The sequence below is a fragment of the Saccostrea echinata genome, unplaced genomic scaffold (genome assembly GCF_033153115.1).
Source record: "Saccostrea echinata isolate AGI-Se365-2 ecotype Australia unplaced genomic scaffold, CSIRO_AGI_Sech_v1 ptg000028l, whole genome shotgun sequence".
In the NCBI taxonomy this organism is placed as follows: domain Eukaryota; kingdom Metazoa; phylum Mollusca; class Bivalvia; order Ostreida; family Ostreidae; genus Saccostrea; species Saccostrea echinata.
The window spans coordinates 11,425,387-11,562,995 of NW_026889777.1; the positions used below are offsets into that span (position 1 = coordinate 11,425,387).

The 137,609-nt window shown below is 33.6% G+C and overlaps 3 protein-coding genes and 2 long non-coding RNA genes across 7 annotated transcripts; 3 read left to right on the forward strand and 2 right to left on the reverse strand.

The window, feature by feature from the left end:
* Positions 1–6,971: 6,971 nt before the first annotated feature.
* LOC133193749 (UPF0415 protein C7orf25 homolog) lies at positions 6,972–78,592 on the reverse strand. Its single transcript, XM_061329683.1, has 8 exons — positions 78,532–78,592; positions 75,709–75,899; positions 21,488–21,722; positions 13,479–13,597; positions 12,687–13,239; positions 9,297–9,481; positions 7,319–7,399; positions 6,972–7,178 (listed from the first exon to the last, which is right to left on the reverse strand). Exons 2-8 carry the CDS (start codon positions 75,877–75,879, stop codon positions 7,089–7,091), a joined length of 1,434 nt encoding a protein of 477 aa, XP_061185667.1. The 5' UTR covers positions 75,880–75,899; positions 78,532–78,592; the 3' UTR covers positions 6,972–7,088.
* On the forward strand, positions 35,213–55,570 carry LOC133194118 (uncharacterized). 3 transcript variants are annotated; one of them, XM_061330094.1, is made up of 4 exons: positions 35,213–35,394; positions 42,131–42,980; positions 43,219–43,406; positions 53,429–55,570. In XM_061330094.1, exon 4 carries the CDS (start codon positions 53,468–53,470, stop codon positions 54,764–54,766), a length of 1,299 nt encoding a protein of 432 aa, XP_061186078.1. In that variant the 5' UTR covers positions 35,213–35,394; positions 42,131–42,980; positions 43,219–43,406; positions 53,429–53,467; the 3' UTR covers positions 54,767–55,570. The 3 variants fall into 3 exon arrangements, with proteins under 3 accessions (XP_061186078.1, XP_061186077.1, XP_061186076.1); XM_061330093.1 differs by having other exon boundaries at positions 42,131–42,317; positions 42,454–43,406; XM_061330092.1 differs by having other exon boundaries at positions 42,131–43,406.
* A 4,528-nt stretch (positions 78,593–83,120) lies between the features above and the next one.
* LOC133193751 (uncharacterized) lies at positions 83,121–104,636 on the forward strand. The gene is made up of 3 exons (XR_009722001.1): positions 83,121–83,281; positions 96,603–96,675; positions 104,564–104,636. It is a non-coding gene; the product is annotated as an uncharacterized LOC133193751 (long non-coding RNA).
* Positions 91,260–92,685, reverse strand: LOC133193750 (uncharacterized). The gene is made up of 2 exons (XM_061329684.1): positions 92,084–92,685; positions 91,260–91,825 (listed from the first exon to the last, which is right to left on the reverse strand). The coding sequence occupies exons 1-2, from the start codon at positions 92,421–92,423 to the stop codon at positions 91,752–91,754; spliced, it is 414 nt and encodes a 137-aa protein (XP_061185668.1). The 5' UTR covers positions 92,424–92,685; the 3' UTR covers positions 91,260–91,751.
* A 7,690-nt stretch (positions 104,637–112,326) lies between the features above and the next one.
* Positions 112,327–113,524, forward strand: LOC133193752 (uncharacterized). The gene is made up of 4 exons (XR_009722002.1): positions 112,327–112,396; positions 112,523–112,622; positions 113,245–113,340; positions 113,449–113,524. It is a non-coding gene; the product is annotated as an uncharacterized LOC133193752 (long non-coding RNA).
* Positions 113,525–137,609: the final 24,085 nt, after the last annotated feature.

Below are 137,609 nucleotides of genomic sequence, written 5' to 3' on the forward strand. Positions count from 1 at the left end.
GTGTTGAAAAATGAGCTATACATTATTATATGTCATTTGTTATTCTTTGATATCAAAAACAGTTTTTTTAATGTTATGATAGATAATTCAGAACAGTTAAACTGTTGCCTCTGATGTTTTTGTTGTCTTCAAGTTGATTTTTGTAATTTGTTATGACTGTGGCTGTGCAATAAATGCTCCTTGCAAAAGGACACAAAAAAAGAATCTGAAAATGGGTTTTTAAAGGATAACATTTATAGAATTCTAAACAATTTCAAAGTTACAAAGTTTAGAGAGATAACAACATTTTGTGTACAATATAATATATTAAAAATTTATTTATTAATAGGTATACATATGTGTAAAAAAAAATTGGGTTTGTTCTGTGATAAACTGTGTTATGTATTTATTAACCTAATATACCGTACTTGGACTATAACATGTTTATCATTTAGCTACCTGTGCCAAAGGCTAAAGGGAGCTTTTCTGATCAGAAAGTGTCCAGCGTCCATCTTTCTATCTGTCATGTGAACTATTCACATTTTCGGGTCTTCTCCAGAACCACTGGTCCAATTTTAATCACACATACTTACTACAAAGCAGCCTTGGGTGATTTGTATTCATTAATTTGTTCAAAGAATTAACTTAAGGGGTAACATACTTTTTCAAAGGGAGCTTATTAACTAGAATCCATGATAATTTAATTGCAACTTTCAAAATTCTTTTTCTTAAGAACACTAGGTCAAGTTATGTGAAAGGTTCATTACATACTGTAAATTCATTGAAATCATGAACCCCTCAGGGTAGGATTGGGCCACAATAGATGAACAAAATTTTTACACTGGAATACAGGAAATAAAAAAAAAATCTTTAAAATTCTTCTCAGGAACAGCAAACTCATGATTAGTCATAAGAGTATATGAATATGAAACATCCTCAGAATAGTACAGATTCAAGTTTGTTAAATCATCACCACTGGGGGTACAGTGGGGCCACAATAGGGGATGAAAGTTTTACATAATATATAGGAATCAAAGAACAAGGTACGGTTTCAGTACAAATCTTGCCCTGTGTTTTTCTTGAAAATGAAAGTGATGTAAAAAATTAAAACTCATGCTTTCTGAATCATTAAAATTCCACGCAGAAAGATCTTGCTAAATAAATCATTTTTCTCACATGACCTTCTAAATGCTAATTGTGACGTCATAAACGTGTATTTTCCCGTATTTTCTTAAAAAGTTGCAGAAGACACCAATTTTCCATGGAAATTTCTTTCAGATAATATTGTCCACAGGCATTGCCCACAAAGATTTTGAGATATGTGATTTTTCAAAGAATTTTACACAACATATCCGAAATTTTTTGTGGGCGATGGCTGTGGACATTATTTTCTTAAGGAAAATAACCCTTGAAATGGGTCATTTTGAGGCTTTTTCTGTTTAGAATAGAGAAATGCATCAAATTAATGACGTCATATTTCCAGAATGGTACTCCTTCATGCCATATTCTTTCCTGATTTATCACATTCATATACTCTTTTAATATTTAAGCCAGTTTCAAAACTTTTTGAAGACATAAAATTTTTAGGGCAAAATAAAGTTAAAAGTGTACCTTCTTCTAAATTTTTCTTTTCAAGAACAGCAAAGTCCTGATCATGCAGTCATAATAATATGAAAGCATCCTCAGGTAGTGCAGATTGAATTTTAGTGTATAATCATGACCTCCAGGGGTAGGGTGTGGCCACAATTGGCCATCAAAGTCTTGCATGACATATATTCATTTGGAAAAAAATCTCAAGAACAGGAAAGCCATGGTTAGTCAATTCCTATGGAAGAATCTGCAGATGGTGCTAATTCAAGTCTCTTTTTCAAATCATGACAACCCCTAGGAACAGGGTGGGGCCACCTCCAGGGGTAGGGTGTGGCCACAATTGGCCATCAAAGTCTTGCATGACATATATTCATTTGGAAAAAAATCTCAAGAACAGGAAAGCCATGGTTAGTCAATTCCTATGGAAGAATCTGCAGATGGTGCTAATTAATTCAAGTCTCTTTTTCAAATCATGACAACCCCTAGGAATAGGGTGGGGCCACAACTGAAAATCAAAGTTTTATATAGGAAAAATCTTGTCAAGAACAGTATAGCCATGATTAGTCATATTTATATGGAAACATCCTTAGATACTCTAGTGTAGATTATAGGTTGTTTAAATAGTGGCCCTAGATGTAGGATGGATTGACAGAGAAAATCAAATTTTTACATGGGAATGTTTATTGAAAAAAAAATCTGCTAATGAAGAACAGCAGGACCATAGTGACTCTGGTGAGTGTTGTTCTCATGGGCAATGATATGTACGCTGTGTATATTGATATTTAGCTATTCTGATTTTGTAAACCATGGATTTATCTAACCCTGTGTGATGGCTAGCACAATCATATTTGGGAGAATTAAGTTGTACAAATATACCGTCCATTTTGAATCAGAATTCGGTAGATTATTTATATTGAGTGCATGCTGCACTATAAATGCCTCTGCACTTTCATGGATTTACGTTTATATAAGGTTCATTTACATGTATATATATATGTAAAAAAAAAAAAAAAAAAAAACTGCTACCTGCAGATTTGTCCATTTCATTTTATAGGCATACAAGTATAAACTTATAATTTAGTCTATAATAATGATCTCATATGATAAGGCAATCAAGAATAAAATAATGTTACGTGAGTCAGTGATAAAATGCTTTGACTGAAGGACAAAAACAATCATTTACTATGTAGATCTCACTAGATTTTTATCATTCAAGTTGAAACTCTTTTATTTCACTCTTCTTTCTAAATGAGCACTTAGGGTTTTATCTATTGTTAAGAAATTGGGTTTTTTCAATGCATATGTAGTTACAGTTACTGCAGTCTGAAATATCTGACACTTTTCAGCGTTTTTCATGATTTTGATTTTTGACATGCAAGGAAAACGTCAGAACCAATGCCATTATGAAAAGTGGAAATTTGCCGCCTCCAATCAGAAGCGGCATTCTCGGGTGGATTTTCGATACATGGAAACCGAAGTAGATGTCAAACTCACATCTTGTCAATAGTACAATGCTTCTAGTATTTACTAATATCACTCTTATTATTCCTTTGTAGTATAAAGTGTCTGATGAAAACATTTTAACTGTCGAGGTTTGTTCTGATTTTATGCACTTTGAATTCTCATGAGACCTGTATCTAAAATTTTTTTAATTTGAAGTGGTATTTTTTTTTTTAAGCAGTATTGGTGAGAACTAGAAGCATTGTGCTTTTGGTAAGTTGTGAGTTTGACATTTAATTTGACTTGCAAGTATCGAAAAATTGATTCAGTTGGGGGTGGCGAAACTTCCACTTTTCATAATGGCACATGCAGTTTCTGACGTTTTCCTGGCACGTCAAATATCAAATTCATGAAAAACGCCTGGAAAATATCACATATTTCGGACAACAGTTACCATAGATTAAATGACATGTTTTAGCCCATGACCTTTTTTTTCAACTAAGTGCAATATGTACACAACTACCCTAACACATTTATATTAATTATCTCTCCTGAAATGAGTGGTTTATTTGCTTTGTCATTCAAGCTGTGAAACTCTTATAATACTTGTATTAAGTATTAATTTATTAATTCTGATTAATTACTATATTAAGTTTTACCGTTGATAATTTAATTTGAGGAATATCTGGCTTATTGGAAATTTTTTTTTTATGTATGTTAAATTTATAAAGGCAATATTTATGTAAGCTTTAAACCAATTTTTATTTATGAATCATTTTCTTGTACTATTTAAAGTGAATCTTTATTTTGCTTTAAAATTTGAGGGATATATGTGTTAATTAACTCATTAATCCACATACAAACTGTCCTGTAAACTCTTCTTCAAGTCTTTCAGAATTGTTGAATTTGATTGTTAGATTGATGTTGGTACAGTTGAACTTCAGTACATGTATCTTGACCACAAATAAAATTATCTCGAATACCATGGTCCCAACTTCTCTTTTTAGCTCACCTGAGCAGACGGCTTAAGTGAGCTTTTCTGATCACATTTTGTTCGGCGTCTGTCTGTCTGTAAACTTTTCACATTTTCGACATCTTCTTAAGAACCAGTGGACCAATTTCAACCAAACTTGCTCAAAAGTATCCTTGGGTGAAGGGGATTCAAGTTTGTTCAAATGAAGGGCCACTCCCTCTTTTAAGAGGAGATAATTAAGAAATAGTGAAAATTTGATGGCAACTTTTAAAAATCTTCTTCTCAAGAACCACTGGGCTAAAAAAGTTGAAACTTATGTGAAACCTTTTTTAGATAGTGTACATGTAGAATCAAGTTTGTTCAAATCATGACCCCAGGGGGTAGGGTGGGACCACAATGAATGTTAAAACTGATAAGAAAAGCCACATTTAGTCAAAGAAATATGTAAACATCCTTAGTGTAGATTCAAGTTTGTTAAAATCATACCCCCTCCTCCTTTTTGGGGTAGGTTGGGACCATTTAATAAGATTTTCAATGCTGAACTTTTTTTTTTGCTTTTTTCCTAGCCACAGTGCTCAGGTGAGTGATGTGGCCCATGGGCCTCTTGTTCTATATATTTTAACCTGGTTTATATCTCAAATCCTTAAATATTTCTTGGTCCCATCAAATTCAAGATAATGAGGTTTGACTGTATCTGGTATTTAACAATCACATGTATTGTCTTCTTGTATGTTATACATTACTTCTGTGAAGAATAAAGATCATTTGTTTTAATGTCCTTATATTTGTTATATTTATAGTGTAAAATTATTACATATACCTGTAACCAAAACTATTTCAAGATAACCTGATGTTGTCTGGCATATGTCTTGTAAACTTTGCACTAATTAAACATCTCTAACAAAAACACTATCAAGAATTTACACAATGTACTAGGAATTCCTGTGCTTTTGATAAGTTGCGGTGTCTGAAAAAAATTAATTCTCATTAGGGGGGAGGAATACGTATATTTCAGTAAAATTTAAGGTCTGTCAGGAAAGTGGAAACCAGCATATTTTTATTTTTTATCATAATTGATGTGTATTTATGTCCACTGAATAGCGCATCACTTTTGTTTCTTATGAAAACCACCATCAATCATCAATCCTTTAACACCGCTAAGAAAGCCACCTGTATAGATTTTTTTTAGCAGTGGCTCTTCCATAAATCATGAATGAAAGATACAATGATGTACGTGTTAATAACACAATATTTAACATACTTAATCCTACTTTATATGATCATTTAAACAAATATAAATGTCTGTCTTTCTTTCTTGGTTCTGGAATAAATGTTGCAGAAAAAATATGCAACCATCAAAAACAAGAGGCCCAGGGGCCACATCGCTCACCTGAGCACTCTGGCTAGGAAAAAGCAGAAATCAGTTGAGTCTTGAAAAGTTTTGATATAAAAGTGGTTCGAGGGGGGGGGGGGGGGGGGGTAATTTGAACTTGAATCTATCCTTCAAAGGGATGCTTTTGAATTAATATGACAAATAATGGCTATGCTGTTTATAGGAAGACAATTTTTGTTGATATATCATTTGTATTCCTTTGTAAAACTATGATCCCCTGTTATGGCCCCTCTATTCTCCTGGGGGGGGGGGGGGGGGGGTGTCATGATTTGAACAAAATTTGAATCTACATTACCTGAGGATGCTTGCATTTAAATATGACTAATTATTGCTTAGCTGTTCTTCTTCAGAAGATTTTAAAAGGCTTGCTTTTTCCTATGTATTCCTATGTAAAACTTTGATCGCCCATTGTGGCCCCACCCTACCCCTGGGGGGTCATGATTTAAACAAACTTGAATCTACACTTCCTGAGGATGCACCCATAAAAAAAAAACCAATCATGGCTTTGCTATTCTTGAGAAATAGATTTTCACAAATTTTTCCTATGTATTTTATGTAAAACTTTGATCACCCATTGTGGCTCCACCTTACCCCTGGGGGTCATGATTGGAACAAACTTGAACCTGCACTACTTGAGGATGCTTCCATGTAAATATGACCAATCATGGCTTTGTTGTTCTTGTAAAAGAGATCTTTACAGATTTTTCCTATGTATTCTTATTTAAAACTTGGATCGCCCATTGTGGCTCCACCCTACCCCCGGGGGTCATGATTGGAACAAACTTGAATCTACACTACCTGAGGATGCTTCCATATAAATATGATTAATCATGGCTTTGCTGTTCTTGAGAAGAAGATTTTTATAGAGTTTTCCTGTATATTCCTATGTTAAACATTGATCGCCCATTGTGGCCCCACCCTACCCCCGGGGGTCATGATTTGAACAAACTTGAATCTACACTATCTGAGGATGCTTCCATATAAATATGACCAATCATGGCTTTGCTGTTCTTAAGAAGAAGATTTTTAAAGAATTTTCCTACATATTCCTATGTAAAACTTTGATCGCCCATTGTGGCCCCACCCTACCCCCGGGGGTCATGATTTGAACAAACTTGAATCTACACTACCTGAGGATGCTTCCATATAAGTTTCATATTTTCAAGCACAGTGGTTCTTGAGAAGAAGATTTTTAAATGATGCCATTAATTTTTCATAAATTCATGATTAACTCCCCTTGGAAGAAGGCATGGCCCTTCATTTGAACAAACTTGAACCCCCTTCACCCAAAGATACTCTGTGCCAAGTTTGGTTGAAATTGGCCCAGTAGTTCTGGAGAAGAAGATGAAATTGTGAAAAGTTTACAACGACAACAACGCCGACGACAACGACGACAGACAACGGACAAATTTTGATCAGAAAAGCTCACTTGAGCCTTCGGCTCAGGTGAGCTAAAACGTTCTATGATGTTAGGATCCACTTCATGAAATTGCTGAGTTATATCAAGTTTTGAGAGAATGTTCCATACTCTGCACTGTTTTAAGCAGATACATGTATATTACCATGTATACTTTGATCTAAACATCAAAACCAGAATATTTCATACTCTTATATGTATTTTCTAAACTCTGCAATTACACATCTGTTCATGACAAGATTTTAGGACAATTATTGTCTACATCACAGATCAATAGAGATATCAGAGTCCACCGTTCATTCACTAGAGGGTAAAGGGACAGCACTCTTCTCTTTTTCTTCAGTTAAGGCCCTTGATGGATGTAAATGCACTGCATATGACACACCCTTCAAAAACAATAGATAATCTCACCCAAAGTGATTTTGCCAGCAAAGACACCTTGCCACAAAAAAAGGTATATATTAATTGATAGAAAGATCATATATGGAATCCTATACTTTTAGAGTTATCTCTCTTAGACCATTACCTGATGCTGTGCAGCTCTCACAAAGCTAGAGTTCGCCGTTACTGTCACTGCTTGGAGTTTATCACCTGTCCCGAATATCACCTACAACACAAGTGGCATTTGTATATCTTCCAAAGAAAAAAAGTAACTTAGACTGTAAACAAATTTTTATTCAATGATCGGTACATGAACCACAGAGAATATGAATCTACTCAGTAATCTGTCCTCATTTTTCACCACTGTAAATCATAAACACCAAATCCTAAACATTAGCAGTCATGAAGAAAGTTTTTGTGGCCCAGAATTTCATGGTGAGATTCACCTTAATTTGAATTTTGTGGATTTCTTTACATTAGCTTGACAGAGAGACAGTTTCTACATCTGGCTTTCTCTTACAACTGATGGAATCACTGTCATCCAGGCAGGAACACTAATACTATTAGGTGTTCACTTAAATCTTACCAGCTGTAGAAAATTTAATTATCTTGGATTAAACATCACAACCTAATTATACAAGTGTGATTGAAATTCAGTAACTCAGACATGTCAAATACCAATGGTAGGGGTGCATATGGTCTGAATGACATTATAAATTCGAAATTGAGAATCAAATTTAATTTTCCATCAAATTTTACAGATATTAAACTTCAAATGTACTGGTATGTACATGTATAATATAATCATGCATTATGGTAAAAGATAAGGCTGGCCTATACATGTAGGTATCAGGTGGGAATTTTGCATTGCAATAAACTGTGATATTTTTAACTGTATTGTGATTTGCATTGCAATATTTTCAATAACAGTTAAGATGACCTGCATTTATAAGCAGAATGTACAAAACTATGATAAAAACATTGTAACAAGAAATTTCTTATTGATTTAACTACAATTTTGCACTGAAATGCAACCGAACTGTTTGGCATGATTGAAAACATTTCTGACATATTTTAAATTTCATATTTTACTTTAGAAATCCCTAGTCCACGCATTTTTGCCAGTATATCTGTACTTAAAAAACATATTGCAATACAATATTTTTAGTCAATGAACCAGGATACACTGGAATATTATATTATTGTGCATCCCTAGTGAAAGACTTAAGGAATCACATGGGAATTAAGACTGAATATGTCTTTCCTTATATGACAATACTAACAAAAATTGGCATTCAATTTTGGTTCTCATGAACATGGTCACATATGATCAGACTTTCTTGCATAAGGAAAGCAAACCACAGAGACAACTGGAAGGTCTAGACTGTCATGTCAAATGACATCATACATACATGTACGTTATGTTGCATCTATAGCAAAGTCTAAATAATTTTTTTTCTTTTTAACGCAAATAAAAATTAAATAAAAATATGTATAAGAAATAAAATATTTTTTAGAGTTTCACTGCGATATGAAATTGTTATAGGATTTGTTTCTGTGACCGGGACTTCATGTCATATCCCAGTAAAACTCTAAAAATGATATCTTGCTGAAATGAATCACTTCCATTTATAGTGCTACTACTACGTCTTTGAAACAGTTCACCAAATCATCATGATTCTGTAACATATACTGGTAAAAGTGAAGCATATATACATGTATGCTAATGAGATCAGATATATTGGTTCATTATTTATCATAGGCGTCGGAACCGGGGGGGGGCTAGGGGGGCTTAGCCCCCCAACTTTTTTGCAAAGATAGACATAATATAGGCATTGAAAATTGGAGCTTACCTTTTTTCGTTGGTTTAGCCCCCCCCCCCCCCCCCCCCCCACTTTCAATTAGCCCCCCCACTTTCAATTTGCTTCCGACGCCTATGTTTATAATCACTGAATGTTAAATAAATTTACAAACTGTAGATTATGATTCACAATATTTGGAGCATTAATTCAAGTCATTGTCTTAGTGACATAATAAAATGACCTAAACTCCATTAATGTTATAGTATTTTTAGTTTTGAAAACCAATAACCATTTTAGACCTTACACCCCCTGTGCACTAACCTTTGACCTTTCTTTGATTTTAAGTGAATATGGCATCTGTGTTGTTCTGTCTGACGGATCGTCGTCCACAATGGTGACGCGAGAGAGTAGTTCTTTGGCACGTTCCTTTTCCTTTTGACCACCTAAAGTGTCCAGAATTGACTGAAAATCTTCCAGTGCTGTCCTACACACGTACATTGTCTTTCCTGGAAATACATAATTACAATTTGACACTGGTACCTAATATATCAGAGCTATAAACTTGACGTGGCTAACTGATAATTTTAAATCAGAAAATTTCTCTGTTTTTGTTCCGATTTCAAATCTGTTTTTATGCACAATACTCATACATATTCATGAACAGAACATATATCATTTAAAGGGGGCAAAAAAATGATACTATATTCCTTTTTGTCAAAAACCCTTGTTGTTTAATATCTGCAGTGTTTTTTCCTCTGTTAGAATGTACAAGTCTAAGAAACTTACATGATGTCAACCTGTAGTGAATCCTATCAAAATGTTCGAAAATTGAAAAATATACATGTACTAGGAGTATACAGGTTGCAAAACAATAATACTTGGCTGATCGTTTTCAATCTTAATTTAATATAAGATGCTTTAAAACAAAGCATCTTATGCAAAGTTTTAGCAATTGCAGAAAAGCAAAACAACAGGTTCAGTCATTAAAACATGCAGATTTCCTAGCCTTTTACTTTTATCATAATTTACCATAAAAGAAACAATAAAGACTCTAAAGCAGAGAGTATAATGATGTGCTGCCCTTTCAAACTGACATCATTAATGTACATGTAGTTTGAAACCTCAAAGACACGGCAAATATTGGGCCAAGTTTCTGCATGTACGACCATTCAGTTAGGCATAAAATGGTACTTAACTGAACATAACTCACATCAGACAGTTCTTGGAGTATAAGATGTTATTTCACTTCCTGGTTTACTCTGAAATGGATGCAAGCTATTGGACTTAACTATATGTTATCTGAAGGTCACTTAACAATGTAGGAGAATCAATGAAACTCTGAGAAAGTGAGAATGATGTTTCTCAGAATTGAAGGCTTTTCTGAAGACATGTTCAAATACTGTCTATGGACCAAAAAAACTCTATACATATGCATACATGTTTTCTTTGTTCTGTTATGTAGAACAGCATTCTTTTCTGTCTCTCTGTCAATAGGAAGCATAAGCAAGATGGTTGATAACCACACTAAAGCTTGAAAAATGCCAGCTTCTTTTCCTCTCAAATTTTGAAAGGATTTTTTTCTCTCTCAAGGACACAATATTGATCTCTACTGAAAAGTGAAGAAATTTTACAGATGATCACCATCACAGAGCTAAAGCAATTATAGAGAGCCTTCCAAGGTAATCTTATTTCATCCCTCGATAAAAGTTGGGGTTTTTTTTTTGTTTTTTTGGTTTTTTTTTTAAACATGCATTGCATATATCTCATTTTCCATGTACAGTTACTACACACTTTACAATTTCATGATTTTTTTTAACTTCATCACAAGCACTAGTGTTAAATTCTATTTCTGATTAATGAAGATTTTTTTTTTATTTATATACATTTAACCACTTTTTACAGATTTTAGATATCAATGTATTCAAGAAAAATGAAAGTGTCAAAAAAAAAAAAAGCAGTAGAACTTAGCCAACAATTACTGTAAATAAACATTCCAAACTTTAAAGCAGGCATTAAAGTCCTCAGAACAATTCATTTTCAAAACAATGTTGTGTTGTGTTTTGATACTGTTTTACATCATGATTTATTTACAAATTGAATCACTAACACAAAACTGCCTATTTATTCCTCAAACAAGATATCATCACCATCATTAAGAAAAGGCCTGTGTTATAAAATGGAATTACATTGATTATAAACTCAAATGATACTATACCTTTGATTTTTTTATTTGGCTTAAGTATCACTCTAAGGTCCTTACGATGTGATAATATTTACGTAAGGTAAATATTAAACACCTCTACATGATAAAGTAAAGACACTTGGTAACAATTTCTGGTACAATTATAATGATTATCAGAAATCAACACAGCACAACTAACTTATGTTGACAGCAAGAACCCCTTAATTGAACATTAATAAATACCTAGTACGACCAGGATTATAAGTAATTATGATAGACTAAGTGAAGAAAATGGCTGTAAATCTATATCTGGAGTCAGCATTCAAGTAATTCTGGGTAAGAAGTGTAAATATTAGCTCCATCATATTTGTACAGTAAAACTTGTCTAATCAGGTGTTGTGTATTCTGAAATCTTGTCTATTTATTACAAAGTAAACTTTAAGTCTGTTTTCTATAAATAAATTCGAATGTTGTCTAATCGGATCAATATTTATGGAAGAAATGGTTTCCAAAAGAGCCTCATCTTATCACCAAAACCTCTGACCAAAGGGGCCAAGAATTTCACAATTACGGTAGAGGCACCAATGCTCATCATAACCATGCACTTTGTTTGCCTATGACCCAGGTACAAACGTAAAATGCTTTGAATCCTTATAATTGTGGCCTCATCCTGGCCTAGGAGACCTTGACTTGAACACTTTTAAATGGACACTATATGGTGGCACATTTTGTTTTCTTTGACCTGACTGAAGCCCTGTTGCAATTGTTATTACCCATATGAAGAAACTTTGTTATTACAATCTAAATCTGCTACTTCCTATTTCTGTCCCATCTTAATTATAAAGCTGCTGTGATCATCCAGAAGAACAAGTTTGTGTCTACACTACTTGGGAATTCATAATAGTACAACTGTCATCATTCAGTTAATTAGAGGGAAAATATTCCAAGATATTCACCTACATCATGATGAGTAAAACTCTGATCCCCTACTGTAACCTCCCCTTTACCCCTGGGGCTATTATTTGGAAAAACAATCCCCTATTGTGCATCATATAATTCTAGCCTTACGATAAAATCACTGTGTGTGTACTTGAAAAAGCAGGCTTTATATTTTATCAGCTATTTGGCACAGAACAAGGATAGGCTGATTCTTGAATATTGTTTATAAATCAGTGGTGAATAAAATACATGGTGTCACCATCCATACTCAAGTAAATTTTGAATACACCAATTTATGTACATTTGTACAGGTACACTTTAAAACAGATTTGTATGTACACTAAATGCGGATGCTTGCATATGTTTGACAATTTGTAGCCTTCAAGAAATAGGTTCGAGCCCTGCCCTGTCATACCTCTCTATATGTATTTACCTTCACATCCTTATTGATAAGCATATGAGAGATTGACCATGGGTTTCTGACGATGCCTGGTGTGGATCGAGGCTAAATTTTAATAAATGTTCAAAAACCAACTTGGACTGAGAAAATTCTCTGCAGAAAATAAGAGAGGTTGAACAATATTATTTACCTTGCAGAAATGTCCTTAGTTTTGGTAAGACTGGCTCCTGTCTTTCTTCTGTAGCTTGTTGAGCCAGAATTTTCTCTGGAAACTCAAACTGGCAGCCTCCATGAGTTACAGAGGACACCAGCGTAATCAAAGTTGTGATATCCAGGTTGACTTTTTCAGAATCATTACCCTTTGCGCAGTGTGTTAAACAATCAAACCTTGGCAAACACGATATTAAAGAGTCTATTAAATTCATTTCAGAAAATAAAGTGTCATTCTTGGAAAGTCTAGAGGTACTTGTGGTAATATCACAGTTCAAATCAGCTGAAGGTCCTATTGAAAATCTGTCTCCTTCAAATCTTCCTTCAGTGTGTGAGGAAAAGTCATCTTGATTTACATCTGAATCATCATCGCCACTGATATCGTTATCAGGACAGGGTTCATCTTCACTGTCTTCATCTGAAGAAAGACACGCCATGTTGATCTGGTTGGCTGTTCCTTCATCAACAGGTACCCTGTCACCTGACACAGAAACCCCCAACTTCTCCAGGCAAGCTGCCATTTGTATCGTCACCTGAAAGTAGACAAAATATGATTGCAAAACTCATCATCCCATTCTAAAACCTTTTTTTTTTTTTAAAAAAATAAAAGATTGGTGAAGATGTTCAAGGAATGAAGAAATTAGAACTCCAAGCAGAACCAAATGCATCAGGCTGATACCCATTTCCATTGATCTTATGAGGTTGTGATAAAAAAATTTAACATTTGAATTGAAAGAAAGAGTTCTGTTAAAACATAAGGGACAAGACATACCTGATTATAAAAAGCAAAGTGGACTTTGGGTTTCTGGAAGTTGACTGGATGGTGAGCAGCACAGCGTAGATAATCCTTGGCTTGTCTGACCAGATCTCTCTCTCCAAACTGTCCTCTTCCTGTCATACAAAAATAACCAATCATACTTTTTTTTATGACAGGTTTTCCTCATCAAATTATTCTCTTCTTATAACCCCCCCCCCCCCCACACACACACAAGTTTCATTGAAAATAATATATTAAAGAACAATTTTGGCAAGCCTAGGTTTTGTGGGGATGGTAGTGGACCCAAAGCCCTCGGATTCCAAGATGATAAAAGAAAAAAATGTTACATAATGATTAATTTTTTTATTTTATTTATTAATACTCAGATGATTTTTAAAAACTCTATAATTGAATGGTTGAATTTGATCAAACTAAATGGGAAACTGAGTAAGTTATACATTCTCCAAAATAACTTAATTAATTTCAACCATTTAACTTTGAAACTTCCCGTAATAATTATATATTAAGAACTCAGTCTCAAAATTATAAATCAATTCATATGAATTAGGTTAAATAATATGGTAAATACATTAAACAGGTGGAAAATAATTTAGCAGTACATTGTTTCTGGAAATATAGCCATCCTGACTCTGAGCTTGATCTGATGTAAAAGCTAAAGATAATGAGCACTGATCTGATGCAACCTCATAATTTGATAATTCCAGTATCATAATACATAGAGGATATTTTATGTTTTGTTTTTGGATATGGAATTTACTGCTCAAGTGGGACAGGATTTTTTTATATTTTCACAAGTGCGAAGCACGAGTGAAAATATCAAAAAATCCTGTCCCACTCGAGATGTAAATTCCATATCCAAAAACAAAACATTGAACATTTTCTTTGATTTTCCTTTCGCCTCTGTCTTAACACAATGTTTTAGGCTGTGATGTCATAGTTGAGCGGTTGAGACATCATAGCTTATCAACTGCTGGGTTGAAAACATTGTAACATGGATTTTAGTAATATATTTGGGAGGAAATTTACAGTTTTAGTCTCTATCAAAATGGTTTAGTTACTATCTCCATTTTATGACAGGCCAGAAATCATTTTTACTTCACCAGTATATGGTGACATCTCTATATCAGTGAAAAATTCATGAATGGGAAGAGAAACAACAATCAATCAATCAATCAGAATTCCTTTTTTACCTGACCTCTGACCTAGAAACTTGATTCAGGGTCACTGCACATTCTTTGCCCACATACACTCTCTAGGTGAAGCTCTAGTCCAAGGAACAACAGGACAGAGAATATGCTCCACACAAAGATTTCACACAAAGACACATTTTGACCATGGCTTTTGATATTTTTTACTTTGGTTCAATGTCATTGCACTCCCTTTATGACCCATAAGCACTCTATGGGCGAAGTTTGAACTTAATTTGGGCAAGTGGAAATAAATATTCTCTAGACAAAGTACTGATATTTAACTGATTAGTTCTCACTCAAGTCTTTGATTTGGGGATAAAATACAGTCCTTCTCTAATCAATTACAACTACATCAGTCCTAGAGTTACTGTGTTCTTACTGTGTTTTTATTATTATGGAATAAAGTCCACAGTTTTATGTTCTGTACTTTACGAAGATCAGTGACAAAAGGAAAATCCCAATCAAGTTCCATTTCCTGTGTTAATTATCATCTTGTTAATGTTCCAACTGTACTAATTCTGTACTGAGTGTTCTATTGCCCAACATACATATAAACGAGAGATCGATAACCCCCCAGAAAAATCCTACGATTTACACTTTTCCTCCTGATTGATTGGATTTGGTGTCCTTTACATCATTTTACAGAAATAATGTTCACTCCTTTAAAGGTTGAACATTGACTTTACATGTTGTGTTAAAAAAAATTCAATCTATACAATCATTATTTGACACTTTCCTTTTTTATGCCCCTGGTCCACCATGAAATGAGGCATATCAAGTGTTGTCCCTTTTTTGTCCATCGATCATTCCATCATTTCTCTGGAGTTTCTTTGGCCATGCTTATTATAAGATAACAAGTTTATGTTTGGTATATATCTCTTTAATTCATCATTGCTGCAGTTCAAAAACCTCGTAAGTTGAAAAATGTGTAAAATGTGGGGTTTTTTCCATTTTAGAATAATTAAATTTTGGTTGTAATGCATCACTTGATTGGATAAAAAAATTAGTTAAAATATATTGTATAACCTATGCTGCCTACATATCACAATGACTTAATTATGTCAAAAACGTATCAATCCGCTGAGCCTTCACATTACATTTAAATTATGTACAATTTGAAGACAATTTTGAAGAATAAATTGTCTTATTTTCAACACTTAATGATGGAAAATTAAATTATAAGGAATAAATTTACTAGTTACCCAAGTTATACTGGTATAACCTGTGTCAGAACAGTCCACGCTTTTTTATAAAGCGTAAACTGCCCCAACCCAGGTTTTACAGTATGACTTGGGTAGCTATTAAAATCATTCCTTATATAAATAACTGAGGATATAAGAACTCTAAAAAAAATCATACCTCTACCCCAGCCATAAGTCTAGAAATTAAGCTTGTGACAAAACCAGTCATATAATAATTGGTTACATGTTCTTTTCCCAAAATGTAAAAAATACTATACACAAACAATCGAAACATGTGGACGAAGATCATTTAAAATATAGGTAAAGCATATTTTATGAAATAAAATATATAATGATGTATTTAAAATGCTTCTTTTGATGATTTAATGATAAAAACAAAGTATCAAAATGCATGATTGTGGAAATTAAGTTTTATTCCATGCCCTGTACATTCATGTATTTTGACTTCCAGTCTTCTTAAATGATTGAAAAAAAATCATATCTTTGAAAAGTTCAAAAATAATAAATTTTATTGCTGTTATTATGTCTCATAAAGCCCCGAAGGATCAAAAATCAAAGTATATTTCACTAGCATTCGTTATTCCAGAACATAAGAATTACACTTTGTACTGGAATGCCAGGATGAGAATATGACAAACTTATGAATATTGATTTTGACAGAGGAAATTCAGATAATGGTGCTGCTTCTTGAATGACGGGAAATGCCAAATGATGTGACATCCCATAAAATATCGACTGTAGGCCAGGATTCATTTTTACTAAATCAGACATTTATGAATTTAGAATCACTACTTAATTTGTCATCAAAATGCCAAAGGCAAATCACTTGATCATTATTCCCCAACTCATGGTTGAACTTCTAAGATGAAAATTGTCAGAAAATCAGAAATCAATTCTGATCAAATTTAGGCTAAATAGCCTTAATTATCTGTAGGATCGGTGTCACTCTGATGGGGATGATTAGTTTGAAATCAGAAAGACCATGTGTCAAGCCTGATGCATGAGTTTGTAAACATGCAGCACTTCATAATTAATTAAAGAAACACTTTTTTTTTCAGATATGGTGTTACAGAATGACTTATATTGTACAAGTTGTTAAAATATCGGGCTTCGGTCAAATTAATCTTTGATTTTTTAAAACCAATATCAGATGATCGTAACAAATGATTTATATAAATACTACACTATAATCATGATGAGCAGACAATATCACTGTCACAGCAAATTACTATTCTTTATTTGTGTGTATGTGTTAAATTAAAAAAACGCATCCACAAGGGAAAAAACCCTCAAGTTTGATGCCCATTTTCTTAGATTACTCTATGTTATAATCCCTGTTTAACGTGATATACCACCATCATTTTCCGTCTTTAACTGAGTTTGATTTCCAAATTTTGCAACTGTCAGGGGTGCTTTCCATAAGATTAAGTTTTAGTCCGTTCCTCCCAGGATTTGCAGAAAGATGACTTCAAAAACAAATTCACTAATAGAATATTTGACATTGTGTGATGTGGTCTCAAATAGAAACTTAATATTAAAATAAGAAATGTATTAAAAGTAATCAGATATGAACTTTGAAATGGCTCTGACATTAGAAATGTATAAAAATTGTGTACTTTTTTTATCCTTTAAAAAGTCCTGGAGATTTCTTTGTAAATATCAGATTCATTTGTTTGCTTTTTTTTTTCTTTTCCAGCATAATTTTGTCATGAGTAGTTTTAATCCACACAATGTAATTAAAGTGTTCAAATAAAAACAATTTCAAGAGTGAAAATTATTAAAAGCTATGATAAGGAACTGAGTTAACAGGGAAGAAGTCTGTGTTCTTTTCTTTTTATCATTCATTCATGCACTTAAAACATTAGCAGAATATGATTCCCTTTTTTAAGCAACTACCTGTCATATATGACCATTTCAGAATTTCTCTAAGTCGCTTAATACTGGTTTGACTTTATTATTAACAAGAGGCCCAAGGGCCTTATAGGTCACCTGAGTATCATGTAACAACTTGCCACAATTAAATTGGGTTCATTTTTTAAACCAGAGGCCATGAAATTCACAATTTTGAAAGAGGCACACTTGCTCATCATAACTTTACATTTAGTTTGCTTACTTAATACCCAGAAGCAGAGCAGAGGATTATCAAAGAATTAATGCATTTTCACTATGTAATCATTAGAGCCTTGCCCTAACACCAGAGCCCCTGACCCAGGGACCATAAAATTCACAATTTTGGAAGAGGCACTCTTACTCATGATAACTATACTCTTAGTTCATCAGCTTAATACCCAGGAGAAAAGGAGATTTTCAAAGAATTATTGCATTTTTTACTATGTAATAATTAGAGCCCCGTCCTAACACCAGAACCCCTTACCCAGGGGCCATGAAATTCGCAATATAGGAAGAGGCACCCTTACTTATCATCACTATGCATTCAGTTTGTTTGCTAAAAACCCTGGATCAAAGAAGATTTTTAAAGAAATAATGCATTTTCACTATATATTTAACAGAGCCCCCCCCCCCCCCCCCCCAACACCAAAACCCCTGACCCAAGATTGTCAAAGAATTATTGTATTTTATTATGTAATCATTCAAGCTCTGCCCTAACACCAGATCCCCTGACCCAGGGGCCATGAAATTCACAATATAGGAAGAGGCACCCTTACTCATCATAACTATGCATTCAGTTTGTTTGCCCTGGATCAGAGAAGATTTTTAATTTTCACTATATATTCAATAGAGCCAAGCTGTAACACCAGAACCCCTTACCCTGGGGCCAAGAAATTCAAAATTTTGGAAGAGGCACCTTTCATCATCATAATATGCATTTAGTTTGTTTGCTTAATATCCAGGAACAAAGAAGAAGCTTTTCAAAGAAATAATGCATTATCACTATTTCAACAGAAATTTCACAATTTAATTAGAGGGCTCAATGCTTATTACAATCATGCCAACAATTTGCCTGCTTGATGTCCAGGAGTAAAGAAGATGATTTTTAAAGATTGCATTAATTTTGATGGTTTTAGCCCCATCTCTCGGGCCCCAGCGGGGAAGGGGTCATGAATTTCATAATTTTTACTCCCATTCACCCATAGATGCTATATGCCAAATTTGATTAAAATTGGTTCAGTGGTTCCAGAGAAGAAGCTGAAAATGTTCAAATGTTAACGGACGACATGCGCCAACGGACAAAAACAGATAGCAGTAGGTCACCTGAGTAAACTCAGTTGACCTAATAAAATGAAAATGTGTTTTCAACTTTGATAAACCTGTTCCAGAATAGCTTTGCATCTTATTGAATTCAAGATATCAATTAATTTTATATATATCCTTATTCACACAAAATGTTCCTCACAGATACTCTCTAAATACTTTTGCATTCAAGTTTTCAAGTGACTGTATCATCTATACTGTATATGCTTTTCCTATAAACTTTGCGTTTTCTTCAGTAATGATAAATGCCCTTTAGGCCTACACTGGTTTGCTTCATTAAATTGCTTCAGAAATGAAATTGACAATGACATTTACTGAAACATCAGACATATATTTGCAGGAATAATATTTTCTTTCCATCACCGATTGTCCTCTATTGAACCATCTATAAGCTCCAAGATGAACTGGTCCATTTGCAGCTAATGGTATTGATGGCATCATTAGTAAATCAAAAATATCCTAGTGTGTGAGATAATTTACTGGGTTCTCTCAGACCAGTGACACTTTATCTAAGTCTCACACATTTTTCTAGAGTCGATGGACTGTAATGGTGCAAACACATAAGCTGAATTGTTGTTTTGATCACATTAAAGCTGACTGTTGTTAATGCATACGCCATGACTGACATAAAAACACCCCATTAAGAATACCCAGTAGAACTATCATTCTATATATTTACATCTTTATATATGCAAAAAGACCATGAGATTTAATTTGCATACATTTTTAGAAAGACATAGCTGGATTGCGTTTAAAACTGTATGAATTGCCCACAGTACTGTATTCATCAAAAATTCTCTCTCCATTGAGAATTTGTTTAATGTGGGGGGGGGGGGGGGGGAGAAGGGGAGTGGACAAATTTGCCTGAGCATCTGTTGAAAAAGGACATACAGAACTACAGTAAAACTCATTAAGTACAAACACAGATACAGTGAATTTACGGATAAAGTGAATTTTTTGGAATCCCCAGCAAAATTTTTAATAATTCCTTGTAAAATTTCACAGCTATAAAGAACATGGATATAGCAAATTTATAGATATAGCTTACTGATTGTGTGTCCCCTAAAGATTAAAAATAATGAAATTTATGGGGGGGGGGGGGGTTTATAACGAATTTTCAAAGATCTCAATTTTTAGAATATTGAACTGATGATATTTCTGTAAGAATTTATATTTGAAATTCATTTCAAATATAAACTTGTGTATACTTTAGCGAATTCTTTGTCTGGATATTACGAATTACGGATACAGCAAAGTAAATTTACAGGTCCCAGGGACTTCGCTACAACCGAGTTTTACTGTTCATATGTAAGATCCAGAATTAACAATGAACCCTATGAGAATGCCTCTAGAAAAAATACACACTTTATCCAAATTTTGTTTTAGTGAATTTGTGTCCATCAAATGAATGAATGAGTCATGATAGCTGTACATGTAACCAAGTAATATGCAACATTTTTGAAACACAATCAATTTACAGAAGCTTGAAGATAATCTCTATTTTTTTTCTTTTTCTTTTCTTTTTGCTTAAAATTCTGTAAACTTAGTTCTTCTATCATATATAATAACATGTTCTGATTTTTTTTTTTTTTCATTTTTATTTATTTTTTTTAAAGGGGGTGGGGGGGTTATGAATTTGTTCCTTACAATCATTATTTCTTCAAAAATAAAAGGCAGAAAAATTGCAAATGTATACGTCATATTATTTTTGCAAACTAAGGTTTTACCATCAAGTTTTGTTTCTCTGATTGAATGGTAATAATTGTCTCCTTCACAGAAGGAAAATTCAAGAGTCTGAGAAAGTATCTCACAGGGACTATAGTCTGTCCCATGATACCATAATCACTTTTTTGCATAACATCTCAAGATACATAAAAATCCCTCAGCCAGACACTTCTTCATATATAACAGGTTTGATAAGTGAAGTATTTTTTTCCAAAGCTATATAAAATTCTGCTTTAAAATGATCTCAAATTCAGTTAATGTATTGACACAGCAGCCAATTCAAAGTCTAATGGGATTTAACATTAGGAAAATGGCCGCCACTTTGAAAAGGAATCCATCATAACTCATGATTTTACGTGACAGAAATTGGCAAAATTAATACAGTAACCATAAATTTCCATAGACATTGAAAAGTCATTCCATCAGACTTTTGATTAAGTAACTTGATATAACTTTTAATTGTGCATGGATCCAATCTGACTAAAATTGGTTTAAAAAAGATAAGTAAGGCATTTGTTTATAGTGATATTCTCTTTTTTTAAAAAAAATGAGATGGAAGTGCTCATGTCATTCACTCAGCAATTATTACACTATGTACATGATGTAATAAGCAAAAGTATCAGCCTCTAACAAAAACCCAATGTTTACAGGCAAAATGTGTCATTCTACATACCTGCCCAAATCAAGTGCAATGCCTGTGCTTTCCTTGCTATGACCTTGACCCATGTATGACCTTGATTTGCTACAACATCCACCACGAGGTTTTCTGTCCGTCCAGTCATAGAAAAGGGGCAGAGGATCTGGACCACACCAGGGGCATTGTATGCTGCATGTAAACATCCAGCAAAGTGGCTCAAGTTGCTGCTCTTTAAATGATTTCCACAAACCAGTGTAGGAATCTTTCTTAGCTGTGAAAAACAAATGTATAAAATCTTTTAATCTGTTGGAAAGAAAACAATATATGGAAGGCATAAAAGACAATATGTTCAATATACATGTATAAGTTATTGTAATGTGATTTAAGATTTTTCATTTCTGTTAACATATCTATCCAATTAACGTCAACTCCCAAAAATTCATTATTTAATGCTGCGCATGAACATGACTTGTAAATAGGCATACACCATATTATTTTTCATATTTCCTACATCAGCACTGGGGTATATAAACCCTTCCTGTTTGTTACACCTGATTGTTTTTACCTTGTCACTGCTGCGTCAGTAGTGCATGTACATCTTACATTGTCATTTTTGTTTATATTTTATTTCACTGAACATTTCACTTTGTAACATTAACCTTTGCAATTAAAATCAAATGTAATTGGTAACTTTTTTCCTTACATGGCAGAGGCACACAGAAGTCATTTTTGTCATGCTCAAGTCTATCACAATGACAATGAAGGAGACATCATTTCAGATTGAGTCTGTGAAGCAAATCAATGAACTCTGAACAAAGCTGAGGCTTATATAGGGGGCTAGAGAATGATAGTCTTGAGAAGACAAATATGGCAGACAAAAATAACTCTCTTCCTTTTATGAATCGTGTTCAGCTTTAAGGCATCTTTTGAGATCAAACCTACACAACATTAAAATCTTATTCAACAGAGTGTATAAGATTATATTTGTTATATACTATTGAATAAAACTTAACTCATCCTATACTTTAATGCTGCATATAATGAACATTGACATTTTAATTGTTCACTTTGTCAATTGTTTTGTAATCACATCATCCTTTCCAAATGTTGGAATGTTAGGAGTGATATCATTGAATTGATCAACAGATGATTTAATTATTCCCAAAAAATTCATGAATTTTATTATATAATTTATTAAAACTTTTGAACTTTTGGATTGGCCTCTAAGCATACATGTAAGCAGCCAATGAAATTAAATTAAATGACAAGTAAACAGGAAACGCGATAATTAAAACACTGTAACTAAGATTCATGATTTCCAAATGATTGTGAAATATAAATTTCTATCTATAGTGTGTATTGAAGATTTAATCTAAATGCAACTAAGGTAAACTTAGCAATGCTTCCCAAATCCCTGAACACTATATAAAAGCCAATCCTAGGTGTTGATATTTTTTTATGAAAACGATCAATAATTCTGACTGGTACCATTAGAGATCAGTATCTCAAAACATAAAAAATACAAGATAAACTGGTAAAACAGGAAGTCTTAATTAGGAATACATGTATAATTAACATTTAGAACTTATCCCTCAAATCATACTCTTGTCAATTAACAGCCACTTTTGCAGTCTATAGGAACATCAGCTTTATCTCAGACATTTCTTGTATTCATATCAGACAGTTATGGAAGCATATATATCCTAGAATCTTCAATATCATCAATAACATAAATTTTATAACATCAATTCTATTAGCTATACAGCAGTTAGATGTATTTTATCAAGGGCACTTATCTAATCATTGATATATCAAATGAAAAAAAATATTTAGCATATTTTTACAAGAAAAATCTCATCACACTGGGATGAAGTAAACATCAGGCCAGTGGGCCACATTGCTCACCTGAGCACTTTGGCTAGAGAAAAGCAGAAATTGATTCAGGCTGAAAAGTTGAAATACATGAGGTCGGAAGGGGGGGGGGGGGGTAACAAACTTGAATTTATACAACTGAAGATGTCTCCATATTTCTTTGACTAATCATGACTTCAGATTTTTTCCCTATATATTTGTATTAAAAGTATAATCTATTGTGGCCCCATCCTACATGTATCTCCAAGGGTTATGATTTGAACAAACTTGAATCTATACTACCTTAGGATACTTCTATTTTAATTAATGAACAATTATGGCTTTGCTGTTCTTAAGAAAAAAAAAATTAAAGGTATTTCTTACATGTTCTTTTGTATAACTTTGATCCCCTGTTGTGGCCTTCGTAACCCTACCCAAGAGACCCCGAGTCATTATCTGAACAAATTTAGATCTAAGCTATCTCAGGGAGCTAATTTATGTGTGTATATATATATATATATATATATATATATATATATATATATATATATATATATATATATATATATATATATATATATATATGACTTATCATGGTTTTGCTGTACTTGAGAAAAAGATTTTTTCAGATTTTTCCTAATATATATTCCTTATGTACATTAAGTTTGTCATTTTATGAATGGCCCCACCCTACCCCAGGGATCATGATTTGAACAAAGCTTACACCTAATTAGTTTCATCTTTTCTGGCCCAATGGTTCTTGAGAAGAAGATCTTTAATAGATGCCATTAAATTTTCACTAATTTTTAATTATCTCCCCATGAAAGAGGGCATGGCCCTTCATGTAAACAAACTTGAATCCCTATCACCTAAGGATGCTTTGTGGCAAGTCTGGTTAGTTCTGGAGAAATATGTAAAGTTTATAGACACATGACAGACAGACGGACACTAGACACTTCTTGATCAGAAAAGCTAACTTTAGCCATTTGTTCAGGTAAGCTAAAAATAGCTATTAGGAGCTCTTCCAAATTGATAAAAAATATTGATCTTGTTGATGCAACATCATGTACAGTCATATATCAAACTATTAAATATCTGAAGTTGTATAACATTTCTATTCTGACAAATTAAAAACTACGGGAAAAAAAGCAATGGCAACATGACACATACATGTACTTAGATCTAAAGGGATCCATTCTTGTCTGTGTCCCTCTGCTTTGGTTCTCCGATTTCAGAGAAAATCAAATAATTGATTGATATTATAACATTGTATCTAGAAATTTTTTTAATGTTACTTGTCTTACAGATATATGTTGTACAGTGGTAACGGGAAGGCAGATTTAATTCTCCTATCAAGATTTGACCGATATATATGAGAATCAAAGTACTGATATGGTACTAAAAGACAGGTGAAATTTATAAAGTTCATGATTTTATAAAGTTCATGATTGTTGTGGATATTTCATATGGTTATGATAATGTAACTTTGAAAATATCACATTTTAAAATTAAAATAAAATTAAAAAATAAACATTGAAAGCAAAACATTATATTCAGCTCTGTATCAGGTTTATAACTTAGAGATCTTTATTCATAAGTTAGAGACCTTATAGCATTGTCGAAATTTTACAATTCTAATAGGTTGAATTTAATACTATGACTGTCACAGTTTCTGCATGTAATTTGTATAGTCACATTTAATAAATTTCAAAAGATTAAAATTTTTAAAATGCTTCACCAAAATCTTTTATTTGACCGTGTAGTAAATTTAATCTTCAAATTGCTTTCTTTTGTTTGATAAAGTTATAATTATGTCCTTTAACCAAATCAGTTTCTGCACTCTTTTCTTTAGCATAGATCTGAGGTGCAGTACCTCGGCATCTGTTGGAGGCCTCGAATGACAGTAAAAAAGTATGTGGGGTCAACGTGTGACCCCGTATAAAAATAATTTATGGATTTTATATCTTTTACATCTATACAAGGGCCTCAATTACAGTCATATTTTTTCATACAGAACTGTATTTGGCATATATCCATATTACATAACAATATATTACGTCAGTATAGAGCATCATAATTCATTCAAACAGAATACAGGTTTGTGATTTTTATTAAGCAAAAATATTTATAAAACTACAGAGATATTTTACATTTTCACTCAGAAGTGTACATGGAAAAATAAATATCACCAATCAAGAGAGTAAAATGATAATATTTATAATAATGTTTTTATGCCCCCGTATCAAAGATTCGGGGGTATGTAGTTTCTACCCTGTCCGTCCATATGTCTGTTTGTCTGTTTATCTGTTTGTCTGCAAAAACTTTAACATTGCCCATAACTTTTGATTGGTTGAAGTCTATAATGGCTTTCATATTTCATAAGTGTATTTCTTGTGACAATTAAGACCTTTCTTTGGGTACCATCATATTTGACCTTTTGACCTTGACCTTGGAGTTTGACCCAGTTTTACAAAATTTTACCCAACTTTAACCTTGGCCATAACTTTTGAACAGTTGGTGCTAGGACTTTCATACTTCACATGTGTAATCTTTGTGACAAGTCCTTCTTTTTAATACCAACATCTTTGACCCTTTGACCTTGACCTATGAGTTTGACCTACATTTGAAAAACTCTAACATTGGCCATAACTTTTGAACAGCTGGTACTACGGCTTTCACACTTCACATATGTAATCCTTGTGACAAAACCTTACTTGGAATACCAACAACTTTGACCTTTTGACCTTGGAGTTCGACCTGCTTTTGACAAACTTTAAACTTGGCCATATCTTTTGAACAGTTGGTGCTAGCTAGGGCTTTTATATTCCACATGTGTATTTCTTGTGAGAAGGTCTTCCCTTGGGCACCATTAATTTTGACCATTTGACCTTGAACTTGATATTTGACCTACCTTTGAAAATTTTTGACCTTTTCCATATCTTTTAAATGGTTGCTGCTAAGGCTTTCATATTTCACAGGTATATTCCTCGGGACAAGAACTTACTTTGGGTACCAACATATTTGATTTGCATTTGAGAAAGTTTAACCTTCGCTATAAGTTGCCATACGGGGGCATCAGTGTTTCACAAACACATCTTGTTTTCTAAATTAAACTCCCAAGAGTCATTTCAGAAAATATTTTTAGCACAAATAAATAAGTATTTATACAGTCAAAGTACTTTAATATTTCTATTGGAAACACCTCATTCAACTAATTACATCTTTACGTGATTCGTAATCCGAGTTTTATTTGTTAAAGTGCAATATACCAGCTGATATAAACATGTTCTCTCACTCATAAATCTTTAGATTAGCTCTGATTGCATCACATTAACTTGCATCTATCATCATAATCACTCACTTTTAACGCAATCTTTGTCAACTTCCTTGTGTCCTAAACATCTTATTGTATTACATTATTCATCACCAGAATTATGACATTTCGACTTGACCATTATGTATTAGAGAGCGCATTTGTTCCTGTTGCTAAAGAATATATTTTACATCCTGACTTTTGAGTCAGCATGATGTGTTTATCAAATTAACCAGCATAACTGCTTCCTCAAGACAGATAACAATGGTACATAAAGATGTGATTTATTACGCAAACGAAAATCTCTAGTACATTTTTAAAAAAAAACATATTTCTTGTACATTTAATTTGCAACACTTCAACAATTTAATTACAGATCTAATCACACAGGAAATGTTGAAAAAACATTGTTGATTTTTTTTCCTTATACAAATCATCAAACATTTTTCATGACAAATGCATGCATAAGTTGCGGTTTCCAGCTGTGTTTAAAATAGACAATGTACCTGAAGGAATTCAAGTTTATTAATTATTATCTGGTGCATCAACAGAATGTTGCAATGATATTTTTTTTTCAAATTCAAATCAATGTTTTATTCATATCTGGTATATTCATTACAGAAATACACACAATATTAATACCATATTGTCATTAATTAGCATGAAAGACTCTTCCCAAAGGACATTAAACCGCAATTGTGTCATACAGGATTCTAAACTGCTTCTTCATTCGTAATTTCATCCAAATTTTAGTTAATTTTTTTTACATCAAAGTCAATTCCATTGAAATGTAAGTTGTACTGAATGTAATAGAATCTAATATATATATATATATATATACAGGTAACTCTTGATGGCTCGAACTTCGATCTCTCGAAGTTCTTGATCGCTCGAAGTGAGTCTCCGGTCCCGAATTTTTCCCCTATATAACTAAGCAAATTTACTCTTGATTTCTCGAACTCTTGATCTCTCGAAACCCTTGATCCCTCGAAGTCAAAATTCAGTCCCGCTATGCATATTCTATTAGATTTTACCCTCGATAGCTCGAAGTGGCTATGTGTATACAAGGTTATATAATTGGCACCTTTACCTGGACATTTAAATGGCCCCAGGCAGAAGACGCGGGTCTCGAGGAACGGGATGTTTATTCAGGTGACACTTATGCTGCAAGGTGATAATTGATTTATAATTAATCATTTTTGCCTATATGCTATTAAAATAATTATCATCGACTGTCTTACGATGATTCAGAGACGGAATGTCTGTGAAAAGTAGTAATTGATTACAAGACGAAACACTAATTTAATTTTTATTTCGAGTCAGTGTCAAAGTTAAACGAAATATGAAAAAGCATTAACAGTCTCAATGTCAATATGATGACTATTGTTGGACAAATACTTACAGAACTCCGTTCAATGATCATGTTAATATGGATTTATAGTCAATGCTACATGTATGTATGCGACGCGGTAAAATGTCGTTTTCATGTAACGAATGCGTAGTATGATGTCCATATTACAAAGAATAAATAAATATACATGAAATGATTTACATATTTTGCTTTACTCAGTTTAATGAAATATTCATCTAAATTACGAAAAAATATCGTTGTTTTATATAAACCACGTGTAAAAGGCACTGCATGAAAATCATTACATCCGGTAAGACTAATTTTAAAACCTGTCAACAAACCCGGAAAATTCCGGACTCTTGAAAACTCGAACTCTTGATCTCTCGAAGTTTTTCCTCGGTCCCGCGGACTTCGAGGTATCGAGAGTTACCTGTATATATATATATATATATATATATATATATATATATATATATATATATATATATATATATATATATATATATATAAATATAAGCACTAAAAATGACCAACGACACGAACAATACTAATTGTCAAATTTTCGAGACGTACATGGCAGAGGCCCATAGACAACTCTCAGACGAACGTTTCTATAAGAAACTGGACTCTGACCCTACTAAAGAATTCTCCACTGCCATCACCAAAACTCTTGACGAAATGTTTGAGAAAAACGAGATTGGTATCAAAGTCTATGAGACACTCAATTCTATTGACTGTAGACCAGGACAATCTTATCTGCTTCCTAAGATACACAAAGAAGGTATGCCAGGTCGCCCTATAGTTAGCGCAATTGGACACCCCACGGAGAAAATTTCTGAATACATTGTTTTACATCTCCGTGCACACATAGAGACTTTGCCATCCTATCTCAAGGACACCACGGACTACATTAACAAGAGGCCCTCTACTGGCCTTCCAGATCATACCCTTCTCGTGACTATGGACGTCACATCTTTGTACACCAATATTCCGCACAATGAGGGTATCGAAGCCTGGCCTGTAGAGAAGTCTGGGATAGTAGATCCATACCAATTCCTTCTACCGAGTCCCTCGCCAAGCTCCTTGAACATGTTCTCAAGTATAACAACTTCATGTTTAATGGAGAACATTACCTGCAGGTTAATGGCACTGCTATGGGTACGAAAATGGTACCATCTTATGCCAATATTTTCATGGGCAGACTTGAACGCAGCTTGCTACTTCAAGCACCATTTAGGCCCCTTAGCTGGTTGTGTTTCATTGACGATATAGAGATGAAGTGGGTGGAATGTCGCGAGAGCCTCGAGGCATTCATTTCGTTCGCCAACACCTTTCATCAGTCTATCAAATTTACAGTAGACGTATCTAATTCGAAAAACATATTCCAAGATACATCTACCCTGACTGATGGTGAAATCGAGTTCAGTCTCCACACGAAACCCACAGATTCCCATCTGTATCTTATGCCAACTAGCTGTCATCCCCCACACACATTTAAGGGTGTGCCTAAGGGTCTAGCCACCAGAATTCGGCGCATCTGTTCATCCCCTGCCTTATATCAGGAACAAAGCGGTCTCCTCAAGTCCCACTTATGCAAGAGAGGCTACAATGCCCGCACCGTACAAACTGCTATTGATGAGAAGGCAGGACATGACAGGCAAAACCTATTACGCTACAAGGAAAAAGACAATAGCGGCAGGGTCCCTCTGGTAACTACATACCATCCCGTCCCTAAGAACCTCAGCGGTATCCTTCAAAAGAACCTGCCAATTCTCCACTCAAATAAACGAATGGCAAAGGTCTTTAAGGAGCCCCCATTGGCTGCATACAGACGCCCGAGGAACCTAAAGGACATGGTAGTAAGAACCAGATTGGACAATCCATTACCTAGCGGGGGCTTAAAACTTGCTCTGACAGAAGATGTCTTCTCTGTAAGCACAGCTCTGACACAGACAGCTTTAACAGCCCCGTTACAGGCCGCAGCTACAAAATACTAGGTAATTTGTCCTGTCAAACAGACAACTGCATTTATCTCATCAGTTGCAAAGTTGCTCCAAACAGTATGTTGGTGAAACAGGAGATCTCCGCAGGAGAGTCAATAATCACTGTTCTACCATTAGGACAAAAAAACTCAATGAACCCATTGGGGAACATTTCAACCTTGAAGGTCACAAATGGGAGGACATGACAGTAGTGGTTATTGACCATAATCCAAGATGGACAGACGCTCAGAGAAAAGGCAAGGAAAAGTTTTGGATGCACAGGCTGAAGTCTTTCCGCCCTAATGGTATTAACAAACTTAATGACTTCACCAGGATGAACGTGAACTAGACCCAATCCCGGATTGTAACAAACAAGTTCATTCTCTCTATATACTATAAACTTTACTGTTAATTCGCATTAGCAATTCTGGAACAACCTACCCAAATACTTACAGCTTACATTTTTGTTTATTTTTTTTATCAGATTTCCAAATTTATAATATATATATACAAATTCATATTTTAAAATTGCCCTTCCATATTATCTTTAATTTCTTTTTATCATGTATAGTTACGCTATTTTGAGAGAATAAGATAATGTACGACTTACTGCTTGGTCGTAATTAATTAGAGATAATTAATTCGTTCAATTATGTAAATCGCACTTTACCAGAGTACACCCGATAGACCGGACGCAATTCATAGCGCTCCGGATTTCTTTGTTCACAACTGTTTATAAACTTCAAATGAAACATGTAATACTGTAAATATTTAGTGTTTGGTAGTTTAGTAGTAGTGCTAGTTGTTTCTGTTTCTCTATTTCCTTTGTTTTTATGACTTCTTAACTTTTTTCTTTGTCCTGAAGAAGGGACAGATCGTCCCGAAAATTTGACAATAAGTATTGTTCATGTCGTTGGTCATTTTTAGTGCTTCACATAAATTTCCATCCGTGACCTTGTATCTACTTAGTAGATCCGACACTAATTAGGATATACAGTGTTGTTGGTTTTTAGTGCTTTATATATATATATATATATATATATATATATATATATATATATATATATATATATATATTATATATATATACATTCATTCAAAATCTAAGAATGTGCCATTATCTGATTTAATTACTGTAAATTTCCAATTAACATATGGGAGCAACAAATTAAATTCACATTAACAGCTTTAGTTTAGGCTTCAATTTGTTGAATTAGCATATATATTATATTTAACTCACTCACAGTACAGTGCATTATAATTTTAACCCAATTATTTTCTGGAACAAGACCAGGATTCAGTTCAAATCTAAGTCTCAGAAAACAGGTTAATTCTCAATTAACAGAACAACCTACCATATGTTCTCAAAATTATAGGAGAACTCCCTACAGTGTATTCTCAATTAACAGGACAATCAACAGTTTATTCTCAATAAACAGTACATCCTATAGTATATTCTCAAATAACAGAACCTACAGTATATTTTCAAATAACAGAAAAACCTATAGTATAATTTCTCAAATAACAGAACAACCCTCACTGTATTCTTAAATAACAGAACAACCTACGGTATGGAATCAATATTTATGGTCATAATATCTTGGACCCCCTGCTTTATTAAACAAGCATGATATTTTGAACCCCCTACCCCTTAATTTAAAAGAAAAAAAAGGTGAACCAATATTTTATGGTCATAATATCTTGAACCTCACCCTTAACTATATAGATTAATTGAGACACCCCTCATGTCCACCTAAAATAAAATAAGAATTGGGGGTTCATATTTCACAACCATAATATTTTGAACCTGGGGTCAATATATTATAACCATAATATTTTGAACCCACAGGGTTCAATATATTATAGGGGGTTCGTTATATCGCAGCGAAAAAGTGAACCCAGGTTCAAAATATTATGTGATTATATTGGTTCAATATTTCGTGGTATCAAAATATTATGCTACACCGGGTTGACCAAAAGCATTCGCCCAAAAACTCAATCAATAAATGTTTTGTTTTTCCTTTTATTTTTTTTTTTTTTGACATACATGTATCTTGTGCTGGCTTCCATGGTGTAAATTTCCTTTACCGGCACTACAGTTAAACCTGGACAATGAACACCAACGTCAATACAAATAGGATTTAGCTGATGTATAACCACTCCAATATCTCTGATCACCAGTCCAGTATCTCACTCTGCGATCAAACATCAAATTTTTTATGACCCCTTAGTAAAACATTGGAAATGTTAGGCTTTTTAAAGTATAGATTTATATAGGAACCAATTTTCAAAGGTTATATAACAAAAGGGCTCTTTGGCCTTGCACAGAAATACATAACTTTTTAAATACTGTCACACCAAAATTATATATCACCTCACAAAATTTACAAAAAATAAAATTTTGCACACCTCTAAATAACAAAAGATTTACATCAAATATTCCAAGTGGAAGAATCTTGATACTGACAATCCCATAGACATAATGATATTTATTCAGTTAAAGCTGAACACGACTCATAAATATGCATACGCCATTTTCGATATTATATCTACGATACATCAACACCAGGGTATACTCTTTGCATTCATTACACCTGACTGCTTTATCACGGGTATCGGCGTGGAATGGCGACCCGTGTTCGTGCTGGTTATCTTGCATTACCTTTGTTTACATTTTATTGTAGCTACGTGTATCTGTGTTTTTTTTGTATACTGCACTTACCTGAACAACTGTAATTGTAAGTTTCTTTTGTATCTTACTTTCCTGCATTAGACGAGGTATTACAGTTATATTTTTCGCTACCGAGTGCTGTATAGCATACATCCGTCTACACCGGTGTCGACTGATTTTACTGAACAGTGTCCAAGTCAGGCCCTTTATATAAGGGTCCTCAGATATAGCGAGAATCCGAACAAAAATGGAGGACACATTGCTTTTATGAATCATGTTCAGCTTTAAATGCAACAATATATGAAATAGAGAGGTCGCCTGTCATACTAATGGTACAAAATAATTTGTACAAAAAAAAAAAAAACTAGGAAATAGAATATTCTCATCCTTGCCATGAAGATTATCTTGAACAATTATTATATCTATTTTGACATCAGAGACACAATTTTTTTTAAATCTGCTTATAATCAAATCTTACGAGGATACATGTATAAAATGAATATAACAGTGCACTATGCAAAACAAATAATACTTAAGGCTTGACAGGAACTTCCACCAATTGTCTATAAATCTTGTAAAGGTCATTTTAATAATTTGCCTGTTAAAAAGAAAAAGAAAATGGACTAACATACGAAACAGGTTTATAAGAAAGCAATGCTTTAATTTAAACATCTATTTACATTTTACCAGGCAAGACTAAAGAAAGCCTAAGCTATAACCTTTTTCTGCTAATGGCATCCACCCCCTCCCCTTACTTTGCACTATGACAGATAAAAGTGAAGTTGTACGTAACAAAATTCAATTGGTTACACATGTATTGATTTCTGTCTTTTTTACTGGAGTACCAAAAAGTACAGACTGCATAAACAAATGATTGTGCTGATCAAAGACAATTATAGATTTAACACTCTGTCAGAGTTAAGTCCATTTTTTTTCTTTTTTCAAATGTTTTAGTGTGCTTCATCTAAATCAAATTGTTCCTTTGAAATGTCTATAAATAAGTAGACTTGCCGTTTATCAAGAATAAGAGCAACTCAACAACCTGACAAGCGCAGACAAATAAGCTAGCCATACAAGAAGTCAAGCCATCTATCAAAATGGATAACTTTATTGAACATTTCAGTTCCAGAAATCTCTGACGACAAATAAATATGACAGTCATTGCAAAACTGCAGTCCGCAGAAGGCCATGTTCATCTGCAGGTTATCACCATGCACTGAAAACTGGAAACTCATACAAATAATTGCTCGAGTTTTTTTTATACATTTGTCATCATTGTCACAATATTTCTCACAAGAGACAGTGAAAGCATCAGAAATAGTTTCTGAACACTATTATTACAACATTCGGGCCCAATATTACAGACAAAATCAGTGATCCAGTCTACTGGCACAATTTCCATTTCACTAATGGAAATATATATGAAATCATTCTGTTTTCTGTGGCCTGAAGCATTACACTGACTTTGGTATCTTGAGCATTGACATCTCAAATACCATGGAATCTGAGTGAGTTGGAAATCCCAAGGACTTTTTATTTTCGTGTTTTTTTTACCCTTGATTTCTCAAATTCTCAGATATATCTCAAAATTTTTTTCTCCATCCAATCCTATTCAACATGCAAAGACTTGATTGCATGATTATACATAGCTTTTTAAATTAAGCTTAATTAATATTATGAAAGTAACTTTTTCCTCCATTTTTGTTACAGAAAGAAAAATAACAAAAATATGCAGCACTGTTAAGGTGTACTATGAAGAAATCAACAGATTAATAGAGAAGCTTGTACAAATAGATATCTTTTTAAAACTGAATTTGTTTTTGTAAAACAAATTATTCTAACATATGACTTAATATTAACTGAAAAAAAAAACATAGAATATATATCCTATTCTGTATTCACTTTCGTTTGGTCAGCTGATTTGACAGTCACATGATAAATGCATTAATATACTGAGTGTACTGTATGGACCGAAAGAAAAATTTCGCAAAAAATTAAGCTGTGATGAAATTTGATGACTTGGAGTATTATACATGCAAAATTTGTTTACTACATTTCTGAACATCCCTTGAAACCATTATGTAATTGCTGATACCATGATTAATTGTGAAAGTGCGTATTGTAAATATTTTCAATACGTTTCACAATTAAATTAATTCGCTGTTGTGAAACAAACATCACAAGATTGATGTAATGCGGTACACATACTAAGAATCAATCTATTTTTCACTTTGAATTATAATTCCTTAATCTTTATAAAATTAGCTCTTGAAATTCTGCAAAGCCAGAGAACTATTAAGAAGCTTTAAGGAATTACGTCTTGTTTACTAAAATTGCTTGACGCGCAGTGCATTATAATTATATGATGGTAATATAATATCTGTTGATTCTTTAATTAATTTTTGCAGCTTTATAACAACTAAATCTCCCTTTAATTACAGTTCTGATTGCTGTTGGAGGTTCCCTAGATCTCCTTTCTGAGCTATAAATACCTCATAATCATTCCTTGTAGCATCATAACATAACAGATTACTTATACTTAAACCTGGGGAATATAAATAAATACATGTACCCTGAGCTCTGTGCTGCGTTCAGTGCGATGTTGTATTAATTAACCTCGCTTAAACCTACACTAACCTGGCAATAAACACTACAGAAGCAATAAACAGCCAGATAGAATGTGTTATTTTCACCTGATAGTGTGTCCAAACAATATATAGACGGAGAGAACAAATAATACGTGGTGATTTTACCTGTCTGATTAGAAAGATGAAGGTGAGTACAAGCATCTAATACCCTTTTTTCACCCAAAATAAATTTCAGATGAGATAATTTAATAATTTTAAAAAAAAAATTCCAGACACTTGCAGAATTTTTTTTTTCTTTTTAGTTGTGTTCCAAATTTTTTACAGATTTATATATGGAACTCTTTTAATTCATAAAAAATGTGTATTTTTGCCTTAAAATATAACCTATTAATGTGAGACTGTTTTTCTACAATGTACCCAGTACCTAGATAGTTAAGATATGTATTACACATGTAGTAGATTTTTTTTTCTTTGACATTCTGATGCATTTTATTTGCTGCAGCAATAATGTTTCTCTGCAAAAATGTGCACCACATCCATTTAATGAATGCATTAGCAAGAAAAAAAGAGTCAAATTTGAAAGATTATAAGTTTCTTGAATGTGTGCAGCAGGCGCATTTCATTTTTTAAGTGCCTAAAAAATCTGCACTCAATGTGAGATTATTCTCCTTGGATAATTACAAGAAGTGCTTAATTAGTAGTAGTCTGTCTGACACCCTTGTATTGGACTTGAACATTCAACTTGTGTTTAGTGATTAAAGATCAGTGAAACAATATATTATTGGCCTCTTGATTGTAAATGCCAGTGACTATATGGTTAATCTGAGAATGGTCTCTTATTTTGTGGTATCTAAAGAAAAATAGGTCTATTTTATAAGACTTAATGCTGTTAGCTAGGTATTCAATGGTTTAAATAGCCATAAACTAGCTTGCAGAAATTTTCTGATGTTGAATCCGACAATGGATTTTTTTTTTATAGTTTTAAAATATTTCTTCAATTTTCAAGTTTTATATCCTATTTTAAGATTCCTTTAATTTTCTTCAGGTTATATGTCAAGAACTAAAGCTATAGAATGTAATTACTTCATGATGTCAGTATTTCTGACCCTTTTATATTCATTTCTATCATAATGTTAATAAATCCAACATTTTTTTGTGCATTTAACTTCAACTATGTCATTTTCAGCACACATTTTATATCCATTTATAGCTTGATTAGCTAGAAATTTAACTTAAGGGTAAACAGTTGTGAAAAAGAATTACATTTAATATCACTAATATACATTAATGTATACTGTTCAATATTCAGAATGATGTACTAAATTGTAATTTGCAAGATTGTGTCTTAAAAAATCTATTTACAACAGTACTCTGTGCATCTTGTACTGAAGCAGACAAGAAATTAAGGCCACATAAATTTAAAGTTCAGATTTTCATCCTAATTTCTTTAAAAATTGGGGCAAGTGGGGAGATTTTATTTTTTTTATTACTGTATGTATAAAACATATACGTAGCAAGCTTCTTATACAAAATTTTCATACTGAAAATTCCTAAATATGGATAGATTTTATTGATTATTCTTTAAATTGTATACAGAAGATATTTATCATATTGTAATGATGATTTTATGAGAAAGTTTGTACACACTACACATAACTGCTTGTAAGAAATTCAGGGAGCAGATCTGAATATTTTATACATACTGTTACTTTACCTCTTAATTAATATTTACATTTTTAAATTTCTTTGTCCGAGATAAAACTTAAAATAGTAAAAATACTTGATTTCCACATAAAGCTACTGGTTCATCGATAGGCGTGCATGGTTAAAAAAAAATCACATGCAGGGCGGGACGGGACAGGGAGAGTCAGAGGTAAGTGGGGCTTGAAGCACCTGAATTTATGAAATCAAGAGCATGTAAATATAAGGAATAACTGTCAGATCTTTTGGTTCCATGACAATGATCAAGCAATTGGCTTGCATGATAATTTTATGCATAAATGCCTTTGGCTTTCATGCACATTATCACACAAGCCAATTGCTTGATCATATCATGAAACCAAACAAGAAGTCTCTGACGAGACTGTAGCTCTGCTGGTTTGTACTTATAACAAAGGAAGATAAAAGTAGCACTTGGACTTGAAACTTTGCAACAGCTGCAATAAAAAGAATAATGATCCTTGGTTTAGTCTCTTTTTGTGGCAAGATTTATTGCAATCAGACTAAAACTGTAGGAGGAGTAGCCTTTTGAAAGAATTTTACAGAAATTTTGATTTTAGTAACCATAGCAACATCATTCAACAAAATCAAAAAACAATTAAGACAATTATGTTTCTTAGTGTAGTCTACTTGTGTGTCAAGTTATACTGAAATTAGACCAAAACTGTAGGAAGAGTAGCATTTTGAAAGTATTTCACAGAAATTTCTATTTTTAGTAACCATGGCAACACCATTCATCAAAATCAAAAAAAAAAATGATGAACAGAACTATGTATCTTAATGTAGTCTACTTGTGTGCTAAGTTATACTGAAATCAGACCAAAATTGTAGGAAGAGTAACATTTTGAAAGTATTACAGAGAATTTTCTGTTTTTAGTAACCATGGCAACACCATTCTTCAAAATTAAAAATCGATATACAGAAATGTGTATCTAAGTGTTGTCTACTTATAAGCCAAGTTTTATTGAAATCAGATCAACTGTAGGAGGAGTAGCCTTTTGAAAGTTTTTCAAGGAAATTTCTACTTTTAGTTACCATGGCAACACCGTTCACCAAAATCAAAAAACGATACAAAGAATTATGTATCTTTATGTAGTCTACTTGTGTGCCAAGTTTTAATGAAATCAGACCAAAACTGTAGGAGTAGCGTTTTCAAAGTATTTCCCAGAAACCTCTATTTTTAGTAATTATGGCAACACCGTTCATCGAAAATAAAAACCGATACACAGAATTATGTATCTTAGTGTAGTCTACTTATGTGCCAGGTTATATTGAAATCATACCAAAACTGCAGGAGGAATAGCGTTTTGAAATATTGTTTACAGACGGACAGACAGACAGCTAGACGGATGACTGACACCTTACTATCGCACAAGCTCTTCTGGTCTCTGACCAGTAGACAATTATTCCTTAATTCACCACTTCTTACTGGCCTTTTACTAAATGTATTTATTTTTTTGTTTGACCGACAACTACTTGTGCTTTGTTTGAAAATATCAGATTTCTACTGTCCTTATACAATAGCCTCTACTAATTAAATCAGTTCTTAGAGATTTATCATTCATTTTTCTGTAGCAATATTATTGTTTTAAGTCTGCCGACAACCCTTAAATATGAAATAAACTGCTGTTTTGCTCTCCATACCCTCCTGTGCTAAACATAGCACCACACAACTTTTAATACAAATGGGGAGTAATTCTAAAACTTAGACTGTAATTGATGGCAACCAACATATTGCAAAAGATAATAAAAAACAAAATTGAAAAAAAAGGGTGGGACACTTTGAGAGGGGTGGGCTGGGATGAGAATCTAAGGATAAATTTTATCTGGCCTAAATAAAATTTGAATGGATACAGTCAATTCTCAGATTATAGTCTTAAAGATTTATTTGTTTTATTCATTTTTATTTTATAAAAATATGAAAAATTTTTTTGTCTATTTTTCCCTAGTTGTCATCTGACAGTCTAAGATGATCCATATTTCATGTATCTGTGAGCGATTCACCATCTCCTTTTTTACTCCATATCATACTGAAGTGCAGATTGCATGGTTACAAACTCATTTAGATAACCACTGGCAAATGTTAGAATAATTGTTTAGACATTTTCACCATTAAATCAGACTGTTTGTGTATTATTTCTTTCTTCTCTCTCAGACATGTTGCTAATCTACATCCTTTGAAAATAAACTAAACAAAACAAGGTCCTTGTGAGGTCTTTAACACAGACCTGCAGAATACCATCAGATTCCGATCATTTTCAGATACAAAACTAATAATTTCCTTCTTTTTCCAATTCACCACCATAACAAAGCCCCCCATAGATGAATCAGAGGGTACAGTCTAAATTGGTTTAGATCTGTAACAAAGGACAGATGCTATTAACTTCATCTTGGCAATAACTTGAAACAATAATATATTTTTCCCTCTTACCAATAACACTAAGTGATACACTGGGGTCACCATACGATACACAATACATCTACATTATTTACTGGTCAATTACAGAAATATATATACACACCGCATGGCCAAAGTTTTACTGATTGGCAATCAACATAATAGCCACTAAACATAACATGGAATATACAGTCAAACCTCATTATCTGTAACTCAACGGGTCAAGATATCTGAAGGTTCCAGATGATTAGAATACAATAAGAAAATAGTGATTGGGACTTTCAAATCACTTCCACATATCAATGGTGTCATATCAACACCGTTTAACAAGATCAAAAACTGATATATAGAATTATGTATCCTTAGTATATTCTACTTGTGTACCAAGTCTTTTTGAGACTGGATCAAAACTGAAAGAGGAGTACATGTGTAGCACTTTAAATGAATTTCAGAGAAATTTCTATTTTTCCTAACTCTGGCAACACCCTTTGTGGAAATCAGAAACTGATATACAGAATCATGTATCTTTGTGTAGTCTACTTGTATGCCAAGTTTTATTGAAATTGGACCAAAACTGTAGGAGGAGTAGCGTTTTGAAAGTTCTTCACAGAAATTTCTATTTTTAGTAACCATGGCAAAACCATTCATTGAAATCAAAAACCGATATACAGAATTCTGTATCTTAGTGTCAAGTCTACTTATGTGCAAAGTTTTATTGAAATTGGACCAAAACTGTAGGAGGAGTTGCATTTTAAAAGAATTTCAAAGAAATTTCTATTTTTAGTAATGATGGCAACACTGTAAAAAATAAAAAGGCCAGTCATATAGAGAATTTTGTACTTTAGTATAGTCTTATTGAAATCCAGGACCAAAACTGTAATAGGAGTAACATTTTGAACTAGGAATATGTCTACAAGACATGAATGCCATGTCCGTGCAGGGTTTATTAGCGATGAAACATGAAGATTTGTCTTAGTGCATGAAGTTTGATGAAAATATCATGAATAATTTCTTTAAAAATGAGTTTTATACACAATAAATAAGTTTTCAAAAAAAATGGACACAATTGATGAATTCTCACAAATTAATGACCGTACCAGTGCATAAGCTTCGATCTTAAAAAAATATGAAAAGTTTCTTTGAAACTGAGCTAAAAAAATTTTGAGAAAAGTCAGGTCAAGGTCAAAAGGAAAGATCAAGGACAGAAAAATTGATGAAGTTGAATAGCTCTCCTCAATATGTATCAACATATTGAGTTTGATAAGATTTCTTTCTTTGAATCCTAAGCTAAACACAAATTGAAAAGTCAAGGTAAAAAATGTTGATGCCATTGAATACTCCCTTTGTATCAGCATATGAAGTTTGAGAGAAATATCTTAAATAGTTTCTTTGAAATTTAGCTAGACAAAATTTTGAAGTCAAGGTCAAAGGAAAGGTCAAGGTTAAATATGTTGAATAGCTCTCACCAAATTATGTACACATATCAGTATATTAGGTTTGATTAAAACATTTCAATAGTTTCTTTCTTAAACTAAGCTTAACGCTCATTTAAGAAAAATGAGGTCACTTGGTCAAAGGTAAGGTCAAGGTAAAAAAAAAAGTGTTAATGTAGTTTAACAGTTCTCATCAATATGTATAAAGACATAAGGTTTGATAAAAAATATTTTAAGTTTCTTTGAAATTGAGATATCACTTACATTGTATTTAAGAAAACTAAGATCAAGATCATAGGAAACATCAAGGTAAAATATACTGATGTATTGAATAGCTCTTTTCAATATGTATAAGCATATTGAGTTTTATAAAAATATCTTGAATAGTTTCTTTGAAACTTGAGCTAAACACAAATTTAAGAAAAGTGAGATCAAGGTCAAAGGTCAAGATCAAAAAATGTTGATGAAGCTGAATAACTCCCATCAATATTTATCAGCATATGAACTTCGATAAAAAAAATATCTCAAATAGTTTCTTTGAAACTGAGCGAAAAGTTTGATTAATATCATTTTCTGATGCCATATCAAACTAATGATGACATCACAGCTAATAAAAATGTTTAAAGTTTTGAAGTCTGCCAATATTGTCCTGGCTTAGAACAAACTCTCAGATTTCCCTCATCAAAGTTTGATTTTGGGGTTCAAGGGGGCAAGTTACAGCCATTACTAAATTTAGTCCTTTAATTAAGATAGATGATATATGGAGATAACGAACAGTATTCAAGCTCAAAGTCCATAAAAACAATTTACAAATCGGGAGCAGAGCAAACACGGACCTCCAAAAACATCAGAGGTGGGATCAGGTGCCATGGAGGAGTAAGCATCCCCTGCTGACCGGTCACACCCACTGTGTACTTGCTCCTTGTCAATATCGGGAAATAACATTCATGCAACTACATGTAAGTCAAACTACCCTGGATAAGAGAAACTTTATCCTGTATAGTAAATAAACTTGCCGATTGTAACCAAGTTATTGTAATCAATAGGTGTTCAATACTCAGGCTGATAAATTATTCAGGTAAAAAATAATCTGGTTGACAAAATCCATAGTGACTTTAGCTGTCACAGAAAATAAATTGTTGTTTTTGTATGGAGCACAAACCTATTAATACTATATTTATAACTACAACAATAAAAGCCATACCAATAACTTTGCAGCTGAGTTTGTTAATTATAATTATTTAATGAACTCATTAGGATCAGGATTTGTTCAATTTTATCTATAATCATTCAGATTTACATTCGTAACATTTTTTTTTTTTTTGAATTATGAAGTTTTTTTAAAAACAATTTCTTTTTTTTCCACATATCAGGTGGCCTCTGAGAATGTGACAGACCTGAATGGAAGCAGAGTCAGTGACACGGGGATAAGTACATTAAACTGCAAACCTGGACCTAAATCAGGAAACTGGGATCGTGAAAAAATGTACCGGTAATCTACTCTCTTTGATCTAGTGGACCTTACACACACTGTATAAGGACTATCAACTTTTAAAATTGGTAAAATGTTTATTATATATTATGATCAAAGCAAGTTCTATGACAAAGATGATAAAAAAAAGTGCCCATTTAGTGCTTTGTGGCTAAAAATCAATATCTGAAGAACTGCTTATATAAAGTTTATATTGTCATTTAGATCAATATACGGAAAACAATTTACGTATACCAGTGCAGGCTGGAATATAACTAGATGTTCTCAGCAGCATTCAAAAACAGATAGTTTACATCTGCGAGCGGCAAGGGTTGTGTAAGGACTCGGTATTCGGATACCCAATATGTCACCTGGCATCTGTGTGTGGAAATTTTGCCGGATCTGTGGTTTTCTCTCCGTTAATGTTTAAACATGAAAAGAACAAATGATGAATGCACGGAGAAATGTCTTTGAAGTTGAGCAAGTTTTTCAATATCTGAGCACACACTTAAATGGATTATTGTATTAACAACAGAAGTGTAAACAAGCAGTGCTTTAGTACAGACAGACCAAAAAGTGACAGACATTTGAAAAATTACTTGTATTTGAAGAAATACTGATAAGGACTTAGCAATAAATGTTTTTCTTGATTACAAAGGAAAATCACAGTTGTGTGGGCTGGACACTCTGGTTGGAGAAACTGCATATAGGTGGTTATAATAAGGAATCCTTCTAATGAAAGAATATTTATGGTAAGCAATCTCCAAGCACAGCTGGATTTTAATTCTGGGACAAATTATCAGTATCTGGAAAATCTTCAAATAAATCTTTTTATTTCACTCCCGTCATCAGGAATGGAGTAGAAAATAATGCAGTAACGTATTGATAAATGTGATAGTGAGAATTGCAGTTGAAAGCTCATTTTTGTAGGCACTGTGAGTTTCCATAAGCAAGAATTACTTGGGAACAACTCTTAAATTTTATTTTCAGCATTTATTTATACTGACAGAGATGACATTTAATAATGACGCAGAGTCAGACGGATAGTGTCAAATACACGAGATTCGAGTGCCAGTTTACGTGATTTAATTCAGTTCCATGAGATTTCAATTCACAGTGGATTATATTTTTTATTTTTGGACTTTCTTGAGGAACTTCACAAGCTTTTTAAGATTCAGGTAATATTTATTTAATATATGTATTTATTAATTCTCAAAGTAATATTCTTCTCAAATGGCACAGACAAATAGCTTCATTTTTCCGTCTACTTTCATTAATTATGCGAGAGAATTTGCAGATTGAGTTTTGTTGAAGTTTTTATATACATGCACCAAGCTACTGGTAATTAGACTGAGTTGATCTGATGACTATGAAAATTTCTGAATAAAATAATGTTTCCTGCGGTTAATCTTTACCAGAGATCAAAGAGCTCGTTATGAGTTGTTTATGTGTAAACCATCATTATTATGTTGATTCCTTCAAAGCTAATGCAGTGTGCCAGTAAAAAAAAAAAACAACAACAAAATCAAAATTTCTTTTTAAATTTTCTTTTTTTTTTGGTGTATCAGTCTGGGTTATACAAGTTTATACAATCTTCTGGGTACTTTATATATACTGTGCATGCATCTCTGTAACAGTGTATTTATGAATGGTCTTGTGTTATTTTCTCAATTTTTTTTTTTTTTTTGAATTAATACACCACTCTCCTTCCTCTCATCATTGGAAAGTGGAAAGAACGCACGGAGCTGATTAATATGACACACTGGTTAAAAAAAAATGCCTTTCGGTTGCAATTGAAAGCAAAAATTACCACGTCATAGAGGAAAGTATTAAAGCTGCAATTACTCAGGACGTCGTCAACATTTCAATATCATTATGATCATACGTGATTTATCCAGGAGGAGATAATTAACACTTCTACGCATTCCTGTCTGTCAAACACAAATATTGCCAAAGAGGCATAATTATCATATTCTATTAAAGAAAAGTTATGATTAAGATATAGTTTAGTATATGATTGTATACATGTATTCCTTTAAAGTGTTTTTTTAATTGAATACTGTTTGCAAGAAATTTTAATTTCATATTATTTTATCCAAATGCTAAAAAGAAAAACGAATTAAAATTCTTTATTGCCATAAATGCAAACAATTTTAAAGGGCATTAAAAGTACAAACATATGTTTTTCCATATTTCTGAGTCTTTCTATCATTTTTCAAAAAAAATTTCCCTCTTTTTGTAATGGTTATCAATAGATTTAAATATAGATTTAAAATTGTGCACATGACAGCCTACAAATCTGATATCCCTCACTTTAACCCCGGGTGTTAAGTTGATTTGTGACATGTGCAAAGGGGGACACATGTCATAATGTAAATGCAGGCCGTTAAAGATCGATACATATCACAAACAAATTCTCTTTTCTCCTTCACAGAAGATTACATTACTTTTTTTTTTTTATTTCTTTCAATGGAAATTTAATTAAAGAAATGATAACTGAAGCCATTGCCAAAGTTAAAGTTTTCAAAAGTCAGTCAAACTCCAACATCAAGGTCAAAAGATAAAAAATGTTGGTACCCAAGAGAGGGTCTTGTCACATGGAATACACAATGTGAAATGTGAAAACCCTAGCGATAAAACATTCAAAAATATGGTCAATATGTCAAAGTTTGGTAAAATTTAGCAAAAGTGGTATCCAAAGAAAGGTCGATCTTGTCACAAGGAATACACATGTGCAATAAAAAAATCCCTAGTTCCAACTAATCAAAACTTATGGGCAAAAGGTTAAATTTGATTATGCAGATAAAGAGACAGATGAATAGACCAAATCTTTAATTAGGGTGGCATAAAAACTGAGAGAAATGATCGCAAAAAATGACCAAAGCAAAAAAATCCATTATAAATTAAATGGAGGCACAAATAACTGCTGCAGATAAAACTGAGATTCAGTATGCATATGTTAGAGTCAACACCCATCCTGCTGTGTTCTGTATCAGACAAAAGTTAAAATTTCAAAATGATCAAGTTCACTTGATATGTTTTATTATTTTTCAGAATATATTAGATTTTTATAAGACAGCATGAGATATCATACAACTTGATTAAAAACACATTATGTGATATCAATAATGTACATTTTGTACATTTATCAAACCTGATGACACAATTTCTGTCTGATGAAGATGATCTCTCATATATAACTGCAGTAAAAATATCACTAACATACATCATGTTCAACAAGATGTGTTTGTGAAACACTGATGCCCCCATATGGCAGCTCATGGCAAGGGTTAAAGTTTCTCAAATGCAATCAAACTCAAACATCAAGGTCAAGAGATAAAAAATTTTGGTATCAAGAAAGGTCTTGCCCATGAAAAAAGGAATCCCTAGCACCAACCGTTCAAAGGTTATTGCCAAGGTTAAAGATTGGTAAAATTTTTGCAAATAAAGTGGGTCAAACTCCAAGGTCAGGAGGTCAAATATGTTGGTAACCAAAGAAAGGTCTTGTCGCTAGGAATACACATAGCTCCAACAAATCAAAAGTTTAATGGGCAAGGTTAAAGTTTTTGCAGACAAACAAACACAGACAAACGGACGGACTATATATGGATAAACTATATTATGTCACCTAATCTTGATTATGGGGGCATAAAATTGAACCAAATACAAGTGACTATATATATATAATATATATCTATAGTCATAAATTAATAAATTTTGCAAATAAACTCCGAAACGGGTGCACCAGATTTCTTACTTACTCCTCTAAGAATACACATGATACAAGATGATGTCCGTAAACTATATTTAGATTTCACTTGCATTGTAAGTATCGTACATTAAATTAAAAGTCTACTTTTATTTTCTATAAACAGCCATGAAATAGCAAAAACATGAGTACGGTGGCGTTTTTCGGTTGGCGGATCTAAGTTACTGGCAATTTTTAATGAAACTGACAACAAGCAATCGTTTATTTATTTCATTAAACGTCATTACTGAATTATTCAATCAAAACTTGATTTAAATGATATAAAAAAAATAAGTTGTGATAACTGATTAAAAAGGAAAATATGCAAATTATTTTCGTCATTCACCGATCGTGATATTGACGGAAGCTTCTAGAACATCATATAGCATCGAGCCCGATGTTAAAAAGAAAAACTAGGCGATTATAGCTGCTTTAACATAAAAAAAAAGCTTTTGTGTGAATGGTCATTGAAATAATGGTAAATCACTGATAACACTGTAAGTTGTGAATATATTTATATATCGAAAGACTATTACATATATGTTGTAGGTTTTCCTAATAAATTTATTGGTAAAATTTGTATATATATTCCTCACTGAGAGCATCGTGGCAACGAACCCGAAGTACAATTTCTACTTCGTAATAAACTTGCTTACATGAAAAGAGAATATTAATGAATAAGGCATTATTCAAATACAATTATGCTGTTAAATTTTGCATTTTAATCAATACGTTTCAGTTTTTTTCTGAATACAGTCTTTTGTATCAAATACTCGGCCTATTCCAGTGGCGGATCCAGGAATCTTAAAAAAAGGGGGGGGGGGGCAACAAGTTTGGGGTAGGGGCCCACGGACACACCGAAAAAAAAATTGATTTATTAAATTTTATGTATATTTTGGACACAAAACGGGAGGGGGGATGGGCCCCTCTAAATTCGCCAGAGTAATCATAGGGCGTTGAATAAAAGCTAATTTTTACACAGGTACTTGGGCCTTGGATTATATATATGTATGTACCTTATTGATATGTAAAAAAAAGAGGTAAGGTACAGTTTTTACATATCAATAAGGTACATACATATTTATAAACCAAGACCCAGGTACCTGTGAATCTTGACCAAAAAAAAATCTATTTCTCAGTAAAATGTGCATATTCACTGTTTTTATTCTTGACGGAAATGAATAAGAGCATCTGAAGTACAATATCCGTAACATAGTATATACAATATCCATAATATAGTACATGTATATAACAGGTTTCACAATAAACGTCAATTAATGATATTGTTATTTAAGTTTTACAGGGGGGGGGGGGGGGGGGGTTAGAGACGTACTTCTACTTTATGCGGGATTTTGAACAAAGTATTTCTTCTTGCTATAAGCCTGTAGGCTGTCAGTAGAAACTACAATATATACATGTATATTATTAGATTTTTTGTGTCGGTATTGGTATAAATTCAATTCCCCGCGCTTGCGCGGGATTTCATCTAGTATATATATAAATGGATACTGGCCTGAGGCCAGGGTAGCTCAGTGGTTAGAACACCTGACAAGTAATACAGCCTGGCCGGGTCCAGGATTCAATTCCCAGTAATAAATTTTTTCCTTTCCTGTTACATACTGTAACAATACAGAAAAACTGATAGATTGTGGTTTACAGATGAACTTAGTGCTAACTGAACAGAAAAACTAGCCAATGAAATTCCAAATAGCTTCCATTTTTCTAATCAAAATCAGATTCTGAAGAATATGAAAAATAAGACCAGTGGATTGTTAACACTTTGCCTTGGAAATACTAGGGTTTTTTTTTTTTTTTTTTAGATATTGTACTTTTCTAGAAATAGAATCACCCAAACATTTTATAATGTGTCACATTCTTTGTACAGTTCAGTCACCACAAGTTTGTGAACGTCTTTGACATTATCATTTCAATAGCAAGGACCAAATGTTTGATTTTTTTTTTTCATTTATACAGTAAAACTCAGTTAAAAAGAACTTGCTTATAAAGAAATCTTGTTTATAAGGAAACTTTTATGAATCCTGTAAAAGACTTTCCATAATGTTCTTATAAAGAATCTTGGTTAATGAAGCAAAATTTGAGGTCCCAGTGCCTTTCTTATAACCAAATTTTACTGAAAATCCCTACCGGCACAAACATGTTAACTTTCATGTTTCAAACGTAAATTTAGTAAAATAATTACAATTTTTTTTCAAGATTTTATACTTTACAGTTTACACCAGATGTACTGTGAACACTGAGCTCACAAAATGAAACCCCCGATCCTATATGAATATAATTGCAAAGTCCATTTTTTGCTATGGACAACCTCAAATATCTGTTTGTTAAGAACATAAAATAGGAGGTGTACAGCAACAACTATATGATAAAGATTCTGTGAAAGCCTCATTAAATCTTACTGAGTTGCTGATAAGGGATGGGTATCCCCAATGTTATAAAAAGAATGGCAATATCCAGGTTTTGTTATGGGAAACCCCATTATCTGTCTGATCAAAATGTAAAATAGGAGATGGTTCACAATGACACCACGTAATATTAAAGATTCTGTGAACATTTCATTAAATTTCATTCTGTGGTAAAGGAGGAGTTGCGGATAAGAAATGGGTACTGTTGCTGACACACAGACAGAAGGATGGACACTATATATCCCAAACTTTTCAAGTGGGTAGTATAAAAATGATCTTTTCAAAAAATAAAATGTTTATTTATAACCATCCTCGCAAGCCAGGGGTCCTGAGTCAACACGTTGCCGTTGGTCCAACGACAACGTGTTGACTCAGGACCTCTGGCTTGTGAGGATGATTTTTAACAAGTTAGAATCTTTAAAACACTCAACCCAAGAACATGATCAACAGTCATTCATTCAGAATTTGCTGTTTAGTACTCCTTAACAATTAGCACAACTTATTGTTAAATTCTATGGATTATTAAGCATTTCAAGAATAAATGAATCAAAGGTCAAACCACAAAGAAGCCTACTTCCAAAACAGAGTATAGTCAAATATTATACAGCAGTCTGTCAAGACTTTGATGGCGAAGCTTGTGTTGACAGCTGACTGTGACACCATGATCATAAGAGGCAACCAAAAAAGAGACAAATTAAAGGGGGGAAGGGGCAGTAAGTAACCCCTAAAAAATTTAACAAAAAATGCTGGCTATATGTATCCCAAATTCAAAATTAATAAACTATGGAAATGTGCACGAATACTGCAATTAAACTACAAGCTGTGATATATTATGACACACAGAAAAGGATTATATTTGCAGTAATCTATAAATCTATGTCAGTTTTTTCAAGTTTATAAAAGAATTAAGTCACGTTCTTGTCTCACTTACTGGTATCAATTGTACCTTTAGAGAAAAGTTCTGACAAAAGTATAATACTCAGTGTGTTAAAATAACATATAGTATATCAGCAGTAGCGGCTTGGATACTCCTACTTAATAGTCTTAAGTACTTTATTATTATAATACCAATGATCAACCACTCCTTCATAACATAAGGCCATCTAAGTTCAGACAACAATAAGTAATGCTCACATTTTGTACTTTCTATATAGGATTATACTGAATCCTTATTAGTGACAATCCTACTGAAAAGACAGCTGGTCTTTAAACCAATACAGACAGAGTCGTAAAGGAACTTCATATATCTGATGAAAAACTGATAAAGATGGTATATGATATCAGATGGTTTGATATTAGATGATATGATATAAGATGGTACAAGTATCATGGTATGATATCAGATAGTTTGTTTTTTTTTCAAAATACTTAACAAATTTAATCCTTATTGATATTTTTAAGTCTATTCATCATACTTAATATTGAAAAATAAATAAATATTGCAAATTCATATCCTTGCAAAACTTTTTACCAAAATAATTTTTTTTAAATCTGAATTTGGGACCTTTTTCAAACTGACTCTGCATGATCATTCTTAATTTCTGCATGTTCCTAAAAATATCACCAGACTAACATCATAACCCAGTTCCCTGAACATTAATGCCATCTGTTTCTTTTTTTTTATTATTTATTTATCCCAATATTATGCCAGTAAGTTCTTTTTTTTTTTTTTTAAGAACATCTCAGATTCTGATATCAGAATCAGTGCTTCCTTCACTTTTTTTCTGAGAAACATCCAATTGAAATGACAATTAACATATAAACAACATTATAAATATAAAATCAATAGACCTTATTTTTTAAATTGTACACAATTTTAGTGTGCGTGCTGACAACACCTTTTTTCATTAATGTAATTTGATTTCCTATTGGAATGAATACCAATGTATCTCCATTATCGATGAATTCTTAACAAAAATTAAGCAATACAATTCCTTCTTTCAAGATGCAATAAGTAACATGTTATTGAGGAGTCTGAAAAGAAGTTAATCTCATTGCGATTGGAAGTCAACCATTAGATGTTATTATTTGACAGTTTGATGAAATAAGACTTCTTTAAAAAATTCTACCATAAAATAATAAGAGATCGACGTACTTGAAATCTACAACTAAGGCATCTGGGGCCCGTTTTTACAAAAGAACTTACAACTAAGACCAAAATCTTTAGTTGATTGTAAAATTTTGCAAAATTATTTATTATGTTTGAAATTGCTAGCATAAAAATATCTTGTTAAATTCTTTTTAAAAAAATTTTTAAAACCATTTTCAAATAAATGTAAATTAGAAAGCAATAGGCAGAATCAAATTTTGGTCTTAGTCGTAATTAAGTTCTTTCGTAAAACGGACCCCTGACCTCTCCCATCAGAAAGTTGAGATGAGGTTGAGACAGGTGAATTTAAGCTGCATGCAAATTAAATGTACCTGCTATTAATTAACAGTTATAATGTATGAATTTAATTATTTTTCAAAAGATAAATCATAAAGCCAAAGTTAATTTTTTTCTGCCCAAAGTGAAATTCATAACATTTGTTCTGACAACCCTTTGAGAAATTTTTCACTCATGTTGGGAGTCACTACCAATTGCTGGTGGAAGGATATAGAACGTTATCATGTTTACTCCTTTATACAGTGGATATAGCGCATATATCCATGGTTGTGACGTCACAATGGTTTTTACGTGAATTTGATCAAGTCAAATATTGTGGATTTACATATATAAACAGTATAAAACATGAAATAGCTATGTGTAAAACGTGTGACAAAAAGAATCTCCAATGGTTTGTGGTTGGACATGATTTTTTATCCAAGTTCTGTGTTTTTATCCCTGGGCCTTGGTGAGGAGATAAAATCACATGAGTTGGATAAAAAATCAACCACGAACCATAGGAGATCCTATATTTATCCAACTCATTGTGTGTTTTTATCCAACTCGCTAAGACTCAGGGATGAAAACACACAATTCAGATTAAAAAATCATATCCAACCACAAACCATGGGAAATCCTATATGTACTTGATGTTTATTGCCCTTGAGCATTAAGGGTCCTTTTTTTGTGCCAGCATCTATTAACATGATTAAGTTACAAAATGGGACCTTGGTTTACAGGTAGCCAACAGTGGATTAAAATCAACAACATAAAAATCAACTCTTTATCCTAAAGAATTTTTGTTTTATACTTATTCTATTTATAACAATCCTTGTACACATCCATCTGAGTCATCAAGAAGCCATACTAATATATTAATTGTTTACTATTTGCTAATCAATATAAAAGATTCATTTACCATATTTTGATCCATTCATTCATCATATCCATATAAACAATGCTTATAATAATAAATTCAAGCTAACAATGAAGTATATTCTTTCCTTGTAATTTTAAAATGTATTAGGCCACATAAATTTAAAATTTAGATACTAATTTGCTAAAAAATTGGGGCAGGTGGGTGGATTTTATTTTTTATTTTTTATAATTGAAAGTATCAACAAAATATTCGTACACATAATTTTACATTATGTTAATGCCAATATGAATAGATTTTATTGTTTTTATCTACAGAAGATTCTTGTTATAGAAAATTAAAATATTTATAGTTTTATTAACAAATTATCAAGTACACAGATAGGTACGGCACACGCCAAACAAAATGGGGTGCTGATCCTAATAAATTGCATATGCATTTTTTCTCATCGGCTTTTCCCCAAATACCCTTATAGTTTTCACCAACAACTCCTTCTGTTCTGTGTGATATACAGATATCACAGATTTCCACTGTCCTCATACATTCAATCGTTCTTGAGACTTGATATGTTCGACATTAAAATATATCATATTTGCAAAACAGGATTGTGTATATCTGTAAAATATTCTACTGAAAAGACCTAGGCCTGAACAGTTTTAAGATTTAACATTTCCTTAGCACTGTTATTCTCTAAAGTCTTTGGACGATGTTTAATTTTTTTAATGCAAAATCACATATAACTGGAGATCGTTATTTAAAACTTGACCAGTGATGGTATCTAGATGTGTTTATGTTATTTTTGCTTTTCTGCCTTCTCTATACTAACAAATTATCTTTACCTTACATATTTAAACTGCTTTTATTGCCAATTTTTCTCCATTCTTCACATAGTTTTTTGCTATAAATAGCGACTTTTAATACAGACGGGAGATAACTCTTAAATTTTGACCCAGATTCTTGCTGTATAAAAATACATGAAAATAATACGTTTGACGCTCAAAAAGCAAAATAAAAAACAACGGGGCGGGGCACTTTGAGAGGGGCGGGCGGGGATGAGAATCTAAAGATTAATTTTACCTGGCCTTATTAACTAAAATTGCAAATTTTTTTGATTACAACAAATCAACATTGTTCATCTCTGCCATGTTGCTATTAAAAAATTAATGTGTTCTACTGTCTATGGACTTGCCAAATTTGCCTTTCAGTGTTTTTCTTACACATTATGCTAGGGGCTATATTACTTTTGCTCAACTCATGGAAAATCACAAAACGAGAGAATTAAGTGCTACCAAAAATTACTTACAATAATTTTACATCTTGCTTGCAAGAGGGACTATCAAAGTGGTAATTTTTTGCAATGGTTATCTTGAAATTTTTTTTTTTTTATACAATACAACAGAGTTTTATTTTAAGTTGCCAGTGACCTCTCATGATTACAAAGTCAGCATATCTTTGCATTTACTTATTGTACAAACATATCAAAAGATGGGTAACATAAAATAATGAATTTGTTTCCCTCAAGAGAAACTCGTCAGATATTCATTCCTTAATGTGGGCATTATTAAGTCTTCTTCAAAAAATGTATATCATATAGCCATCGGAAATATCAGTGGCTATTAGATATAAGTATTTTATGTACATTATTGGTTTTAGTGGATATATCAATATGTACATGTATAATTAAAATAAAGCATTAATCCAGCTGATTTGTACATCTGTATTCAATTAATATATATAAATTTATTACATTAGAACTGCTCTCTAATAACAGGCTTTCACTCTTTCAGAGCTTGGATGGGTAATTGAACTCTGGGTACATCCGTGTGATGCCCACCCTTGAAGGAAAAATGTTATCCACCACTTCAGCTGAGACAGCTTTCCACAATCTCCACGTGGAGTCATCCACTACATCCTCCATCCACCTCTCCTGGGGAACATTAAACGAAAATCTCCTCAGGTCTACTATACTGGCCTTCCAGGTGCATTACCAAAAAGAGGCTAGCAAGTATGTGCAGTATGGCCCTAGATTACCAGCTACTGCCAACGAGTATGACATCAAGAATCTTGTGGCTGATACATTTTATAAAATTTGTTTGGTGATATATCAAAATAACACAGTGACACCCGATAGGGAGTGTGTTGATGCCTCAACATCTAATTGGCGAATTCCTGTCTCAATATCAGTTGGCAGCAGCATAGGTGCCGTTTTGGCACTCTTTCTCATCATGCTCATCGTGGTGGCAGTGGCACGCTGTCCGTTTGGCATACGCTGGCACCACAACCAGAGAATGACCGGTAGAAAATATGACAGCATGTCTTCTCATTTCCACTACGATTTCAGTGATACTTTGACTCACGAACGAGAAGACGATTTTATATCGGATCACAGTGATAATGGATTATATAAGGAAGGATGTAATCATAGTTCCTGTTATACTCATCCTGAGTATCGCTCGGCTCCCTCACAGCTCTGTAATGGCCACCACCACCATCAGGTCACATTCAGTCAGCACCCTCCTACAATATGTACGGGGGCGCGACCCAAAGTTGCCAAGCATTGTCAAAAACCGTCTTACCTTGGGAAAAAACATCTTATGTCACAGTACTCGACAGACTCTGAACCTGATCACGTGACTTTAGAAAGGGAGCAACAAAGGACACACCAAAGCAAGCTGTGTGATCAAACTCACGTTTGTTTTGGTGATGATAATTATAATCTACAGATGTCAGACACAACTGACGTTGACTTTCATCATTCACATGTGTGTTGTGCTAGAAATCAAAACAACGATTATCTGAATGGACATGGACCTCTCTCATGTGAAGCAGGGGGATCCATTCTCCTCCACAAAGCCCCCAGTCTGAATCAGATAGACGTTTCATCAAGTGATTCTGGATACAGGGACGCATTGCATCAAGGTCCTTCAGAGTCATTTGAGGATGATAATGCATTTTTTTCTGCCACAGAGAATTTTTCGTCAGATCTCGATACAAATGACAGTATGCAAAAGAGAGTGACTTCTGATGAATATGAAATGAGTGACTTGTCGGATAAAACAAAATCCATTAAGATCCCCCTCACAGCAGGATCGGATCAATCTGAGCTTGTTTCTGAAGAAGCATAATAGCAACATTACGAGGCATGCAACAAATTTTATATCGGATTTATTTTACAACATTTAGATTCCACAGACATCAGCAATCATGCTGATTTCAACTCAGATCAAAACGTTTATACATACTTCATTTCTCCTTTATTCAGCTTCAAGCTGTGCTATAATAAGCTAATCTTACATATCATTTTAATTCATTTTGGAAAAATTTATGAAGGTACGTCTTTAAACAAACTCTTGAAACTTTTAATCTAGGAGAGAAAAACAATTTTAAAAAAAAAAAAAAAAACCTCCTGATGTCTTAAAATAGATTCCTAGTATCAGAGGTAAACATTACCAGCTTATGATTTGCTCAAAGAAATCAGATCTATATTCAAAGGAATGGGCAGGAAAATTTTTAATCTGAATGTTGTTATTTTTTTTCCTTTGTCATGATCCTCCTAGCTTTGTGCTAATATCATTTTTTCTTGGTATGATGAATTTTAGAAATGAGTTTGCAACACATTTAGTATACATACATACTTGTATACCCTTTCTATCTGAAAAATACTTTCTATTATGCATAGAAGCTACCTTATTTTTGTCACTCAAAGAAGTCATCCCTTACAAATTCAATTTCATGTGAACTGAACTCTAGCCTTTTGAAGGACATTCACCTGAAAATGGTCGATATAACATAATGGATTTATTTATTATCTTTATGGTGAAATTATAATCAAATTCATTGATCTATGTCATGATGCGCACTAAATTTTATGATATTTATATTTTTATTCTCCTCCTGTATCTATTCCTAATAAATTTTTAAAAAGTTTTTTCTTTCTTGTTTTCATCATGTACAGGGTCTATAAAAGTTTATGAATAGATTATATGTAGGCTAACAAAGGTTTACAAAATTGTTGACTAAGTCATTATAAATTAAATAAATGTAGAATTTTGATTCTGATACCATGAACCTTTGGATTGAGAGATTCAAATTCTAGATAAAATTTCCACTAACAAAAAGTAACAAGAGGCCCAGGGGCCACATCGCTCACCTGAGCACTGTGGCTAGGAAAACAAGAGGCCCATGGGCCACATCGCTCACCTGAGCACATTGGCAAGGCAAAAGCACAAATCAGTTCAGTATTGAAAAGATTCCGGGGGGGGGGGGGGGGGGGGGGGGTCTTGAATTTTTGACTACCTGATGATGCTTCCATGTCAATATATAATTTGTTTTAACAAATGGCTTTGTTGTACTTGAGAAGATTTTTAAAAAAAATTCCCATATATTCCTCTGTAAAAATTTGATCCCCCATTGTGGCTCCTCCCTATCCCAGGGGTCATCATTTGAACAAACTTGAATCTACACTACCTGAGGATGCTTCCATATCAATATGACTAAACATAGCTTTTCTGTTCTTGAGAAGAAATTTTTTTCTATATGTTCCTATGTAAAACTTTTGATCCCCTTATTGGGCCCCACCCTACCCTCGGGGGTCATCATTTGAACAAAATTGAATTTACACTACCTGAGGATGCTTCCATATCAAAATGACTAAACATGATTTTCAGTTCTTGAGAAGAAGATATTTTCCTATATGTTCCTATGTAAAATTTTCGATCCCCCATTATGGCCCATCCCTATCCCCTGGGGTCATCATTTTAACAAACTTGAATCTACACTACCTGAGGATGCTTCCATATCAAAATGACTAATCATGGCTTTGCCTGATTATCATCAGAACATATCTTCCTATATATTTCTATTTCAGACTTTTATCCTCCATTGTGGCCCCGCCCTACCCCCGGGGGTCATGATTTGAACAAACTTGAATCTACATTACCTGAGGATACTTCCACATAAATATGATCAATCAGGGCTTTGCTGTTCCTGAGAAGAAGATATTTAAAGATTTTTCCTATATATTTCTATGTAAAAATTTGATCCTCCATTGTGGCCCCGCCCTACCCCCGAAGGGTCATGATTTGAACAAACTTGAATCTACACTACCTGAGGATGCTTTCATATAAATATGAAAATTAGGGCTTTGCTGTTATTGAGAAGAAGATTTTTAAAGATTTTTCCTATATATTTCTATGTAAAACTTTGATCCTCCATTGTGGCCCCGCCCTACCCCCAGGGGTCATCATTTGGACAAATTTGAATCTACACTACCTGAGGATGCTGCAATATAAATATGACCAATTAGGGCTTTGCTGTTATTGAGAAGAAGATTTTTAAAGATTTTTCCTATATATTTCTATGTAAAACTTTGATCCTCCATTGTGGCCCTGCCCTACCCCCGGGGGTCATGATTTGAACAAACTTGAATCTACACTACCTGAGGATGCTTCCATATAAATATGACTCATCATGGCTTTGCTGTTATTGAGAAGAAGATTTTTAAAGGTTTTTCCTATATATTTCTATGTAAAACTTTGATCCTCCATTGTGGCCCTGCCCTACCCCCGGGGGTCATGATTTGAACAAACTTGAATCTACATTACCTGAGGATGCTTCCATATAAATATGACTCATCATGGCTTTGCTGTTATTGAGAAGAAGATTTTTAAAGATTTTTCCTATATATTTCTATGTAAAACTTTGATCCTCCATTGTGGCCCCGCCCTACCCCCAGGGGTCATGATTTGAACAAACTTGAATCTACACTACCTGAGGATGCTTCCATATAAATATGACTCATCATGGCTTTGCTGTTATTGAGAAGAAGATTTTTAAAGATTTTTCCTATATATTTCTATGTAAAACTTTGATCCTCCATTGTGGCCCCGCCCTACCCCCGGGGGTCATGATTTGAACAAACTTGAATCTACATTACCTGAGGATACTTCCACATAAATATGATCAATCAGGGCTTTGCTGTTCCTGAGAAGAAGATTTTTAAAGATTTTTCCTATATATTTCTATGTAAAACTTCGATCCTCCATTGTGGCCCCGCCCTACACCCGGGGGGTCATGATTTGAACAAACTTGAATCTACACTACCTGAGGATGCTTACATATAAATATGAAAATTAGGGCTTTGCTGTTATTGAGAAGAAGATTTTTAAAGATTTTTTCTATATATTTCTATGTAAAACTTTGATCCTCCATTGTGGCCCCGCCCTACCCCCAGGGGTCATCATTTGGACAAATTTGAATCTACACTACCTGAGGATGCTTTCATATAAATATGAAAATTAGGGCTTTGCTGTTTTTGAGAAGAAGATTTTTAGAGGTTTTTCCTATATATTTCTATGTAAAACTTTGATCCTCCATTGTGGCCCCGCCCTACCCCCAGGGGTCATCATTTGGACAAATTTGAATCTACATTACCTGAGGATGCTGCAATATAAATATGACTCATCATGGCTTTGCTGTTATTGAGAAGAAGATTTTTAAAGATTTTTCCTATATATTTCTATGTAAAACTTTGATCCTCCATTGTGGCCCCGCCCTACCCCCGGGGGTCATGATTTGAACAAACTTAAATCTACATTACCTGAGGATGATTTCATATCAATATGACTAATTGTGGCTTTGCTGTTCTTGAGAAGAAGATTTTTAAAGAATTTTCCTATGTATTCCTATGTAAAACTTTGATCCCCCATTGTGGCCCCACCCTACCCCCGGGGGTCATGATTTGAACAAACTTGAATCTACATTACCTGAGGATGATTTCATATCAATATGACTAATTGTGGCTTTGTTGTTCTTGAGAAGAAGATTTTTAAAGAATTTTCCTATGTATTCCTATGTAAAACTTTGATCCCCCATTGTGGCCCCACCCTACCCCCGGGGGTCATGATTTGAACAAACTTAAATCTACACTACCTGAGGATGATTACATATCAATATGACAAATCATGGCTTTGCTGTTCTTGAGAAGAAGATTTTTAAAGAATTTTCCTATGTATTCCTATGTAAAACTTTGATCCCCTATTGTGGCCCCACCCTACCCCCGGGGGTCATGATTTGAAGAAACTTGAATCTACATTACCTGAGGATGATTTCATACCAATATGACTAATTGTGGCTTTGTTGTTCTTGAGAAGAAGATTTTTAAAGAATTTTCCTATATATTCCTATGTAAAACTTCGATCCCCCATTGTGGCCCCACCCTACCCCCGGGGGTCATGATTTGAACAAATTTAAATCTACACTACCTGAGGATGATTTCATATCAATATGATTAATTGTGGCTTTGTTGTTCTTGAGAAGAAGATTTTTAAAGAATTTTCCTATATATTCCTATGTAAAACTTTGATCCCCCATTGTGGCCCCACCCGACCCCCGGGGGTCATGATTTGAACAAACTTGAATCTACACTATGTAATGCAGGTTTCCCATAAGTTTCAACTTCTCTGGCCCAATGGTTCTTGAGAAGAAGATTTTTAAAAAAAGACACCAAATTTTCACTTATTCTTAATTATCTCCCCTTGGAAGAGGGCATGGCCCTTCATTTGAACAAACTTGAACCCCCTTCTTCCAAGGATGCTTTGTGGCAAGTTTGGTTGAAAATGGCCCAGTGGTTCTGGAGAAGAAGTCGAAAATGTGAAAAGTTTACAGACGGACGGACGGACGGACAGACGGACGACGGACAAAATGTGATCAGAAAAGCTCACTTGAGCTTTCAGCTCAGGTGAGCTAACAAAACTGAATCTACACTATCTAAGGATGCTTACATATATTTTTTGACTAACTGTGACTTTTTTCCTACAAGTTAAACCTTTCATTGTGGCCCCTACCTACCACTGCGGTTCATGATTTGATCAAACTTGAATCTACACTATCTGAGGATGCTTCCATATAAATAGGACCAATCATGGCTTTGCTGTTCTTGAGAAGATTTTTTAAGATTTCTCCTTAATATTCCTATGTAAAACTTTGATTGTCCATTGTGGCCCCACCCTACCCCAAGGGTCATGATTTGATCAAATTTGAATCTACACTACCTGAGGATGTTTCCATTTAAATATGACCAATCATAGCTTTGTTGTTCTTGAGAAGATTTTTTGAAATTTTTCTTATATACTCCTATGTAAAACTTTGATCGTCCATTGTGGTCCTACCCTACCCCCAGGGGTCATGATATGAACAAATTTGGATCTACACCACCTGAGAATGCTTCCATATAAATATGACCAATCATAGCTTTGCTGTTCTTGAGAAGAAGATTTTTGAATATTTCCCCTATATATTCCTATGTAAAACTTTGATCGCTCACTGTGACCCCACCCTACCCCCAGGGGTCATGATTTGAACAAACTTAAATCTTCACTACCTGAGGATGCTTCCATATAAATATGAACAATCAAGGCCTTGCTGTTCTTGAGAAGAAGATTTTTTAAGATTTTTCCTATGTATTCCTATGTAAAACTTTGATCCGCCACTGTGGCCCCACCCTACCCCTGGGGGTCATGATTAGAACAAACTTGAACCTTCACTACCTGAGGATGCTTCCACATAAATTTCATATTTTCTAACACAGTGGTTCTTTAGAAGAAGATTTTTGAAAGATGCCATAAATTTTTCATGAATTCGCAATTATCTCCCCTTGGAAGAATGTGTGGCCCTTCATTTTAACAAATTTGAATCCCCTTCACCCAAGGCCAACATTTTTTTATTTTCTGTTTTACGGGAATTTTTTTCAAAAATTTGAGTCGGGGGGTCGAAATAAAAATAAAAATAAAAGCTCGAAATTTAAGCAGTCGGTCAGAAAAATAAAAATAAAATGAAAAAATGCAATAAATTTTTTTATTTTTAATTAAAGGACTTATCGCATGTTTCTAAATTATTTGAAACTAAAAGCGTATTACGTTCCTTATGACCACAACTTATAAATTCTGTGTTTTTACTGTGGATAAATCGCGGTAATTAACCAATTATTGACTCAAATGAAAACCCCTGAATTAAAAATCTAAGTTAATTAGATAGCGATCACGTGACCCTGTGTCGTCAAAGGCGACAATGGCTGATCAGCTCTTCATTAATCTGACTAAAATATACGCGATACAACCTGAATTTTCTGCGTTGTGGACGACCAAATCGCCTATTTTATCGATATAAAATTGAATATTCAACCTTATATGTTAGAATTGTCAGCGAGAAAAAATCTGAAAAATCTGTTAACATTGTAAAAATACCAGCGACGATAGCGAGGGAGACGCAGCGAAGACGAAGAAACTCGCAATAACAATGCAATTTGATTTGTCATCTTATCACATGTATTAACTTATTTGATTCACATCTTAAACATTATATAGCTTTGTTATTTTTCGTTTTGTATATAATATTAATTTATGCAAGCCTTCATACGTTTTTTAAAGTATGGTGATCTTGAAAAATAAATTCCCGATCACGAAACATTGCCGTAATTAGAGCTACGGGTTCTAAATGTTTTGAATAAAAAAACGAAAATATCTTAAAAGCCTTATACCTTAGAACTAATTAATGTTTCTATAGTAATTGAAAAGCATATAAGGAATTAATTTTTTTCAGCATTTTTTGTAATTTAGCTGCATTTGCCATTGATAGCTCCGTTAATAGTGTTCATATTCTCATCTCTCTATCACCGAATTGTCGCCTATGACGTCAGAGCAGTATTTCGCCGAAATCCGACTGAAATATGCATATTGCCGTATTTGAATTTCAACTCTCAATATCTCTTAAAATATGCTTTCAACAACGTTTATTGTTTTCAGTATTTTAATAAATAAGGTTATAGATAATATTTTTCATAAAATTACGATTTTTGTAAGATCATGCGATAAGTCCTTTAAGGTTGGAATTTTATTTGTATGACCTTAATTTGTTAGAAAAACAGTGCTATTTGAAAAACTTATGTACATAAAACACAAAATTGGTACTGTTAATGGATCAATGAACTATTTTAAATTTAACTTTCTCCTAGATATTTGGGGCAGGGGTGCATTTCTAGTATAAAGCTTGCAGTTTCTAACATTAATGCAAATCAAACATACAAATCTATAGTCTTCTCTCAGTTGTCAAATATCATATTGTCACCACAGGAAACCTATAGGACTTCTGTCACACCCCTCATAAACTTTTCAGAATCTTTTATTTTTCGGTAGGGTGAGTTAACCATGCATCGGACACATACCTTGCTTCGGACAACTTTCAGCAATAAACTTTCATTGAACCCGAGTCTCCCCGTGTTTTTACTTGTTTCTGTCTTAAAGGTAAAGATATAAACTTTTTAATGATGCCGATTTTTATTTCCATGTTGTGATAAAAATACCACAAGAATGGCCTTGAAATTACGTCATATTTTGCATTATCGAAGGGGAGTAACCAGAATTTTACGATTTTGCAATTTTTAGAGTTGTCGCTCTTTTAAATAGACTTCAACGGAACGAGTCGGACCTAGGTAAAATTTATCAATGATTGATAATTTTAAAGAAATTTTTCAATAATTTTACTTCAATGTTTGTAAAATAATTTTTAGAGTTGTCTTTTACTAGTATGTTTATTTCACCGTACATCGGACACAAATTAACCATGCATCGGACACTTTCCGATGCATGGGTAATCACTTCCATTTTCTTGTAAAACCCAAATGACAGCTGTTTTTTACGGAAATAGAAAATAGAAACTCTAAATTTTCAGTGAAAATACAAATTATCGATATATGACGACTAGAAGTGGACTCAATTTACTTCTTTAAACTAGATGATTTTAACCCACGAGACAAAGGCGCGAGTTGCCATATTACTAGCATTGTAAAGCCTTTCTAAGGCGATGTGATGCAACTAAAATCTCTTCATATTTGTGGATCGAAATAGTCATTCAAATTTAATTAGAAGTTTAATTTTTTAATAAAAGATAAAAATGTTTCGATATCAGTAATTTTAAAGCACCGAGATCAAGGTATGATATTTTTCTGGTATAAATATCGTATGTCCGATGCATGGTGAATATTGTCCCATCCATGGTGAATTCTGACTTATTTCGAAAAAATCAGTTTTTAATGATATTTTCTCAATAAATAGGGCACGATTGTGTCAAAAATTTATAATTTAACCACATACTACATGTTAAGTTCCATTTTGATAATATTCGGTAGGTAGCGATATCGCTAGAACTTGTTGAAGTGCAAGGGTGTCCGATGCATGGTGAATTCACCCTATTCAGCAAATTACAAGATCTGAGGATTTTGGACTAGTTCTGGCAAAGTTATGGAGAAAATACAGTGAGACATTCAATGGATCAGCTAAAATAAATTAATTCACAGAAGTGCACATGAGACATGAAAAAAAGAAAAGTTGTATAATATTTTTTTTTTTCAATGCACTTCCAATTAATATATACGTAGGTGGAAAAAACGTACCACAATATCTCTATTGAAAACATATTCAAACTTCCTCAATCTGTAGTATATATATCTTTTTATCCTTATGTTTTCTTTCTGAGCATGCTAACTTTCAATATAATTGTAGAAAATACACATCTTTCCCATAGTATACACATGTAAAATACACATGACAATATTCTGTTTACTGCAGAATTTAAAAATTAAATTGTTGAAAAATGGTTCTAATCCACAACTGTTGAATGAAAAAAGAAACCAGGTCTTGAATTGAAATAATATTTGTAAGGGCGTATCATTTACAACAATACTTTTCCCTTGTGGTAAAAAAAAGTTGTTTTACTGAACAAGAGCTATACATATACACATCAGCTGATATGAATACGCTGAACAATCAATGTACATTAATTTGTTACATAGCACGCAAAATTCCATAAAGCGACAAAAAAAGGAGATAATGTCTTGTATCAATCAAGCATATATACTGATATATTTTCGTAGGTAATTCTGAATTCCAATATTTGTCATAAAACGAGTGAAAGTTGTGACTCGAATTTCCTCAGTCACGCCACTTTCTACCAGTTCTACATAGTTCTAGTGTTCTGTCGTTACTTGTAAAAGAAAACATTTCTGTCTTAAAATTAAGTTTAAAAAATCTTCAAGACGTATTTCAATGTATTGAAGCAATTGTCAAAGATAATACGTACTCAGAACCTTTCAAAACAAACGGTTGACAGAACCTCGATTTCCACGTGGCCCTCCGCATGACATTTGATCAAGATCACTGATTCGTCTATTTCATTCAATCTTTCATTAAAATTTATACTTTTTCTAATATATAACATTGACACGTCACTTTTTAAACTGGCTATTTAAAAACACGTGAAACCCTCCGATTCTGACATTTTGGCGCTATGCTGTGCAGTGACTCTTCGCGCAACGAATACTGTGATTGGATAAATCTATTTACCTCAGCCAATGACAAATCGCATTTTGAAAGGCTTGTAAAAAGGTTATTTATATTTCTTTTATTTTTTCAGAAACTATAAATAAACTATCGGCGGGAGAAATAAAAATGAAACTTGAATTGGGAACTTTTATTTTTATTTCATTTTAGCCCAAATTAGGGTCGGCGCTCCCGTAAAACAGAATATAAAAAAAAGTTGGCCCAAGGATACTCTGTGCCAAGTTTGGTTGAAATTGGCCCAGTAGTTCTGGAGAAGAGGATGAAAATGTGAAAAGTTTACAACAATAACAACGACGCCAACAACAACGACAGACAACGGACAAATTTTGATCAGAAAAGCTCACTTGAGCCTTTGGCTCAGGTGAGCTAAAAACGAAGGGGTCAAATTGAGGTTTCCGCAATCAATATTTTGTTTGAGGTTATAACTCAATCTAGTCATTTCCAGAGAAATTGGAAATCGTGATCTTTATGATTAATGTGATGGTAGTGTACGTTTTTTTGTTTTTATTAACCTGAAGACAACAACGGGAGTCAGTATCCTTTTGTTTTAAGTATCCATGTACTCTGTGAGTAGCTTCAGATCTATAACTTTCTTACAATTATTAAATTAAGGAAATCTGAAACGCAAAGGGTGCTGATCATTTTATCTGCTATTTTCCAATACTCAAGCTGATGAAGTTGTTGGGTAAATAAATACTCTAATACAATGTAACTGTTCTTGTCCTTGTAGTTATATCCAGAATTTTCAATAATTGCAATTTAACAATGAAATCTTACAGCCCTCAACTATGGTACAAACATACCTTAAGAAATTTCATGTTAGGGTATGCAAAATTATTTATAAAATGAGTTTAAGGTATATGTCACTCCTGACATGAATTATATCAAGGATTTTTTGAAAGGTATATATTTTTAGATAACTACTCATATAGCATGCCTAAAAATTGCAAAGAAAATTGGAGGTCAGTGTACATCTTACTGAGCAGTGTACTCTACAATTAAACTTGACCAAAATTTTCCTAAAAACTTGACGAGTGATATACCTTATGGGAAAGTACTTTTTAATTGAGAAGAAGAATTACTGTAAACCAACTATTATTCGAGTCATCTTTTATTCATGATTCATCAGTTTGAAATCAATCTGCGATGATTTATTTTCCCGACTGAGGAAACATTCTCTACAAATACAAAGCAAAATAAATGGTTTGCGGCGATTATTATTCACAAGTTAACGTAGGTCGCGAAATTAGCGGATATTTCTCGCACACAAATAAATGTTGGTTTACAGTAAGCTGTATCGAGATAAAGAGGGTTAATCATGACAGGAGCCAAACATGATTTGATAAAGATTCAATTGCATGGTGAAACATACAACATTATTATGAGGTTTCAAGCAAAATTAAAATGAAACAAAACTAAAATTGAATAAGCACTAAAATATACATGTATTTGTCATTAAAATGTGAAAAGTTAACATTACCTACTTGTATTTTTAAAAAATGCAATATCCAAATTATATACAAATAAGAGATGTCAAAAAAATGTTTTTTGGAAACAATTCTTTTTGTTTAGAAGATGACAACTGAAGATAAAATTCAGCTTTAACCTTAGAACTGTAAATTTTCAGTCTAAATGTTAACATGAAATCAAATCCTGAAGGAACCTTATAAAACAGAAAATTATTTTTTTTTAAAAATTAGATCTATACATTTCACACAAAAAATTAGTTGTTCATCATGTTTATTAAGTTGACACTACTCTAGTTGCATAACCATCTCATAAGATCAAAAAGGCAATTTAAAAAAGTCAGATTGTATTGACTTTTTGTAATCTGCATTATAGAAGCCGCAATATCACCATGACAAGAGCAGAAGAAGAAAGACACGTAAAGTCCCTTAGAAATGCTCGCTTACATTCCTAAGCTTTGCAATCACGACAACTTTAATAACGACATTATGGCATCGCTGCCTGAAGGAATTCGAGTATCAGGTGCACAATAAAAGTCCAGCTGACAAAGATATTTGCTGCATGCAAGACGTCATTAACAAGTCGAAATCGATATGTGATGTGCTTTACAGACCTTTCTTTAATAAATTTCACAGAAATTCTGTCACAATTTGGATTGGTATCAAATCTTTGTGTTTAGCTCCATAAATCATAATTCACACTGCAAGTCAGATTTAGATGTATTCTAAGTAAATCATAAATCAAATCAGAGATGTACGTGGCATAACCAGTGCATTATATCATAAAACAAGTCTGAGATGTATGTAGCACAACCATTACAATATCACAAATATGTAGTATAATAGGTACATTAAATGATAAATCAAGTCTGAAATGTTACTGTTGCATAACCAATAATCGAGGCAAACAATCTGAAATATATAACAACTCAATACCCTACAAGATAATGAAGAAAGCATCGTCGGGACCCACAGGTTTTCTCTCCGTTACACTACATTCAATGTAGTGTAATGGAGAGAAAACCTGTGGGTTCCGATGATGTGAAGAAAGAGAAGTCTACTGATTTGACAAATTACCCGGTAATCATATTAGTAATTCTTTTTTGTTTTCATGTAAGGTACTCTTCTTTATATTCTTACGAAAACTTGCTTAAGTGAAATCTCACTTATCTGTTAATATTTTCATGGTTTTATTCAATTCTCATGAAAATATCACAATTGAGAAAATTAAATTCAAAGTACATTGTACACTGCAACTGTAGCAAAAGAACTTCAGTATCTCCAATGGTGATGGGAATCGGTAAGAATTTCATAATCGATGATCGGGCTACTGTAACTGACTAATTATCAATTATAATCGAACATTTACAAAGTCTGTCAATTTAGTTTATTAAATGGTAAGAATGGGTGAATAACTACTTTCTGCGGTTGTCCGGCTGTAGTTAGAATAATCTAACTGTGTCTAGGGACAAGCCCTAGTCCGTAGGACAATTTCATTTAACGATAGAACGTTCTATGTAGTCCAGCGGGCTCTTTGTGCATTTTGTAGAATCCAAAGTACATCCATACCAGGGAATGAGCGTTGTTATCCGGGTATGAATACAATGTCTGTTCGTCTGGACCATTACGATACACAAATAAGTTAATAGACAAGTCGCGGCTGGTATATTTGGCTTAAAAACTATTACGCTTGTAAAATAAAAAAATAACCCGATTAATCAGAATAAAAATTTTGTAATCGAGTGCTTGGATTATGCCAACAATCGACTGATTTTCGATTATAATCGATGATTGGAACACCCCTAATCTCCAACATTGATATCTCGAATACCATGTCAAAGTGATTTGGAAGTCCAAACCCCTTATTCTTTAAGTATTTTACCCTGGACATCTCAAACCTTCGGATATATCAAAGTTTTTTCTCGGTCCCTTTCAGTTCAAGATAATGAGGTTTGACTGTAATTTCGATCTCTTCCAACCACAATGTAAAACAGTAAAAAAAACTGTCTCTCTTTCAATACAATAAAAGATCTATAAATGGTTCAGTATCTTAGCTATAGCTGGGTTACTGTCCTATAGTATGTTGACAGTACTAAACAAAAGACCTCATTTGGGGTCTGTAAAAAGTGCTTATTTATTCTATTAAGCTGCTACTTGCATTGTTCTGATTATGAATACAGTTTTGTGTGGATTTCATTATAAATTACAAATATCATTGATTACTGAATCACATTATAAGCAGAAATGTTAGAGCAGATTTCTTTTGTTGTCAATTCCTATTTAATCTTGACATAATAATTGAGATTTTATTCCATCGACAACATCATCATATGACTTTGAATTTCTTTTGTTGTAAATTACTAATTAACCTTGACATAATATCTGAGATTTTATTCCAACATCATATGACTATGACTTTCACCAAATAATCAAATATTTAGAAAATTTAAGATCTGTCCAAAAATTGACATATGAATGGTTAATATATTTAATAATTATTTAAGGACTGTTGTTTTTAGTTTGTGAGTGTTATTGGATAAATGTGGAAAAAAAAAAAAAAAAAAGATTAAGGAAGATTTTATTAATTCACATTTCCACTTTGGTGTGCACTTTTTTTTGCAAATGTTATGGCTTAAATGTTCCCATTCAGAACTATACCATAATCATTTATGCCTATCTGGAGCCAAAAGAATGGTCTTGTCACAAAGAAAACACACGTGAAATATGAAAGCTCTTGCATGAATCATGCAAAAATTAAGGTTAAAGTTTTTGCAGACATTTATGCATCCAAATGCAAGGTTAGGGTTTAGGATTAGAACATTATGTGGGAAACTGCTTCACCCTCTCTGGATTGAAATTGTCATGACCTCAATTACTGTACTTGACCAAGCCTTTCAGTCAAATCTAATACAGTTTAATTCAAACTGACATTGTATAGGACAAGATTAGAAATAGTAGCAAGCCCAACTTCATCCAACTCCAGTATATCAGTATAGGTGAATCATCCAAAGATTGGGCGACAGCAAAAACCCATTATAGGTATATAGATTCTCTATACATTATCCTCCTCCCTACCTCTGGTTAACCCAGCCTATAATATACCCATTAATGCTTTACTGTTGTTCATTAAGGTACCTAAACTCAACAGATACTGCCTGCCTTGTACTCACATAATAGGTATAAGAGAGCTCTTCAGGGACTGATTAAGATTTCTTATATAATGACATGTTTTACTTTATCAAAATAAAGATAGCAATAATAGAATTTGCTGCTTGCTGATCAAACTATAGAACTTTTCAGGAGTAATTGCAAAATTTTTAAAGTGGGTTTTTATCTTTTCTATAAAATAAATGTTCTCAAAAATTATTTTTCTGACTAGATCTATAAAAATTACTTATTCTAAATAAGCACAATAGTACCATCTAGTTTGACTATATAAAAAGGAAAGTTCATTAAAGACAATATATGTAAATCTTTCAATATGTCACAATAAAAGTTAAAGTCTCTAACAAGACTGTACCTTTACTTAAGCTCTACTTGTTGTATACTTATAAAAGGAGGAGAAAAGTAGTACCCAAACTTGAAACAGTATCTATGACAACACTGATGATAGAATTATGATACTCCATTTAGTTCACTTTGTAAATTAAAAAAATTTCTTATATAATCATATCAAAAGTTTTAAACTATATAGGAGGAGTTTAGATTGAGTTCATGCAGTAAAATTTCACAGATTTTTTTTTTTTTTTTTTTTTTTTTGTATCCATGGAACACTGGCAATATACAGAGTTAGGTATCTTTGTGTAGTCCAGCTTGTTTATCAAATTTAATTGAAATCAGGCAGCAAATGATAGATTTAATAGTGAATTGAAAAGATTTCCAAGAAATTTCTATATTTAATTTTTCTAGAATTTCTAGAAACCAAACAACCAACACTGTTTGCCAAAATCTTATTTTATAAAATTTGAAATTTAGAATGATGTAATTCTATATATAGTCCACTTACATCAGACTAGTACTAAAGAAAAGTAGGTTCCTATAGTTTCACAGAGCTGTTGAAATTTTTATTAATACTATACTAGACTGTTAGTTCCACCAAATTAAAGGTTTTCTTGGAATGCATGAAGTTTTGTCAAACTAAGTACATGTACTTTATTCTGTACACAAAGGGAAAAAAAATAACTGCACCAATATGTCCTTTACTGTTTTCATCAGTATTCAAGGTCACAGTTTTCTTTTTTTCTAACAGAAAGGGAGTCTTTAATCATAGACAAAAATAACATGATCATGTACATAGATGACGGGCTTCTCATCACTGCATAACACATGGTCTTTTACAAGAAGAGCTAAAATGAGAGTTGTCTCTCAGAAATCTAGAGAAATATCTTGCATGAAATGACCTTCCAGGTTTAATCAAGAAGCCCCTAAAGACCAAGACTTGTGGGACAACAGCACAATAAATTTACCTTTAAAAAAACAAATGAAATCAGTATTTTAAAACATTCATGATTTTTTTTTCAATATTAATCTTCAGAGACTTGACAAAATTAAAGTGTACATTGCAAGAATGAACTAATCAATAACAAGAGGCCCAGGGGCCACATCGCTCACCTGAGCACTATGGCTACGAAAAAGCAGAAATCAGTTCAGTCTTAAAAGGTTGAAAAGTTTAAATATAAAAGTGGTTCGGGGGGGGGGGGTTATGAATTGGACAAATTTGAATCTACATTATCTGAGGATGCTTCCATTTAAATATGACCAATCATGGCTTTGCTGTTCTTGAGAAGAAGATTTTTAAAGATTTTTCCTATATATTCCTATGTAAAACTTTGATCGCTCATTGTGGCCCCACCCGACCCCCGGGGGTCATGAGTTGAACAAATTTGAATCTACACTATCTGAGGATGCTTCCATATAAATATGACCAATCATGGCTTTGCTGTTCTTGAGAAGGGGGGGGGGGGGGTTATGAATTGAACAAATTTGAATCTACATTATCTGAGGATGCTTCCATTTAAATATGACCAATCATGGCTTTGCTGTTCTTGAGAAGAAGATTTTTAAAGATTTTTCCTATATATTCCTATGTAAAACTTTGATCGCTCATTGTGGCCCCACCCGACCCCCGGGGGTCATGAGTTGAACAAATTTGAATCTACACTATCTGAGGATGCTTCCATATAAATATGTCCAATCATGGCTTTGCTGTTCTTGAGAAGAAGATTTTTAAAGATTTTCCTATATATTCCTATGTAAAACTTTGATCGCCCATTGTGGCCCCACCCGACCCCCGGGGGTCATAATTTGAACAAATTTGAATCTACACTATCTGAGGATGCTTCCATATAAATATGACCAATCATGGCTTTGCTGTTCTTGAGAAGGGGGGGGGGGGGTTATGAATTGAACAAATTTGAATCTACATTATCTGAGGATGCTTCCATTTAAATATGACCAATCATGGCTTTGCTGTTCTTGAGAAGAAGATTTTTAAAGATTTTTCCTATATATTCCTATGTAAAACTTTGATCGCTCATTGTGGCCCCACCCGACCCCCGGGGGTCATGAGTTGAACAAATTTGAATCTACACTATCTGAGGATGCTTCCATTTAAATATGACCAATCATGGCTTTGCTGTTCTTGAGAAGAAGATTTTTAAAGATTTTTCCTATATATTCCTATGTAAAACTTTGATCGCTCATTGTGGCCCCACCCGACCCCCGGGGGTCATGAGTTGAACAAATTTGAATCTACACTATCTGAGGATGCTTCCATATAAATATGTCCAATCATGGCTTTGCTGTTCTTGAGAAGAAGATTTTTAAAGATTTTTCCTATATATTCCTATGTAAAACTTTGATCGCTCATTGTGGCCCCACCCGACCCCCGGGGGTCATAATTTGAACAAATTTGAATCTACACTATCTGAGGATGCTTCCATATAAATATGACCAATCATGGCTTTGCTGTTCTTGAGAAGGGGGGGGGGGGGGTTATGAATTGAACAAATTTGAATCTACATTATCTGAGGATGCTTCCATTTAAATATGACCAATCATGGCTTTGCTGTTCTTGAGAAGAAGATTTTTAAAGATTTTTCCTATATATTCCTATGTAAAACTTTGATCGCTCATTGTGGCCCCACCCGACCCCCGGGGGTCATGAGTTGAACAAATTTGAATCTACACTATCTGAGGATGCTTCCATATAAATATGTCCAATCATGGCTTTGCTGTTCTTGAGAAGAAGATTTTTAAAGATTTTCCTATATATTCCTATGTAAAACTTTGATCGCCCATTGTGGCCCCACCCGACCCCCGGGGGTCATAATTTGAACAAATTTGAATCTACACTATCTGAGGATGCTTCCATGTAAATATGACCAATCATGGCTTTGCTGTTCTTGAGAAGAAGATTTTTAAAGATTTTTCCTATATATTCCTATGTAAAACTTTGATCGCCCATTGTGGCCCCACCCGACCCCTGGGGGTCATGATTTGAACAAACTTGAATCTACACTATCTGAGGATGCTACCGTATAAATATGACCAATCATGGCTTTGCTGTTCTTGAGAAGAAGATTTTTAAAGATTTTTCCTATATATTCCTATGTAAAACTTTGATCACCCATTGTGGCCCCATCTGACCCCCAGGGGTCATGATTTGAACAAACTTGAATCTACACTACCTGAGGATGCTTCCACATAAGTTTCATATTTTCAAGCACAGTGGTTCTTGAGAAGAAGACTTTTTAATGATGCCATTAATTTTTCATGAATTCTTAATTATCTCCCCTTGGAAGAAGGCGTGGCCCTTAATTTGAACAAACTTGAATCCCCTTCACCCAAGGATACTTTGTGGCAAGTTTGGTTGAAATTGGCCCAGTGGTTCTGGAGAAGAAGTGGAAAATGTGAAAAGTTTACAGATGGACAGACGGACAGAGAGACAGACATACAGACAGACTACAGACAAAATGTGATCAGAAAAGCTCACTTGAGCCTTCGGCTCAGGTGAGCTAAAAACTATAATTTGAAATCTCAATATTTTAAAATTGCACAATATCCTGAAAACATGACAAATCAAAATAAAATCAACACCTAAAATGTCATGACACTTTAGAATTTGAATACAAAAAGAGTTCGAAAGTTTATAATAACTGGTGCAATAAAAAGTATTACATGTAACAACTCGGTGAAAAAAAAGAAATGAATTTTCTCTAACACTACACAGAAAATCATTGACCCTCAAGCTCCGAGTTCTGAAAGCTCACAGCAGTCGTGCTGATACAAGGATTAATTTCCGACATTATTGCTTTATTAACACACAAGTAATGACTGAAAACCACAGCTTATTTGCTTCATTACTGTTGAAAAACATGCAAGAACATGTTTTACTGACAAAAAAATCAATTTCACTTTTATATTCCCAATCCTTGCGGCCTAATGGCCACTCACGATGATCCCAGGGAAATTAACGCAGCTATATATTTTTGTTACACTGTCATCCATATCATAACAAATCCCCAAGGAGGTGTTAGAAGTTTGATTAATCTGCGTAATGATAGGGAAGTCGGAGTGCATGAGATGAAGACGAGGAACTAGTCATTATAAATCACTGTCTACATGGTCTAAAATCTAATTTTGTTGGACTTTCGGGGACAAAAGACAATATTTTTTTCTGCTGATGTGCCATTAATCTTCAATACTGCTGTCTCTAAATTGGAAAATTTTTACGAACTTTCACCAACACACTTTTGTTTGATTAGAGCAAATAAGACTACAACTTTCATTGCTTTTGAAAATAAAACACAATTTTTATATCTGTCAAGAGAGTTGGACACTGATGTACAGTATATCTCTACCTTCTTTTCATCTCCTAAAGAAAACTTTGATCAAAAGATCACCCAATATAACAAGATAATGTGATTACCTTTTTTAGATTTCTGTTTGGCTGTGATGCCCCTATCCCCCCCCCCCCTTCCAAAAAAAAATAAACAAATAAAGAAGAAGTCTGTGAGTGAATGCTCACTAGTAACACCCCCGCTCTGATGTGAATATACACTCTCATGTTGAAATCAAATTCACACAAAAATGAATACCACCATTTGACATGCCTAAACGCAGAGTGTGCAAAAATTTCAAGCATATCTGCCCTGAGTAGTTGCTGAGAAAACTGTGATGAAAATTTGGTACAGACAGATGCATGGATTAACAGGAAGTTGACATTGGATTTGAACAAAACTGAACCCCACCATATGGCATGCCTAAACTGAGAGTGTGCTAGAATTTCAATCATCTGCGTTGAGTAGTTGCACTAGCAAAACTGCGACAGAAATTTGGTATGGATAAACAGGAAGTTGACATCAGATTCAAACAAAAATGAATCCCACCATATGGCATGCCTAAACAAAGATTGTGCTAAAATTTCAAGCATCTGCACTGAGTAGTTGCTGAGAAAACTGTGATGAAAATTTGGTACGGACAGACGCACAGATAAACAGGAAGTTGAAATCGGATTTGAACAGAAATGAATCTCACCATACGGCAAGCCTAAACAAAGAGTGTGCTAAAATTTCAATCATCTGTGATGAGTAGTTGCTGAGAAAACTGCAACGAAAATTTGTTACCAACAGACACATCTACAGCAGGGCTCGAAATAATTGATGGCCAACTGGTCTGGGGCCAGTGAATTTTCAATCTGGGCTAGTACATTGCAGAGAGCATGTGCCCTTTGGGTCAGCATTTTTTATGCATAATAAAATTCATTCACAGCCAGGCTAGTTAACTTGACAGGGTTGTGTGTCCCAACTTCTGCTGTTTCTTGTTTTGTTGTACTTCTAAGTATCACAGTATAAAAAAAATATTGCTATTATCATTATGGTTTTGGGCCATTCTTTTTAAAATCTACTGGCCCAGTGGGACAGTGAAAGTACTAAGCTGACCAGTAAAAGTTTAAGGCAATAGCCAGAGTGACCAGTAAACAAAAATAATTATTTCTAGCCCTGTACAGCCAATTTAAGTCTGAATATCAGCCCTTTCCCCTTGCCAAAATATTGTGGCTGTTCCTAAAGGCTTGTTGAAACCTGTGTTTTTTATAAAAGGGACTTTACACTTTTGATTGTGATGGCCATAGAGCAAATCCTATAATGCATTCTGTGCCAAAATTAGAAACTCTTTTTCATCGATGTGAAAAATATGGTATGCAATGGTACCACATGTATACTCATGATAGCTAGATTCAAAGGACTAAATGTACTTCGCCTTTTGACTAACATTAGTGCATTCCTGTACATGTACTTTTTCATACATATCATCATGCAAAATAAAAATTATAGTACACCAAAATACTGAAACAGTTTCCAAAATTTAGATTTTGTTACACAGTACATGTCCCATGTTTGCACTAGACCTCAATGTGTTCACTGTCAACTGATAATAATTATTGGCTGCATGAAGCCATGGTATGAGGATCAATTTTGCAAATAAATTTTAAAAAGTCATGAATATACACTGATCTGCTTGAAAACAGATTTTTTCCCCATTTATTGTCACCTTGTATGACTTCTTTCAAGCCTGAATCATGTTAACTCTATACAAAACTGTGTTTTCTCTTAACAAATACAAGAGTATAATGTTCCATGACAGCATTTATTAAGTAGAGGCTCCACACAGACAGACAAGAAAAGTGATTGCTTGATCTGATCAGAATGATAAAGAGTAAACCAGTCACATGCAGAATAGAGAGGAGAAATATGACAAATCCAGACAAATTTCTCCACTGAGGAAGATAATGGATAAAGACATAACCATGATTGCAACACTCTAATCTGGCTATAAATAAAAATTAATTAAGTTTCAAAATGTTTATGCACTTTTTCTTCTAATCAGAAATTTTGATGTGGAAAAGTCTTATTCTAGATAGGATCTGATTTTGACACAGTAACTTGCCCAAGGGACAGTGCCTAAAAATTGTAAATGTTTTTGTCAAACTCTATGGCACTGTCACAAGCCATAGGTTTTCAACATGTTCAAATCTACTTCTGTATAACTCTTTGCAGTGGTGGCTAATAAAACTGTGACAATGCCTCTTATATCTTATAATCCATCATCCATCAATACAATGTTACTTGATGCTTGAAACAAAGTGACCAATTTATTAAACTCTAGGCTGTCCTGAATTTGACTTCGATATTATTGAAGACCACCTACCGACTGCAGATACTTCAGTTCCGATTTACACATTCGCTGCAGCTTGTTAGCTCCTTTGATATGACCAAGTTCTTTGGCAAGATCTATGAATTTCTTGGCACAATCAATGTATTGATCAAGCAAGGCAGAGTTGTCTTCCCCTGAAGAATCCTTCGGCTGCCTCTCTGCCATTCTGGAAAAACCTGCATCAACTGAAAAAAGATGTTTTTAATTATAAATCAATATCAGAAAGGATTTATATCATAATTTTAGGACATATTCAAATGAAATTAATGTATACTGACTCTAATTCTATGATACTGTATGATTAAAGTACAATTTTCACAAGTTCTGCAAAAACAGTATAGTCAATGCCATTTCCATATTTTAAAACCAAGCCCCTATATGTATTAATCCTTTCTTTGCCATTAAATACCATCATTTTTCAATTTCAAAGAATCTGACATGCCTTTTTATTTTAATCAATGTATTAAGAATTAAAAATCTGATCTTAAAAATATTTCGTTAGATTTCTCACTATATTAAGTTGATAATAGTTTAATACAAGAGTTAAGTTCAAACAATTCAAAGCCAAACTATTCTAGCTAACTTGAATTGAAATTCATAAATATTTTGGTATACAAATCTATATATATCTAGGACCATTCAACATTGTTCAAATTGAATCGTAAGAAAAAAAATCCATTGTCCAACAAAATTTTTGGAAAACCCTGGTGCATGTGCATTAATTTTTTTCTTTGTGTAATTCATTGCATGCCTGATAAACTTAAAGCATTTTCTTCACATTGAACAGAGAAGTTATTTAAAAACAAAATCAAAGATTCCAGATTTCAATATAGCTTCCATTCAGACTGGAATAAGGGTAACAGGAATCTGGTATTAGACATACCAGTGTTTGATATACAGAGTTGTTTACCTAGCTACCAATAAAACTCCCACACCACTTTTGGTCCAGGGGAATGGGTCATGAGGTGGTGTATTGAAGAATTTAGGAAGAAAATTTCTCGTTTTCTGATGTGTATCACCATTAAACACTAATCTCGATTCCTGAGATCAGAGACACACATTTATATTGTGTTATTATACTTTCATGTTAAATACTAAAATCTGATTGGTTTAGACGCATTTAACAATCCCTAATGTTACCCTCAGCATTAGCAACACACTTGACAACGGGTAACATTACGAAAATATCACATGCGTTCAAATCATGCGCGTATGGTTCACCTTAGAATTCTCAAAACGTCGGTTGTGCGTTTGAAAGAAGCTGAATAAACGATGTCAATTAAAGCTTGCATCCGATGTAACTTACTTGAAAACAACAAACGACAGACGAAACATCCTTGCAAGTGCAAACTTTAGATGATAAAGGACTTTTTGAGTATCAAACAAACAATAAAGATGTTAGTAAATCTTTTCTGAAGCTTTCTTATTGAGAAAAATAGAAGCGGGGAGTTTGAAAGCTTTCTTAGCGTGAACTTAAAGACGATCTCCGAATTTTTTTTATGACATCCGAAATCAATAAGACATTCAGTATAATAAAATAAATAGTGCACATTTTTGAGGGTAACAGTTGAAATTGACACCCCTCGAATAACCATTGTCAACCTCCGCTGATGCGTCAGTTGACAATGGTTTTCCTTGGGGTGTCAATTTCAACTGTTACCCTCAAAAACGTGCACTATTTATATAATAGTATACACTTATTTCATGACTACGAGGGGAACAGTCAAACTGTTGTCCCGAGGTAATGGGGAAGACCTGGGAAACTGTTGCCCGAGGCCGAAGGCCGAGGGCAACAGTTTCCCAGGTCTTCCCCATTATCGAGGGACAACAGTTTGACTGTTTCCCGAGTTGTCATGAAATAAGTGTTTTATTACCTAACCTACTATATAATTTCTTAAAGTAATGATATCGACATAATAATCAATGGCTTTTAAAATACATCGACAAATGTTTGTACATGTATTATTTTTTAAAAACAAACTAAACAAGATGAATATTAATCAAATTCTCACACCGATTGGTGTTCAGAAAAATTAATGGATGTGATATTATCATGCACTAATAAATTGAAAGAAAACATGTAGTAAACAACATAATGATGTCTTGAAGATTTGAATATTGCACGTGTATGGCAAAGAACTATACTGAGTGAAAGGGGCCTACATTTTTCCCAAATTACCCCCAGAAAAGGTGTTCATGGTCTCTTCTTCGAAATGATATTAAATTGATTATATATCAGGATTACTTTTCAGATGATAATTTCAAATTGAATGAAAATGGTTTAATTAATACATAATTCAATATTAAAGCTGTAAAGTACAGGGAATTAATTATGACGTCATAATGGAACAGTTCAGCCATGCAACAGTTCATTCTGTGACCGGGTAAACAGTTTTGACTGTTTCATGATTTGCAAAAACATTAAAAAGAATCAGGAAACAGTTCAAAATGCCTAATTACAATTTATATAGTAGGTTAGGTAATAACACCTACTGCTACCGGTAAATATATGACATAACAGCACAAACCGTGAAACCCCTTGCAAAAGAGCAGTACCGCAGTAAATTCTGTTCTGTGAAAATGATAATTCAAGATTGTAGAGATTGTACAAATTTTCTTAAGAATTACAAATTAGTCATTAAAGATTCAATGAGAAAGATCTGATAATTGCCATATTGCATCATCGTTTCAAGATCAACTGGGTATTTAGTTTGCATGTAGGCATAATGTTTTTCACAAATTCATGCAAACATCTATGCGTACATACTCTTAGTTAGATAAATAAGTCTGCATAACATGAATAATTGCCGTATTTACACAAAAAGTTCTACCGTACTCCGAAGACCGTTCAAGACGTAGTCTACCAAAGCATTTGGCACTATTTGGAAGGCCGATCCCGATGAGAAATATACCACAAATTATATTCTTCCGTTCGTTTCATTCATTCATTCATTCATTCATTCATTTATTTATTTATTTATTTATTTATTTATTTATTTATTTATTTATGACCCAAAGTTCTTGAATAGAATATAGAAATATTTTTACCCAGCTTTCAATTTATTTGTGTCTAAACTCTTTTTGGTTATACTAAAAATATAAAAGCTAGAGTTCTGCACCTAATTTTCTATACATTGAAATCTGTCTTTAACCTTCTGTTACATACTAATAAGAGGTCAGAGTGGCGGGTCTTCATGGGAATTCAACAGAATATAAATTTGGAATAGTTCTGTAACACAGTATTATATATATAGACACTCTGCCTAAATATAAATAGATAATAAATAAACTCATCATTAACATGACTATAATGACTACTGTAGTTATATTTTCCAAATTCTTATAATGTTATAAACAACAAAATTGATATTAAATAAAAAGAGGCATTTCAGAATAAAGTGAGACATCTCAGAATATCATAAAGAAAGACTGCAGTTATACAACTGTTGTCTCTGTAGTATTTATAGATTATAAATCTACAAGTCTACATGGAATAGCGAGTGAAGGATATACATGTAATTAAAGGTGAGAAAATCTTTTTTATCCAGAACATAATATTTAAGGTATAGATATATCTATATTAAATGACCAAAAAAAAAATTATTAAAAAAAAAACCCAAAAAAAAAGAACAAAGAAAGAAATGCACAACTAACCCAAAATACGAATGTAAATAAATCAAACAAAACTGAAAAAATCGAAAGTTGCGATGCTTTATATTTTTACATTCATCACAAAATTCATAATTTTCATAATTAAATTTAATTTAAACAAACACAGATCTAGAAGTGAATGGGATTGGGCAGCAGGCTCAGCCTATTTTAGCCCTCTCCCTATTAAATGAAAAATAACGACTGTAATACTGTGAATGCACAGATGATCATGTCTGTGATCATTTTCTACCATCAGCTCACCTTGTCGTTGGCTCGCGTATATCACAGTGATAAGCACGACAAATAGTGCGTTTGTTTTAATTCATTATAATTAAATGCATAAGCTAATGATAGTTCTTATAGATAGATATTTACTAAATAGATATAAAACTATTAGTTTAATTTGAAATAATCCTTGAAGTGTTATGTTTTTACGTTACGTCAAAAATCTTGACCAGGCCCATTGCAGAGGTGTCTGAGAAGAACGAACGACAACTCTGCATAGGAGATTGGTCTGTGACATCACTCAAAAGAATTCGATCTTATGGAAACCACTTCTTTTATCAATCAGTAAACGCCGGTAAACTATTTGGAAGCGGGTTTTTAAAGCCACCTGTATAGATTTTGTTTTCAATCAATAAGATATACAATGATACGAAAGCCTATTAGGATCAAACTACGGTAAAAAAAAAATTTAAAAGGCGTAATAACGCCTTTCGAAAAGGCGTCATAACGCGGAAAAAGGCGTAATAACGCAAATAAAGGCGTAATTACGCCTTTCCAAAAGGAGTTATAACACGAAAAAAAGGCGTTATTACGCCTTTTCAAAAGGCGTTATCACGCCTTTCCAAAAGGCGTTATTTTAGGAATGACTCTAATTCTTGGCCAAATTATTCGAGTATAACCTGGTTTGGGTCAGTTTACGCTTTATAATCCGCGAAGCGGATTATAAAACAGCGTAAACTGACCCAAACCAGGTTAAACTCGAATAATTTGGCCAAAAATTAGAGTCATTCCTTATAATTTAATTTTAAAATCATTAAATAAATATGGGTGTAAAATTTCGTTGCTTTTTATTAGTTCAAATTTGCCGCTCAATAATACAACCGTAGTAACGGAAGTAACGGAAGTGATGGGAAGCGAGGGGAGGTAAAAACTGATACATAGGCCTAGCAGCTTGTTTACATGTGGTAAGATCGAATTATTGTTTGAAGTTAAAGGTATATTTATTAAATCTGGAATTTTCCATGAATCCCGAGGACTGGAAATGAGAGGATTGTATGCATACAGATGATTGAGCTGGTTGTCAGGGGGGTGTGTCCCCATACCAAACCAGGTTATACAGAAATAATTTGTGTTCCTTTTTGGATATTAACCAATCAGAGGCTAGAATACAAACAAAATTAAATTATTAGGCGTTATTACGCCTTTGAAAAAGGCGTTATTACGCCTTTTTAAAAGGCATTAATACGCCTTTCAAAAAGGCGTTATATTATGTCTTTTGAAGGGCCATTATTATGTCTTTGACAGGCCCGTGCTTTTAAAGTGGGGGGGGGGGGTTCCATAAAATTGACAAGCAAACAAAAAAAAAAGACCCCCCCCCCCGAAAAAAAAAATAAACTGCCTAAACTTGAGGGGAAACTTTTTCTAATTTTTCGGTAAAACTTTTTTTAAATGCAATGACTTGCCCGAGTTTAACCATACTGCAACAAAATGTTAAGGGACCAAGCAATCAATAAATGATATTTTATATTTAAACTATAGCAAGACTATTCTCCCAAAAAGTGGGGTGGGGACCCCCCCCCCCCCTCACATTCGTACTACCGGCCTGTTTGAAAAGGAGTTGTATCCAAAAATGGAAAGGCGTTATTTTAAAATAGTAAATATATGAAAGATTGAACCAAAGCCATCTTTATTTATGCAATATTTAGATTATAGTTTTAATATTATAAATTATATTATAAATTAATTATAGTATTTTCTATATTCCTGCACATCTCGCAGACAGTTGTTTGCATTTTGCATGCATATTAAGAGAAGTCAACACTCTACTTTTGAAAATCAAGGATATAGGCAGAACCAGCTTTGAGCTTTGCAAGCCACGTATCAAAAATTCATGTCAAATTTGAAATATTTTTCTCTCCTCTTGGTAAAAAAACAGGCAAAGTATTTGCATAGGTATAATGAGCAATTAGCCTTCAACAAAATTTCTGAAATCCATACACCTTAATTGGTAGAAGCGTCTGGCATCAGAGAAGGACTAAGTTGGTTTAACACTGAAAATATTTTACACATTTAAAAATCTTTTTTCCTAGAAATCTAATTATAATTTAATTTTGTTTGTATTCTAGCCTCTGATTGGTTAATATCTAAAAAGGAACACAAATTATTTCTGTATAACCTGGTTTGGTATGGGGACACACCCCCCTGACAACCAGCTGAATCAATCCTCTCATTTCCAGTCCTCGGGATTCATGGAAAATTCCAGATTTAAAAAAGTACTTTTAATTTCAAAGAATAATTCGATCTTACCACATGTAAACAACCAACATGGCTGCTAGGCCTATGTATCAGTTTTTACCTCCCCTAGATTCCCATCACTTCCGTTACTTCCGTTACTACGGTTGTATTATTGAGCGGCAAATTTGAACTTATAAAAAGTAACGAAATTTTACATCCATAGTTATTTAATGATTTTAAAATTAAATTATAAGAAATGACTCTAATTCTTGGCCAAATTATTCGAGTATAACCTGGTTTGGGTCAGTTTACGCTGTTTTATAATCCGCTTCGCGGATTATAAAGCGTAAACTGACCCAAACCAGGTTATACTCGAATAATTTGGCCAAGAATTAGAGTCATTCCTAAAATAATCAGCCCCCAGGGTGGGCTAAGTAAGTCATGTATTGAAAAAAAGAGACTTAATAACGCCTTTTGGAAAGGCGTAATAACGCCATTTTAAAAGGCGTAATAACGCCTTTTGGAAAGGCCTAATAAAACCTTTTGGAAAGGCGTAATAACACCTTTTGGAAAGGCATAATAACGCCTTTTATAAAGGCGTAATAACGCCTTTTGGAAAGGCGTAATAACGCCTTTTATAAAGGCGTAATAACGCCTTTTATAAAGGCGTAATAACGCTTTTTGGAAAGGCGTAATAAAACCTTTTGGAAAGGCGTAATAACACCTTTTGGAAAGGCGTAATAACGCCTTTGAGAAAGGCGTAATAACGCCTTTTGGAAAGGCGTAATAACGCCTTTTGGAAAGGCGTAATAAAACCTTTTGGAAAGGCGTAATAACACCTTTTGGAAAGGCGTAATGGAAAGGCGTAATTACGCCTTTTTTCGCGTTATAACGCCTTTATTTGCGTTATTACGCCTTTTTCCGCGTTATAACGCCTTTCGAAAAGGCTTTATAACGCCTTTAAATTTTTTTTTTACCGTAGTTTGATCCTAATAGGCTTTCGTAGTAATATAATGAGTTCATGATATCTTCAAAAAATAAAATAGTCTTTAATTATTTGAGTTTATTTTAATTTTGAGCTCCATGAATAAAGGTGTGTCCCTAAATCATTGCCTCTCACATGTCCCATCCCTCATCATTTTTCAAACAATTTAAATGCGCACCCGCTCTTTTTTTTTTTTTTTTTTTTTTTTTGTTATTTATAAAAACTATTTTAGTCTCTCTCTCTCTCTCTCTCTCTCTCCCTCTCTCTCTCTCTCACCTTTTCACAGTTTTCACGCTCTATTGACCAGCATTGGTCACGTGAGCTGACCCTGAGTGAGAATTCGTCACACTGATATTAGAGTCTAACTCGAATAGCAGTGATTTGCATTTGCTTTTGCAAAAGCCTTCCAAGCAATCTATCAAAGCATTCTTTCATCATCAAAGACACAGAAGAAGATTACTTCAGACTGAGGTAAGTTGATTTTTGTTGTAATCATTATTTTTGTTTTTACTTTATACAATGTTTTTGTTGAAAACGTGATCATCGGTGAGTACTCGATTGTTCCCGCCGCCATTTCAGGTCACTGTCTAATATTAGACTTTTGCGAGAAGCACTGACTTTTACAGTCTACGGCTTACTTTGACATTTAAACCTGCCTTATGTACGGAGGTACGGTTTTGACAATAGACAAGAAAGTCTTAATAGTGGTTATAGGTATGGTGTTAGGGGCACTAACATGATTTACCGGCATGCAATCAACACAAGAGGTGATGGGATTCAGAATTAAATAAATTACCTTATTCGTGAGGTTTAGTATATCCTTCCAATCTCATTTTCTGAAGGAATCAAATAAGGAAGAAAAACCATTCCGGAAGGAAAACTAAGCAGGAGTTCATCAATGTGGGAAGGGTGGGGGTTGAGGGTAGGGTGGTTGCTGGTCCCTTCCTCGACAACGTAAAATGTGCTTTGAAATGGCCTATTATTATCGTTTAATTAACTGTTAAGCTCAATATTTATATCGCAAAAGAGCTTCCATATATTGTCCTAGCGTAAAAGTAAGTCGTCGATTATAAAAGTCAGCGCTTCTCGCAAAGGTCCATTAGCCACACATTCATATTGGTATGTGAAACATTGCTTTACATCATTACCAAATTTTGTAAGTTAAAACATATTTATTAGACACTATAGACAATAGACAATATTTTTTTCCAATCAAGGCCTCACAGAGAGGCATGAAAGATAGGCAATACATTTAAAAAAAAATGTAAAAGTAAAGTACATACAAAGCAAGTTGTTGTGCTTTACAACGTCATATTAAATGATAAGAGAGGTAGTTTCCAAGTTGAAGTAAGACATTCATATTTTCACATGTAATGATCCAAAAATATTTTTGAGAACTATCTAAGCTTAATTAAAATTTTATGTTTCTGTGCTTCATTTAGAAGTTTGGTTCTTTTTTCTTTGTAAAAAGGACAACGAATCTATGGTAAAATGTATTTCATTTTCCACTAGGCCATCATTAAAAATATCTTTGTTTCCCCTAACCCGACCCTAAAATTTCAAGTTGAGTAGGTAGGTAGGTAAATTATTATTTTTTTATGACAGTTTTGAAAATACATTCTGAAAATTGAATAATATCGCTATAAATAAGAAAGAACAAAAGAAAGTGATTTTTAAACCTAATATCATACAAATGAAATTTAAAAGCAACATGTATGGTAAATTAATTCACAAATATTAATCATTTGAACTTGTGAATATCTCAGGCCAGCGTAAATTTATTGAAATTGAATTTTTACAAAAAAGACAAGATTCGCAAAAACTCAACTATTGGCCATCCGAGTACATTTTATTATGCCCCCGGATCGAAAGATCCCGGGGTATATTGTTTTTGTCCTGTCTGTCTGTTTGTCTGTCCGTTTGTCTGTTGTCAACTTTAACCTTGCCCATAACTTTTGATTGGTTGGAGCTATGACTTTCATATTTCACATGTGTATTCCTTGTGACAAGACCATTCTTTGGGTACCATCATATATGACCTTTTGACCTTGACCTTGGAGTTTGACCCATTTTTGCAAAATGTTATGAGACTTTAACCTAGGCCATAACTTCTGAACAGTTGGTGCTTGGGGTTTAAAACTTCACATGTATATTCCTTGTGACAAGACCTTCCTCTTGATATCATCCTCTTTGACCCTTTGACCTTGACCTAGGAGTTTGACCTACTTTCGAAAAACTTTAACCTTGGTCATAATTTTTGAATGGTTGGTGCTAGGGCTTTCATACTTCCCATATGTAATCCTTGTGACAAGACCTTCATTTGAATAATAACAACTTTGACCTTGACGTTTTACTTACTTTTAAAAAACTTTAACCTTTGCCATAACTTTTGAACAGTTGCAGCTAGGGCTTTCAAATTTCACAGATATATTTCTCGAGACAAGACCTTTCTTTGGGTACCAACGTTTTGTATCTTTTGGCCTGCATTTTGACTTGCATTTGAGAAACTTTAACCTTCGCCATAAGCTGCCATATGGGGGCATCAGTGTTTCACAAATACATCTTGTTCAAACCTACTATCACCTTCGAGTGCTTACACAGATAAAATGTCAAGGGCCTCGCGTGGTGCAGTAATTCTAGTGTTTCGTTTTGGAGTCACGACGTAATTCCGGAGCTTATTCTAAGTCACAGGTCCCAACGTAGAGCGTGGAAATTGGTCAGTCAAATGAGACCGTAAAAAACGTAGGGCCATGTAGTGTCACAGTATACATGTAGATGTTGGCACGATAAAGATCCCTTACTGATGCTTTATGATCAATGGCCGTAAGTGCCGAGAAAAAGTCTAACTTAGGAGCCCTCCACCCGTGTTCAAATGTTGTCGACTCAGCAATTTTTAAAGGTATTTAAAGCAAAGAAACAACCTATTTTCAAGGGCCCAACTAAAGAAAAGAAAAATACACTGGACGTCTCAGGAAGCCATACCATACGCCAACTTTAAAGATTTCAACACTATTTGAAAAAAGAGTACCTGTATGGACAATATTTAATTCAACCAAACCATATCTAACATGATTGAAGTTTCATATATCTAATGTTATAGTCACGAAGTTTACCCCATAAATAAAAGGAAAGAAGAAATGACATCCAAATTATATTTATCAAGATGAAATAATTATACAAAGATATATTTACAAATCCTATGGTCCTATATAGTAAAAATAGAATCATACATGAAGTGTTTTTTAGATCGAAACGAATGAAATGTAGTGAAATTTATTGATATGCATACACAAAGTGGGCCCCTCATCTGCTGATGAGGCAGGCTTTGTCATGCTTACTACATACGTTAATTTTAGAAGACACATTTGTAAATGCCATGTTAACACTCCTTAGTCATGGTATATTTAATTCTCGAAATGTTTCAAGAGTGTAGGATTCTAACAAGTTAAAGATGTCTATTAAGATTGATACATCGCCGTTGTTTTATAACACTAAATAACCCTCTGTGACCACATGTTGTGGGCGCCAAATGAGAGTAAAACAAAAGCCGCCATTCTGATAAAAAACGAATTTTGATGAAATTGTACTTTATGAACTTGATAAACAATAAAAATAAATATTTGAATAATCTTATTATAAAAACTTTTCAGTCAGCACGATTTAAGTGGGTCGGTCGCGTTAGGGGAAACAAACCTATTCTTTATTTTGGCCCTACATTCAAATTACATTTTTCACATATTCTTTTATCTCTTTCTAGTCCAATATATCTACCAGTTTAAATTTTAAGCCTGTGAGAAGATATTCTTAATCTGTTATTTCCCTTCTAAAGTCAAATTTCTCCAGGAATGTTAAATATTCTTCACATTGGAAATTACTTTTCAGCTTTACATAAGAATCCAATTTTCCAGGAGAATTTTTTTCTTTAGCGTTGAACCAAGAGCAAATAAATTTTTTGAGGATTTGATTATTGATGACAATTTGGAATTTAGATAGACTCAAAGAGGAGGCATTTTTTGATATTTCTAAAATTTTCAAAAATTCAAGTATACAAGAGAACCAGGAGTCTCTATTTGTACTCATCGTCTCAAGCCACGGTCCGGAGTCTGCATATAGCTCTCTCCTACCCATGGCTACTTGATCACAAAAAGTGTCGTTATCTTGAATATTTACGCCCCTATATTGTGACGTCATGTTCAGCCAATGACAATATTTGTTTCCATCAAAATCAACAATAGACATCAACATTATACAAAAAATGTTCCATAAACTGCGATTGGGTAATGAAAGGTCGCGTCAAAGTCCATTATCCGACTATGCTTTACTTGCATTGGTCAATATTTTAATGAGCTACGAAATATTCTCTTCTCATTCAACCACGGCCAAAATGGGAGAGGATCGTACATTTTGGCTGTGGTTTGAGACGATGACTTGTACTAAGTGTTTTGGAATTAATAAAAGCATTGTACAGAGGAGAATTGTTTTCAGAATTTTCCAATCTATGCCAATATAATAACATTGATTTTTATGATATCAATATAATATGGAAATCTACCACATTCTGACATTACTAAAAAATTTGCACTAATTCTTATGAACACCCAATATAAATTTACAAAACTTCAAGTGTAGCTTGTCAGGTTCTGAAAGAAAAATCAGGGTTGGCAAAAAACTGGGAAATACTCATATTTCCCAGGACGGTGGGAAATACTGGTAATTACCGGGAATTACTTGTATTTCCCGGGAAATACTGGGAAATAAGAAATAGCTCCATATTTTATTCATATTGACATGTAGTACACCTTACTGGCTAAGATATTTACCTCAGATATCACTGTCCCTGATTTAAAAAGTTATTCATTTTATATAATCATAACACAGTATATTCATATACCAGTCATGAGTGTCATGTGTTTCATGCTTGAGTCCGATGTAGTCAATAAAGGTCCATGAAATGAACCCAAAGATCCCAAAAGGGTTTTTTATGTAACTAAAGAAGGATATAAGAAAATTCTTAAATGTAGAGTGTAGTTTAAGTAACAAACCTAAGAAGCCCTCTTTCAGTTCTACTCAAGGTAATTATATCTCAAAACAGGAGCACAAAACTGTCCAGAGCAATTTGTTAAAACAACATGATTGTTTGTAATAACTACAGTGTTTATAGAAGGATTAAAACAAGTTTGTTTTGTTCTTGGATTTATAATTAATAAACTTATAATAATAATTTTACAAAACTGAAAAGATTGATATATCGCAACTTGAATTGGAAAACTTCAGTTTTATACAGCAAGGAAAATTAATGTTTCAAAATGCTTATGGATATGGGACCTAGAGTAGTGATACATTCATATTCAATATTATCATCTTCTGTTTTTATATTTATAATTTTATTTTTGAATTTTGTATAAGATTGAATGAATTAAAGAAATAAAAAAAACTTTAACTTTGTATTTCCCAGTACATGTGTATTTCCCAATATTTCCCAGTTTAGAGAAAATTTGTAGTATTTCCCGGGATGGGAAATACCGGTATTTACCACTGGTAATTCCCACCACTGGTATTTCCCGGCCAACCCTGTGAAAAATTATACACATTGTCAACTGAGATACCATTTCTGAATCGTGGTGACAGGGTTTCGACACTAACGTTAGTCCGTTAGTCTCAGACTAATACATTTTCATTCGGACTAATAAAATATATGGCTAATTAGTCCGAACGGACCAATAAAAATTTCTGAAAAACAATATGAATAAATTACCGATATCCGATTCTCGACAACTTTTACTGAAAAACCCCGCGTGTATTTTTAGATTTCTAGCTTTTGGCGGGTAGTTGCGCAATGCCGGGTCAATTCAGCGCCTAATTTTTTTTACTGATCGATACGAAGTATAAGGTTTTAGCGATCATGATTTAGTGTGACACTTTTAAGAAAGATATTGGACGTTTGGATGTATGTAAAGGCAAAAAAAAAAAAAAAAAAAAAAGAACGAGATCGGGAATACGATCGTACTTGCTGATTGCGAGATTTCAATGAATCTGTGGAATAATATATTTCACGTAAATACTTTGTTTATTTCAAAAAAATAATGTATATTAATTGTCACGTTAAATTAATGTTAAAAAACATTGATGTTTCTTTTTTTTTTTTTTTTTTTGACGGACTAATAAAATCGCGTGCGGACTAGTAAAAGTAAGGAAGCACTAGTCCGGCTGGACTAAAGCCTTAAAAACTTAGTGTCGAACCCTGGGTGAATGAGGATTAAAAACATCCCATATTTTGCTGCCATATAACAGTATTGGCTTAAATGTATGGTCAAAAATATGTAGACTAGTTTTAACAAAAGGATGAAATGCTAAAATATCTTTACATAACTTAAAATAACATTTCTGAATCAAACTTTTTTTGTACAATGCATCTTTAGCCTACGAAAAAGTACCTGATGCAGTGTAATAAACACCAAGATATTTATAATTGGTAACATTTTCGAGTATACTATTATTCAATAAAAATTAATTCTTCAACAGTTTACCAGATTTTAAATTAAAAACTAAGACTTGTTTTATCAACATTCACACTTAAACACCATTTTTGACAAAATTCATCTAATGCATTTAGCTTTTGTTGAAGACCATTGTCTGAGGTTGATAACAGTACAACATCATCAGCATACAATAGACAATGTATTTCTAAATTATTAAGTGTACCAGGGTCCAGTGTACTAGACAGCATACTTTGTAGATCATTAATAAATATTTAAATAAATTTGGGCTCAGATTGTCCCCTTGTCTTACACCCAGTTGAGTATAGAAAGGTTTTATTAAATAATATGAATATGTGACCTGCTTTTGGAATACATATTTTTGATTAACTCTTTCCCCCTCAGAGCTTTGAAGATAAGGCATTACTGTATACTCCCGTAGCAAGCCACTGCTGCAGCCTTATCTCCACAGCAGTCTAGCATCAGTGATAACCCCATTTACTCAGGCATTTTCAGAAATAAAGAAAAAAATCACAGTGCTTTATATTTATTCTTATTACTCTCAAATTATTGGGTAAAAATATATAAAACCAAGTATTTTTATTTTCAGCACAATCTCATCTTTACAATGATGATAATTTAAAGCCAATCCTTTATTTTTAAACTAAGAAAAAGTTTGGTAAATGTCAAGAGTCAGTGTATATACACACATTTTTCATGACGAAATATTTAGAATTTAATCATTTTACAGTCAATAAAAAGGTTTCAATGTCTATTTTGGTATGTGAAAAGATCCACATTTTGCATAGATGCACACTGCGAAGTTTACACAAATGGATAATCTTTTTAATTTTTTTTTTTTTGGCCAAGTAAGCCTTCTTTTCTGCTTCAGTGATTTTGTACCAGACACGGTCTTCCTTTCTCTTCTATGCATTTATTCGCCATGCACTTTTACTTTTGTGATGCACATAGTCTATAATAATGTTTGGATAAAACATATCACCCAAGAAATCTTTTGTTGCAGTTGTTTTTACACAAAAATCGGCTCCAGAATACTGGCCATGTGACTTTCAACTCGCACGCCATGAAATGTCGAAGGTTTTCTGGCCAATTATAATGTTCCAAATTAATTTTTTCTGCACAAATGAATTCTTTATGAATATATGTATTCGATTCAGCATCCTAAAACCCATAAAGTTTATCTAAATCGTCGCGTGAATAGAAATAATCTCACCGTACATTGTTCGTAATCCGCCATTTTGAATTCACAACTTTTGTTTTTCCTACCATACAAGGTAAAAACCATCTTTATTTATAGGTACACGTGAATTGATGACAGTGCACATACTTTATTTTTGTAGGCCAATAATAACGCTTCAATTTGATACCTGCCCCAAAGTTGCCGACGTCATAGTCTCGTTTTCACATAGTCTTAAAATAACAAGACGTCGAAAGGCGCTTGTGCGGAAATTCTGTATAGGCGTCGAGAGACACTAGTGCGGTAATCATGGATGGGCGTCGAGAGACGCTTGTGCAGAAATCCTGGCTAGGCGTCGAGAGGCGCTTGTGAGGGGGAAAGAGTTAAATTATTAATTTACTTCCGACTCCCATTTTTTCAGCAGTTTTAACTTTACACCATCATGTAAGACAGTGTCAAAAGCTTTACGGAAATCGACAAAACATGCATATTATACATTTATTGACTGGGTTCGAGAGCAACATGCGTTTTGTCGGACCCAAGAACCAAACTGTTGCCTGAGGTCGTTAGGCCGAAGGCAACAGTTTGGTTCGAGGGTCCGACAAAACGCATTTTGCCCGAGAAACCAGTCAATAAATGTTTTGTTATACCTTTCACTTTTTATTACAACATATTTAATAAATAAAGCACAATTTACTTGCCATTAAACTTTATTTTAAACAGGTGAAAAAAAGTACTCAGAATTATGAACACATAATGAAACTAACTTAGTTTGTGTATTTGTTAAAGACAATGGTACACTGGTTGAAGTTGCACGAATTAAAGTCTTGTTTTTGAGCATTTTTCTCATATGGGGATTCGAGGTTTGTAGGCAGCATTGGTATTTCTAATAAATCAAGGTCACTCAAACTTAACACAGATTCTTCCGAAGTTGTCTGCTCTGTGAGTGTTGTTTTCTCGGTGACTGTCACAGTCTGGGGAAGAATTTTTTCGGACAAAGCGTTGGACATGCCATGGATCTTATTTTCACTGAGATGTGAAGAATAATGCTTTAGACTCGTCTCTGACTTATGTTTAGATATTCCGATGATGTGTCTACCCTCATATCTGCTCTCGTCAAGTAAGGTAATACGCGTGACCCTGATGCAGTGATTAGTGTAAACAAAAGATAAGTTGGCATCTTTACTTATTGTCGCCATCATACAGCCCAAGAGTATTTTTTCCCACAACCATGTTGTCTGACTCCTGCTTGATCTGCCACATTTTTTCAGAGAAACTCACATGCTGGATTTAGCTTCGATATGTACTTCTCAAAACTGCTGACGGGACATGCTGGATTACCTGTAATTAAACAATGCCTCAATTAACTGTTTTTATAATGAAAATATACGTGGTTGAATAAAGTCACAGGCACCTGATTTTTTGTTTTATAAAAAAGCCCTAGATTACCCCCCCCCCTTTTGTACAAAAATGCAAGTTATATATTTACATGTTTTGATAAAGAGTGGGTAGGTTTTATCAGTTTATTTGAAATTAAACGTTAAGAATTATAGGGGCCTTTGATACAGTTCCAACCCAAGTTAAAAAAAAAAAACTTACCGGGTTTTTCGTACATTCTAGCAGCCGTATTGTCATGGTCTCCTATAGCTTCACGATGATTTTTAGTAAGCCTGGACACATTGCTTCCGACATATCTCCTCCCCTCCGAATCTGCACAAATTTGGAAATCCGTTGGTTTCATATTGCGTAGATTCTGTCGTCCCCGATTGCAAAAAAACATCATGATTTCAAAAAATACCATTTGTTGTAAAGTTCTGGGTGTAGTTGTATCAAATACATTAGATTTGTAAAGTTTTTTCATATCAGCATCAGAAATCAGTGTTTTATGTTCTGTTTGGATACCTTCCTTCTTTATTTTCATCAAACAAGCACTGAACATGTTGTTAGCACCTTTAAAATCACTGTCATTTATGATGTCCCACTTGTAAGATTTTAGAAAAACTCTCTGTTATCCAAATCACATTGCTATCATTGTAGATCTCGCATATATTGTCCCATCTCTTTTTCGAACTTCACAATAAAATTTTTTCAGAAATTCGGCAGCTTCGTTCCTGCTTTTTCCATTAAAAAAAATTTCAACGGTGGATTCGTACTTGTGGGCTAGGTATTCCGACAAAATTCTTTCAGCCACTTTCACCACATTTTTCATATTGCTGCTATTCCTTTTTCCATTATGTTTTCAATTTCTTCGTCATTATATGAAGCAAACCTTCCATTTCCTTCCATGATTGCGATGCAGATGACAAAATTTGAATGTTAATTTCAATTATCCGCAATGCGGATTTAACTCGGTCAGTTTCGTAACTGTCGAATACAAATGGACTCGTGTTGTATAATTCCGCCGAAACTGCGGATAATAACGAATGCAAATTACGCAGGTAGGTTAAGGCTTCCCATAGGATATAACAGTGCACTCTGTGCCTTCACATCTCTGAACTACCAAAATATGACGTCATAATGGAAAATGACGTCAAGTCACTGCAAACTTGAGGTGTTATGTCGGGGAGAGTGTCATGAACTTTACACTTTATTTCAAACTGCATGTAAAATGCTAGATAGCTTTTGCAAAATTCACGGGTCATTAAAGGTTTTTTAAGTCTTAATTATGTCCAAATATTTTAAAAATACAACGCTTACCTACCCTTGATTGAAATTCAGCATGTTTAAAATGCTTATGAAAAATATACTTTTGAAATGTACTCTGTTTTATACCCGTGGTTGGAGGTAGAATTTATTTTGTGTGTATAAAAGAGTCTGGCACAGGTGATTAATGAGGATTAATCTGAGAATTTTTGAGAAAATCTGTAAGAGGAGGTTCTTCTTTAACTGAATCTTGCTTGGGAAAAATGTGTATTGGCTTTGTTTTAATACACATTACGATATTGTGTGGAAAATACCCTCAAATTTGTAGGTAAGTTGAATTTCTCAGGAAATATTTTGTACCCAAGTAATACCGTGACTTTTCCCAAGCACATTTCGAATAAACAAGAATACGATGAGTTTATTTATATAACAAAATGTTAATAATTATCATGTTAATCAGCTGCGCAGAAGCGATTTATATGAAACACTTCAAAAAATTATAAATGACCGTCACGTGATCAACAGAGTCATGTGATATCATAACAAATATGTTAATATATAGCCGAAGAAACCCTTTATATAAATTGGAAGTACTAAAGTTCATTATTTATAAATTAAAACCAAAACCGACCTCGCAATGACATATTATGTTTTGAGCGTATTTTAAAGCTTCAGGAAGCCTTAACATAGCTGCGTAAGCGTGATGTAAAATACCCCCCACAGCGGTCCAATATCTTGCTGACAGGTCCAATATCTTGATCTGCGGGCAAACATTGATTTTTTTATGCCCGCTCAGTAAAACATTGAAATGTCAGACTTTTTTTAGTATAGATTTACATAGAAACTAATTTTTAAAGGTACAACAAAGTTATTTATTAGTTTTGTGTGCTTTATACGGTTTAAGTAAAGGTGCAATTATAGCGGGAAATGTCTTCATGCATAAAGACTGTGCATGCTCTTGGGGGATGTAAATTTCTTCTTCCATTCTAAATAAATTTCAGGTGTCCAAAACATGTTTGTTTTATAACCAATAATAACGAAAGTCATCATTGGCCACGTAGTGCCGTGCATAATTATTCTAGAGTTGCATTTTCAGATGCAGACACATGTAGTATCAGGAGGGTGGGGGCAGCTAGGAAGAAATATGAAAACTTATTTAATGAAACTGTGAAAAGCAATGAAAATAATAATAATAATTTAAAATAAAAATTTTCAAAAAATTAAAAAAGGAAAATTGTCCAGACATGAAAAACCTATTTTGGGTTAGGGAATGAAAAATTATGATAACTTACTTGAAAAAAAAACTGAAAAGCAAAATGAAAAGAAGGAAATTGTCCAGACTTGGAAATTACATTACACATTGCCCTGGTTTGACTGTACTGAAACAAAAAGTGTGGGAGGAGAGTAACCATCTTTTCAAATATTTTCAACAGAAAATGGTTATGCTTAGAAACAAAAGGCCCATGGGCCACATCGCTCAAGTACAATGGCTAAGAAAAAGCACAAATCAATTCGGTATTGAAAAGTTTACCGGGGATGGGGGGGGGGCTTGAATTTTAAACTACGTGAGGATGCTTCCATATCAATATAACAAATGGCTTTGCTGTTCTTGAGAAGAAGATTTTTAAAGATTTTTTTCCTATATTTGTATTCCTTTGTAAAAATTTGACACCCCATTGTGGTCCCTCCCTACCCCCAGGGGTAATCATTTGAATAAACTTTAATTTAAACTACCCGAGGATGCTTCCATATCAATATGACTAAACATGGCTTTGCTGTTCGTGATAGAAAGATTTTTTTCCTTTATATTCCTATGTAAAACTTTGATCTCTCATTATGACCCCACCCTACCCCCAGGGGTCATGATTTGAACAAATTTGAATCTACAATATCTGAGAATGCTTCCTTATCAAAGTGACTAAACATGGCTTTGTTGTTCTTGAGAAGAAGATTTTTAAAGTTTTTTCCTATATTTTTATGTAAAACTTTGATCCCCCTTGTGGCCCCACCCTACCCCCAGGGTCATGATTTGAACAAATTTGAATCTATACTACCTGAGGATGCTTATTTATCAATATGCCTAGACAAGGCTTTGTTGTTCTTGAGAAAAATATTTTTTAAAGTATTTTCCTATATATTCCTATGTAAAACTTTTAACTCCCATTGTGGCCCAACCCTAACCCCAGAGGTCATGAACCTACTGAAAAAACTTGAACCTACAATACCTGAGGATGCTGCCATATTAATATGACAAATCATGGCTTTGCTGTTCTTGAAAAGAAGATTTTTTTAAAGATATTTTTCTATATATTTCAATGTAAAACTTTGATCCCCCATTGTGACCCCACCCAACCCCCGTGAGTCATGATTTGAACAAATTTGAATCTACAATACCTGAGGATGCTTCCATATCAATATGACCAATCATGGCTTTGCTGTTCTTGAGAAGAAGATTTTTAAAGATATTTTCCTATATATTCCTATAGGAAACTTTGATCTCCCATTGTGGCCCCACCCTACCCCCAGGGGTCATGATTTGAACAAACTTGAATCTACACTATATAATAAAGGTTTCCTATAACTTTCAACTTTTTGGAGCCTGTGGTTCTGGAGAAAATTTTTAAAATATGCCACCAAATTTTCACTATTTCTGAATTATCTCCTCTTGAATGAGGGCATGGCCCTTTTTTTGAACAAATTTGAATCCACTTCACCCAAGGATACTTTGTGGCAAGTTTAGTTGAAATTGGCCCAGTGGTTCTTGAGAAGAAGTCGAAAATGTGAAAAGTTTACAGATGGACGGACAGCTAGACGGACTACAGACAAAATGTGATCAGAAAAGCTCACTTGAGCTTTCAGCTCAGGTGAGCTAAAAAGGGGTATGTCAAACTTCATATGCTGACACATTTTGATGAGAGGGACTCAACAAAAAAAAATTTTGACCTTGACCTTTCCTTTGACCCTTATATTTTTCTTAAATTTAGATATTTGTGAAAACTTGTCAACTGTTCATATTTTTTTTTACCTGTCCTTGACCTTCCTTGTGACCTTTGACTTTACTAGTTGCATTTAAATATCAGTTTCAAAGAAACTATTGAAGATATTTTTATCAAACTTCATATACTTTTATTAACATATATTTGTGAGAGCTATTAAAAAGTGTCATAATTTTCTGACCGTAACCTTCCTTAATTGTGACCTTGACCTTACTATTACTCTTTTATCTTAATCTTTTAAACAAGAAGCAAGATACAATTTCCTTTTCATGTTGCATTTCTAATGTATACATCTTCACTAGCCAAGGGTTTCTGATACGTTTCTCTTTATAATTCCTTTGCCTACAGTGTTACAAAAATGTAGGGATTTTTTTTCTCAAGTTGTGATTGGAATAAGTGTTTGCTAATTAGTTGTTTTACTGTATATTGAAATTCAAGGAAATTAACTTTGTTTTGTAATAATGTTTTTATTATTATAGAATGGAGCCAAGACGATCTACAAGAATTCGACAGCGCCCCCGGTGGTTCAGTGACTACGTCGTGGACTTTCCTGTAAGTGATAAGTTATAAAAGATTCACTTGTAACAAATGTTATTTAAGAAGGAAAGGGGAGGAGGGAGGGGATTAGAGTGCTATTTGATTTACATCTCCCTCTCTGAATAAATTTAATTATACTTTAAACTTTTTATAGCAAGATAGAATTTTGTTGTTATATTCCACTCTCTCTGTAATTCCTCTGGACTGGACTTTGAATAGAATAGAATGGTATTTATTTGCCATTCTTGGTTCCTTTGGGGGCATAACATAGATACTAGCTGCAATAATGTAGCCCTCTCCGATTTTTTTTATATCTGATATTTTCAGGAGAGGGCTACAATTCCACTGCATCTCCGTAATGGTGCAAATATATTTTTTAGATACGGCCGACTGCAGGCAAAAATTGTTTTTACATACAACTTACTTCCAATAAGACGGAAATGTTAATCACTGTCAACAACATAGCCCTTTATACGCGAAAACCATGTAAAATAAATCTGCTTGTTTACCAATTGTTCTCCTCAGCAGCCAGGACAGTTCTCGCGTGATGTACTGAGACTTGCGCTTGAAAGTAGAATCACTTGATAAAGTAAATGTTGTTTATAAATTTTTGTGTTGTATGGTATCACTAACCATCGATAAATAAAAGCATTCCATGTGATATTTTTTTCATACACAGCGATATTTATGTTTAAATTAAGGGATATCCTAAAAGATCCGCTCCCTAGATCCCGAATTCTCATTGGTTGTTCCAAAATAAAATCGATCAACAGGTGAGTAAACATGGCGGATACCAGGGTAAATTCAAGTTGTGATGTTGACATACACAAAAAATAACCGATATATGGATTGTTCTGTATATTTTTGGATCAATTCATGTCTTGCTTAACTACATTTTATGAGTTCAGTTAAAGTGACACTGTGACGGACAAACGGGAAAATTGACAACAGTAGAATTTTTGCATGACACTTGCAAATTTTGTTCAGTTCTTAAAGATATTAGGTTTCAGAAAATTACAGGTTTCAGAACCTAAAAAATCTAATTTAATGGAGAAAAATAAGAGTAAAAAAAAATCTTGGTATAACCCATCACAAAAATATTGCTTCACGTCTTCCTCCTTATTGTACGCATGCGCTGAAGAGTTGAAGAGTTTACCATGGTTTCAATTCCATAGATATAAATGTCGGATGACTGGGAATTTTGATACAATCTTCAAAAAAGATTATCATAATTTATTCCTTACTTCTGCTTGCCCCAATTCAATGTTGTTTACAAGTTTCAAGCTAAAAATAAAGGACGCATGACCTTGACATTGTTGACATTGACGATAAAAACAAAGCGATAGATACAACACTTCTTTTTCCGGCCGGCACTTATATTTTGCAGCTTTTTTTTCTTGCTTTACAGTGCAGTTGAGTTGTCAAAACTTCGCTATATTCATATTTCACAGAAATCTTTTGTTTTGTGATACAATTTTCTTAAAAGAAACACATGGTTTTGACTCATTATGCAACTTTAAGATACATTAATAAAATAGCCACTTACTGAAAATTTGAGCCGAAATTAGTGCAGGAGTGATTCACTCCCGCACTTGCACCATTACAGAGATCCTAAGGAGTTGTGCCCCCCCCCCCCCAAAAAAAAATTAGAGAGGGCTACATTATTGCATTATTGCAGCTACATTGAGATACAAGTAGGGTAAGTATGATTTGTAAACACTCAAAAGGACAAGAAAACACATTAACATACAGCAATACAAAACATAAAAATGCTAGATATTGAGTGTAGGCAAAACAGAAGTAATGAGTAATTTTATATATCTCTCTTACACCAGGAAGCTATATATGGCATTACATTTTTTTTTTCACTTTAAGTATTTAATTCTGTTAAATAAAAGGATCTGAACTATGAATTCAAATTGTGTTAAGTAATACAGATGTTTATATGACCTTTAATGATTGGTTAATCTTTGTTTAGCACTGGTTTATTCCAATATATCATCTTTTTTTGTCATTTAAGATCTCCAATCTTAATGCCTCATTTTATTAATAAGTGTTAAAAAATTTAGATCCCAAGCAGTACATTTTTTTTTTTACTTTAAGAATTTAATTCTGTTAAATAAAAGGATCTGAACTATGAATTCAATCATGTTAAGTAATACAGATGTTTATGTGACCTTTAATTATTGGTTAATCTTTTTTAGCAGGTTTATTCCAATATGTCATGGATTTGTCAATGATTATATTTTTGTTCATACAAACTAGCTAGTAGGAAAAATAATACATAGAGATCATTTGGTAAAAATCTATATTAAATTTCATTTAAAAAGTCTTGTTTTTGCCCCCTGTATATTTACCAGACAAACTTAATCTATAGATATTATGAGCAAAGGTGCTTCTTCCAAAAACGGTGATTTTCATGGCCTCTTGCCTTTAGTCAGGCTTTGATGTTAGAATTATAGCTCTTAGGTTATAGTTATAGTTTTTGATAGACACAATTTTAGCAAAAGTTATTTCCTGTTGGTCACCACATTGGGGGTATATACAAGCCCAAATTCCTTCATGATTCAACCAATTTAAACTTGTCATACTGGGTAATTTGTTAAAGAAAACACAATTTTTCTTATGAATTTATGCATGTTAACACAAGCTTTCTTTAATTTGTAATTTTGGTATGTTAAAGATTTTGGCCCTTATATATATTTCTGCCATACTAGTTTAAAATTGGTTGCTCAAAGAGGAAAATTCACTAGTTGGACCTACAATATGGCAGCCAACGGGAAATAACTCTTGCTAAATTCAGGCCTATCGAAACTATCTAGTATTGATTATAGGTTGAAAATGCGATCATTCATTGAAAATCCCCTATGCTCTTAAGTATTTAAAATACAGACTAAGTGCATGGTTATGATAAACAAGAGTTCTTCCAAAATTGGGAAATTCAAGGCCCCTGAGACAGGGATTTTGTAATTAGGGTCCCATAGCAAAAAGAAATGGCATTTTTCCATTTTATCTCCATTCATTCAGCATTCTCTAGCCATTTTTCATTTCAAAAGCATTTTTCCTACATTTCTCTATCTTTCAATTTTCCAAAACCATTTTTTCAGAACCATTTAAAAACCATTTTTGTTAGAAAATGCTTTTTAAATGGTAAATTTACACCATTTTCTGTCCATTTACTTGGGTAAATGGAAAAGAAATGCCAGTTTGGTGATGTACCTTGCTTGAGCTTGCCATTTTTCTTCCATTTATTTTCTGAGAAATGGAAAAATGAAGAAATGGTTAGTTTTAGGCATACTCTTAACCCTTAAGATTTGTCAGCAGTTAATTGACGCCAGGTGCTAAGTTTGTATAATGGGCCAGTGGCTATCAGATTTCCTCCCCAGCTCTGTGGTGACCACCTTTTTCAGTTATTTTAAACATTGGACAAGAGCGCTTTGACCTAGCTGGTAGTGATGGAGCTTAGATGGCAGAATTATTCTTCAAGGAAGATGGAGTTTTTAGTGTTTTTGATGCTGAAAAGACTGTACATTGAGGGTCAAAGCAGAATTATAAGATTACTAACTTCTTGGAGGATGATTATCTGACAGTTTTAATGTTTCTAATATTCGGGGAGTGGTGCAGAAGAAATTAAAAACAACACAATTACCATCATTGAAAGGGTATTCTTTTTGAGAAGTAAGTATAAGTATTCACGTATTTTTATTAATGTCAACAACAGAAAAATGCTTTCTCTAAAGAAAACACGTACATTAGGAGTGTCCACTGATCATATTGATGCAATATTAATTTATAAAGCAATTTAGTTAAAATTAGACTGAGGGACACTATTGTAAATTCTTATTAACTTCATTTATAGTTCTTTTGTAACTATTTTCTTGCTCAGTTTTCTCAGGTAAATGGTTAAATTTCTTCTCCAATCTGTTCAACCAATTAAGTCATTTGTTTCTGATGAAATAGTGAATACAGGCAGGGCAATACTTGTACATGCATGCATGTGTACTTAAATTGTTCATGAAGACAAACCTTCTCGTAAAAGTTATTCGATTTATGCTACAGGAGTAATGATCAGCTGCAGTAGAGGAAAAAAATATGACAAAGCAGTTTTCTGTTCTTTTCTTATTATGCATTTTCTTTAATTTTAGAATACGTACTGCTTGCATATGGAACACCAAAATGAACGTGGAAACTGTAAATTGTCAAAGATGCAGACTACCATTATTCAGATCGAATTAGGAGAATCCATCAAAATTTCTAGGAATGCAAAACCAAGTTTGTGAAAAAATAAAACATTTGACCTTTGTTTCATGACTGACTCTACTGCCAAGAAGATGGATTTTTAAAGTGCTCATTGAACTGTGGATATCGAGAACCCAGCTTTTTTTCATTTTTCAATTATTGTGAAAATGTTTTTAAAATGGATATTAAATGGTTGAAACAGAAACCATTTATTTTTCATTTTTCTTCTCATTTGCATAAATGGTTTTGGAATGGTTAATTTGCATGTTATAAGGCCCAAAAAAATGGAGTTTGAATGGATGTTGAATGAGGTTTGAATGGAAATAAAATGAAAAATGGTTTTTAAATGATAATCCTTTTCTGTTGAGAATTCTTGAAAGAGCTGATGATATAAAATGGCTCCCGAATGGTTTTAAAATGGTCAGAAAAGAAATGTCTTTTAAATGGTATTTAAATGGATTTCATTTTGATAAGGGGTGGGGCTCCATGATGAGCATGTTTGGAAATATTTACTCTGAAATATGTCCCCCCCCCCCCCCCCTTCCTCCTGAGACACTCTGGTGACCTTTTTGCTATAATTAATGTAATCTGTTTTTGTTTGTCATCCTGAGTCAGCCATTAACATTAATTTAGAACATTTTCAGCCTCTTCTATGGAACCACTAACCATAATTTTAACATATTTTGGCATAAAGCATCTATGAGTAAAGTGGAACAAAATTTGTGAGAATCATGGTTCCTGCCTCCCTGGACCTGAGGGGTGGGGCTAAAACCATCAAAATTAGTGTAATCTTTAAAAATCTTCTTTGTTCCTGGAATTTAAGCTGTTGAACTGTTCCCATTTTTGTAATAAGCATTGAATCCTCTACCAAAATTGTAAAATTCATGGCCCCTGGGTCATGGGTTCTGAAGTTAAGAGAGGGGCTTTAATGATCTGTGAAAATTCATGATTTCTTTAAAAATCTTCCTTTCTCCCCCTGTATAATTAGCACTGATGAATAAACTAGATGCTTGCATGCTTAGGTGGCGACCATTTGATTGGGGGGGGGGGGGGGGGGGCTGGCAAATTTTACCAAGTCAGATTATTTATTTTCATGTCAGTGAATGACAGATTATTATTTCCAATAAGATTAAGAACAGATTATATATTTTCTTCATCACTGAAAAAAGTCTGACAAGCAAAAACATTAAAAAAAAACCCATCGAAGTCCATAAGGCCAAACAAAAAAATATGTGTGGTTCCGGTTACACTTCCAAAAAAATTAGGGTAGGTAGGTAGGGATTTTTTTTTTTTTTTTTTTTTAACAAAATGATTTTCTTAATTTTTTCTAAATAATACCTTTCACTGCTTTGCAAATGGCATTTAGATGTGGTGTGATAATATACTAGTCAATATTGGTAGGGGACTCCTACATGCCAGCTTGCTTTGGATTTAACACTATTAAACACTTGCACTATGTTTTGCAAGGAGGCCGTCATTTGCTGAAACTAAAACTTAAACTGGATCCGTTGATGGAAATCGGGGGAAATTTTGGAAAAAATATGAAAATTGCAAAAAAAAAAAGTTTAGGGTCGGGGGTATAAAATAGGGAAGGTCGGGTAACCAGAACCACACATATTTTTTTATTTGGCCTAACATATTTTTAGCTCACCTCAAGGAAGTTGGGGAAGCTTATGTAATACCCTCGGTGTCGGTGTCAGCATCCCAGATTAAAGCTTTTGGAGCAGTTTTCTTTTCAACTACTTCTATGCCCTATATTAATCAGAGATGCATGGAGGATGCTTAAGATATGTTTCTTGTACCAGTCAAGGTTTCAGATGCTGAAATTTCAGCTAAAGAATGACCATGTTAATGTTTTTGGAGCAGGTTAAAGTTTTTGGAGCAGGTTAAACTTTTTGAAGCAGGTCTCCTCTCCAAGTAACTATAGGCCCTATATTGACCAAACTTGCATGGATGATACATCTAAGGATGCACACTACTGAATTTGCTTCAGATATGCTAGATTTGATCTACAAAATTTCTGGATGAGTGACCAGGTTAAAGCTTTTGGAGCAGATTTCATTTCCAAGTAACTTAATGTCCTATGTTGACCAAACTTGCATGGATGATACATCTAAGGATGCACACTACTAAACTTGCTTCAGATGCTGGATCTGACCTATATTTTCCAAATGAGTGACCAGGTTAAATTTTTTGGAGCAGATCTCATTTTCAAGTAACCATAAGGTCTATCTGAATCAAACTTGCAGGGATGATGCATCAAGGGATGAACACTCTCACACTTGCTCCAGATGCTGGATTTGACAAATTTAGAAAGACATTTTACTTCTTTAAAATAAATGCCTTTTGTGACATATTGGATATTTGTTAGATCTGAAAAAGCACTCTCTATGCAGTTAAGTGATCAGGTATGGAAACAATGCAAAATCTATAGGTGCAACGTCCTTGCAATAAGCGGAATATTGGGGTTTTGCAGGAATTGATCTTCAAAATTATATTATATTAATCCTTCTATTCTAACAAAACTAACTACAAACTACTACCATTCAGACACTTGTTCTAGATGTGTGTAAGTAATCCCAAACAGCATGTAAAAATAATGTTGTCTATTTCAAACATTTTTAGCTCAACTAAACGAACTGGGGAGGGGGGAGCTTATGTTATACCCTCGTCCCAGGTTAAAGTTTTGGTGCAGTTTTCTTTTTAAGCACTTCTACGCCATGCATTAATCAGAGGTGCATAGAAAATGCTTCTAGTGTGTATCATTGTACCAGTCAAGGTTTCAGATGCTGCAATTTCAGCAAAAGAATGACCAGGTTAATGTTTTTGGTTTAGGTTAAAGTTTTTTGTGCAAGTCTCATTTCCAAGTAACTGTAAGCCCTATATTGACCAAACTTGCATGGATGATACATCTAAGAATGTTCACTACCAGGCTTGCTTATTGAATGCTGGATCTGACCTACATTTTCCTGATGAGTGAACAGGTCTAAGTTTTTGGAGCAGATCTCATTTCCAAGTACATTGTAACAATATGCCCTATTGACCAAACTTGCATTGGATGATACATCTAAGGATGCACACTACTGGACTTGTTTCGGATGCTGAATCTGATCTAATTTTCCAGATGAGTGACCAAGGTAAAGTTTTTACAGCAGGTCTCATAAGGCCTATCTGAACCAAACTTGCATGGATGTATCAAGGGATCAACACTCTCAAATTACTTTAGATGCTGGGTTTAACTTGCATTCTCTGGATGAGTGACTAGCTTAAAATTTTTTAGATAAGTCCATTAATCCCAAGTAACTGCAAGCCTTATCAGACCAAACTTGCATAAATGTTGCATCTAGGGATGCACACTACTAGATTAGTAGCTTAGTGTGGGACTTTGCCTTACTTAAAGACAACATTCGTTGAGGTGAACTCTGTAATCTCTGATTACCTGTGTTTTTATCTGTCGTTATGTAGGCCTATGGCTCGGCTTATCCCCAGTTTCTTTGACCAAACTTTAGCATTGGCTATAGCTTTTGAACAGTTGGTGCTTCTATATTGCACATGTGTTTTTCATGTGACCAGACTTCTTTGTGGATGAGACTTCTGGTTAGTTATATGTATATATTTATCATTTCTGTTCTTGTTTTTGATTTGATCTTTTTTATCTTTTAAGGTGCGAAGGTCCAGGGTGAAGCCGATGGTGAAGGTTGATGATGCTCTTCAGCAGCCTGAGAAGGCGGCACTGCCACTCCCTGAGGCTGTAGAGGATCTATCTCAGGAGAAGCTTGAGCAGACTGTAGAGTTGGCTGTGTCATCTCCCCAGTCTGTGATAGCAGCTCCTGAGCTAGAGCTTGTTCAGCCTGAGGAAGTGAGTCTGCCGTCCCCTCAGCCAGTCATAGCCCTTCCTTGGCTAGAACTTGACCAGACCGTGGAGGTGGCGCTGCCATCTCCTCAGCCTGCTCAGGTTTTAGTGGAGGAGGAGGCTGGGCAGACTGAGGAGATGGAACTGCCGTCTCCCCAGGTTGTTGAGGGTCATCCTCGGCTTTCTAGCCTTGGGTCACCGATGACAGAGATCCCTCCTGAACAGCCATCACCCATGAGGGAACCTGTGAGGCGAGGCTTTGCAGCATTAGGAGGAGAATTGGTGCAGCATTTGTTTAGGAATGTGGATGTCTCTTTAGTAACTGGTATTCTTTTCCCTATTTTCACCTCTTTTTAAATAATCTCCCCCTTTCCCTTCGGTCTGTTAGGTATAAAACTAATGTTTATATTTAAGTAAGAGTAATTTTTTTTCCTAAATTTCCTAAATATTTTCACTATAAATATTATTAAATTTTCTCCTTTCATTTCAATTTCTAAAGGATAAAACTTGAGTAAGATTTGAGTTAGATTTTCTCCTAAGTCATATTGTAATTTCCATCTAGGAATCTCAATACACAATATCATTCAGACATAAATAATTCAGGAATTATTAACTTTTTGTTAATAACATAAATATACCCCCTTTTTTAAATTCTAATTTTGTAAGACCATATTGAGTTTAAATAAGTTTAAATTTGTCCTTATTTTCTCCTGGTTACTACATCTAAATATCTCAATGAAAGCACACACCGTTATTTAGATGTAGTTATTCAGGAGAGTAACTAAATGTTAAGGTTTAATTTAGTTAATAAATAGTGCCAAGGGCTTCATTTTCCTCCTGTTCTTAAATCTTAGTCAAATCTAAAACTAAAATAAAACTAAAAACTTAGGAAAAATTAAACAAGAGGTTAATTAAATTATGAATTTTTCTAAATTACAATAACTAGTGATTAAATTTTTCTGCAACTAAAATAAGTTGACTGATCAAGTTACTAGCTTTAAATTTTTTCTCAAACTTAACAATAACTAAGTGATTTTGGTTTAAATTTTCCTTAAACAACAATAATTAAGTGATTAGCTTTGAATTTCACTAAAACTACAGTAACTAGTGATTAGTTTTAAATTTTCCTAAAAACTGAATGGTTTAGTTAATTTTTACAATCTCCCTTTGGATTTTGTGTTCATTTAAAGTTGACCTTAGTATCACCATAATACAGGCATTGACATTAAGTAAAGTTATAATAAAAGCTTATATTCATTTCTTAAGACTAAGTGTTAATTCCTTCTTTCTTGTTTTCATTGATAAATAGGGTTAAATTTATTTTCCATTAATTTCAATTTTTCAGGTTTTAAAATTAAAGTTAATCAAATTTTCATAAAAGAGAAATTAAAATCATTAAATTATTGAAAAGAAGTAAAATCTAGAGCTTTCATTGTAAAGAGGGTTTCTTTTCCATTTTTCCATTTTCATTACTTCCTGTGTGTGCATGATGGGTTCAGTATTTTGTTTGATATTTTGTATTTGTACTGTGCATTCATTTTATGTATGTCTCAGATAGGCCTTGTTGATTGTAAACATAAGTATTTATTTGGTTTATGAATATATAGTTGTTTGTTTGTTTATTGTTTAACATCCCTAGAGAATTTTTCACTCATATGGAGACGCCACCACTTGCTGGTGGAGAGCTGCAAATTTTGACCTCGATATACTTGATCGGCACTCAGGGCCTTTGAGCAGTGAGGGATCTTTTTCGTGCCAGCACCTACTGCGACACGGGACCTCAGTTTATACGGTCTCATCCGAAGGACCAGTCTCCACGTCCCACAGTGGGATTCGAACCCCTGCTATAGTTGTAATTTGGATCCTATAGTTGTAATTGGGATTACTTTTTAGGAAGTAAAAGCTAATTTTTTTAAAACACATGGAAATATTTTTGAAGATCAAGGTTACATTGTAATATAAATACATTGTATATTTTTGGGGGCATCTCAAGGATCCTTTATAAATCCTTCGTCCCTTGAATATTTTGGTTAATTAGAACATATTGTTAGAACTTATCTTTCTTTCCTCTGTTTTATAATTAGACTAAAGTCAAGTATTCTGATTTTACCTTTCTTTATTTCAGTCCTTTGTAAAATTTTTAGATTTTTAAATTGATTATTAAGATAAAATGAGGCCCCTTTCTCTCTCGCGATTTTCTCATGAAGGCTAGTGGTTAAATATCTCAACTCAAGCACACACCGTTATTTAGCCACTGCATTCATGAGAGTAATTTAAATTTGTTACATTAATTAATTATTCAAATCTAATTTCTAATTTTTTCTCAATTTAATATTTCTTTATTTTCAAAAATAATTTTTGGAGATATGAATTAGACATTTAACTAATTTAATTTAGGCTTACTATTGTGATGTGTGTAATTTCCATTAATTTACCTTTAATTCATTTACCTGTAATTTTTAGTTATGACCTTGAGATGTCCCTGATGTGTCTGTGATCAATGTTAAAGTTAAAATTTTATTGATTTGTAATGTATATATAGATATATTATAGTAATGCGTTTGTGTGAATTTGTATATCTCATGGATTTCCTGTATTCTAAACTTCATAAATAATTCATAGCTTATAAATTTCCCTTTCTTATCCCCAAGATTGCACGAGCTCAGTTAAAATTTTGATTATTTATTGCTTTACTGAGATTATTTCACTTTATTATTTATTTTTCTAAGATTTAAGTAATTATTAGTACTTTGTAATCGGTAAATACATGGGTAATTTCAGTTTTCCACCCCGTTACTGTTTACTGTAATTTGTCAGTAAGCTCAGAGGTTCATTTTTGTAAAAATAAAAAGGACATTTTTCTTCTCTCTGTAAATAAAGTCTAAAACAACAGTACCAACAATATCAATTTCAGGAAATAAATTTCATAATCAAATTTCCCTTATAAAATCTTTCCATTAGGAGTAAGGTTACTGTAAAAGTTTAATGTTTATATTTTAGGTGGGGATCCATTTCTTTTCACTCTTTATTTATTTACTTATCTGTAATTACAGGTTCCTTCATTGAGATGTAACTATTTGTTTAATTATACTTTGTGGTTGATGTATTCAATGTATTAAGTTATGATAAGTAATGAAAAGATTGTCACTGATAATTGGTTGACCATCGACATACGCTTACCGATTCAAATCTTTCATTAGGAATTTTATGAATTCCATTGCTGAGAAAATGAAATGTAGTGTGCTTTGCATAATGAACATTTCTGTATGCATTGTTTTGTTCATTTTTTCCCAAAACAAATTGGACACAAACCGAACCTTCAATTTCCTGACACGGCATCCGCTAGCCATGAAATTTGTATCCTTGGTCAATTTAAAGCTACTGATTATAAGTGATAATAAATTTTCAAAGTTTCCATATTGTTCAACACTAGTACAGTTAAACTCATTTAGTACGAACACGGATAAATTCATTATATCCAATATAATGAATTTACGGATATAGCATTTTTTTTAATTCCCGGCGAAATTCATAACAATTTCTTCTTAAATTGTACAAATATAACGAACTCGGATATAGCAAATTTACGGTTATAATGAACTGATTTTGTGTCTCCTGGAAGTTAAATACATTTGGTAAACATACTTGAATGAAAAAAATCTGTATCGCGAACTCGCTTTGTATACTTTAAATACTTTGTTATACAGATATAACAAATTATGAATATAGTGAAGTAAATTCACAGGTCCCCAGAACTTCGCTAAAACCGAGTTTTACTGTATTAATGTATTGATGTATAATATTATTATCACTATGTCTGTCTGTCTGTCTCATTCTGAGACCATATCAACCGTTCATTTGATGCACATCTTTGCTAATGCATATGAACTGTATTTTTATGCTTTAGTTACTTGGGTTAATGAACTTATCATTTAGACTTATCCTCAGCTTCTCACAAGCAGTAATTAAACCAAATTTGCACTTGATGCTCCTATAGATGCTTTCTCTGATGCTGCATCTGACCTACATTCTTGATTAATTGGCTCAGATTGTTTTCATTATTTAGATTTAGTTCCAAACTGATCTTGTTCTTTATCATATATCTTTGGATGCTGAGTTTGATTCTTACTTTGAATGCTGCATCTGATCTACATTTTACACTTGTATTGCCTATTTTTGGCATAGTATCCTGGCTCTCATGCTGCCTCTTACAATGTTGCATCTGCTGCATAGTCATTGAATGCTGCATTTAACCTACATTTTAGATGTGATCAGGAGAAAGATAAGATTTAGGTGCTTTCTTTTTTTCATAAAAAAGAATCCTCTATGCAGTATTTGAATTATAGCATATATTGTACTGTGTTCTACAATTTTTGGTATATGTCCTTTTTGATAAGTGCATTTTTTTTTTGTATTTTCCAAGTATTTGTATATTGTTCAGCGTGTGATTCCAATGTTTATTGTTTTCAATATTGTTTAATTAATGTTTGATTGTCTCATCTGCACACACATCTGTTTGTACATCCACCACAACCCTCGCCTCACCTCAGCATCTCTGTCCAGACGTAGATGTAAAGTGAGTGGTTTTGTTTTCAATATTTAGGGCCCGCCATGACAATGATCAATCTGTCTGTCTGTCTATCTGTCTGATATTGTTTATCCAGAATACATTCTCACCCCTTGGCTCAATCTGGTTTAAACTGCAGTTACCTTGAACCAGTTTTCTAAGTAAAAGGTCAAAGTAAAAACCACATCTGCATGTAATCCTTATCTGGAGCATATTTTCTCTCATTGTAGCCCTTTCTGGCTTATACTTCACCTATATATAGTGCCAAGTGGTAAAGGATGTGAAGTAACGAACAGCTTCTAGGTCAGAAATCAAGGTCTTGTCATCTTTATCATAGTGAGCACATTTCTCTCTCCTTTGTAGAGTCCTTAAACCAAAGATCAGTGGTGAACAACATTTCTGTTTACATAATGAAATCTCCCAGGGTTTATGGTTGGATATTATTTTTATCCAACGAGGTTTGTGTTATTTTATAACAAGCCTTGGCTCTATTCAGCTCATATTTACTCAGTAACCCATAGAATTCCAATTTGTTTAATGGTGTACTTTAGCTTTAAACCAAGTTTTGGTCAGGTTTCAAGGTCATAGCAGACATCTGTGTGAAATTATTGTCATGATCATTGTTTTGTTTTCCTTGAGCTTAATCTCATACATCTTCCAGAATGCCATTGGATTGAAGGTGCAAGTCAAATGTCAAGGTCCTTTGCAATGCCCTTTCGTCTTGATATCCTTTAGTAAGAGCGAGGCCCTTTGAGATGGGCACCAACTCATTGATGATTAGTTGTATATACAACATCATGGTGTTGGGGTTCACCTTATACATAAAGAAAATATTTAAAAAATATGTATATATGTATGCCAAAAAAAAAAAAATACAAAAAAAAAAAAAAAAAAAAAAAAAAAAATACAAAAAAAATACAAAAAAAAAAAAAAAAAAAAAAAATACAAAAAAAAAAAAAAAAAAAAAAAAAAAAAGTTAAATATATAGTTGAACTTTGGTATCTCGAACATTGATATCTCAAAAATCATGGATATATTTAAGTGATTTATAAGTCTTTACCTTATTCTTTTAGTATTTTACCCTGGATATTTGGAATCCTAAGATGTTTTGAAATTTTTTCATGGTCCCTTTGAGTTCGAGATTATGAGGTTTGACTGTATATATATATATATATATATATGTATTTAATCTTATAGATGCATGGACAAGCAGTATTTAATGCTACAGAAGCAGGAACAAGCAGTATTTTATCTTACAGATGCAGGGACAAGCAGTATTTTATCTTACAGATGCAGGGACAAGCAGTATTTTATCTTACAGATGCAGAAACGAGCAGCACCCAATTCTATGGAAGCAGGGACAAGCAGTATTTAATCTTACAGAAGCAGGGACAAGCAGTATTTAATCTTACAGATGCAGGGACAAGCAGTAGCCAATGTTTCAGATGCATGGGCAAGCAGCAACCAACCTTACAGAAGCGGGGACAAGCAGTATTTAATCCTACAGATGCATGGACAAGCAGTATTTAATCTTACAGATGTATGGACAAGCAATAGCCAATCTTTCAGATGCAGGGGCAAGCAGTAGCCAACCTTACAGAAGCAGGGACAAGCAGTATTTAATCTTACAAATGCAGAGACAAGCAGTATTTAATCTTACAGATGCAGGGACAAGCAGTATTTAATCTTACAGAAGCAGGGCCAAGCAGTAGCCAATCTTACATATGCAGAGACAAGCAGTAGCCAACCTTACAGATGCAGGGACAAGCAGTAATTAATCTTACAGATGCAGGGACAAGCAGTATTTAATCTTACAAATGCAGAGACAAGCAGTATTTAATCTTACAGATGCAGGGACAAGCAGTAGCCAACCTTACAGATGCAGGGACAATCAGTATTTAATCTTACAGATGCAGGGACAAGCAGTAACCAATCTTACAGATGCATGGACAATCAGTATTTAATCCTACAGATGCAGGGACAAGCAGTAGCCAATCTTTCAGATGCAGGGGCAAGCAACATCTGGTTCCAATCTTTCAGATGCAGGGGCAAGCAGTAGCCAATCTTACAGAAGCAGGGCCAAGCAGTATTTAATCTTACAGATGCATGGACAATCAGTAATTAATCTTACAGATGCAGGGACAAGCAGTATTTAATCCTACAGATGCAGGGACAAGCAGTATTTAATCTTACAAATGCAGAGACAAGCAGTATTTAATCTTACAGATGCAGGGACAAGCAGTAGCCAACCTTACAGATGCAGGGACAATCAGTATTTAATCTTACAGATGCAGGGACAAGCAGTAACCAATCTTACAGATGCATGGACAATCAGTATTTAATCCTACAGATGCAGGGACAAGCAGTAGCCAATATTTCAGATGCAGGGGCAAGCAACATCTGGTTCCAATCTTTCAGATGCAGGGGCAAGCAACATCTGGTTCCAATCTTTCAGATGCAGGGGCAAGCAGTAGCCAATCTTACAGAAGCAGGGACAGGCAGTATTTAATCTTACAGATGCATGGACAAGCAGTATTTATTCTTACAGAAGTAGGGACAAGAAGTATTTAATCTCACAGAAGCAGGGACAAGAAATATTTAATCTTACAGATGCAGGGACAAGCAGTATTTAGTCTTACAGAAGCATAGACAAGCAGTAGCCAACTTTACAGAAGCAGGGACAAGCAGTATTTTATCTTACAGATGCAGGGACAAGCAGTAGCCAACCTTACAGAAGCAGGGACAAGCAGTATTTTATCTTACAGATGCATGGACAAGCAGTATTTAATCTTACAGAAGCAGGGACAAGCAGTATTTAATCTTACAGAAGCAGGGACAAGCAGTATTTAATCTTACAGAAGCAGGGACAAGCAGTATTTAATCTTACAGATGCATGGACAAGCAGTATTTAATCTTACAGATGCAGGGACAAGCAGTATTTAATCTTACAGAAGCAGGGACAAGCAGTACCATAATCCTACAGAAGCCGGGACAAGCAGAACTTAATCATACAGAAGCAGGGACAAGCAGCACTTAATCCTACAGAAGTGATAGCCAATCCTAAGATTGAGATGAGTGTAAGCAAGAGTACAGAGATCTAAAAAGGGTTAAGTCACAATCTTTACTCCATACACTCTGAGAGATTCAAGAACTTTTTCACTTGATGAAGTCGGAGTTTACCTCTTCACATTTTTTTTGAACAGGTAGAGAGTTAGACTGGAAACCATGTTTCAGAGCAGACTGTCATGATTCAGCTAGAGTGCCAGGAGTAAGGATGAACAGTGGCCTAACCTAGAAGTGAGGGTAAGACACAAATCTTCTCTGTTAATGTCCCCATAATCTGAGATTCAGGGCAAATCACTTTTTTGTCTGTCCATCTGTCTGTTTGTTTGTCTGCAGAAACTTTAACCTTGACCCTAACTTTGAGAAGTATGTGTTAGGGCTTTCACATTTCATATTTCTTGTGACAAGCCCTTTCTGAGGATATCAATATTTTTGACCTCTTGACCAAGAGTGGCTTACTTTTGAAAAACTTTAATCTTGTCCATAACACCTGAATGATTGCTTCAACAGCTTCCATATTTCACATTTGTTTTTCTTGTGACAAAATCCCTTTCTCTGTTGGCCTACATTTTTACCTCATGATTTTGACCTTTAAATTATTATAGATATCATGACCTTGGATTTGATTTTCTTTTGAAAAGCTTAAATATTAGCCATAACAACTGAACAGCTGGTGCAAGGGCTTTCTTTTTTATGTGCACTCCTTGTTAAGGTCTTTTAGGGGGTACCAACATTTAAATAATTTATCATGGACTGGGCATCTGTGTTTGAAAAACAACCTGTTTATGTGTGGATTTTATATCTTTTTTTTCATTTGCTGAAATCTTTCTTTCTTTTATTGACCTTCATTTATTTTTTTTAGAGTATTAGATTATCCTCCATCATCAGTTTTAAATTGGCCAGTACAGAAAGAGAGTCCAGACCAGAAGGATCCACTGCAACAACCAACCATGCTAGGGTAATATACATAGTTTACGTCTTGTTTATCTCTTCCTTAATTTCTTTTACATTGTGTTCATAAGAAATAGTTGCAGTAATATAAGCATTTATTGTTCTGCCTTAGCAGGGGGAGAGGTTGGATTGCCTTGACCCTGCAGTGAGGAAGAGTCACCCCATAAACTGAGGCCTACCTTGAAAGATGAGGTAATGTTCTCTGTTTTCTTCTAACACAAATTCCTTATTATACCCCCGACCCGACCCCTACCCCCGGCTTGAAAAGTGAGGGTTATCTGAATTGCAGGGTTGCCTGTCCTTCCTTTTGTCTATCCATTACATTTTGAGGAAGCTATCTCTTATTTGCAACTTCTCCAATAACCACTGAATAAAATTCAATGAGACTTTTAGATAGTCTTTTATTACAAAGTGCACTTATGCCTTTGATTTGACACATAATTGGGTTTCCCTTGTGTAATTGTAGACACTGCTTTTCTTTCTTTAATATTTGGAGTACCCATCTCTTATTCATAACTCCATCTATAACCACTGAATAAAATTTGAGACTTCCAAAGAATCTTTATTTTATAGATTATTTTAAAGACTATTTTACGTTTTGGTTGTGTAATTAATAAGGGATTTCCATAGCAAAACATGGAATTTGCCACAGTACACATATAAGAGGGGTTGTACCATTTTATGAGCTCCACGTTCACAGTACCTCTAATTTTTACATCGTTTTCAAAATTATCTAGACTGAGTCCCACTTTAACATCTTGAATTTCAATTGACAGAATGCCTTTCTGAAGCAGCAGAATGTGGAACCTTTGCCAAGCAGCCTTAAATAGGTATAATCTTTTGTCCTTTCTCTTTCATTGCTTTAGAACTGTTCTAATCTTTTGTCAGTTTCTTTCATTGCTAGGGGTACAGAGAAGGGATGGACAGATGGCAACCACCAACACACTGAGGAGGAGACCATTGCCAGGATACAGGGTATCCACAATGTCAGCAGGCCAACATTGGCCAAAGTGGTAAAAAACCAGCTATATTTATTGCATTTTGGATTTCTGTTGATTCAGAAAAGGGACTCTTTTGACCCCTTGAATTTCTATGTTAACAGATTATTGACTTGACAAGCCTTGATCCTACAAAAAAGACTCAATTAATTGTCACAATGAGTCAAGGAAGCAAAGATCAACTGCAGCCAACCATAGAAGAAAGGGTAAGATACAAAGACCTACTCTTTCTCCTTGTACAGACTCCATTTATTGTGTGCTTTCATACTTGATGTAAATATGAACCTCTCTTGATCTTAAATTTGTATTTTGCAGAAGCATTCAGAGACAATACCCATCCTAAGACTAAGCAGAGTGCATCACTTGCCAGCAAGAGTACGTAGAGCTGAAATTGACTGATGCTAATCCTACAGGTAAGGCAAAAGCTGCACTTCTTTTAGTATTTCAGTTGCATCACTCTTTCTCATTACTTGATTAAAATAACATTTATTAATTACATTGTTAACAGGCAACCCTAGATCCTACAATGTATGTTCAAGAGTAGATCCTCATGTTATAGAAGAGTTACGAGTATTGATTGACTGCAAGCTTCCTTATACAGTGCAGGAAACTAATTTTGTTACAGCATCAATGCTGATTTGAATGCTTCCTTTGCTTGCTGATTTGAATGCTTCCTTTGCTTGCTGATTTAATGCTAGTAATCCTTATCCTGATGCTGTTTTATAATTAGGTCAATGCTACCGGAAGTAGCATCATGCTACCGGAAGTAGATGATGAATTTCAGCATTGCCGTTTAAAGCAATAAAAGTGCCTTTTACAATTATTTGATCATAATATCTCACTATGTATCAATAATGTGAATACTTAAACACATATTCTTTCTTTCTTTTTTAATTTTTTACTGAATTAAAACTCATTGATTTTCTGATGCTAGTAGGATAATGCTGATTTTATGTAGGTCAATGCTGGTTTTATCCTTTGCTTGCTGATGCTGATCCTGGTAATGCTGTTTTTTAAATGCTGATGCTGATGCTAGCTCGATCCTGATGCTACTAATGCTTATGCTGATGCTGGTTCATGTAACAAAATTAGTTCCCTGCACTGTAGAGGAGGATAAGGTACATGCTCTACTCCACTCACTTTGAGAGATTTCAGAACTTTCATTAGATGAAGTGTGATAATTTTAACTTTCTGTTTTGTTGACCACTCCATATCTTGTGTTGACAGGAAAAAGGTTAGGTTTGCCTGGTTCCCATGTTTTAGAGATGTCAGTTATGCGTAAACCAGAGAACCAAGATCAAGGACAGACTTTACTTTTACCTAGAAGTGAAGGTAAGATGCAAACTCTTCTTTTTTGACTCTCTGAAAGTTTGTTTTTCTTTGCCATTTGACTAAGTCTTAGTACTAGTGTTGTCACTGTGTACTTAGTTAACCAGTGTCAAACATCGATGTATAAGTATCATTTAGTAAAACTGCTATTTGGTTACTCAGACATAGAGACATTTTACTTGGTAATTAAGTGTAAAAAAATCTTTTTTAAAATATATATGTGAAAAGCAATCCGATACCCATATATATTCAATTTAAGGTCATACAAAAAGTACATGTACTTTCAATGTACCTTTCCCACTGATAATTTTCCAAGACATTTTCAATTTAAAATCATGGTATCATTAGATGTTCCTAGACAAAAAAATCACCATACATTAACAGGAGTTTTGAACAGATATCAGTGATGAAAATCCTGTTTTTTTTATTTTTTTAATTAAAAAAAAACAAAATTATACTTTTAACTAGTATATTTCCTAAAAAATTTGATTCAGATGAGTTGTTCAAAATTTCCAGGCATCATAAAATGTTACAAAGGTCTTTCAATTATTGCAACTCTTTAACAACACAGGAAATAAGAAAATAAAGTCCAAAACTACATTGCAAATGTGTCCTTAATAATATCATTTCAAGGAGGGTCAATCAATGACAAGTAAACTGCTTTTTTTCTGAGAAGGTTGTTGAAAATTTATTGGGTTAAACATCATGTAACATTCAAACCTCAAAGTCCCCATGATGTTTACTATTCAACAATACATGCATTCATCAATAATAGTGATAATAAACATATCTGATTTAGCATTAATCCATTTAAAAATTTCATTAATATTTATCTTGTTAAGTTTTTTCAAGAATTGCTAAGAACTGGTATTGATAAATTGTACCATTCCCAATGCCAAAAAGTTAATTTTTCCCAATTTTGAGACGAAATATTCCTATTTCAACTGCCAAAGAACAGTCTATGATGATGTACTGTAAACCAGCTATTATTCGCGTCAACTTTTATTCGCGACTCGTCGGTTTGAAATCAATCCACAACAATTAATTTTTCCGACTGAGGGAACATTCTCTACAAATACAAACCAAATCAAATGGTTTGCGGCAATTAATATTTGCGAGTTAAAGGTTGCAAAACTTGCGAATATTTCTTGCATGCGAATAAAAGTTGGTTAACAGTAATTCTTTACATATAAAGTGTATAAGTTAATGTATGTGTTAGTTAATTAGGTTAGAATAAACAAAAAATAAATTTCATTTGTTCTGTGTTTAACATATAAATTACAATGAAACATTTTATTTTAGAAGTTAGATTTATTTGTTTATTTAAACATTTTACAAATGTAATTTAGACAGAATGGAGCCAGTGGTATGCAATGAGCCCAAGAAAAGGTTGTATTTTGATCTTATAACCCAGAGACGAGGTGAGCTGTATTTTTTTCTTTTGCATGTATTTTTTGTTTCCTGCCCCTCCCCCTTCCCTTTCTTACTTACATTACTAACATAAACCTTTTTGCTTTTTTCATTTATAAATGTTTGTGTCTTTCCTAAATATGTAATTTTCACATGTTTTTGTTTAAGAATGGTGCATTAAAAGGTACTTTTTCAATTGTTTTGGAACTGTATTAATCCTGTGTCAGTTTTTACCATTATTAAGGGCACAGGGAGGGATGGACAGATGGCAGCAGATACCACACAAGGAAGAGGAGTCCACTGCCAGGATACAGGGTATCCACTATGTCAACAGGCCAACTTTGGCCAAAGTGGTAAGAAACGGGCAGCGTTTTTTGCAATTTAGATTTTGATTTTATATTTTCACTTTATTTAAGACTGGTACTAGTACTAGTTTAACTCTTGACTCTGTATGTTAACAGAATTATAGTTAGTCTCAATCCCGATACAAAAAAGACAACACTACTTGTGAAGAAGAGTCCAGGGAGTTGGAATCAACTGAAGCCAACCACTGAATAAAGGGTAAAGTACATATCACTGATTTCATTTCTTCTGCTAATCTTAATTGTTGTAAACTGAGCTCTCTTTGGTCTTGAATCTCAGTATCTAACCAAGCTAAAATAAACTTTAACTAAACTTTTAGATGACAGCAGGTATAGATAGATGCCAAATTGTTGACGACCACACAATGATGAGGAGGCCATTACCAAAATACAGGGTATCCACTATGTTGACAAGCCAACATTGACCAAAGTGGTAAGAAACAAGCTGCATATGAACATGAAGGAGCATGCAGTGAAGAAGAGGACAACATAAAGAAGAGGACCACACAGAGAAGAAGAAGACTACACAGAAAAGAAGAGGACCATATGAAGAGGAGAGGACCACTCAAGGAAGAAGAGGACCACACAAGGAAGAAGAGGACCACACAAGGAAGAGGAGGACCACACAAGGAAGAGGAGATCATTGCCAGGATACAGGGTATCCACTAAACCAACAGGCCAACATTGGCCAAAGTGGTAAGAAGCAAGCTGCATATGTAACATTTTTTGATTGCTATGTTTTATTCTTAGTCAGTCCAATTAGGACACTCATTTGACCTCTGGACTCAGTATATTAACAGAATAATGGTAAGAAAAGCTTTCATCGCATGGTAGAGGACACTGCCATCATTCACAATGAGGAGTCCAGGGAACCAAGATCCACAGCAGCCAGAAGAAAGGGTAAGATACAAATTAAATGTACTGAATCCATGGTTTGTGCTCTTTCACACATGGGGTCCATTTTATGTGCTCATCTTAACTGATGTAGAATGAGCCTCCTTTGATCTTAAATCTCAGAATCGTACAACTAAAGTACTAAGAGCTTAATTAAACTGTTTCCCGGAAATTTTTCAGGTGACAGCGGGTATGGACGGATGCCAAATTGAGGACAACCAATCAATGAAGAATAGGATCATACACTGAAGAAGAGGATCGCACAATGAAGAAGAGGACCACACAAGGAAGAGGAGGACCATACAAAGAAGAAGACTACACAAAGAAGAAGAGGACCACACAAGGAGGAGAGGACCACACAAGGAAGAGGAGGACCACTCAAGGAAGAGGAGAACTAAACAAGGAGGAGGAGACCATTGCCAGGATACAGGGTGTCCACTAAACCAACAGGCCAACATTGGCCAAAATGGTAAGAAACAAGCCACATATGCTACATTTTTTTGATTGCTATGTTTCATTCTTAGTCAGTCCAATTAGGACACACATTACACCTCTTGACTTTCTTTATTTACAGAATAATGGTTAGGCAAGCTTCAATTTTGTGGCAGAGAACACATCTATCACTTTTTAGGAGGAGTTCAGGGAAGAGGGATCCACAGCATCCAGCCATAGAGGAAAGGGTAAGATAGAAATCAAATGTGCTAAATCCATTGCTTGTGCTCTTTCACACATGGTTATGACTGGGGCCTCTTATATGTAAAATCTCTGTCTTAAAGAAACAAGGACAACCAGACCCTTTCACTGTCAAAGGTCTGGAAGATTACATCACCTGCTAGCAAGAGTACCAAGAGCTGGACACCCCATGCAGTAAGGAGGAGTACATTGCCAGGGTACAGGGTGTCCATTATGCCAGCAGCCATTTATTAGTCAAAGTGGTAAGAAACGAGCTGCATTTGTTGCACTATAATGATTTCTGTTTTCTCATTCTGTCTAATTAGAACACATATTTGACTCTAAACTATCTATGTTCACAGAAGCCTTGATGGCAGTCTCCCACTCCCTGGGTTAGGAAGAGTTGAACACCAGCTAAAAGTACTGAGAGCCAGAATTGACTATGGCCTGCAGGAGACGCTAAGAAGTTAGATCTGCTACTTGCGTTGTGTAAATTGATATCCCTATTTCTTACCTGTTGAATTCTTTGTACCTTTATTGACTGATCTGTACACATTCTGTGTTAACAGACAAGGGACAAGGCTGGTCTTCATCGAATGTTTAAAAGCAGTTCTTCTTGTTGATGGAAAAGTTTGAAGAAAACATTGCCTGCAGACCACTGTAGAAGTGAGGGTAATATACAAGCTCTACTCAATTCACTCTGAGATTCCATATCTTTAAGTACTTTAATTCTGTTAATCTCTTTATATTCTTTGATAACAGGGAGTTACGCTAACCTGGATTCAGTGTTCAAGAGCATTCATGTTTCAACTGGAGTTCCAAGAAAGTGATGAACTTTTGCCTAACATAAAAGTAAGATATAAGACATATTTTTCTTTTTTTCTGTTTGAAATTTCACATTTCTTTGCCATTAGATAAAGTGTGAACATTCTTTTGTTATTAACCTTCCTTTGTTCTTTGTTAACAGACAAAGAGGTGGTCTGGCCTTTTACACCAGTCTTAGAAGAACCTGCAGGACAGAAGAAGATTGGCTTGACCAGAACACCAGAAGGTAAGGTACAGTTTTTACTTCATACTCAAACTTTCTCAGTAGGTCACCTAAATCCATGCTCAAACTTTCTCAGTAGGTCACCTGAGTCCATACACAAATGTCTCAATTATTTAAGAACAGGATTTGACAACACATTCATATCGCAGAATTGCTACATTTCTTTATAAAACTACCAGTTTTCATGCTTAAGATGAATATGATCATTGTTTTCCCCCCTTATACAACTGGTGCTGATAATGCAAAAAAAAACATTGATTTTTATAAAATTTTGAGAATAGAAATTCCTCTTTAAACTTCTCAATAAATACTGCATTGACATTGTAAATCACTAAGTATGAAACATACAAATTTTCAAAAAACTTTGATTTCCGGAAGTAGACTAGTTTTTGGTGAGACATGTTGTAAACGGCATACTCTGGTATCATTACATTTCATGGTGGCTCAATATATGTGGACTTCTGGGTGCCTCTCATCCACAAATTTACATCCTCCATGAATTGAAAAAAAAACCCTTTAGTTTCAGAGTTTTTTCTTTAATATACCTGGTATGAGAAAATAACAAACATGTTAAATTTAAACAATCCAGGAAAACTAGCCCCACATGAATGTTAATTATTCTGTAGTATATTCCAAATGGCTTACATCTGGAAAAACATGAAATTGAGAGATATTTAAACAATAAAATGCTTTATTTGGTTGTTAGTATGGGAATTAATGTTGCAGCTGTTGCTGAAAAAAAAAATGCATAACCCGCATAATTGGGAGGCATGATATATATTAGTTTAAGGTCTTGTCATGCATGGAATTTAATTTATTTCTATTTTAATCCTATTATTAGAAAATTCTCGATATAATATTCATATTTTGCTGCTATTTCTCCAAATTGAATCACTGTTGGTACTATTCCTAATTGGAGGGATAAAAAACCTTTAGTGAATATGACTGGTTGTTTTATACAGGAGGAAGAGAGGAATACCAGACTGACAGAACTCTGAAGAAAGCATAACAATTAAGGGATGAACTTTGTGGAAAATATCAACGTTTAGACATTATACATCTCAAACTTATGTATAAATATATATGTGTGTGTGTGTTAGTGTCTGTTATGTTTGAGTGTGTTTATGAGTTTATAAGGTTCATTGTACATTTTGCTTTTGCTTTTTCTCGTAATGGTGTGTTAGCCCTGACAGTTTCACATTTTGTTGCTGCATTGTTAAATAATATGACCTTTTATTAACCTCTCTATGTCCCTGTAGTAGCTATTACTAATTCAGGTCAGTCACTGTGAGACAGAAATTTTTTAAAAAGGATATCTTTTGATGCATGTTTCACACTTGGGGGGGGGGGTTCAGTCATACCCATTGACACCATTTGGGATGTGTCCACAATCACTTCTTGATCCTTGTCTGGATCACATAATTTAATAAGGCTTAAGATTGTGAGAAATTTTCATTAATTTGATGATCTTAGGAGCAATGTGTGTCAAAGGTCAAGTCTGTGTTACTGTGACCTTCAGTCAAATATCTGAGTGTTGTATTGGAATTTCATCATGGATATTTTAGTTAGGGTCAGGATTTTCAGTCCTTTTTCATTTAAACATTCAATCCTTGTCACATAACACATCTACAGACACTTAAACAGTTGTGTCTGAAACTTTAAGTAAGCACTATTATGAGATTTATTTTGAAGAGGGGTTCTATTCATTATCTTGTGTTAATAACTATCGCATAATTTAAGGGCATTAAAGTTGAGCAGAAAAAAAAATGATCCATACTAAATATGATGCTCTCCCCTAGGGCCCAGTGCTGGCATGCCAGAGTACAAAATCTCCAGGTTTTTTTGCCCTTGCAAATTTTAATTCTATGGCTGTGAGAAGAATATGGGCTTTAAGGTTTCTCATTGATACTGAGTTTAACAAGGGTCTTTCTGCACCCTTTAATATTGCTTCAACATACATACAACTGAAAAATTGAGTAACTGTTAAGTGTTTGGTATGTGCATTTGTTGTGCTGTATTTATGACAATATTATATTGGGAGGTGGTGTGAATTTGGGCTAAGTGTTCAAATATACATGTACTATTTCTGTGATTAGGTGTTAGGCATATCAAACTTCATACACTTCTTCTATTTTTGTATGACTGAAAACTAAGGGATAAAATTACAGTATTTCTATGTATTTCTAAGTGAAGGCATATGAATAAAGCACCATTGGGATTAGTACAGATACCGGGACCATTTCATATTCTGATAGTGATGCACCTCATCTTGGTACCCGATCTCCATTCAAACATCTCTAGTAATCATATTGGTGTAGATGTGCACAATCTGTGCAAACTGTTTTTGTTGAAACTATGCCATGATTCTGCATCACTTCTCCGAGGACAGCAGTAGTTTTGATTTGCTCTGGCTTTGTGCTGTATTCTCATGTTTATTAAACAGAGCATTTACATCATATTTCTTGAATGTCAATTTCCACAGAGGAAATTAATTGTGTGCAAAACCTGAGTCAGTGAGGTAACATGTTTGTGCGCTGAAATTTTCTTGGATGCTAAAACGGTGTGTGCATATTATTTTGTGGATTTGAGTTTGTGTCCTTGAAAATTTTTAGCTAGCATGAATATGTTGCCTTTCTGACCTGGGTTCATACTCCCTATTCATATAGAAGTAAAAAACATGGGGTCATGATTCACCCTTAAATTAAGTCACAATGACTTGCACATGCATCCATTTAAAAGTTTAGCTCTTATTGCTGTTTCATGTCATCTAGTAAATTAACTTGTCAATCTTACTGTAAATGACCTTGTCACTTAATGTTGAGGACAATGATGTTATAGCATAATTAATTGTAAGTCATAATGACTCCAAAATGTACATGTACATAAATTGAAGCATATCTTCATTCCTGTGAGATCCATTGTATGAACGGATTTCATTCAGTAAGGACTTAAGGTTTACAGAAGTTATATTTAAAAGTATGGGTGTCCTGGATGTGTTGTAGGTAGCTCCTGAATTCTCAGCAAATTGCTATCCAATGTTGGGATGGCTTATAATTCCCTGAGCAACTATACTCACCAAAACAGCAAGTTAAAAAAAAAAGGCAGATGATTATGAGGCCCTCTAAGTAGGGAGTACAGATAAAAAGGTCATCAGTAACTGTTGAGTTTTTGAATGTCCCCATTTGTCCCATTGCTTAGGGGTCATTTTTAAGCATATGTATTTGATTATAAATATTTGGGTGATGGGATGTTGGTCTTTGTGCACAACTCTATTCCTGTTTGGGGAAAGGCAAAGGGTTTACATTACAGTACATATATGGTATTAAGCTTATCAAACTCTATGCATGCACCTCTGGTGCTGGTACAGATACTATGCTGTATGTATTCAAGAAAATAGTATGGCTGGTTTGGGTAGAAACCAGTTTCATTTGAACATCTCTTGTGTTCTCACATTTCAAATTAGTGTCAACAAGTCCAGCTGGTGCTTATATGTGCAAGCATACTATTTTGAATCTGCCATGAAACTGTATGCCCTGATTTGGCATCATGCACTTCTTGGAGGCCAGTTTTCACTGTGAAAATTGTGCAAACTATTAAGGGTTGAAGCCCGAGTCAGTGAGATGACATGTTTATGCACTGAGATTTTCTTGGATGCTAAAACGGTGTGTGCTTATTGTTTTTATGGAATTCATGTGTTCTTGAAAATTTTTAGTTAGCATGAATATGTTGCCTTTCTGACATGGGTTCAGATACCATCTTATTCATACCATATCAAACCTCAGAGGATATAACATACCCCTAAAGTATAGGTCACAATGACTTACCTCATTGCTGTTTCCCATTTTGGATTATATATTATTTCCACTGTAAGACTTGGATATTGGACCTTGTTTTCAGGAGAGCCCTGGGGATAGTGTGTATATTTACCTCATTTTAGGTCACAATGACCTGTTTATTATGCCATTAAGGCCTTATTGATCTTTGACAGAAAAATGATTGCATTTGAGGACATTAGGTTTTTTGTTTTTGTTGCATTCATTGAATCTGTTACCTAATGACCTACCACACTTTAGAATATGCTTACCTAGGCTTACCTATGAATAATGTTTAATTTCTTCATTTTACTTGTGCAGTGATCTATTCTTAGGATAATTAAATTATAAATCACATGATGTTGAGAACAGTCACAGTAACACAACCAATCTGTAGGTCACTGTGACCTTCAGAAATACAGGTTTATGAAGCATAGTCCTGATATTTGATTTACTTTACACAAGAGACCATTGTAATTTGTTAAACAAGTATCAGTGTTTGTTTGTCTGTTTAACATCCATTCAAGAATTTCTCACTCATATGGAGACACCACCGCTTGCTGGTGGAGAGCTGCAAATTTATATCTACACTCAGCAATCAGGGCCACTGAGCAGTGATGGTTGATCTTTTTCTTGCCAGCACCTACTACAACACAGGACCTCTCTTCAAACGGTCTCATTCAAAAGACCATTCTCCACATCCCACTTTTGGATTTGAACATGTTACTTAAGGATCAGCTCCTTATTCCGTGACTCTAGACCAAATGCTCTAACTACTGTACCACGAGAATCAGGTTAAAAGAAAGTAACATTTTAGTAATGGAAGTACATGTATTGACATTATATGGTGGCTAGATGTAATCCTATAAAACTTGCTATTGCTACCCAGTATTGGGATTTGGATGGTGGGAGGGGTTTGTGAGAGGATCTACCCAGTATTGGGATTTGGATGGTGGGAGGGGTTGCAAGAGGATCTACCCAGTGTTGGGATTTGGATGGTAGGAAGGGTTGTGAGAGGATCTACCCAGTATTGGGATTTGACAGGTGGGAGGGGTTGTGAGAGGATGTGGGGTACTATGTAACAATATCATCCTTTTGGAGAGTGCATGGGCTTAGGCTTCCTGCCACATTAAGGAACACTTTATACTTTAATCAAAACCTGTACATGCCATTGAAAAAAGTAACTGCATGTTGAGCATTTGTTGTGTGCATTTGTTGCACTGCATTGAAGGATAGGGGTTTTGTTATGGGGAAGCTAGGGGAATACATTATAGTATTTCTATGAATAAGTGTTGAAGTATTGATTCTACCTTTAAAACTATATAAGCCATGATTATATAAGCATCATTTCTTTGAGGTCTGTTAGGTAGTTGATGTTATTTGCTATGGGTTTATGCTGTATATTCTGATGTTTATTAAACAGAGCATAAAAGTATCCCTCAAATTTCTTAATTGCCAGTTTCCACTATGGAAATTATGTAAATTATTAAGGATTAGAAACCTGGGCCAGTGAGATAACATGTTTATGCACTGAGATTTTCTTGGATGCTAAAACGGTGTGTGCATACTTATATTGTTTTTATGGAATTCATGTGTTCTTGAAAATTTTTAGTTAGCATGAATATGTTGACTTTCTGACATGGGTTCATACTCCTTATTCAAACCATATCAAAAAGGAGGATATAATATACTACTAAAGTTGGTCACAATGACTTACCTCTTTCTAAAATTGGCTCTCTGATGATTGCTGTTTCTTATTTTGGATTATGTATCATTTCCACTCAAGACCGTGTCTCGTGAAGAATTTTGAGGATAGTGTGTACAAATATAAACTTACAGAAAGCATAATAATACCTAATTGTAGGTCACAATGACCTGTTTATTTTGCCACATATTGATTATTATAGCAAGGTCTTACTGATCTTTCACTGTTGATACATTTAAGGAAATTAGGCTTTTTGTTGCATTCATTGAATTGGTTACATTAAATGACCTACCAAACTTTAGAATATGCTTACCTACGAATAATGTTAAATTTGTTCATACTGTGCAGTGATCTGTATACTAATTCTAAAGATAATTGATTTATAAATCATTTGATGTTGAAGAAGGTGGGTCAAAACATAAATATAGGTCATTGTGACCTTCAGGAATACAGGGACTGTAAACGTCCTTTCCAGTTGCTGAATAATTTTTTTTTTCAGTCGTTGGGTAGAAGATTATGCAGATTTCTTGGATTGTCTTTGTATATCTTGCATGTTTAGATTAGCTAGAGTATGCCAGGACAGATTTTAGTGGAGAATTTGAAACCTCTTTTATAGTGACCATTGTAATTTGTTCAGCAAGTATCAAGTTAACAGAAACTATATTTTAAGTAATGGATAGGTTTACAGTGTATAGTGGTTAGTTGCACTCCCTTTAAATCTCACCAGTACCCTACCCAATATGGAGGGAGGGTTGTGAGGGGATGTAGGGTACAATGTAGCAAAACATCATCATTTTGGAGAGTATATATCATCAGGGATTTGGTTTCCTGCCACATTGAAAAACAATTCATACTTTAACATCTGAGTGATTTAAAAAAGCCTGATAACTGCAAGTTCAGCATTTTGTTATATGCATTTGGTCCACTACATTGAGGGAGGATTGGGGTGTATAGAGAAAGCATTACCGTATTTCTATGTGTGACTTTCACTTCATATTCCTATTAATAATAAAAGTGTGCCTCTTGTGATAGTACCTGAAGTCCCATTTGAATATCTTGGTATTTTACATATTTCTTGTCAATGTGATAAATGGATGCTAGTGTATATAAGCATACTATGTTGAATCTGTGTTGAAAGTACCGGGTACATGTACCTATGCCCTGATAGGGTTTAACTTCTTGTAGAACATTATGACAAGTTTTCATTTGCTCTAGCTGTATCCTAATGTTAAGAATGTATTTAACAGGCACTTTGATTCTATATTGCCATTTTCCACTGTGTAAATGCATGCAGTTAAAAAAAATGAATGTACAAGTTAGATGCCCTTGGATCTTATGATCAGACCCAGTATATCAGCCTTTAATTCTGAATTTTATTTTGTCTTCACTAAATATTCATTTACCAGTACGAGAAATGTCCGGGAGTTTCGCGACCTACTTTGACTCATGAATATAAATCGCCGTGAACCATTTATTTTGCTTTGTATTTGTAGAGAATGTTTCCTCAGTCACAAAAACTAATTGTCGTGGATTGATTTTAAACGGACTAATCATGAATGAAAGATGACTCAAATAATAGTTGGTTTACAGTTATATATATCTGCAATGTCTCATATAAGTGAACTAGAAATACATACAATCTTATTGATATTGGACTACAATCCATGTGTACAGCATCTTTATTGTTCAAGGGTGGGACCTCTGTATTGTAGTGATTAGCACATGTACATTCTTTTCAGTAGTGCTGCCTCAATTCCCAATTTTTGATTTCTGGGTAGGATTTGGGAATGGTCATATTTAAAGTGATTGATTGTGTGTGTGTGAATTGGAATATATATTGCATGTTTTTGAAATTTAATTTGATTTATTGCAGATATGAAACTGTATTATTTAATGTTAAATTGTTCATTCCTCGGCATTACACAATGTAGAATTTAAGAGGGCGAGCATTTGTGTGTGTGTGTTTTTTTTAATAATATTTAGAATATGTAATTTATGCATGTAATATGTATATTTAAATAATTTCTGTGCATGATCAGTAGTGTCTTGATTTATTTTTAAGGAGGGATTCTTGTCTGGTTTATGATGGTAAAACGAAATATTCACATTATATTTGCTGAAAGGTAATTGTACAACTTTGAATAGAAATGATAATCTGAGTTTGAATTCTAGCAGGGACTATATTTTTGGCTGAACTGTGGCATAGGAAAATATATCTTTTCTGCTTCTTAAAATAACTATACAGAACAATGAATTTATTAAAAATTTTGAAACAATAAAAGACTAAAAGAAATTTTCTGAAGTGGCTGAAATTAATAACTATGTAGTGAAGGTTTAAAATATATCAAGTAAAAAAAGATTTTCTAAACAAAGTACAATCTTGCTAGCTTTTGAAAGCTTGCAATCTATTAGAACAGATTTGAGCAAAAAAATTGGTAAAAAGTGAATTCTCTCTCTTACTGAATGGTCAATATTTAGCTCACCTGAGCTGAAAGCTCAAGTGAGCTTTTCTGATCACCCGTTGTCTGTCGTCCGTCCATCTGTCCGTCTGTCCATCCATCTGTAAACTTTTCACATTTTCAACTTCTTCTCAAGAACCACTGGGCCAATTTTAACCAAACTTGGTACAAAGTATCCCTGGGTGAAGGGGAGTTTAAATTGTTAAAATAAAGGGCCAAGTCCCCTTACAAGGGGAGATAATCAAGAAAAGACAAAAATAGGGTGGGGTCATTAAAAAATCTTCTTCTCAAGAACCACTGGGCCAGAAAAGCTGAAACTTATGTGGAAGTATTCTGGGGTAGTGTAGATTATAAATTGTTAAAATCATGACCCCCGGGGGTAGGGCGGGGCCACAATAGGGAATTCAAGTTTTACATTGAAATATATAGGAAAAATCTTTAAAAATCTTCTTCTCAAGAACCACTGGGCCAGAAAAGCTGAAACTTATGTGGAAGCATCCTTGGGTAGTGTAGATTCTAAATTGTTCAAACAGGACCCCCCGGGGTAGGGCGGGGCCACAATAGGTATTACAAGGGGGGGGGGGGGAATCTGGTAAAGAACAGCATGGCCAAAGTTACTCAGGTGAGCGATGTGGCCCATGGGCCTCTTGTTTTGGTGTTTGTATCTTTAAATGACTACTTTATCATGTGAGAATAAAAAAAAAATTAAAATATAGAACTCATATAAAAATAACTGAAATAGAGGTCAAATTTAATCTAAGTGATACTGGTACTTTGTGACATTGTGTACTTCAATGTATGAAAATTTCATTAATTTTAAATATGTTAAATATGAAAAGAATCCCTCTTTAACGTATATTTTGTAGAATGAAGAAATCAGCTGTGTATTGTGAATAATTAATAATCATCTGATTATAGGATATGTAATTATCAATTGTGTAATGTATAATGTTTGTAAACTATGTGATGTTGTAACATGGGATTATATTTTTTATGCAAACAGTCTTAAGTTTTTCTCATTTTCCTTACATAACTTGTTTGTTTAAAAGGCACTTTGAATTATCTAACCCCCCCCCCTCCTTTCGAAAAAAAAAAGGATATTTGTTTTGCACCTATTGGTCAGTCAGCATCAAACAGACATCAAACTTAATACCTCCATATACACCTGATACATCTTATGGAGTATAGATGGCCTCTATCTGAGTTTTGAGGTTACAGTGGCAAAGATCATGGGTTAAACTATTATGAAAATAGGAAAATATTGTCCTTTCAGTATCTTGAGAAACTTTACATTGACATAAATCAAATTTGATACATTGGTACTTTTAAAGGGTAGATGACCCTTATTGATTTTGAGGTTACAAGATAAAAGATCAATCTAGGCTCAAACAAATCTGGACATAGGATGATTTTTCCAGCTCAAAATAAAATAAGAATCATTTTCTTGACAGACATCAAATTTTGTGGACTGGTACTCCCTAGATAAGTAGTAAATGACTAGCTCCTTTTGATTTTGAGATCACAAGTACAAAGGTTAAAGTCAAAATTCTAGGGCCAGGTTTCTGTCCTTGAAAGACATCAAACTTGACCCCCATTGATGTCAAAGACATTTTAAATACCACATGGGATATAAATGCTTAAAAGCATTTGTCCTATCTAATTCTCTCATATGCCGAGTTCTTTTGAAGTTTGAGGTTTCCATAAATAGGAAATTGTTCCCATATTCAATTTAGGTCTGCAAGAATGATGATCGACCATTGTTGATTCATGTCATAACCCTTGCATATGCCATGGACTTAGTTTTTGTATAAAGATGTGATTTAGTATCTTTTTTTTTTTGCTGTGTGGCATCGGAACCATTGCGTTAATTTTGTGAATTTATCCAAAAAAAATTATACAAAACATTTCACCTTTGCATATGTAAATTATGTACTGAACATCATATTAAAGCTTAGTGTATGGGTGTTACAATTTAGATGTGTTATTTGTTTTTGTTTTGTTTTGTTTATTTGTTTTTTTAGTGTGCTTCATGTGGTGTTAATAAGAATTTGTATTAGAAGTAAAAGTGATTAGGAAAAAAATTAGGCTTGTTTCCTGTTATTATGAGCAAAATATAGACTAAAGACAGTAAAGACAAGGCCCATATTTTGCATCATGCAATGATTGCAGTCTGATACGTGCTCCGGTGAGGCTGTGTCTGACCTACAGGGCACAGAATATCAAGCTTTAGTGAACATGGTTCACGGCTTTTACATGCAGCGTTCAAGCCTTGCATTTGAAATGCACCTATAGATGTTTAGTATGGTGGTTTGATGATTTAGAGTAAAGTTCTCATTATTGAAATTTATGAAATTATGATAAACAAAAACTTGTGAGGAAAATTTTCTCTGCAAAATTTATTCATTTATTAAAAATATTATGTGGTATTCGAACCCTAGCAATAAAAAACCTAAGTACATGTGTCATTTTCTTTTGAGACTAGCACGCTAACCACTAGATTATACAAGTCCTGATAAACAGTGATTTCAATTATTTCTCGAAAAGATGCGAATGTTATGTCATAAATTAAAGTATATTTTCAAGGTATAGGTCTTTGCTCCATGTTTTTGGTAACTCAAAAATGCACTTTGAGGATTAACTTTCCAAAAAACGGAGCGAATACCCTACTCATATCGAAAAACAGTGTCATAGTATGCATGGTAAAATGACTCTCTTTGTAGTGTGTGTATTATATTTAATTTTAATGTTATATTTGTAGATGAAATATCAAGGAAAATTTTAATATAACTGAGATTTAATTTTTCACCTTTATGTTTGTCACACTATAGGCTTTTCGGTTGTCTTGTTCACTCCTTTTCTTTCATTATGTAGTCATCATAATATAAAATTCAAATCGAAGCTGTATGTCAAATAAATAAATTCGGAACACAAATATTTGTTGGTTGGTGATGAGTTTTTTCGTCAAATCTATCTTTCTCTCTTTCTCCCCTATTTTTTTTTCTGGGAAAAAATGTGCGTATTTGTGCATAGGCAGCTACTCGCCTGATAAGTGATAAATCATAAAACCCTCAGTTTGACTTCTAGATGCATGTATTTAGAAATATAACAACATTATGGCATGTCAAAGGTTGCAATATTGGATCTTTTCCATTTGTATTGTATAATTTTTATTTACATTCTATAGTTTTCCATTTGTATAATTTTTCATTTGTATTCTATAATTTTCCATTTGTATTCCATAATTTTCAATTTGGACTGTATAATATTTATTTGTATTCTATATTTTCCATTTGCATTGTAAAAAAAATAATTTGTATTGTATGATTTTTATTTGTATTCTATATTTTCCATTTGCATTGTATAATTTCTTATCTGTATTGTTAAATTTCTTATTTGTATTGTAAATTTTCTTATTTGTATTCGATAATTTTTCATTTGTTTTGTATTCGAGAATTGTTTATTTATTTCATTACGAAGGATTTCATTGATCAAGTTTAGTCTTTTTTGTAGTATTGTGTTCAAACAAGCGAGATGTTTCGGGTGAACTGCGCTCCTCTATTTGCATGGATGCTAAGGGACGGTCATTTAATTCTCAAGGGGGTGGGGGGGGGCTAGCAAAATTTGTCGAATAAGATTATTTATTTTCATGCTCTTGCTGGAGATAATATTTATGTCCAAGATGACCAGAGACAAGGAGAAGAAGAAGGAAACGAAAAAAATCTGCCCAAACCTGAAAACTCCATTTCTTTGGGGTGGGGTGGGGGTTGAGGTACCGCCAGTCAAGATCAAATTTTTATTTTCTCAGACAACATTTCTAAGGACAGATTATTTATTTGCTATCTCCCAGCGCTCCCTTTTCATCTAAATGGCCGTCCTCTAACATGCATGCAAATACATATAGGGGCCCAGTTTGCTTTGAGCACCAGGAACATCTCGTTCATTTTCAACACGATACAGGCTAAATCGTAACAAAATAAATAAACAATCCTCGGATACAATACAAATGACAAATTATCGAATACAAATAAGAAATTTTACAATACAAATAAGAAAAGCAACAATACAAAAAAGAAATTATACAATGCAAATAAAAAATTATACAATTCAAAATATTTTTTACAATACAAATGGAAACTATGGAAAATTATAAAATTCAAATGGAAAATTATAGAATACAAATTGAAAATTATGGAATACAAATAAAAATTATACAATACAAATGGAAAATTTTACAATGCAAATGGAATAGATTGAATATTGCAACGTTTGACTTGCCATAATAATTTTTAAAATGAAATGTAGTTTAACTACGTACTGCAAAAATATTTGTTGGCTTTGAAGCAAAAAATTATAAATAATATATATATATATATATATATATATATATATATATATATATATATATATATATATATATATATATATATATATATACATCAATGCAAAGAAAAGATAAATGCCTATATGAAACATTTAAAGAATGGGAGATTGAAAATCTTCATATGAAATTTTGTAAATTTATCATTGGATCAGGGGAAAAAGTACCAATATTGCAGTTCTATCAGAGCTGGGTAAACAACCAATTTTTATTCTATTATAGCAATTATCTCTTACTGGCATATACTTGAGAACATGCCCGAGAATTCTTTGTTATACAATGCATACAAAGAAAGTATGATCTTGGACAGTTGTAATATAAATAGCTAGATTTCAAATGTAACATATTTATGTAAGAAAATGGGCATTCTTTCGTCTAAATGTAAATCAATGAAACTAATACCTTTAAAGAAACAGCTGAAAAAAATTATTAGAGAGGATTTCCTTCATCACTGGTTTTTAAAAGGAGAAGAGGGGTTATCTGTCGGGTAAACTTACAACATATTTCTATGTAGAAAGAAGTTTTGAAATTGAAAAGTATTTATTTATTTTTTAAAATTTGAACAAAGAAAAATTATATGTAAAGAATCTGGGGGGATAAGACGAGCCATGTGCCCATGCCCATTTTTCGGCTATGCAAGAACATTTTTTGGAAAAAATCTCTCAATTGTTCGAATTTACTTAAGCATTTTAATGTTAACAGTAGTTTTCAAAATGATATTTATATTCTAAACAAGCTAAACAGTTGACTTTCATTTACTGTCACAAGTGTCTAACATGGGTAGGGACTTCTATTAATTAATCTGCATATTGAGTGTTAACACTTATTGTGGAGATATTATAAAAATGTTTTACATTGTATATAATGATAGTGGTGATCTAGAAGCGCTTGTAGTAAAAATAAATAAAAACGGGAATAAAAGTATACAAATATCTATTATAATTTTTATCCGGCATTTTAAATAATTTACTGTAAATGAGTTCATTACTACATACATATATTTTATTTCCAGTGAAAAATATGTTATTCCTATAGACATTTTTTATAAAGTAAAACAAAATTACCCCACCCCACCCCCCAACAAAATCAAAAAATTAGAGCATGACTCGAACACTTTCCTCAATAAACGTCCCTTTAAAGAGCTCCTCGCTAACCACTAGACCACGGAGTCACACATACATATCCATGTAAATAGCATACAGTTCTCTATATTAAGCAAGCGTATTTGGACTTAGAATTTTTTAAGACCACGGTGAAAATTTAACTAAGTTAACTTAGTTTTTTATGTAGAGTGGGTCTTCATACCAACTTTTTGCAAGTGTAAAAAGCAACATCTGTCCATTGTCTTTCATTAATCGTTCTCAAGGAAATGGTACGATGACCCACTCTATTTAAAAAATGTAGTTATATCATCCAATTTATGTCAGCTTTTGTGAAAATTGAGCGTGATGCCATTTTGTTGTGTTAATCAGAATCATTTTCGCTGTTACAGTATTCAGGTTTTGTCAAATTTGTATGCAAATGGTAATAAGCATTACATTAATTCAACAAAAAGTGAAATTTTTGTAAAATGAATTTATTGATTTTTTATCGATCGTTATGTAGGCATATGGCTCGGCTTATCCCCCAGTTTCTTCAGAATAAGTGCACATAATCTCAGAATTGAAAGTGGAAGATATGAAAAAAATGTAAACACAGAAGGACACCAAACCATCCTTGCAAGAAATAAAAGGATTTGTAGAATGTGCGACATGAATTGTGTAGAAGATGAGAATCAACTCACTGATTGAATGTCCATTATTTAAACATGATAGACATGATTTTTTTGAGAATATTGCTATAAATAATAAAAAATTTCTAGTTTTGATAACAAATAAAGAAAATTTTTGTGGATTATGTCTGTTGCTTATCAAGCTGGGTAATTTTTTAATCAATATATTAAAAATAGGAAATAGTGAATTATACAATATTAAAAAGAACCAAATAAATGCACAAGAGTAATAATATTAAATTATTAATACTTTAGTACAAATATACATGTTACAAATTCTTGGTATGCTGATTATATATATATATATATATATATATATATATATATATATATATATATATATATATATATATAGGATCTCCCATGATTTGTAGTTGGATATGATTTCTTATCCAACGAGTTGTGTGTTTTTTATCCCCGAGCCTTGGCGAGGGGATAAAAACACACAACGAGTTGGATGAAAGTCATATCCAACTACAAATCATGGGAGATTCTTTTTATCCCATGTTAAATACTTCACATCCAATTTTTTACACTGTTTTATATAGGACTCCACTTTAATTTACTTCATCGCGCTAACGCAAAAACCATTGTGACGTTTAACTGTGGAATATGAAAAACTTATCCAATGAGTCATATCCACGGGATAAAGGGGTAAACATGGGATATATATATATATATATATATATATATATATATATATATATATATATATATATATATATATATATATATATATATATATATATATATATATATATATATGAAAGGATGAAAATGTGCGTCATATAGTGACACCAGTCCTGTCCACCAGTACCTGTAGCCTGAACTGCTTAGGCAGCAGTAATGAATTTCAGTTTTTGTATATACCGTGGCATAATTTGGCCTAGCAAACTGTTTACAGTTAAACTTTTTTTTCTAAATTATTTCCGTCCCAGTGAAAAGTCTGTTTATCATAGCAAGAGTTCCAAATCCTCTTAATGATGCGGTTACTCGATGCAACTTTTCATGTACGATTTCCATTCGACTTTTCAATTTTACTTTTTAATTTCGAATTGGATGAAAGTTGCAACACAACTTGATTTTATCGAATGCAAATCGGATTAAAAAAAAAATAGCAACGTTTTACCACATCCATCTTCAAATTTAAGCCGAGCCACGGGTTTTGTGTCCATTATTTTTCAACATATGTTTGTGAAAAAAAAATATAAATACAAAACCCGTGACTTGCGACGATGGGCCACGTCTTAGGGTTTTAATGGAGATTTTTTTTTATTGTTCTATGAATGCCTCTCGTCTCCGTAAAGAGAATTTAAATTAATATAAAAACCTTGTCAATAAATTGTATACTTCGTACAACTTTACAGCTCTTGCGGTGCAGTGTCAGAAATTTTAAATGTTTATCTGGCCATTGCTAACAAATGTTTTTCCTCTCCTAACCCGGTTGGAATTGTGCGAAAAGGGGTGGAATCTCGTTGTACATTTTTGTGTCCAAATCAAGGAAAGTATTTGGTAATATTTCTTGCATGTACTCTGGAACAGAACTTTACAATTAAAAAGAATTGTTAACACACACAGACGGACAATGGTTGAAGAGACATCATCATTCTATAGTCCGGTTTTCTTTGTAAAATTAAGAAAAATATAAAAACAAAAGCCGAGAAAAACCCGGAAACTAAATTCTAAGTTGAGAGAGAAAATTGTTTTTTATTGGTAGTAACACTTTATAGGTTTTAATCTGTGTATGATCTCTTGAAAAAAATGGATTTTAATGGAATTTCCTTAGTAGAAAACCTTCTCTAGAGCCAGTTTTTCCGTGGGGATTCCCTCTCTAAAACAATTTTTCCGGGAAATACTTTTTTTTGGGGGGGGGTCTACCCTACAAAGTCGGCACTTCCCTAACAAAAAAAAAATACCATAGGTAACTATAATTAACTTAAATTTACTATAGTTAGCAATAGTTAACTATGGTATCCACGTTTTTACTTTTAATAGTTTTTACTTTAGTAAATCAAAGTATTTTCACTATGGATTTCAGATTGTTATTTTTTATGTTATCTAATTCATACATTCAAATCTTATATATTAAATGGAAGTATTATTTTTATATTCACATATTATTTCCAAATCTTACACCACTGCCATTGTATCGTAAGAGATTTTAAGCTTTGAATTCTTAAAAGAGTACCAGAGTATAGTTTCATAGTAAACCATCGTATCAAAGTTTTCACTATAGTTAACTACAGTAAATTTTTGTCAGGGTTTTACTTGGTGGAAGTTATTACGCCTTTCCAAAAGGCATAATTACGCCTTTTGTTTTCAATACATGACTAACTTAGCCCACTCCGAGGGCTGAAATCTTACCGTCGGGACATGAATTTCACAATTAAATATAGGGCTAATTTCTTCAGTAATAATTTAAACATATTATAATTAGATTTCCAGGAAAAAAGATTTTAAAATGTGTAATATATTTTCAATGTTAAACCAACTTAGTCCTCTGATTCCAGACACCTCTACCAAGGGCTCATGGATTTCACAAATTTGGTTGAAGGCTAATTGTATATTATACCCATTCAAATAGTTTGCCTGCTTTTTTCCAAGAGGAGAGAAAAATATTTAAATTGACATGAATTTTTAATACATGGCTAGTCCGAAATATCTGACGTTTTCCAGGCTTTTTTCACGATTTTGATATTTTACGTGCCAGGAAAACGTCAGAACCGGCGCCATTACGAAAACTGGAAATTCGCCGCCTCCAACCGGAGGCGGCATTCTCGGGCTGATTTTCGATACTTGCGAACCGAATTAAATGCTGAATTCACAACTTATCAATAGTACAATGCCTTTAGTACTCACCAGCATCGTTTATATGGGTTTGTTATGAAATATACAATCTTGTGAAAACATTTTATCAGACGGTCGAGTTTTCTTTACATTTCGTCCATTTTGAAATCTTGCAAGACCAAATCGAAATGTGGAGTGATATTTTCTTTTCATCGATATTGGTGAGTACTAGAAGCATTGTGCTACTGATAAATTCTAAGTTCGGCATTTAATTCAGTTTGCAAGTATCGAAAATCAGCTCCGGTCGGAGACGGTGAAATTTCCAGTTTTCGTAATGGCGCCGGTTCTGACGTTTTCCTGGCACGTAAAATATCAAAATCGTGAAAAAAGCCTAGAAAACGTCAGATATTTCGGACTAATACATGGCAAGCAAAGCCCGTAGCTGCATCTGCCTGTATCCTGGATTTCCACAAGTAGAGTGTTGACTTCTCTTAATACGCATGCAAATAGTTGTCTACGAGATGTGCAAGAATATAGAAAATACTTTTAAATATTGCATAAATAAAGATGGCTTTGGTTCAATCTTTCAAGTATTTATTAATATAAAATAACGCATTTCCATTTTTGGATTTTGGATATAACGCCTTTTCA

Excerpts from the sequence above, each read along its gene's own strand:
- LOC133194118 (XM_061330092.1), top strand. The coding sequence starts at position 53,468 with ATGCCCACCCTTGAAGGAAAAATGTTATCCACCACTTCAGCTGAGACA.
- LOC133193749 (XM_061329683.1), bottom strand. The coding sequence starts at position 75,879 with ATGGCAGAGAGGCAGCCGAAGGATTCTTCAGGGGAAGACAACTCTGCC. Across the intron at positions 13,598-21,487 it reads ATTGCACTTGATTTGGGCAG|GAAGAGGACAGTTTGGAGAG; the intron begins GTATGTAGAATG and ends TTTGTATGACAG. Across the intron at positions 13,240-13,478 it reads ACTTTGCTTTTTATAATCAG|GTGACGATACAAATGGCAGC; the intron begins GTATGTCTTGTC and ends GTCTACTTTCAG.
- LOC133193750 (XM_061329684.1), bottom strand. The coding sequence starts at position 92,423 with ATGTTCAGTGCTTGTTTGATGAAAATAAAGAAGGAAGGTATCCAAACA. Across the intron at positions 91,826-92,083 it reads TAGAATGTACGAAAAACCCG|GTAATCCAGCATGTCCCGTC; the intron begins GTAAGTTTTTTT and ends GTTTAATTACAG.